We start from the raw sequence: 130,585 nt of genomic DNA, 5'->3' as shown, positions 1-130,585 counted from the left end.
AACTTTTCACATAAAAGCCAAAGGAACACAGAACGTGAAATGTAGAAAAGAGATAAGGAAAGATGAATAAATAACTGCCTTGAATAAATATATAGTAAGTGAAATGATTTGCTTTTTACTTCACAGACCTAATTTGCACTATCTATTCTCTTTCTCATGTTCTCTTTGTAATAAATGATACAGGGCTGAAAAGTGGGCAGGCTTAGCCATTAAAGGCAACTGTTGCTCTTGCAGAGGACCTGGAATCAATTCCTTGTACCCATACAGTGGCTAATAATCATGCAGAACCCTACTTCCCAGATCTCCAATGCCCTCTTCTGGGCTCTTCAGGAAACTGCATACACATGAACATTCTCTCTCTCTCTCTCTCTCTCTCTCTCTCTCTCTCTCTCTCTCTCTCTCTCTCTCGCACACACACACACACACACACACACACACACACACACACACACACACACACACACACTAAGAGGCGAGAGAGATAGCTCAGCAAGAGCACTTGATGCTCTTGCAGAGAACCTGAGTTCAGTTGCCAGCACTTACCATAGATGGCTCACAGTCACCTGTAAGTCCATGCTCCAGGGTATTGACGCCTGTGGCGTCTGGGAGTGCTTGCACTCATGTGCACATACCTCTCTATACAAGAACACGGGTTAAACATTTAATCTGGAAAAATTAAATTTTTTTAAAAATTCCACTCGTTCTCACTCTCCCCACTCTCATGCACTTGTCTAACCCAGCCACATTCATTCCCAGCACCTGCTCACTCATGAGTATGTCAGGCAATACTACAAATGCTACTCATTCTTTCTCCTTTCTGTGCATTTTTGCTATAACTTCACACATTATTTTATATATTTTAAGATATTTATTTTATTTGTTTTTGCCTGCATGTATGTGTGTCCATCATGTGTAAGTTCAGTGCCTGTTGGATATCAGAAGAGGGTGTCAGAGCCTCTGGATCTAAGAGCCCTGGGGGGATTCTGTCCAATGAACCCAGGTCCACTGCAAGAGCAGCAAGTACGCTGTACTGCAGAGCTGTCTCTAAAGTCCCTCTAGCCCACCTTTGGAAAGTGTCTGTCTTTTCAAAATACCAACATTTTGTTTATTGATTCTTCACTTAAGTAAAAGAAAAAGAGTGAAGACCAAACTTAATGAAATTAAAGATGAAAAGGGAGACACTATAACAGACGGTTTAGAAATTCAGAGAATCATAAGGACCCACTTAATAAAACTGTACTTCACCAAACTGGAAAATCTTTTTTTCTTTAAATACATGAATTTCTATATATATGGCTTACCAAAATTAAATCAAGAAGAAGAAAATAATTTAAATAGACCCACAAAAACTAAGGAAATAGAAGCACTAATTTAAAATCTCTCAAGTTAAAAGAAAGAAGTCCAGGACCAGATGGACAAAGTGCAGAATTCTACCTGACCTTCCAAGGATAACTAACATAAATATTCCTCAAATAATTCTACAAAATAGAAAAGGAAGAAATACTTCTTAACTCTTTCTTTGAAGCCAGAATTACCCTCACACCAAAACTAGGAAAATATCCAACTAATAATTTTAAGACACTGAAGAAAGAAACTCAAGAAGATACTTGAAGACGAAAAGACCTCTTATATTCATAAATTGGTAGGATTAATATTGTAAAAATGGCAATCCTACCAAAAGCAATCTACAGAGCCAGTGAAATCTCCATGAAAACTCCTATTCAATTCTTAATAAAACTTGGAAACATAATCTTACATTTCATTTGGCAACATGAAAAAACAGCATAGACAAAACAATCCTGAAGGATGAACTGATAGTGGTATTGCTATCCCTGATTTTATTTAATTTATTTATTTTTACTTCATGTGCATCGGTGTTTTGCTTGCATGGTGTGAGGGTGTTGGATGCCCTGGAAATGGAATTACAGACAGTTTTTGTGAATTGCCATATGGATTCTAGGAATTGAACCCAGGTCCTCTGGAAGAGTTGACAGTGCTCTTAACCATTGAGCCATCTCTCCAGCCCCAACTGTAACACGAATAATAAAACCCAGAGACAGATATTGGGGTTCAAGCTGAAGATCAGATAAGCAAAGCAGCCAAGCTACCAGAGAGCTCTTACCTTTTAGCTCTTGCCAGGGCTGGGGTAATCCTGACCCCAATATGGTTGGATATTAATTGCCCAAGACTGAATATTGAATGCCCTGATCCTATCTTATATACCTCTCTAGTGCTGGGATTAAAGGCATGAGCTCTGTTTCTCTTTTATATTGATTCACTCTCATTTAGCTCTTGGTGGCCTAGAACTCACAGAGATCATCTGCCTCTGTCTCCTGAGTCCTGGGATTAAAGTTGTGTTTCACCGCTGCCCAGCTTCTATGGCTGTGGCTAGCTTTGTCTTCTGATCTTCAGTGGCTTTATTAGATCATAAACAACATATCTCCACAGATTGCAATATTTGTAGATGGTAGATAGTATATATATATTGTCTAAGTTTAGTACACTATAGTCATAAGTCACTTGATTATGTATTTACTAATAAATTACCCTGAAGACAAGATCTTAAAAATTATTGAATAAAGGTATGTATTTTATATTTATAGGAAAAACATGTAGAAAGAGATTTTTATAATTTTTTCCTATATGGCTTTATAAACTTCACCAGCCCCACAGAATCTTTTAGAAAAATTCACCCAAATCAAAGAGTGAGATTTTATATATTTTTAAGAACAAAATAAACCCACATTCTTTATTTGAAACACAGTGTAAAATAAAAATTAAAGGAAGAGTGCCTATATTCCTTATCCAGTTGAAGGCTCTGGGCATCTTCTTCCTCACTTCCTTTCCAACAACAGAAAAAGAGAAAACTGGTTGTTTTTCAAACATTTATACTTACAAATACTCTAACTATGTACTCAAACTGAAGCAAATCTGCTATGTAATGGTACCCCAGAAAAGAAACAAAGAATGTTGTTGTAAATGGTAAGGAAAAGGTTGTTCAGGTAATACAACCACGACAAGTCATAGTTAAGCTGGATTGTGTAGATACTGGAGAGAGAGAGAGAGAGAGAGAGAGAGAGAGAGAGAGAGAGAGAGCTAATTGATGCTGGCATAAGAATATACTTATATGAGAAACTGTGAAGTCTTAATGGTGTTTTTGCTTTGCATAAGTTGTATCTTTACCATAAAGAGATTAATCAATACAGTGAGATACTGACAGAGTAATTACTCTCATTATAGCTGCACATATTTGAATGTTTCCAAGAATACATAATCTCTAACATGTGTGGTTCTTATTTTCCCATTAAATTATTATTTTTATGAGTCTCCTAAAATTGCCTACAATATGTAAATGTCTACATGTTAATGTGTTTGAAAATTGCAATAGTTTTAATTGATCTTTACCTTGCAGACATAATATTCCAATATGAAAACATTCTCTTCATCATTATAAGATAAAAATAATGATCCATTGAGAATATTCACAATTATGACTGCTTGGCACTAGAATGTATTGACATTTTATTAAAAAATACTTTTGTGGGGACTTTTGTCTTTCTTTTGTCTTCAATAAGTATTTCCTTAGAATTTTTCAAGAAAATATCTTGGTAAATTTTGGCTTTTAAAATTTTTAACCAAATTTAAATTCTTTTAATTTTATTCTACTTCAACACACACACAAAATACTTTTTCTCACACTGAAAATGGCAGATTCATCAAAAGAGCTACCTCTCATGCCAAGACATTGCAAAGATATGTCACCAAATTTAAAATGTTGACCTCAGGTATCACTTGAGCTTTTGAAAAACATGTCAATTCTTTTGCTTTAGTAAAATTAACCACAAATATCAATTTCTTTGTAAGTACTGATGTACATTGTAATTTGCTAAATGCCTCAAAGCTGATGAATAGCTGGGCAGTGGTGGCACATGTCTTTAGTCTCAGCAGAGACAGGCAGATCTCTGTGAGTTCAAGGCCAACCTGATTTACAGAGTGAGTTCCAGGACAGCAAGGACTACACAGAGAAACCCTGTGTCAAAAATACAAAAACAGAAACAGAAACAAACAAAAAACCCTGATGAATTCTATGCACTTACTTCTCATTTGCTATTTTCAAGAAAATTTGAAGACTTTTAAATAAACTTAATGTTATTGTTCTGTTCTTAGCTTATATTTACAAAGATTTTTTTAAAGATTTACACATTCCTGAATTTATGAATAGTAGCAGCAGAGAAAGTACCTGATTTTGTGTTGAATCTGAATTATTTCTTATTTCAATATCAAAGTGTGTAAATTATATAGTCTGAGTCCCTTGTGTGAATAGCAAGTATAGATACAACTTGACAACTGTGGAATTTACTTTGGTTGTGAGATTGGACTGTTTCCTGCTTGTGGCATTTGATGTGTTGCCCTTTGTAAAGTTATTCTGTTAATACATCCAATAATGTAATACAATTGTGTTCTTTTTGTACAATCACAAGAAAACATGGAGTGCAAATGAGCAAAATTTAAAAGTAAAATCATGCTAAATCAAAGTTGTTCCTCACAGCTCAAGCAACATGCTAACATTTTCTCCAGTCACATATATTCAGGTACGAACTCGGCACATCCATCTTTAAATAGCATTAATATTTGGAAGGGATGGTTTTCATGTGGTTGGCAGTTACAGCTCATTGTTAGAAACTTTCATACATTGCCAGGTGATATTTTCAACATTAGCATTTTTTGAGAATCAGACACACTCAGTACTCAGTTTGTCACTGAACACTCTTGGCACCACTGTGCTTAGACCACTGTGCAGACTCATTATGGTAGGACTATGCAGATGCTATTCTGGGCATGTATTCCATGGATTAATCTAACTCTCCACATATCTCAGTACTCTTGCTGATTAGCTGCCTGGCACCTTGCTACATATTGAGAACTATAAGTCAGGCCAAAGCAGAACTTCCTGGAATACCACATAGATTGATAGGGAGAGGTTAGGCTAAGGTGAGAATTCTGTTATGCAAATATTAGCTATTAGAAATGATGTATAATGAGACTTTAGAAGAAGCTAAAATAAAGGGCAGCCCCACCAAATTGTCCCTAGCAGCCTTATGCTGCAATCCTGCAACTTGTCTCTTATACCTAGGGAATATGCATACATGGGGATTATTTTTAGGCAAACTGAGATGTAGTGAAACCCCAAAGCTCATCACAACTACTAAAATACCATCCTGAACATCATAGTCTAAAATGTTAAAATCCCTAAGTATCACCACCGTTTCTAACATCTAAAACTATAAAAATTACACCCAAAAAAGATTAAAATCTTAAACACTGATATCTTAGAAGCCAAAATCCTGAGTAAATCTGTCCATAAAGAGCAGAAATCCAAGTCTCAGGAAGGGAATGGATGCAGGCCTCGTCACATGGGATACAGGGACTGATGCAGGCTTGACTACATAAGGGATACAGGGACTGATGCTTGACTATACGGAATACAGTCACATCGTGTTAAGCAGAGAAAATGCATACAAACCTGGTGTGTTAGGGTTCTCCACAGGAACATAACCGCTAAACTGAATGTATATTAAAGGGAGTGGGTGTTATGAGAGAGGTTTAGAGCTTATGTGGCTTACTGAAGGAGGAAGCCTGGAGATTGAAGCACACTGAGTCATAGGTAAGATATGGAAATCCTACTACTCACTTGGGCCTCTCCCAGGGACAGAGTAGACTGTATTAGCCATTCCCTTATGGCACACTGGACATGCCCATTCAGGTGGACTAGAGAATGAGAGTAGGGAAAGGGCAACCTTGAACCAAGATTTCTTTATGTCTCCTCCATCTCATTGATCTCATTGCAGATGGAACAAATTGATTCCAAGATATCACGAAAGTCACCACTCAGCTGCCTTCTCCAATACTGGGCAGAATTAGACAAATAACCTAACAAACAAACAAACAAAAACCCAAGGCATGCCCAATATATTTCCAGAGATATTACACTTCCAGGAATTTGGACCTACCTATATTCACAGAGCCTTCTCATTAGCCAGATCTAAAGAAAACAGACATTATTACAGGTTTCCAAGTTGGTCACCCAAGTCTAGCCAGGTTCTCAGGTTAGACATTGATAAAGACAGATACTTCTACTGGCTTGATCCTTCCCAGTTATTGATCATGGTCGATTAATGCCACTCACCCACAACCTTATCAACTTTATTTATTTATTTTTCTTTTTACAATTTTTTTGAGACAAAGTTTCTCTGTGAGGTTTTGTAGAAGACGCTGGCCTCGAACTCACAGAGATCCTCCTGCCTCTGCCTCCCAAGTGCCACCAATGCTCAGCTCCTTATCAACTTTAAAAACTATAAGGAAAGCTTGTCAATCTCCTCTTCAAATGTATGACCCAGTAGATAAAAAGGCTCATCTGGAAAATTCTATACCAGTTATAAGGAGAACAGGTGCTTTGGGTCCAGGCAGTCACTGGACTCAACACTGAGTCTACTGCTCCATGTAAACGAGTAGGCTAAGTTTTATACAGGAGGAAGCACCTTGTGTGTTTTATTCAAAACCCAAAGCATGGGTATGGTAGACCACTTGAGTATCATATAAAAGTTGTCTTGTGTTTTCCTTAAGGTTTACCTGGGTCTTATTAAGCCACATAGCTTAACAGTATATACACAGGTAGTATTAACTTATGATCTATTAGTCTGGGTTTGGCTTTCTTTTTTAAGGGGGTTTTACAAAGCTCTGTCTTCCAAGCCAAACAACTGCTGTGGCATCAGCTGTGACAACTTACTGTGGACCATCATGGTTAAGCTTGTTGATTGTTCATTGAAATTATTGTCTTTCATAAGATGGCCAGATGTTTTTGCAGAATGGGGGGAAAAAGCTAGAAAATTTAAGCAAGTTGCAAGGATCAGAGAAAGTTATTTAGGGATTTGTAAAAGGGCAAAGTTTAATGCATTGATGTCAAATCTCTGTTTTAATCAACAGAGTTATTGTTCTACATTCTATAGCAATTATAAGGACTGGCTTAAAGAGTCACAATTTATTTAAGTGCTTAATTTTTGCTCAAGTTTTATCTAAACATTATTATTAGTCATTAAAAATGTCAGGCTGGTGTAACTGACCTTCTGGGTGTTCAATAATCACACTTAGAAGTTTCACTAATATGGTCAGAGGAATTAAAAGTAATACTATTGTCCCTCTTTCCCTCCAAAGTCAAGTAGGCCCCAGGAACTATGGGGCATCTCTCAAAATATTCTGTTCTCTTGGCCAGGGAGGCCATGAAGACTTCATTTAGTTAGCTTAAACACTGTCCAGTCTACAAAGAGGAGGGTCAATACATAAGAAACATTTCCAAATGAAGCCATGGTCAAGCAAGGCCTTTGACTTGTCCTCACATAGATGAAGCAAGTGGTAAAAGAAAGGTTTGAGGAGCCAGAGGTTCCTCTTAGGTTCAAGTGACTGACCCCCGAGGATCCTTAAGTGGGTTAGAAAGTAAAAAATAAAAATGATTACTTTTGGTCATTTGTATGGCCTTAAACCCCCAGAAAGGGTAGTCAAGAAGGATGATCAATGTGTTTGTTTAACAGTTTAAGGGATGGCACACCCTGCATGTTTAAAACCATAGAAAATGTTAGTTTGGAAACTATTTCTCATTAATGATTTTCTTTGTGATAACAAAAATGCTAGTCAGATGGTAGAACACCATGATCTTGCCTCAATTCAATACTGTCACGCCTACCTGTAGCTAAGAAAGACACATAGTCTACTATTGCTTTAAACTGAAAAAAAAAATGATGATTAAATTCTTCTCTCTCTCACTCTCTAGGAGCTATCTGGGAGAGATGTCACAATGATTCTAGTCATTCTAACAGCTATCAAAGCAGACATTGGGCTGGGCTCACTATTCTCAAGACCGGCTTGGGGCATGAGGCATTTTGAGGAATGGTCACCCTACTCTGAGCTACATTGTAGTGACCTCTAGCATTCTTCTCTCTACTTCTTTTGCCTTCTGCTTCTACAGATGACCCTGCAGATGGAGCCCCAATTTCACTGCCCTCCAGATTTTACCTCAGCCTCCGGGACCAGTCCCAGGACCTCACCTCATAAGAGTCCTCTCTTTCTTGGAACAAATGCTTCTTAGACTCCATCCCCTCTCAGCATTACAAAGTTAGAGTAGTCATTGACCCTTTCCCTGACATCAGTCAGCATGGATCTCTGAGAGAAGGAATGAAGGACAGTTAGAGAGACACAGGTAGACTAGGAAAGCCAAAGAAAGCTTCCTGAGATAGTTACTTCTTGTTCCCAGAGAACACTGTGAGGAAGTACAGCAGAAAGGCATGAGGTGAGTATCTAAACAGAACCAACAGGGGGAAGCAGAGGACCCAGGGGCCCTATAAAATACTAAAGTCAGAGTCCATTTGATCCACTTCCACCTTAGGCTTCTCTCATCCTGAATGTACAGACTATTGCTTTTCTTTTCTCTGTGGCTTGATCTCCCCTCATTTCTGGTCGTTCAATTATTTGTTCCAGGGATTGAACTTGGTAATTCCCTAGACAACAACCATCATCCCCATTAGACAACCCTGTGTAAATGCTTATTTTCATGGTCTGTATGATTAGGTGCTCATAGGATTTCTACACTAAAAAAAAGCAAAGTGAGACACATTGGGATGAGGCAGAAACATTCAAAAGTGAGTCCTATGTGGTGGTTTGGATAAGAATGGTTCCCATAGACTCAGATGTGTGTATACTTGGTCCTCCAATGTTGGAACTGTACAGAAAGGATTAGGAGGTGTGGTCTTGTTAGAGGAAGTGTGTCATTGACAGCAGGCTTGGAGGTTTCAAAAGCCTAGGGCCATTTCCAATGTCCCTACCTTTTGCTCATGGATCTAGATGTAAGCTCTCAGCTACTACTCCAGCCCCATGCCTGCCTGCTTGATGCCATTTCCCCTAACATTACTGATTATGGACTCTAACCCACTGAAACTGCAAGTCCCCAATAAACCCTTTCTTCTCTAAATGGCTTTGGTCTTGGTGTCTTATTCCAGCAATAGAAAAGTAACTAAGACTTTCCCACCAGGAAATGGGCTGTTACTGTGACAGGCCTGCCATGCTTGTTTGGAGAAGGAATACAGAAGACTTTGGGACTTTGACTAGAAAAGGGGTTGAGCTATAAGCAGGGCTTAGTGGGCCCTCTAGTAGAAGCTTGGAAGACAATAGACCAGAGAGACATGTAGATTATGAAGGCCCAGCTCAAGGGGTTTCAGAGAGGAAGAGTAGTATTGACAGGGCTACAAGCCATTCTTGAAATAGCTTGGCAAAGAATATGGCTGCCTTTTGCCTATAGCCTAAGAATCTGACTGAGGCAAAACTAAAAAATAATGGAGTAATTTTATTTTCAGAAGAGATTTCAAGACAGCCTAATATTGCTTCTGTCATGTGGGTATTAGTAATTACTCTTATGCATGCTTACAATGGAAAGAGGAAAATTAAGCCTGCCAGAGAGAAATACAAAGTGTACAGCTGGAGGAGGAAAAGAACACCAGGAAGTTTGATGCTGGAGCCAAGGCTTGCTTGTCCTGAAAGAGGTTAGCAAAGGACTGCATTGAAACTGGATGACAGCGGCAGTGTCCTTAGGCAAGACTCCACCCAGCTAATCCTGTACCTTATGAAAGGACAAGGTCTGAGGGATTTTCCTATCCCCAAAATGCAACAAGGCTTCTGCAAATGTGTTTCAAGAAGGAGTCCAGGCTCCACCCCAAGCAGGCAGCCAAACTTGGCAGTATTGACCTTGCGGTTCTGGATTTAAAGTCATGAAGGATACTCAAATAATATAGTTGTGGAATCTTCCCTTCTCAAAATTAGGGGGGGGGAAACAGGTGCAGCTGGGAAGCCTCTACATGGAGGTCCTGAGAGGCCAATGCATGAAGCCATGAAAGTGAAATCTGGATTGCACTGGAGACCCCAGGATGCCATAGATGCTGGAGTCATAGTCTGCCAGGGAGCACTGCACACAGGGAGTAGAAACAGCTCGAGAGAGAGAGAGAGAGAGAGAGAGAGAGAGAGAGAGAGAGAGAGAGAGAGAAAGAGAGAGAGAGAAGTGTGCTGCAGTCAGCAAGGCTGGAAGTACAGAGCCAAAACACTTTGACAATAGACATGGAGTGACAGGATTTATGAAGTTTACTCTGCTGGTTTTCAGTTTTGCTTTGGTCCCATATTTCTTCTCTATGCCCCCATTTCTACCTTTTAGAATGGCAATGTGTATTCTGTGCGCTTTTACTTTGGGAGTATGTAACTTGATTTTACAGAGGGTTACAGTCTTGAGTCTCAGGAAAGATTTGGACTTTGCACTTTTAAACTGTGTTGAGATTGTGAAAGATTATGGGGCCTTTTGAGGTCGGACTGAATGCATTTTGCATCATGGCTACAGCCTATGGGGATCAGAGGTGGACTGGAGTGGTTTGAAAGAGAATGTCCTCACAGGTTCAGATATTTGAATACATGGTCCTCCATTGGAGGAACTGTATGGGAAGGATTAGGAAGTGTGGCCTTGTTTAGAGGAGGTGTGTCATTGGCAACAGGCTTGGAAGTTTCAAAAGACTAGGGTCATTTCCAGTGGCTCTCCCTACCTTGTGCTCATGGATCTAGATGTAAACCCTCAGTTACTACTCCAGTTCCATGCCTGCCTGCTTGGTACCATACTCCCCAGCATAATGGTTATGGACTCTAATCCTCTGAAACTGTAAGTCCCCAATAAACCCTTTCTTCTCTAAGTGGCTTTGGTCATGGTGTCTTACCCCAGCAATAGAAAAGCAATTAAGATGGCCTATTTACATGAAATAGGTAAAGAGGCACGATGCCCTAGGGCTGTATCCTGCATAAGGCCTTCCATGCTTCCCTTTTTGCTTCCTGACCTCTATGAGATGAGCTGCTTCATCTGCCAGACCCCTACCTCTACCTCTCAGCATGTTCTGCCTCATCACAGGCCATTACAATGCAGCAAGACAATTAGTACTGAAACTTCTGAGACATGAGCCAACATAAATCAATATCATTTAAACTGTTTCTTTTTCAGTGACAAAAACAGTGGACACAGTTGCCTTAAAATTCCTGATAATTCTAATAGCATCTAAAATTGAGGTGGGAAGGCCCCTAACAAGCCTGTGAGGGGCTAAATTGAGATGTGAAGACCTGGCCCCACGTCCCCAGGACTGGGGTCTTGGACTATAAAGGAAGAGCCGAGCACAAGCATTGTATCTTCTTAACTGGATACAAAGTGATAGGCTGCCTCAAGCTACTGCCCCCTTGGCTTTCGCATTGACATGAGATTACACCTTAGAACTGTGGACCAAAATAAACATTTTCTCCTTTTAGTTATGGTTGTCAGAGTACTTTATCACAGCAGTAGGGAAAGTCACTCAGGTATTCTTTCACTAGTCAAGTTATAGGGAGATTTTACTTTCTGGTTACTCAGAAGAAGGCACATGGTGAACACAAAATCACCATGCTGCTTTTATTTCATAAAACTGAGTGAAATGCTATTCCAAACTTGGCTGTGGACTGAACTCATACTTTCTATTTGATAGTGGGGCACGGTTGGAAACTAGCTTAATTGTAAGGATTCGGGCACTATGCTGGCCTGCTCCTGTCACCTGGCAGAATGCACTCAGGCGATACCCTGGTCAGGGCAGGGTTCCATGACCACTAGTCTGCACACAGGTGCAAAGGGCCCCTTTAAAAGAAAGACCCCCGACCCGCTTATGCTCTCCTCTCTTTCCCGCTGTTCCCCTGGAGCAGACAGGACTTTTCCTGTCTTCCTCTTCTCTTCTGTCCTCTCTCTGTATCTGTGTTTTTTTTATCTCTTTTCTCCCCCCTCCGCTTTCTAATAAGACTTCACTTAAGCTCTACCTACCTGGCGTGTTTGTCCCTCTCTCGGTCACCCTCTCCTGTGCTGGAATCCGCCAAGGTTCCCCATGAGCTTTAACATAACACCAATGGTCCTGATTTTAGAGTAAAATAGGTGTTTCTCAACTGTTTCTCTCTGTGTGTGTGTGTGGGGGGGGCTAAAAGTTAGGTGCTTTGACCCGTGTGAGTTCCTGTTTGTGGGTGAGACACTCGCCATCGGTGCCTCACAGCTAAATGGGGGAGCCCAGGGAGGTCCTGCAAGCATTGCCTCTTTGAGGACATCTCAGATGTGCAGTCTCATGCTATGGACGTCCTCCTCTCTCGTTCCACACATAACCAGGCTGCCTCGGGCCTTCCTTCCTCTGGTGTAGTGCTGGAAGACGTCATCAAATTGTCTGTACAGGCGCCAGATTGCTCTTGCGACCGTGCAGTCCCCCGACCCGCGTCCCTTCCAGCAAGGTACGCGCAGCGCGGCTATTCAGAGCCACCTGTTGAACACAGAGCGGGCCCTCCTCACCCGGGTGGCCCCCACGGGCTCGGGGCGGAACGACAGCGGAGGATCTTTGACAAGTTGCAGGAGGCGGGGCCTCGAGAAGGAAAAGCCGAGCGGAAAAGACCCGGAAAGAGGCGGGAGGCCGCAGCGGGAGGCGCGGCCCCGCCCCCGCCGGTGCGCGCCGCGGGAGCGAGCGGGTCCAGCGCGCGCGCAGCCGGGCGCCTGACGTGGCACTCGCAGCCCAGAGCGACTCGGCGGCGGCGGCGGCGCGGGCGCGGAGCGGGGCGTGCAGAGCAGGTACCGGGGACGCCGGGCGCAGGAGGCGGGGAGGGGGATGGGGAGGCTGGGAAGCCGCAGGTACGGCGGGCTCGGGGCGCAGCTGCGGTGCGGAGCGTCCACAAGCGGCTGCACCGCGACTCCCCATCAACTTGGCTCCCCGGTTCTCCCGAGAGGGAGAGGGCTGGAAATATTTCGAAGGAAAATGGCAACTCCAGCATACGGCTTCGGGACATCATTAGAGGGAGACTCGAACTTGTCCCGGGTGACAGTGGACAGGGAAGGGTGTGTTTGTGGAATCCGAGCGCTCTAGGTTTGGATCCGAGGCCGGTCTCTGCCAAGTGGCTTTCTGCCATGTCGCCGCTTGCAGCTGAGTCAGGTTTCTGCAACTTCGTGTTCTGGGTGAGGAAGTTTGACGTGGCACAGTAGGGCGAGGAAGCGAATTCCTCCCAGGTCCAGGGAAGAGGGCTGGGCTGCTCTCTGTTCTGTGCTGTGAGCATCGCTGCCCCGCTTCCCTCCCGCGGCTGCTGCGTGGGTGTGCCGGTGCGGTCTTCTAAAGGGGCTGGGCTGGATGGGGCCAAGCAGGCTGCCACGTCTCTCTATGCGCAGTGGGAGGAGGGAAAGTGTTGTCAGGAACACAGTGGACTGGAGACCTTTGTCTCTGCCTTTCTGTCCTTCGTTAAGAAGATAGTGACCTCATAATACTTTTTCTCGGTGGCCACTCAGAAGCTTAAGTTTTAATATGAAAACAACGCTAAATCGTGAATTTTGGCCTTCACATTTTAGATTTGCATGCCACTTCCAGAATAAAGACAGAGCCCCTGTCTTAGAAGGCATTGCTAATCTTTGCCGTAAAAAACAGCAACAAGAAATGACAGGAGAGTTATGCAAATGTCTGGTGGAGAAACTGTAAAGAAACTAGGGAATCAGTGTTTCACAGGTATTATGGCTTTTGGACACTTCATTTTCTAAATTAGAAAATAGAGAAGCCCAGAGAGCCTCTTCAATTTGCTCTGTGTCTCAAAGCTATGCATTAGCAGATGGGAAATGAAAACCCAGTTCGGTTTGCTGGGATTCAGAGCCTCTCCTGTCTTCTCACAAATGTTTTTTGAAAGCCAGGAAGTGGTGATGCGCGCCTTTAATCCCAGCACTAGGAAGGCAGAGGCAGGCAGATCTCTATGAGTTTTTGGCCAGCCTGTTCTACAGAGCTAGTTATACGACAGTCAGGGCTAGCTACACAGTGAAACCCCATGTGTTGCGGGGGTTGGGGGGTGACGACAACCAATGAGCCAAGAAAACAAATATCTTTTGAAAACCTCCTTAAGAGATACATTTTATCAAAACTTGGAGACATTAAAGTGTAAAGCTAATTGGTATTTGGGTTCTGAATAGACTCAAGATGGGACTGTTATATTTGTGATTGCATATGACTACCCACATAAGGAACTTCTTTCTTGGTTCCTTAAATACAGGTGTTTGTGTTCTTTGAGGTGTGACATCATGTAAAGTCAGAAACCTACCTGGCATCTTGGACAGTGATGGTTGGAGCTGCCACTGGCTTGTCAAATTATGACTCACAGAAGCTATTATCAGTCCTATCTCAGGTTGTAGCTGATGGACTATGGCTTTTCCTTGTTTTAATATGGATTAAGATGACTAATTAGAAGGGCACCAGAAAGATCCAAGTCATGAAACATGAGGCTGCAGACTGCTTGTAATCGTGGTCAGTCACTTGAACCGCATGGTGTTCTCTTAAAATGTGGCCATGGAAACCAAGATAGAGAATTGTAGGAATACCAATGAGAGACGGTAGGAAGCAATTAAAGCTTCGCTGGGAAAAAGTGGTTCGCAATTACTATTCAGATTTGTGCCTGCAAATTTTCCTGGGACCACTGAAGTGATGTTACTAAATTCCAAAGAGATGTCCTAAACCTTATCCAGGGGATAATAATAGGCTACATAATGTTGTATAAAATGAAGATATTTCCCGAATGGACACTTCTACTGTTTTTCAAGACATCCTAAATGTTTCTTGCTAGTGTTTATATTCGTAATAGCATTAAGTATCTCAAATCCTCTTGCCTACTTCTTGTTTTTACTCTTGCAGGGTTCTCCAGTAGCTCTCCTTTGGAATGATATTTTCATAATGAGCCAACAAGGTTATGTGGCAACACCCCCGTATTCTCAGTCCCAGCCTGGAATGGGCCTTTCTCCCCCTCATTATGGACACTATGGGGATCCGTCCCATGTAACTTCTCCACCAGGTAAATGTTATTTTCACTTGTATATGATTATTCATTCCCTGGACTCAGAGACATGTGATATTCCTAGTTGGTAGTCATTAACTGAAACCATGGTTTGACATAACAACATCATTTGAATTGGCTCTTACAGCAAGACAGGCGACTATGTACTTACCTCTAAGGTCTGCTTCTTCAGCCTAGAAGTCCTCTCTATGCCTGGCCAGTGTTTTTCACTGTTCACCTGTTTACTTACTCACTTAGTGACTTATCATGGCATACTCAGATTCAGAGCAATTTGTTCTCTTTCATTGAAGCTTACTTTTACTGGTATTCCACATCACATCTGAGCATCACTTATTTAGGATGGATACCCAAAACTTTCATTATTACAAAACCAAAACACACTAGCTGTGGCAGCACATATTTGTAAGCTTAGCACTCAAAAGATTGAGCCAGGAGGGTAAGGAGTTCAAGACTAGACTTGGATAGATAGCCAAGTTCAAGGCCATTCCAGGCTATATGGGACCCTGTCTTAAGGAAACTAACAAAAACTCCAAAATCAAAACAGACTCTTTAATCTTTTATCTATTCCAATCCAGTCAATCTCCCAAGAGGTTTTTTTTTTTAAATTTCTTTTATTTTATTTTAAATGTTTTTGCCTGCATATTTGTGTATGTATTAATGCCTATCTACCAAACTTGTCTTGAGCAGTCGCAAACATCTTTCCTACCTCTTTCCCCCTCCATTCTGTTACTGTTTTGTTCAATTCATCCATCTCTCACCCAGGTCACAAGCAGCCCTTTAGCCCTTAGGTTTCTACCTGGCACTGCCATTCTCCAGACCATCTGCTCTTGAACTGGAAGAATTTTGTATAACACACTTGGATTAAAACCTTGTATGACTTCCCATTGCCCCTCTTTATACATTAAGTTCCTCAGGCTTTTGTTATTTTATCAATTTCTTCTTTGCAATTCACCTGTACTGTCTCCTCATCCATTACTCCACAGATACCAACTTGTCATTGGAGTGGTGATTTATACTTGGTGCCTGGTTAGCACTCTGCCTTCTCAGGAAGATGATGGTCCTCCATGTTCTCTTCGCAACTGTCTCTCTCATATTCCTTCAGATGTTTCCCTAGCTTACATATACATCTTTCCCCCTGATTTATCCTCCTGACACTGTGCCTGATGTTAAACATTTTCGACACTGTTGTACTAGGTGGAGGGACTGAGTGGTAGAACATTTGCCTAGTGTGCAGGAGGCTCTGGGTTTTTACATACATACACACACACACACACACACACACACACACACACACACACACTGTATGTGATCTTTCTGTTGGTTTTCTAACAAACAACATATTTGTGACTTTTTGAAGTATCTGTTTTACTAGAGAAGCCAGTGCCAAATCTTGCCTTGTGATTTGTACAAACTGCAACTCTATCAGCACCCATTGATTTGTGTTTCTTGTGATTTTTGTGTTACGTGGTAACAAATCTAACAGATTTATTGAGTGAGCAAAGTACTTGTTGCAAGACAGCAAATACAATAATCTCAGTCTCAGTCCACATATTACTTATCTCAAGCACCATACATACATACATACATACATACATACATACATACATGCAATAAGCAGCTTGACAATTGTCATTCGTGGGGAGTGTCTCAGAAAGAAAGAGGAGGGTGTCAGGGAAGCACACAGCAGCAGTAGCAGGAGCGAAGTACCAAGCTCTGAGATGGGGTCATGGACAAAGCATCTTCTTAGAGGAATGACCTGAAAGACCAGTGAGACTTGTAGGTGGGAAGGTGTCTTGCTGGTGTAAACTAGACACTCAGCAGTGGGAGCAGTGGGAGATATTAAAGAGTAAAGTAATGGGGCCATATCAAAGGTGTCACTGGAGTGATTTAAACTGGAAAGGGTCGCACTCCAGTGCACTGGGAGAAAGAACTATACTGGGTATTAGAAGGCATGGTGGAGAAACTAGGGGTGGATATATACTGTGTTGGGGCACGGTTTCTAAATCTTAGCATTCTTGACATCTGGCATGAACTCATTCACATTCGCTGTCTGTCTACACCCCCTCCTTTCCTCCCTCCCCCTCTCTCTCTGTGTATGTGTGAAGGGGATGCCCTGTATGTTTAGCAGCATCCATGGTCTATGATCTATGTCCACCAGTGGTACCTTCCTCTTCCTGAAGGATTTTTAGCACATGAAAATGTCCTGGCATTTCCAAGTGTCTGTTGAGTGGCAAAGATCATCTGTGGCTGGAAGCAGAGAGGCCAGAAATGTTACTGTTCTAGAAGTGGGGGCAAGCCTGGGGTGGTTGTAAGGCTGCTACTACACCATGAATTCATACAGGTAACTACCAGCTCAGAGCTTTGGGAGCACTGGCCATTAAGATTCACAAATATAACAGGGAGCTTATGTTTGTTTGTTTGTTTGTTTTAGACAAAGTTTTTTCCCCCACAAATATTCTTTGATTTTTGTTTTCCTTTGCTAGAAATAGGTTCCAATTTAAGGTCTGCTTTTTGTGATACTATTTTGACCAGAATCCCTTTGCTGATAACAGAATCCTGTAGTAGGAAGGGATTTGTCAAAGGATATCAGGAAACACACAGAGAAAGGCCAAGCCGGGTACTTAGGATCCTCTTATTCAGTCTACAAAGATGCACTGCGCACACAAGACCATTCTACCAAAAATCACTTCCTTGTAGGCCAGAAGGACAGCCTGTGCCACAGAGCTGGACCAAGTTTCTCAAAGGTGTGCTGCTTTGCATAGAAAAAGGATGGAAGGAAGGAAAGAAGGAAGGGAGGGAGGGAGGGAGGGAGGAAGGAGGGAGGGAGGGAGGGAGGAAGGAAGGAAGGAAGGAAGGAAGGAAGGAAGGAAGGAAGTGTAGAGGGTAGTAGGAAATAGAGTCTGTGTTTCTAGCTCAGGACCGTATGTGAAGGCCAGCCTGCAGGTGACTAATGCTCCTAGTTAGTAACCCAGCCTATAGTACCTGACACTGTGTTAAAGATGGCTATGGGTTTTGACACTTTCTTCTGGCATAAGCGGTTATTTCTCCTGCTGCTGGGGCATTCCTTTCCTCTTAAAGTCCCCCTGCCCCCCCACCCCACCCAGTTCTAGAGAACCTGCTCATCTTTGTGTCTGGTGACTTTTGAAAATGCCAATTGTGTGTTCCATCAAAGACTCTGCCTCTGCAGGTCACCACGATACCGAGTTCCCTTTGCCCTGGGGACAGAGTCCAAATGACACACCAGACTTTGTAATCTGACTCTAGCCAATCTGTATGGTGATTTCTGCTCTTGTCACCTTGCTGTGCCCACCTGACCCTTAGCCATGATTAGGCCGTGCTCTCTCAGACCACTGGTCAGGCTTCACTTCTGGCTAGAATCTGTATCCTGTCGCTGATCTAAGTCCCTGTCCCGGAGGGGCATCTCAAGCTGTCTTTCTTCATTGATTTCTCCAGGAAGGGTTAGGAGTCCCTCTGCATTTTGCAACACTTGTCACATGACAGGGTCACTATTTCTTACATGGTTGTGTCCTCCATAAGTGCTCTTAATGCACTGGGGGCATGCCAAATGCAAGTTGAATGAGTTTGAATCACTGTTATCCTCTGAAAGCCAGAGGGAGAGCAGATCTGAGTGTGACAGATATGTAACAGTTCTCTGTGTGCCTCTGAGCTGCTTTAAAGTCTCCTGACACATGAGAGGTTGCTAAAACTGGCCACTAACCTGCTATACTGCTTGGGGTTTGTGGTTTTTTGTTTTGTTTTTGTCATCTTGACACAGTTATCTGGGAAGAGAAATCACAATTGAGAAAATGCCTCCACCAGAATGGTCTGAAGGACTTTTTTTTTTTCAATGATTGATGAAGAAGGTGGTCCTAGCCCACTGTGGATGGTGCTACCCCTGGTCATGTAGTCCTAAGCTGTATAAGAAAGCAGGCTGAGCAAGCCATGCAGAGCAAGCCAATAAACAAAGCTCCTTCATGGCCTCAGAAAAAGTTTCAGTTCTTGTCTATAGCTTCTTGCCTTGAGTGCCAGCCCTGACTTCCCTCAGTGACCTGAGAGTTGTAAGATGAACTTAAATCCATTCTTTCCCAAGTTGCTTTTAGTGATGGTGTTTAGTTTAGCAACAGAACTAACTAAGATACCTACTTATTTGAAAGGTAAGGGTATCCGGCTCCTGTTTCAGTGGTAATTACTTAACCTGAAATATTCTGGCAATACTCCTGTGGATTTCTACTTTTGTCCAAAATAACATTTTAAAAATAAAAAATATAGTGTGCTCTTAATTATATATGTTTTATTAAACCATAAGCCCTAAAAAAAGTAAAATGAAAAGGAAGTCAGGGCATGTGGCCAGGCAAGAGAAAATGGTTTTGAGTATTCCCATACCTCTTGCCTCGCTTAATTCTCAAGGCAGTCCTGGAGAGCAGGGACATTACAGCTATGATACAGCCTTAAAAGTCCTGGGTCTGAAAGACAAAATGTCTTGTCTTGTCGGTCGAAGCATCTCAGCGGTAGGGAAGACATTCAAACGCAGTCAGTGTGACTGCAAACCTCATGGTTCTCTAACATTGCTGAGTATCATCTAAAATTGTAGTGTTAGAACTTTTTTTTAATTCACAGAAGGAAAAATACTACATGATGTGAGTCATATGTGGAAGCTAAGGAAGTTGATCTCATAGAGGTTGAGAATTGAATGGTGGCTCCCAGAAGCTGGGGGTAGTGGGAGAAAGATGAGAATATCTGATTAACGGGAACTAAGTTAGATAGAAGCAGTGCCTCTGGTGTGGTATTGTAGAGTAGGTGCAAAGAGGTACCATGTATGCACTGTGTTTCTCAAATAACTATAGAAAGAGGGTTCAGTTGCTTTGCCATAAAATGATGTGTTTTCTTTATATGTGCTTAACCCGGTAAAAGTATTACAGACTATACCTATGAGTATATCTCATGCTGTCATACTAATATATATATTCTTATCCATTAAAACAATTTAAAATTAAATAAGTAATAGTTTTTATTTGTCCTATATGGAAAGTTGACTATAAAGTTAGTAGATAATGTTCCTCACTCAGGCTGTGGTGTGGTGTGGGCCTATGATCTCATCTGCTCAGGAGACTAAGGTGGGAAGACTAAAGTTTAGAGTCTGCCTTGACTGACTGAAGAGCAAATTTAAAGGCAGCCTAGGCAATTTAATGAGACTGTGTTTTAAAGTGATAAAATATAAAAGAGGGCTGGGCTCTGACTTGGACTGTTGGCTGGGGGCTTGCCTCATGAGTGGGGTTCTGGGCTCAGCATAGACAGTCTTCAGTTCAAGGACTCATGCTTGATGAAAGGAGGCTTGATAGGCATTTCAGTCTACAGTCAATCATGAAGACCACTGCTTCACCAGGCACTTGTGTTGGATTATCCAAGGACATGACAGTACTTTCATGAATGCACATAGCCAGATAGATGTCTGACAAGGTCTTCCTGGATGACTGCAGTCCATGCTGTCATTTCCCTTCTGTCTGGGGGCAGAGTGGCAGTGGGGTAATGTATGTATTCCGGGGGAGGGAACAGAAAGAAATTAGTGTGAATGCCACACCAGGTGTAAAGGAGAACACTCAGACAGCTTGGAGGTCACAGGGCCACACAGAGGGGGGTTAGGGCTAAAGGTCAAGCGACCAGGCTGTAGAGAGTAGATCTCATTTTCATTTTACAAAGATGAAAACTGAGGTCCTCAGAGGAGGCTTACTGTCTATCTGTGAGCAACTGCTAGTTAATGCAAGCATTACGAGGCTTGGCTGCTCCTCTGCCACCCTTGCTTTAGAAGGAAAGAGAAAACCGCCTGAAAAGGGTTCCAAAGAGAAACCTTAACACTCTCTGTGCTGGTTAGTTTTATGTCAACTTGACACAAGCTAGAGTTATCTGAAGGGAGGGAACCTCAGTTGAGAAAAAGGCTCCATAAGATTTAGCTGTAGGTAAGCTTACAGGACATTTTCTTAACTAGTGTGGGTGGTGCCATCCTTGGGGCAGGTGGTCTTTGGTTCTATAAGAAAGCAGGCTGAGCAAGCTAATAAGCAGCATCCTCCATGTCCTCTGTATCAGCTTCTGTCTGCGGGTTCCTGTTGTGTTTGAGTTCCTGTCCTCAGGAACAGTGATATGGAAGTACAAGCCAAATAACCCCCTTGTTTCCCGGTTTGCTTTTTGGTCATGGTGTTTCATCACAGCAATAGAAACCCTAACTAAGCCTCTCTCTGAGGTGCCTCTTCAGGAAAAGTGGTCCCTGCAAGGAGCATCAGTCATTGTGTGTGATTCCCACATTCTCTGAGTGTCCCAGGATATGCTGGAGTAGCAGCCAGTTCTCCAAAGGCACTGTCAGGGGCTACTCTTGTATGCATTTAGGATGCTCTACCAGGCTGCTTTCTGAGTTACTGACTTATTTTATTTTATCTCCACCTTATATATTTTTTTGTTTTTCCTTGTGGGATCTAGTGTTTGTGAGATTCTGAGTTCTGTTAGGGCACTTCCACCAATGTAGTTTATTTCCTTTATTTAACATTCCATTTGGTAAAAAAAAAAAAATTACTCATTTTTGTTCTTTTAATAGCATTATTAACAAGTGACAATAGCCACCCTGGAGAGGGTGGTTGGGGAGGCTGGAAGGGCCTGTGTCCTAGCAGTTGGCCTTCCTCCTTCACTCATGTTTTCCTCAGTCTTCCTCTTTGTGTTATCTCTCTTAGACTTTAATGTATGCATAACTGTTCCCTCATGTTGCAGGCATGATGAAGCCATCAGGGCCATTGGGAGCCCCTGCGCCTTCAGGGCTGTTGCCCCCAGGCCCTTTACCTCCTGGACCCCCACAGTATGGCCCAAACGGAGCCCATGCCCCAGGCCATCCTCCCCAAAGGTGAGCTAAGTACACTTAAACTCTCATTTGAATATGCCCTAAAGTACTCTCTGAAGTACTTATGTTCCTTGGTTGAAAGTTGAATGTCCTTATAAGTTCCATATTTAAGAATACATGCAAATTGCTTGTGTCAATGCTATTTTAGTGTGGGGTTGTATTCAGCTTGTTTTTAGAGTTTTGCATTTATCTCCAGTTCCTTCAGACACCTATAGTCTATATGTCTTGCAAAATATTAGAACATGCTGGGCACGGTGGCACATACCTTTGTCCCAGCACTTGGGAAGCAGAAGTAGGCAGATCTCTGTAAGCATGAGGTCAGCCTGATCAGCACATCAAGTTCCTGGCCAGCTAGGGCTGCATAGTGAGACCCTGACTCAGAACAAAGCAAAACATTAAAACTTAGGAGAAATTCTTCTAGATCCTTCTCTTCTCCAGAGCTGTTCACAGACCTGAGCTCATTACTGCTAAGTGGCTACCACAAATTTTAAGATGAAATCAGATGAGGTCTGAGGTATAGTCTGAGGGTTCGATAGAGAAGGCACACATATGCAAGCGAATGACTTAATTGGCAGGCCTGCTCTAAGAGCAGCTCAAAAAAAAATGCAGCTTGTGTTTGTTTGTAATAAACCGAGAAAAAGGAAGTTGGAGGCAGGCCAGGAAAGCCAAGATCTGTCTGAGTTATTTAGAGCCTGTGATCCATAAAGGATTATCACTTAGGGTAAAGCCAGCAACACACCTCAAGGCTTGGAAATCCCAGTGTCATTTTCCCACAAGCTATTGCCACCAACCTGAGTCTAGCTCCTAGTAGCATTTACCTTGGAGCTGTGCCAAGGGTGACCTAGAGGCCCCATTTCCTGATCCATTTCCCAGGTGGTCAGGTGGAGTGGGGGCGGGGCCCTGGAGTAAGTCTTGCATGTGAGTCTGTCCTTTGGGGAAGGATGTCATTCCTGGTAATAAGAAAATGGAGGTTTTGAAATCATCAGCTAATGCCCTGATGGTGCTTTTGAGTCTGACACTCCTGGATTTTGTTTGTTGTGGTAACCGCCACTAAGATGTAGCTATGGCATCACAGAGAAGCATCACACAGGAGACGAAAACGGAGTTTAATTTGTGAGCATGCCCGTGGTTTGAGCACAAAGCAGGGATTCAAAGGCCTTGTTGTGACCTGGCCGTTAGTCTCCAAAGCACAATGGATGGGTAATAAGGGTACACACTGCTGAGAAGGGCTGGATGTGGTGGCTATACCTGTATCTAGCACTCCGGAGGATTGAGGCAGAAGGACTGTTATGAGTTCAAAGCTAGCTTGGGTTATATAGCTCCAGGCCAGCCTGTGCTACAGAGTAAAACTTGACTCTGAAATCCAAGTGGAGTCTTATATAGCTGTGGATCCTGTATACTATACTACCAATCTGCCAGGCAAGATATACCCACTGGTGCATAGTGACATGCCTGCTATGGGGGAAACCAATAGCTTTCTCATTGGATTTGAAACCCAGTCTGCAGAGAGACTTCATGCCCGATATTGTGAAACTGGTTAAAAGCCTGCTGCTGGCGAGGTCACTCTAGGGCAGAATCTACTATTGTTGTTTTGCTAAGTGGACATATAGCTAAAGCACTTTCTAGTATTTTAATATAAATATAACATGAGTGAACTTTCATTTATATTCATATATAAATATAAATATAAATTTATGTTTATATCCATGGACTAGTGCTGCTGTTAATTGGCAGGCCTGCTATAAAAGCAGCTCAATAAATACAGCTTGTGCTTGTGTTTGTAGTAAATGGGGAAAAAGGGAGTCAGAGGCAGGCCCAAGAAACCCTTGGTCAGGAAAGTTTCCTTGTTATAGGGATTGATAGTGCAGAGACTCATAACTGAGCAGAGTGCCGAGAATAAGTGACTGTTGAGTGCTCAGCCTGAAATGGGACATCACCCCTTCCTGGGTTCAGCAAACATGGTGCGAGAGGGGATGAAAACATTATAAGAGCCAGAGGATGGGAAGGGCTGCTCTGAAACAGTCTTCTGGCGGTGATATCATCAGGGTAACCACAAACACCCAGGAGCTGTGGGAACCTGCTCATGACCAATACAAAATTAAACCCCCAACTTTCCATCGTGGATTTGGGGAGCACTTGTGAAGTCCTACCCTTCCCTGGGATATGGTGGTCATTAGTGTGTACCAGGGGGTGCAGGGGATGCCATTCAGTGGGGTGGCCTTTGGTAAGTTGCCCATGCTCTGGCAAATAGCCTCCCACCCACATTCATCCAGTTGACTTTAATTAAGCTTAATGATTCAAAATCAGTAATACTCTCCACACAACAAGCCATGAAAGCTAGCTGGAAATAAGTATGGCTTGAGCAGGAATGGGAGAGGGATAAAAGAGTGCCTAGGGAATTCGTATTATCACAATACATTGTATAGATATACGGAATTCACAAAAAATGACATTAAGTTTTGAAAAATATCTAAGAAAAACAATAAATATAGAAAAGAAATGCTGAGAACTTCAAGGTAGCTTTGGCCTCAGCAGCAGAGTAGCCTGGGGCATATTGATGATGTTCCTTGGCCTTAAGTCCTCACTGGAAACATGAGGAAGTGATCTTCTTAGTCCAGAAGGAAAAGGAAGAAAACTTAGCACAGTTCATTACTGTAAACTCCCTCCCTGGCACCTCAGGATTTTAGAAAAGAAATACAAAGATGGAACCAGTTGTTTTGGTCACTGGTATCGGTCTGGCTGGCAGATCTCTTCCATGTGTTGTCACTTCCGGGAATGACATCATGGGCCCAGTATAGGGCTGGCACTCTGAGGTGTGGAGACATGTTTGCCAGGCATGCCTTAGGGGGTTGTTGGTTAAACAAGTTCTAGTGGCATGCTGTGTATACTTGTTGCCGTCATGTCCAGTGTGGTCTACAGGTTTGCAGCTGGAGAATTCCTGGGGCTTGGTGATGCTGCAGCATCTGGATGTCTTCACCTCAAAACACATGACTCATGTCCCTGGGGTGCCACTGGTGTTCACAGGTCTGCTCACTGTCAGCACAGAACCCTAGGTAGGGATGCGGGGACTGTGCCAGATCAGGTGTGTCCCATTGTACTGATCATTATGTTAGAGCATTCTCCTACTTAGAGAAGTCTGTTGTGACTCACTGTGTTGTTAACCAGCAGTTGCTTGACAGAGAGAGCTTCGTCACTGCCTCTCTTAGTTGCATTTTTCTCTTTACTTGATTTTTTTTGAGAGTTCTTTTGCTCATTGCAGTTCTGGGAATAGCAGGTTGTATGTACCCTATAGCCCAAGTGTATAGTAGGCACTTCCATCCAAGTTTGTATAGCCTATGATGTTTGCACAGGGGTAGAAATCACCTAGTGACACATTTCTCGGAATGTCCTATTGTTAACTGGTTTGTAACCAACTTAACCTCTGTGTGTTTTTGCTTTCTAGTCATTTACAGTTACATCTCTGATACATTGTGAGGATTTTGCATTCAAACTACTTTGCACAGCTAAACTATTATACCCATCACAGTCCATAGGCTCAGTACATGTCAGCAGCTCTTAAAGTCATTTCATTGGCTGTAGTATGCCATGTCATCAGATAGAAAGTCCACTTGCTATCTGTGGATTGCTCTCCCTGGCTGGTGACTCCAGCAAGCTCAGTTTCAGAATCTACTTTTGACTCTGATTGCAAGGAAGCACAATTAGGTCCTATTCTTTCCCCACCACTTTCTACCCAGTACAACTTAAGTATTGGCCTAAAAAGTTAGAAGTAGGTTGGAAAGATGAAAAGGTTATGGGGCAAAGTCTAATATTCCAGCCTGGGTTTCCAGGTTGTCTCTTATCTGCCCTGTGGGACACGTGTCTGTACACCTAGGGCAGTGCAAAGGCACAGGACATAGTGATCTTGTGAGTGAGTCATACTGATCTGAAGGCAGAGGCTCAGGGGATTGACCTCCCTCAATCCCTCTCTCTTTTTTCCTCTCTCCTTTCCTCCATTCCTCCTTCTCTTTGCATCTTTTCCTTTGTCTTAAAAGGTTTTTAAAATTAAACTTTGAATTTATTCTTTGAGAATATCATACATGTATTCAATGTGTTTTAATCATATGCACCCCATCATCCTATCCAACTCCTCCCAGAACCCCAAGGACCCTCCCTACTGCATTTGCTCTTATGTTGTTTTTTAACTCGCTGAGTCCAGTGAGTACTGTCACTGTGGAAATGTGTGTAGCGACATCCATTGGAGCCCTGACAACTGACCAGGACCCACTTCCCGAGAAAAACAGCTCCTTAGCTAGAGATAGGGCCTTGTGATTCCATCTCTTATTTGTGATGGAATTGTTACTGGCTAGATCTTGTATAGGCAGCCACAGCTCTGGTGAGTCCATGTGTGCAGTGGTCATGTCTAGAAAGCACTGTTTCTCAGCAGCGCTCCACAATTTTAAGCTCTTACTGTCTTTCTACCTCCCTCTACAGGGATCTCTGAGCTTTGAGGAGAATGGGTATGATATAGATGTTCCATTTAGGGCTGAGTACGTCACAGTCATTTTTTCTCATTTTGACCTACTGTGAGTCTTTGTACTTAAGAACAGCCCATTGTGAAAAGAAGCTTCTTGGATGAGGTCTCAGAGCTGCACTGACCTATGGACACAACAATAAGTATTTAGAGGGAAGTTTGATACTATATCCATGTAGCAAAGCAATAATAGTAGGTTCAATCCTGAGGTATGTGAATTCCCTGACTGTGGGTTCTTGTTCATATTTACAGTATTGGGCATGTACATCTTCCTGTAAAGTGGGCCTGAAATCCAATAGTGCTTGGTTTCCCCGATGACCCTCCTGCCACTGTTGTATTCATGAGTATATCTTATAATGCTGGTCATTACTATAGTTCACTGGGTTGACAGCTGAGTAAGACTGCTAATGACTCTGCTCCTCCTAGCAGTTCCTAGCACCATGAAATCTAGCCAGAAGGGAGGAAACTTCCAGTTCATTATCAACATGATCTTTCCATGTGCTGTGACTCAAGTATGTTATATCTCCAGCAAAAGGATCTTACTATGAAGTTCTGGAGTAAGAGCACTGCCAGCAATAGAAATAGCTTGTGTTGTTTTAGAGGGTTATGAGACCTCCCTGACCAGTAACTCACACTTAAAACTATCCATCAAGTAAATGCAAATTAAACTACCTTGAGAGTTCAGTTTACGACAGCCAGACTGCCTAAGACCAAGAAAACAAAGGACAATAAATGATGGATTGGACGTGGGGAAAGGAGAACCATTGTTCAGTGTTGGTGGGAGTGCAAACTGGTATAGCCACTATGGAAAATAGTGTAGAGGTTCTGTAAAAGCTAGAAATCAGTAGATCTACCTCATGATCCAGCGGTACCACTTTTGGGCATATACCCAAAGGACCCTACACCCTACTACAGAGAAACTTGATATCCATGCTCCTTGATGCTCTAGTCAGAATAGCCAGGAAATGAAATAGCCTAGATCTCTACACACTGATGAGTGGGTAATGAAAATACAGAGCAGATGCAGAGTGGAATTTATCTAGCTGTAAAGAAGAATGAAATTTTCAGGTCGATGGATGGAACTGGGTATAATCACTCTGAGTCTGTTCATTCAGATCCAGAAAGACACATGCTGCATGTTCTCTCCCATATTTGGAGACTAGCTTTGGGTCTGTAGATATGTATTTAAGTTGGAGCATTTGTAAAACCTAGGAAATTAGGAAGGGGCCATTGTGTTTGTGTTGAGGGGAGAATATTGGAGGAGGGACAGTCAAATACAGACAGTATGGGTGGGTAGGAGAATAATGGGAAGGGAAAAATTTAAGTGGGGAAGTAGATGGGAGGCCATGGTAGAAGAGTTTGAGAAGAGATAGATAACACCAATAATCTTTGAAAAAGCCATGTAGAAACCTAGTGTCTTAATCACTGTTCTATTGTTGTAAAAGACACCATGACCAAGGCAACTCTTGCAAAAGAAAGGATTTACTTGGGGGCTTGCTTACAGTTTAGTACATTTCCATCATGGTAGGGAGCATGATAGCATATAGTCAACCACTGGAGCAGTAGTCATGATAGCATATAGTCAACCACTGGAGCAGTAGTCATGATAGCATATAGTCAACCACTGGAGCAGTAGTCATGATAGCATATAGTCAACCACTGGAGCAGTAGCTGAGAGTGCTGCATCCTGATCCACAGGCAGAGAGAGGAGAGAGGAGGGAGGAGGGAGGGAGGGAGAGAGAGAGAGAGAGAGAGAGAGAGAGAGAGAGAGAGAGAGAGGAGGTGGAGGAGGAGGAAGAGAGAGTGTGAGAGATACTTGGCCTGTCCTGAGCTTTTGAAATCTCAAAGTCCACCCCTCAGCGTCACACTTCCTCTGTCAAGGCCATACCTCCTAATCCTTCTAATTCTATTAAAGAGCTCCACTCCCTGGTGACTAAGCATCAAATATTTGAGCCTATGGGAATCATTTTTATTCAAACCACAACACCTACTATTTTAGAAACTTCCTCAAAACCAGTAAAAAATATATATATTATGCAATTAAATAAAAAGCTAATTGTTAGGTGCGAATTAACTTTCTTTTTCCTTTTAAAGTCATTGTGTAGCAGCTGGTGATGATCCTCCTGTGTCACCCTCTCTAGTGCTGGGAATTCAGGCATGTGTTGTCACCATAGCTATGTATAATCTTTCTTTGTGGGTGACGGCACTTCATTCCTCCATAGAGGCTCAGTCACAGAGATAAGACTTTAGTCAATTTAAACTCAGAGTCATCATGTTTACTTAAATTTTAAATATGTATATAATTCTTAAGACGGTGATATTTGGGGGCTGGAGAGATATCTTAGTTGTTCAAAGTCTTGTTGCTCTTACAGGGGACCTAGATTTGGTTCCCAGCATATACATAGTGTCTCACAACCTGTCACTCCAGGTCCAGGTCATTCAACACTCTCCATAGGTACCAGGCATGCACATGGTACAAGAAAAACATTTATATACATAAAAATAAATAAATCTTAAAGATCTTTTATTTCAAAAGAAATATCTGATAAAATTTAAAATACTGTCTTAGGGTTTCTAGTGATGTAGAAACACCATGACTCTGGCAGCTCTCATAAAGGAAAATATTTAATTGGGGTGGCTTACAATTCAGAGGTTTAGTCCATTAGCATCATGGCAGGAGACGGCAGCATGCAGGTACACGTGGTGCTGGAGAGGGAGATGAGAGTCCTATCTCTTACTCTGTAGGCAACAGGAAGTCAACTGAACTAGATGCAGCTTGAGCATAGGAGACCTCAAAGCCCGCCCCCACAGTGACATGCTTCCTTTAACAAGGCCACACCTCCTAATAGTGCCACTCTCTGAGCTTATGGGGGGCAATTACATTCATACACACACACTTAACTGATTGTTCTTTTGACCATGACTGAAGCAGGATAGTTGTCTTGATCTTTTAAGTACTTCTAAAGTTTTCTACATAAGGCTCTACTGGGCAGGATTAATCTGTTAAAATTTATACTCTTAAAAAGTCAGTGTTTTTAGGCCGGGCGTTGGTGGCACATGCCTTTAATCCCAGCACTCGGGAGGCAGAGGCAGGTGGATCTCTGTGAGTTCAAGGCCAGCCTGGTCTCCAGAGGAGTGCCAGGATAGGCTCCAAAGCTACACAGAGAAACCCTGTCTCGAAAAACCAAAAAAAAAAAAAAAAAAAACAAAACAAGAAGTCAGTGTTTTTATCATAAGGGAAAATGACAGCTAGTAAATTTTTATAATTCATCTATTTTGACCAAGAAATGGAGAATGAAGGAGATCCAGCCTCCTAAACTGAATTTATGAGAATCTACTAAGAAATGCTGCAGTGCCAACAGAGACAGTGGTGAAAATAAGACTTAGTCTTTGCTTGTTTGTAGTGCTAAGGCCTAAGGCCTTGAACATGCTAGGAAAGTGTTCTTCCACTGAGCCATATCCCTACCCTTTCTTTAGTGTCCTTTTTCTTTCTGTGTATGGGCGGTTGTTTTAGCCATGTGGGGCTGGAAGTCAAGTTTACATTCTCTGCAAGAGTAACAAGTGCATTTAACCACTGAGCCATCTCTCCAGCCCCTCAGAACATGCAATCTGGGAAGCCTTAGTTTTTACTCACAATTGAAAGTTAGTAAGAAAAGTTTCAGAATGACTCCCAGGCACTCATTAGCTTCCTGTATTCTATCACCAGGGTGGGACCACTGCTCGGGTAATAGCCATTGCTTAGATCAGAACAGTGACAATGACACACAACAGACAAATACAGTTTCGAACTACATCAAAGGTAAACCATGATGGGATTTTTAAATGAAAAAAAACAAAACAAAACAAAACAAAAAAACCACCTACTCCAAACTTACCACAATGTTGACTGTCATATACCATTTGTAGACTGTGCCTTGCTGATGTTAAAATGTAAGACAGGCCACATTTTGTTTAAAAGCTGGGTCATAATGATAAGCAGAATGATCACAGACACACAAGCTCAAACCAAGTATTACTGCTTTTTGTTTTGCTTTGTTCTGTGGATCAAGTTTAGTGTATGTGAAGTGGCTACAGAAGGCTCTCATCTTTCCAGCTGATTTCCAAAGCTGGCCTTGTGTTCATGTTAGAAACTTTTCTCTCCCTCGGCGTAGGGAACACATGAGTGGAGATGTGGGGGGCTATGCTATGTGGGTTATTTTGAGATCACATCAAGATTAAGTATTTGATCTACAGTATCAGTCATTTTTTCAACCCCGTAGAGAAGGTGGTTTTTGTTTTAGAACATATTAACTGTTCTGTGTGTCATTTGTTTAAGAAACTCTGTAATACTAACAATACCTTTTGTCTCTTAGATTTCCAGGACTTCCACCTGTCAACAATGTGGCACCCCCTTATGCATCAGGCCAACCTCTGCCACCGTCATCTTACCCAGGCCCTGGGTCCACTTCCTCTGTAAGCCAGCTGGGCAGTCAGTTCAACTCTATGCAGATCAACAGCTACGGTAAATGTACATTGTCACTGTTCATTCAGGGCCCCCACGCAGTGTTCTTTGTGGTACAGGGGGTGAACCCAGAGTCCCAAACATACTAAGCTAACACTGAGAGCTATGCTCCCACCCTCATCATTTCCTCTTTTTAAAGATAGACTTAGCTCTGGCATGACATATTAAAATGCTACCTGCTTCATTTTTGTATTAACCATCGATACTGTCTATGGCTATAGCTAGTTTTTTTTTTTTTTTTTTTTTTTCTGAGCATGTTAACTACTATTTCAAAGTAATTGAAGAATCCTCAGGACATGACCTTCACTGATAGAACAATAAAAACTGATAATGCTCACTTCACAAATAAGCATTAAAAAATGTAATTATTTGAGGAGCTGTGAGGGTAGTTTTAAAATTGTATTGCTTAATATGGGTTCTCCGAATTGAAAATAAAATGCATGTTGTTTCACAGTGAGCTTTAATTCTGTGTTTAGGTCACTAGAAGAGTCAAATCTCAGATTTGACACAAACCAGAAAAGAGGAGAGATCGGGAATGTCCTTCTCTAGTAGCAGCATGGCTATATGTTGTACTTTAAGCTCGAGACCTCTTTAGGGGTTGAACCACCCTTTCACAGTGGTCACCTAAGACCATTTGCATGTCAGATGTTTACATTAGGTTTCATAACAGTAGTAACACTACAGTTTTAAAGTAGCAAAAATAACGTTATGGTTGGGGGGGTCACCACCACACGAGGAACTGTATTAAGGGCCACCGTGATAGGAAGGTTGAGAACCACTCTAAGGGATGCTCCTCTTGTTTGTCTTCCTACTGCTGCGATAGAATACCATGATCAAAAGCAACATGGGGAGGAAAGGGTTTATTTCAGCCTACACTTCCAAGCAACTGTCCATCACTGAGGGCCAGGAACTCAAGGCAGAATCCTGGAGGCAGGAGCTGATGCAGGGGACCATGGTACTAGCATCTCCAAAATGCAGAGGGCTCCTGTTGCAGCTGTGCAGTATTTTCACAAATCACCTCTCCTGGCCTCTCTTGAGACACTCTGATCCTGTCCATGGTGTCAAGCCTCAACTTCTCTCCATGCTGCCTTCAGTCCTGGGGCTTCAACTGCAATAGAGGTTGAACCTTGACCAGTATCCTCTCCTGGCCTCTCATTGTCCCAGGCCTCTCCATGACTCCTTCATGCCTTCAAAAATACTACCACTTGGGGAACTCTCACTTATTATCAAGTTTGGCTGCCAGCACAAACTTCTGAACCACAATCATTGGGTGCTGATGCCATTCTTTTCCTAATCACAGTCAATTCCCTGGTCCCAGCTGACCAGCTTCTATTGTCCCAGCAAAGCAGATGTTTTACTCTAATTGTTCAGTCTCTTGTTAATTACAGCTGGTTCAGCTCCAGCTGGCACCATGTTTCTTTTGTTTTGAGACAGGGTTCCTCCATGTATCCCTGTCTTGGAACTCACTCTAGACCAGGCTGGCATCAAACTCAGAGATCTGTCTGCCTCTGCCTCCCAAGTGCCACCACTGCTCAACCAACACCATAGATTCTTTTTTTTTCCCTTTGAGACAACCTGTCCTGGAACTCACTCTGTAGACCAGGCTGGCCTTGAACTCACAGAGATCCCCCGTCTCTGCCTCCCGAATGCTAGGATTAAAGGCTTGTGCCACCACCGCCTGTCTTACACCACAGATTCTTTACATGAAAATATCACACAAACGGCCCTGGTAGTCTTTGCTATCCTCTGAAACTTCACAAGTCTGTGCTCCATCACCTGAACTGCTCACATCATTCTAAGTTCCAACAGAACAGTCCACTGATCTCTGAGCTTTTTTTAACCAAAAGTTCAAATGTTACTACAGTTCTCTAAAAAACACATGGTCAGGTCTGTCACAGCCATACCCCACAACCTGGTACCAGCTTATGCCTTAGTTAGAGTTTCTATTGCTTTAATAAAACACCGTGGCCAAAAGCAACTTGGGGAGGAAAGAAGGTTTTTTATTTGTTTTGGGGGGTTTTGTTTGTTTGTTTTGGTTTTACAGCTTGTAGTCAATCATCCAGGGAAGTCAGACCAGGAACCAGAGGCAGACCCTGGACACAGGGACTGGTGCAGAAACAACGGAGGAGTGCTGCTTTACTGGCTTGCTCCTTGTGGTTTGCTCAGCCTAGTTTCTTACACAATCCAGGAACACCTTCCTAGGAGTGGCACCATCCACAGTGAGCTGGGCCCTTCCACATCAATCATCAGTCAAGAAAAAGCACCACAGGCCACTCTGGTGGGGGAGTTTTCTCAATTGAGATTCTCTCTCCTAAGAGGACTCTAGCTATGTCAAGTTGACATTAAACTAGCCAGCATATTCCCTTACTACGTAGACGTATTGATAGCATTCTCCCAGAATACTTCTAATCTTTTTACTGGTTTCCAAATGGATGACTTAGGAAGCAGCTAAGTTTCACATAAGCCTAGACCAGGAAACAATTTGCATTTCCAGTGTGAATGGTGAGGCTGTCAGTGACCCAAACCTTCTCCTTGTTATTTCTGCCTGCTTCTGAACTCATTTGGTCAAGTCAATCTCAGAATATAAAGAATTTATTGATGGTGTAAGTTATCCGAATGATGCTTGCTCTATACAATTTTTTTCTTTTCTGTTGTTTTCAATGTTCTCTAAGAGAAACAGATGTTTTAAATTAGTTCATGGATCATGTGAAGATAATGAACTGGAGTTTAATTTGTACTGTTAAGAAATCTCTTACCGGGGGCTGGAGAGATGGCTCAAGGGTTAAAAGCACTTGCTGTTCTTGCAGTGGACCCAACTTTAGTTCCCAGGACCCACATGACTGCTCATAACTGCCTACAATTCTAGCTCTTTCTGGCTTCCGTGTGTATTCACACATGAACACACACACACACACACACACACACTCATTAAACCTTTTTTAAAAAAGAAATTTCTTGCCAGGTGGTGGTCGCACACACCTTTAACCCTAGCACTTGGGAGGCAAGGCTGGTGGATCTCTGTGAGTTCAAGGTCAGCCTGGTCTACAGAGTGAGCTCTGGGACAGGTTCCAAAGCTACACAGAGAAACCCTGTCTTGAAAAAAACCAAACCGAAACAAAACAAATTTCTTATCCAAACTAGAGATGTTGCTTTTATACTCTTCTAACTTTCTTTATTTGTACAAAATGCCCCCAAGTAATAGTTTTATTACCTTCTGAGGGAAGATTTTAATTTGTGGCCATAGTATATACATTAAATATATAATTTATAAGTGTATTGAAAACAAGTGTCTCAGTCATGTGCTTTGTAGGCATCAGAGATGAGAAATATGACACTGAGGCATGGTCCTCTCTCTTCCACAGGTGTGGGCGTGACTCCCCAGAGCCAGGCTCCCCCTGGCCCTCAGTCAGCAGGCTCCTTCCAGGGGCCTCCACAGCCTCCACAGCCATCTATTTTGCAGCCAGGATCTCAGGTTCCACCACCGCCCCCCACTGCCCTGAATGGCCCTGGGCCTACTCCTCTGAATGCCCAGTACCAGCCCCCACCCCCAGCAGGCCAGACCCTGGGTGCTGGCTACCCTCCACAGCAAGGTAAGGTGGGCGGGGTGAGGCCAAGGTATGGGTTACCTGGGGTTGTCTTGAGCCAGAAATCAGGTTTGTTTCTGTGTCAGCTGTGAAGGGACAGGCAGTAGCCTCTGGGTAGTATCAGAAGAGCAAGTTAAAGAGGAAGTATAGGAACTCACTTTTAACTTCCTGCTGTATTCAGCAAGATGAACTTGGTGGCATTCTTGATTCAACAGTGTAATATTGTCATTGAGAATTACACCTCGGTTTAGAGATTGTCATTTCTTTTTTCTTTCTTTCTTTTTCAAGCAACCAGCTATGGACCACAGATGGGAGGTGCACAGTTGTCTTACCCAGGAGGCTTCCCTGGGGGCCCTGCACAGATGGCTGGCCCACCACCACAGCTCCAGAGAAAGCTGGATCCTGACTCCATCCCCAGCCCTGTAAGTGCTCCTCCCTCTCCCACACAGAAGCTCTTCCACGTGTTAGCACTGAGCCCTCCAGGGCCTGTGGAAGGTCTGGGCCACAGAAGCCCATTCAGGTTCAGAGCATGCTGAGGGCTCAGAGGGAAGACTCTGCCTTCTGATCAGCGAAAGTGTAAGTAATGACAGAAAGGGGACAAATACAGAGAGGGGTGAAGAATTTGGCTATTTTTATAATTCTGTAAACTTGAGGATTCTGTGATAAAGTATTTAGTGTTTATAACAAATTTCACAATACATTTAGTATTCAACTTTAGCAGCTCTCAGTATTTTTGTTGTTGTGTTTATGACATAACTTTCCTTATAGCTCGAATATGAAAGATCCTCACAGATGGCTTCGTTTCCAGTCAGGCACTGTCGAGGTGGGTTCTGAAACTCTAGGAGATAGGGCCTACGTAGAGGAAGTCAGTCTTTGCAGGTCACATTCTGCCTGATTTTTCTATTGTTTTGGAATCTAACCCTTTGGAATCATAGGCCAAAATAAACTCATAGTTCCATCAGTTGCCTTGGCTGTGATATTACAGCAACCCAAAAGGAACTAATACATGGCCCCTTTCTGTCATGTTCTCTGATTGTTGTCTACTATGAGGTGTCCAATCACAAAAAATATGAATGCCATATACATGCTGTGCCCTCCTCCACGTAAGATTCTGCACAAAACCGTGGGGCCCAGCAGCCATGGGCTAAGTCCTCTGAAACAGCCATAATAAATGGTTCTTCCTTTAAGATGTTTATGGCAAAATGTCTTTAACTAAAATAAAATTACTTGATTATTAGGGTTAAAATTATGTTTACATAGAGCTTATTTTTGAACCTCTATGTGACTTCATATAACCCTCCCTGGGCTTTCATTCTCACCAGCCCTATTCCTGTTACAGTCACAGGCACCTTTAATATCCTTGCGGATGGACTTTCTAGTTTCCTGGCCTTTCAGTTTCCTACCTTGGCTTAGTTGTCTGGGTCTTAGCCCAGTCCCTATCATCAGCAAACACTAATGCCTTTTGGATTTACAGTTGAAAGTGGTGTCTTTCCCTCCACCGCTTCCTGCCTTTGGAGTTTATTCCCTTCAAAACTGCAATGGCCATTCTCTCCACCAGTGCTTTCACACCTTGCACTGTTCTTTGACTCCCGTGCCTTCACCCCTGAACCTTGTGTTTCCATTTGCAGGTGAATTTGTATGCACCTTTGCATTTGTGCCTTGGTATTTGTGTGTTGTATGCCTGTGTGTTTCTGAATGTGCGTGTCTCTGTGTGCATGTGTGTGTTGTTTGCAGGTGTTTATGTATATATGTATGTATATCTTTATCTGTGGGTGCATGTGTTTGTGTTTGTAGATGTGTGGTCATGTTGAACATGTATGTTTGTGTGTGTTTGTGTGTATGTGTGTATCTGTGTGTATACATGTATTTGTGTATGCATGAATGTGTCTATGTATGTTTGTATATACTGTGAGCTTGTGTTTGGGGGTTTGTGTGTGTAGGTGGTAGTATGTATGTGTATGTGTGTATGTGTATGGTATGTGTATATATGTGTGTGTACATATGTATATATGGTGTTGTATGTGTGTATGTATAAGGTGTGTGTATATATATACATATATATATATATGTATATATGTGTGTGTATGTGTACATGTGTATATATGGTGTTTGTATGTGTGTATATGTACTTGTGTATATGTGTGGTGTGTATGTATTTAAATGTGGATGTGCATATGTTTGTACCTGTGTTTGTGTATACGAGGCTCTATGTATATATGTGTGTGGTATATATGTAGGTGTATATGTGTGGTAGGCTTATAGGTTTGTAGGTGTATGTATGTTTGTAGGTGTGCCTGACACCCTAACCCCAGTGTTAGAGTTCCCCAAGGCTTATTCTTTGGAATGACCTTTTCTTCGTGGACATTTGGTCTCTAGGTCAACATTATTCAAAGGACACCCCAAGAACACACAGCTGATATCAGCTGAGATCTTGAGTCTCAGGAATCCTTGTTCTAGGGCCTCCATCCAAACTGTTGATCACTTGTTATCCCAGCTGCCTTCTACACATGTGTACACAAACATTAGATGACTCTTGCCTGCTCTCTTCTTGCCCTGCACCTCTGCTTTAGTTATGCTAGTTCTTCAAACATGCCTTGTGTGCCTCAACTTGACTGTTGACATTTCTACTGCCTGTATTATGCTCCTTTCCCAGGCATATGCAAGGCCCAACTTATATGTTCTATTTATCATGTCTTTACTACCCATCCATGTCTCTACATGGCCACAGCATCCAACTGCCTGGCAGAGGGCACATGTACGGTTACTTATTTGCCACTGTTCTTCCAGACTCGAGCATCTGCTCTAAAGAGCAAGGACCTAGTTTGTTCATTGCTATCTCTAACACCTAAACAGACTCTGCTCCTCAGCATCCTGAGTGAAGGGGTGAATGAACATTAATGGGAGAAGCAGCAGACACCACAATTCATCCTGAACCTTGGAAGTATGTGTGTGCCAACCAGCCCCATGTTGCTTATCTTGAAGTGATGACATAGTGATGCCAGATGGAGCCTGTTTGTTTTCTTCTGACTAAAATGGCATATTTTTCTAATGAAATAAACTGTTTCTTTTAGAAGGAAAGTTTCCATACCCCAGTCCTGGGTGAGGTGCTTCATACAGCCCTTTGACTGTTTTAGCCACATTATGAAGGGATGGAAGCTTCATTACCAAAGCTCTTCCTCACCCTCTTCTGCATCTGGAGGAGGATCGTTCGGAGGTTGTTTCCTTCCTCTTCTCCTCCCACCACCTGCAATTCAAACAGTTTTGCCTCGTGCATCACTGCTCCCATGGCCATGCGTCTTCACTTGATTCTCTTCCTTGTGCTTTTCTAAGAGCAGTGCTTCCTTTAGTCTTTCCTGATGGTGTTTTACGATTCCACGACATTTGTGGAAATGATCCCAGTGGCACAGGTGAAGGGATAGGCGATCCGTGTCTTCTGGGAGAGCTCTGACATTGACACATGTTGCTGTGCTAGATCTCGGCTCACGTGTGCAGGTCAGAGCCAGTCACTGTTGGAGTTTTGGCTTATTGTTTCATTTCTGATGCTGTTTCTCAAGAGTGTGCATTTGGGGTAAATTAAAAGCTATTTTTAACAATGGCTAGAACTGCTTGATATGTCTTCTTCCTCTTTTCTGTGTCTTGTTCTGACAAGATGCGGATTTAATTAATAGCGACTAATTATAACATTGTTTCTTCCGGGATAGGGCTTTGAAAATTGTAAATGGATAATTTGAAATGAGATTTTCTGGAAATACGGTCTCCTGATTGGTGACTGTGTGCTCTCAGTGTATTTGGCACATGCCTGCATCACGGTAGTGTTCACCTTAGACCTTGTTGGTTGGAATGATGTTGCTAAATGTTGCCATTTAATAATGGAAAAGTGGCTCTTCTTCTGAGTAACCCGTGAGCTTTATGGTTCAATGCAGAGTGTAATTACAGTGCTCCTATGCTTCTATGTACTTCTTTTCCATGGTAGCGTCTTGTCTGTGTCTTGCTGTGGTAGTGATGTTGGGAACATGTCCTATATCTTTGTAAGTGCTCAGTCTCTGAGGAAGCCAGAAGGCAGACAGATAAGGTTTAAATTCAGGCTAGGGCGGTTGCCAATATCCTAGGAACTCGTGATGCCAGCACCATCTGCACTGGGTGCATCTGGAGCAGAAGAGAACACTTCCGAGTTGGTTCAAAGTCAGCATTATGACTAACAATGGGAAACTGTGTATCTTTTAATTGTTTTCAAACCTAGATACTTCCTATCCATGTCTTCTTATGCTTGACTTTGGTGGGTTTTTTGTTTTTCATTTTTCAAGACAGGGTTTCTCTGTGTAGCTTTGGAGCCTGTCCTGGAACTCGCTCTGTAGACCAGGCTGAGCTTGAACTCACAGAGATTCACCTGCTTCTGCCCTGCCAGTGCTGGGATTAAAGGTGTGTGCCACCAACACCTGGTTTGTGCTCACAATTTTTAACCCTAAGTAGTTATAACAAAAAGAAAAAAATTAAAAATGCTTATAGTCTTCAGCAACAAATATTATTAGTAGAAAATATGTTTCTAAGTTAGATGACAACATTTGGGGACCTCTGTTCCTGATTATATCTAAACATAGACACCTCTAACCCAAGATAACTAATATTCTCTGTAGGGAAAACTTAGAAGTCAGCTGAAGGAGCGGTGGATTCTGAGTAGAAGGCAGGCCTTAGCTCAGACATTCTGCGTCATTTCTTCTTCTGCATCTAAGGATTGAGAGAGGTTTCTTTTGATTACAAATGTATTTTTGCTACAACATGTTTCAGGTTTCTTATTTTCTAAAGTATTTTTCAAATTCTCATCTATGGTTATAATAAATAAGATAAATATAATAAATAAAAATAAGGGTTTCTGAAAGGGTTTCTTCTGTAATAAGAGTATTACAGAAGAGGGTCTGGAAATTTGCTAAACATTGCTATAAAATTGTGAAAGTAAATGAAGATGACATGAAAGGCATGGTGGATTGATTTCTCTGAGAAGAAATGAAAGGATTTTTAAAAGATGTCCCTCTCTTTCTCCCTGTTTCTCCTCCCCCCTCTCTCTCTTGGTTTTTCCAGACAGGGTTTCTCTGTGTAGCTTTGGAGCCTATCCTGGCACTCGCTCTTGAGACCAGGCTGGCCTTGAACTCACAGAGATCTGCCTGCCTCTGCCTCCTGAGTGCTGGGATTAAAGGTGTGCGCCACCAACGCCCGGCCCCCTTCTCTCTTTATCTCCAACTCTCTGGCTCACTCTTTCCTCTTTTTCTGGAGAGGAAGGAGAGAGGAGGAAGAGGGAACAAGAACAAGCCATGGTTAACTGGCGTCAGGAAGAGTTGTGACTTAGTGTAATTCACTCTTAACATCTTGTTTGTCAGATTCAAGTGATCGAGAATGACAGGGCCACCAGAGGCGGACAAGTCTACACTACCAACACCAGAGGCCAGGTGCCTCCACTGGTCACCACAGACTGTATGATTCAAGACCAAGGTATTTATTTTCAGTGACTTTTTATTATGATGATGATTTTAAGATTTCTCACTGGTTTAAAAACAAATACCCTGACTCCATTCATCAATACTATTATTGATGGGCTACCTCATTATAGCAGAGAATAGACCAATTTGCTCAAGAACCCAAAAAGTGCTGCCAACAGTTATAATCTCTTATGTAGTAGTCCAGAGAACTTTGAGTGGTGTATAATGCAATGTATCTGTTTAAGAAAATATCAAATTTTGATTTATAGTTTAAGGTAACCCATCCCCTACATGGGTTGGACTTGTGCAACCTGCTGGGCATTGTGAGCAGAACCAGAACCATGAGGCTGAGCTCCATCAGTCAGCTCCCCTGCTATAACCTTAGGATACTGTTTTCAGCAGGTCTCTTAACATTCTGGTTCTTAGTTCTCTGCCTTTACACCAGAAATGAGCTACATCTCTCCGGACACAGCCCATGCCTACTCTCATTTTAATCTGCCTGTCAAGCCCCATGCAGACTTTTTCAGTTGTTCCTGGCAAGTCAAAATGTGATGAAGGGCTTAATACTGCAGTTCAGTGGTACAGCTGTGCAGGAGGCCCCGGGTTTGATCCTCAGGACTAAACTCAAAACAAGAGCGGCTTGGTGAAATCAAAATATACCATTTTAATGGCTGTCATCTACTCTGTCCTGGAAGTATAACATCACCCCTTCAGCTCAGAGTTGTCAAGCCATCAGGACCCAGTCATCTCTTCATGTTATCATTAGACATTAATTTTAACCTGAGTCATTTTATTTACTGTTCCAGACTGATTTTCTTTGTTCATTATTACTTACACAGTCATCAAAAGTACATAGTGACTTCATGTTTCTAAAGTGTTAGCACGTGCTGTGTGTTAGTCTTTTCTGTGCTTGTGGATATGCAAATGGACAGTTTCACTCCAGACTCTTAGGTCTGCATGAGAATTTTCTTTTGCATTCATTAGTTTATTTAATACTTTATGGAGGTATTGGAGCTCTTTGAAGACCTCTTTAGGTTCTCCATCTGGGTTGCTGAACCAAGTGGTCAGATTGGTCTAGCAGCAGCATCAAGTACAGGTGGCCATATGCCCTTTTCTTGATGGGCATTCCTCATTTCAGAGCTAAAACCCTGGAGTCTCCTTTTTTAAATATTTTTTATTCTCTTTTCTTTGTATGCATGCATGTATATGCCTATGTATGCATTTGTATGTGTATATTATGAGGGCCCTGGACTTAGTTAGTCCTTGTTCATCTTTCCTTTGGCCATGACTGTTGCTGTAGTGATTTAGCCTACTTCTGTGTGCCATCTCAGTTCAGAGCTCCTATAGGTACACAGCCACTCTGGACTCCAACTCTCATCTAACCATGCACTCAGGCTTGCTCTGTGACTGACTGCCTAATACATTTTCCAAGCTGGATATGTTCTAACTCAATTGTGATCTCTATCCACACACCCCTTAAAAACTGGTTCCTTCCCTATTCTTTGCAGCTTTTCAGTTTTCAGGGATGGCAATTTTAAATTCTTCTTGTTCCTCAGACTCAACATCTTTATACCACATGCATCATTTCTGCAAACATTTATACCATTGTATAGACATATGCCCAGAATCTTCCTATCATGCTCTGACGATATGGGGCTGGTCTGAGCCACTACTGATTGTCACATGGCTCCTGCAGCAGCCTCCTCCTGAGCCTCCTTGGCTCTGCTCCTCCTATTGCAGCTATTCTGCACATCACAGCCAATGAGACCAAGTCAGGTTATGACACTCGCATCGCTAAACCCAGCAGTGAAGTCCATTTCACTTGTAAAACCTTGAGGGCTTACTGGGCTTTGAGAGTCTACAGGATCTTACCCTGTACATCCTCTAAGCTCAGCCTCAGCTGCTGGGCCCAAAGAATACTCCAGTCTAAACAGCTCTGCTCTTCCTCTGCCAGGCCTCCTGTGTGTATCTACCTAAGTGAATTCCTGTCTCTGTTGAGACTTCACTCAAATATTACCTTTTATATTGAGCCTGGCCCTGTGAGTATGTAAAATTTCAATTGGCCTCTTAATCTCTGAAAAAAAGAAGAGACTTCTTTTTCATAGCATTTGTCACATTCTAATATTCTAGATAGGAGACTCATTCTTTTTGTTTCTGTTATCCATGAACCATTCAAAAGCGTAGCTCTATTCTGTAGTCCACAGAAAAACTTAGTGCCTAAAATGAAGTGGACAGTCAATAAACATCATTTGATTATATTCTCTCATCCTAATAGATTATAATTCTAAATCTTTTAGATCAGTATCTTAGATGATAGTTAAGTAATACTAGTTCCCCAGGAGGATGGGGGAAGAGGATTTCAAGTTCAAGGCTTGTCTGGCCTACAGTAAATTCAAGGTCAACCTGGGCAATTTAGTAAGACTACATCAAAATAAAACTAAAAAGGATATGAACATATATGACTCATCAGTAGAATGCTTGCCTAGCATGTGAGACCAGTGGAAAAAAATTAAACCTAGGACAGTGCCTAAAATGTGGTGGACAATCAATAAATATTTTATTTTTATTAATCCTTGAGAACTTCATACATGCATGCAATGTATTTTGATTATATTCTCCCCCCTCTTTTCTCAGACCCATCCCCACCTCTTGCAAACCCTCCCACTTCCTGTCCTTAAAAAAAACAAAAAACCGTAAATGACCTAGTCCAGTTTTGCTGCCATCATGGGTATAGGGCCATCCACTAGAATGTGATACACCTACCAGGGGCCTAACCCTTAAAGAAAACTGACTCTCCCTCCCCCACAAGCTGTTAAGGGTAGGAACTTGGAATCTCTTTGCTCTCCGTGGTAGCATGTTGAATGGGTTGACTTGGGCAGGTCATATGCTGTGAGCCCATGAGTGCAGTAGTCATGTCAAGTCCAGAAAATACTGCCTCACTTAAATCCTCCCAACAAAATTTGACTCTTACAATACTTCTGTCCCCTCTTCTGTAATATGCCCAAGCCTTGGGTGGGAGGCACAGGTGTAATATAGTCGCTCTATTTGTGGCTGAGGAATCCAGTCACTTATTCTCTGCACTGTGCACAGTTGTGAATCTCTGCATTGACTGCCTTTGTTGCACAAAGGAACTTCTCTGATGAGATCTTAGAGCTGCACTAATTTATGAATATAAACATGTAACACAAAAAATAAAAGACCCAGAGACAGATATTGTGGTTCAAGCTTCAAGCTGAAGATCAGAGAAGCAAAGCAGCCAAGCCATTGGCCTTTACCTCTACCTGAGGCTGAAATGGTTGATCCTCCTCCACGCCCCAGACTACTGCCTCTCCTCAACATGACTGGAGACAAATCTCAGAATGCAGCCTGAGACACTGGGCTCCTGTCTTTTATATACCTCTCTAGGGCTAGGATTAAAGGCATGAGCTCTAATTCTTTTAGACTGATTCAATCTTGTGTAGATCTGGGTGGCCTTGGACTCACAGAGAGATCTATCTACTTCTGTCTCCTGAATCCTGGCATTAAAGGTATGTGCCACAACTGACCAGCTTCTATGGCTAACTAGTGTGCCTGGCCTTGCCTATAGGCAATCAGATGGAAGCATTTTCTCAGGTGAGGTTCTTCTTCCCAGGTAACTCTAATTTGAGTCAAATTGAACAAAAAAATAACCAAGGCACTCTCTCCCCACCGGTGGTAACTTTCTAGTTCCCTCGATTCTAACCCAAGTTAAGCAAATAATCTAAAGATTCAACACTAGGATGCATATATGATTGAGAACATGTGATGTTTGTTTTCTTAGACCTGGGTTACTGCACTCAGCATGCTTTCCAGTTACATCCATTGATCTGCAATTTTCATAATTTAATTTTTATGGCTGAATGAAGTTGTATTGTGTATACGTATCATGTTTTCATTACCATCATCAGTTGATAGACATGAAAGCTGTTTCTGTGCTCTGGTTGTTGTAAATTGAGCAGCTATGAATATCGATCATGCATCTCTGTAGCAGGATATAGTCTTGGGTGTGCATCCAGGAATGGGCTAGCTGGGCCAAGGAACAGCCACACTGATTTTTCTAGTAGTGGTGCCAGCTTGGACTCCTACCAACAGTGCCCTAGGGTTCCCCGTTGCCCACATCCTCAGCAGAATTTGTGGTTTCATGTTTTCTTGATCTTAGCCATTATGACTGAATTAAGATGAAGCCTCAAATTAGTTTTAATTTGCATTTTTCCTGATGGCTAAGGATGGTAAATACTTATAAAAATATTTCTCAGCCATTTGTATTTCTTCTTCTGAGAAATCTCTATTCAGCTCCTTAGCTGACTTTTGAATTTGGTGGTTTGTTTTCTTGGTGCTTAGTTTTTTGAGTTTTTGTATAGTATAGGCACTAATCCTCCAGTAGATGTGTAACTGGTGAAGATCTTTTCCATTCTGTACCTTCCTTTTTAGTTGACTAATAGTTTCCTGTGCTCTACAGAACTTTTTAATTTCGTGAAGTTGCTCTTGGTGATCATTGGTCCTATTTCCTGGGTGACTGGTGTTCTATTCAGAAAGTCTTTACCTGAGCCTAAATCCCGAAGTGCACTCCCTACTCTTCCTTACCTGAACCTAAATCCCAAAGTGTACTCATTCCTTGTTCTGGAGGTTCCAGAGTTTGGGGTCTAATGTTGAGACCTTTGATCCACTGGAAATTGATTGGTATTCAGGTAAAAAAGAAGGATCCTTCTACATATACATATTCAGTTTGCCTGACACAATTTGTAAATGATGACTTGTTTTGAAGAAAAAATTAAATTGTTCTAATGATTAAACTGTTGTTCATACCATAGGTGTTATATTAGTTCTCCTGTGAGCCATACAATGAAAGTATTTGGTCAAGAAATCTAATGTATATTAAAAAGTGATTAGGCTGACTTTAAAAGTAACATTTCTATTTCACGTAGAATTTCAATTCATAAAATTCAGTTTACAAACTTAGGAAAATATAGTAAATTGCAGTTGTATGTGACAGTCTCATTTGATAGTATGACATGATGTATAGACACATATTTGCCCATGGCAGATGTGTTGGTAGAAGTGAGAACAAAAAAAGTGATTGTCGGGCTGGAGAGATGACTCAGTAGTAAAGAAAAGTTGCTGCTCTTCCAGAGGACCCAAGTTCAGTTCCTAGCACCCATGTTAGGCAGCTCATAGGAGCCTGTAACTCCAGCTCCTAGAGATCTAGTGCCCACTTCTGGCCTCCATGGGCACCTGCACAAAGTGCTTACCCAGCTTCCTACCCCTCCCCATCAGACAGCCACACCCATAAATAAAACCAAAAATAAATCTTAGTAAAAAGAATGACTGTGACCCTAAAGCTGTATTCTTTCACGTCTGTGTGTCTCTTTGTTTCATATCTTCCATTATCTTTTAACCCTCTCCAGTCTAAAACTGGCTTGCATTAAAGCCCAGCTTATGGAAAACAATAATAGTAATAAAACACTTCTTTCATATCCCTCTAGTAAAATTCACCATGTCTTATGTATGTCCTTGGAATGTAGATGGCAGAATTTTACAATACTCCTTTAGAAACAAAGAAGATCTTATAGATAAGTGAATCGGGTAGGTGTACTCTCGTTTAAGTATCTTGGGCCAGGTATTTATCCTAACAAGTTTTGTCTGTGTGTGATTTTGACTGACTCAGGCCACTCGAGCCCCCGGTACATTCGCTGCACCACCTACTGCTTCCCGTGCACATCTGACATGGCTAAGCAAGCTCAGATCCCACTAGCTGCTGTCATCAAACCCTTTGCTGACATTCCATCAAATGAGGTAAGAATGATTTTAAAAAGTGATCTGTCTCATCAGTAATTTACATTACATTATTCCATACTCCAGGAAACTAGAATAAACTTACACAATATACAATTTAAAGACAGCTCGTCATTCAATGCATTCGTAAATCAGAATCTCATAAGCAGTATTATTCGGTGCCCTAGGTATTAATCAGGATGGTCTCAGTCATGTTGTGATCCACAAGTGGTGGTGCACACAAAAAGTGTTGCCCAGGAGAATGTTGGGTGGTGACAAACCTCGGGTCTAGCAGGGAGGCCTCATGCCCATTTCAGGGCCCTGCCACTGAGGTGTTTGTTGGGAGAAGTCCTTGACCTTAATACATCTGCTTTAATAATTACTGTACCAAAATCTTCATAAACTAAGTATTAGAAACACAAGGTAGATAAATCTATGTGTATTTGTTATAGGGGTATACCTGATATATGGTTTAGTAGTCAGTTTAAAAAAAAGAAAGAAGGAAGGAAGGAAGGAAAAGTGTTGCTATCAATACTGATCAAGTATTAGGTTGCTGAAGTATTTGATCAAGATATCCAGACTGATGCAATTCTATTCCTCACTGCAGCCATTTTTTTTTATAATGGTCCTTTGTGACAACTACTCAAATGTACAAGGAGAGAGCCTATAGCAGAGGGAGTCTGTTATGTGACCAACCTATCACAGGAGTGCAGCCCATATGTTGAGCTACTGGATTCCCTTGACTGAGCTAAAAGTTAAGAGTCCCCACTCCCCTCTCCAAGGAGCCTCAGGCTTGGGTCTAGGGATCCTTAGAGGGAGGCTGATCTGCTATACTATATAAATAGCAGCATCTACTTAGGGAAGAGGAAGAGCCTCTGTCGGAGAGAACAGATTTGCTCCCTTTCCAAGGATGTGGAGGAGGGAGGAGGCCATGGGAAGGAAGAAGGATGGCGCCCATGCCATGTACAGTGGCCTATGCCACAGGATCTCTTCTCCTGAGAATGGACTGAACTGAGGAGAGTGGGTCGGGGGGGGGGGCTGGAACTGGTCTTAGAACCATGGAAACCAAAGTCCTGCCTTCAGTGTCAGCTCAGGAAGCATGTGCAGCAATTGTGGTCTCTTCTATCTCAGTCTCAAAAATGTTATACAAGGCTTTAAAACTTAAAAAATAATTGTGTTTATGAGTGTTTGTCTTGTGTGTAAGTACACGTGGAGGTCAGAAGAGGCTGTTGGATCTCCTAGGATAAAAGTTACAGATGGTTGTATGCCACTATAAGTGCTGGAAATAGAACCCTGGTCTTCTGCAAGAGCAGTTAATGCTCTTAACCACTGAGCAATCCTGTCCCAGCCCCATCAAAACTCTTTTAAAAAAATCAAAATACTTCAGAAGGGTAAGATAGCCCAACATATATTGATAAAGAGATCCCGTGGTGTATAACATGTGTAGCTTAATTAAAGTGTGCTGAAGCTATAGCCAATGTTTTATTTAAGGGAAGAAAAGGAAGGGAGAAATATAATTATATAATGTCAAAAATTTTAAGCATTGAACATACAGAAAATTTAAATTAATTTCATGTTATCATCTAAATACTAATAAAGTTTGTTATTTTCTCACTTATATATCACTTTTACTTTCTAGGAGCATCTTAAGATTAGTTGTGAATGTCAATATAGTTAACTCATGCACACATTATTAACAAATGCCCAATATCTACTTACTGAGACACAATTCATTGATAAGTAGAATGTACATTCTTTTGTGGTCTGTCAATCAAATCCAAGGTCTCATGTTTAAGAAATGCATGTCTTATTGTCAATTGATTACATGTGAACCAATCTATATACCTGTGTAACCTTGATGCCTATCAAGATCTAAACTATCATAGTTATTCTAGAGAAGTGTCCCCATAATCCTCAGCCATCCCTGCCCTTCACACTGCCTCCTTTCTGTGGTACCCACTTTTCCGATTTCCTATGATAGATAAGTATTATTCTTCTAGTGCCTTATATGGGCAAACTTACAGAGGATAGAAAAGGCTCCCATGAAAGTGCTCTCTCTCTCTCTCTCTCTCTCTCTCTCTCTCTCTCTCTCTCTCTCTCTCTCTCCTCTCCCTCTCCCTCTCCCTCTCCCTCTCCCTCTCCCTCTTCTTCTCTGTCTACAGTGAGGTTTGTGGATCACTAGCCTTCCTTTTTATTTTTGAGTATATTTCATTGGACAGGTATGCCAGTTTGTTTACATAGTATTTCATAGATGTGCGGGCTTTCTCTGCCTCATTAATATAACTGCTGTGAACATGTTGTACAAGTTTTTCCATGAACATATGCTCATTTTCTTCAGCTAATATCCACAAACACATTGAAGCCTCTTAATATATACACTCTGTGGTTTTACAAGAAACTCACAGAACATTTTCTGAAGTGGGAACATCATTTTGCTCACTTTGCATTGTCATGCCAGGTGCTCTGCATCTGCCCCGGGGTCCGATGATGTCCTCACTTTAATGTTAGCAATCATGACGGGTAGAATCCATGGAATATTTTTTGTTTCAAGTTCTGTGTTAATTTCAAAATGATACACTGACTAGTAAGCCATTCATACACATGTAATTCATCATTAATTAATGTCAGTATTTGTTATGATTTTTTTAGAGAAGGAACGCATCCTAGGTATATGTAATTTCTCCTTTACTGAGACCCACTCCTCTCCCCCCCTTCTCTAGGGACAACATAAATACACTTGACGTTTTGTAGTCATGTGTATATGTAGCATTACATGACGATATGTAGCATTATTCTTCCCATAACTGGGATGGTGACATTTGAATAATAAAATGTGAACATTCACAGTGGAGAACCAGTCCCTTCCCATGTTGCTACCCCACTACCTTGTTTTCAAACATCCCTTACCCATTCTTTGAGACTCCCTTTTACAATTGAACTGTACATATACCAGCATACATGCATTCATCCTGTAGTAAAATCAATATGTAAATTACTAGTCTTTCCTGTTTTCTGTTAATGTGTCTTGCACTCGTCCCATGCGGCTGCACATAGAGCTGCGTCATCCTTAACAGTGGGGAGGCGTACATGTTAATAAAAAAAAAACATTGTTAACACTGTGTGTCAGTGTGAGACACACTGATTTTGGCAGCGCAGAGCTTTTGTAGCGCGAGTCCCAAAGCTGAGGAGCTGTGTTCCTGTAAACATGCTTAGAAGAACCGTGGGTTCCTTCCTCCTCCAGGTGGGGTTGTTGCAGGTGTACTTTCTCTGTGTTGCCTCTGAGATCTGTAACTTCCATAATCAGGAGAAGAGTTTATATCTTAAAAGCTACCCCCCAGAATATGTAAAATAAGAAAGCCTTCTAGGCAGAAGTTCTGATTTGTATCAAAATCCTGGATGTGGGATTTGGGCCCCTGACAGTGTCATTTTTGGGTATACTGGTCTCATTGCAATGAATTTGCCCAGTTCTTAACTGGGCACAAGCAAAAACTACTCTTCACCTCCTCCTGAGAAAGCTAACTTGGGTCAAATATCCCTGGAAGGGGGTTGGGCCTCAGTCAGTAAGGTGACAACTTTATGGGAGATGAGGACCTCAGTTTTGATCCCAAGTCCACAGATAAAAGGTGGGCACAGCAGTACGTATTTGTTTCTCTAGCACTGGGGCAGAAGAGACAGGAGGTCTTAGGGGATGGATGCATAGCCAGTCTAGCTGAATTAGTAAGCTTCAGGTTCAGTGAGAGACCCTGTGCCCCCCCAAAATAAGTTGGACAGCAATGAAGAAAGACACCCAAAATTGACCTTAATGCCATCTACACATGGACACACATATGCATATGTTCTCACACACATGCCTACATCCCCCCCAGACATGTGCTCACCCAGAATAAAACTCAACAGTTGTTGCTGATGACACGGCTCCTTAGCCATCTTACTATGTATTTGTTTCAATAAATTTCTAGACAAGGGTCTCATATAGGCTGGCCTCCATCTCACTCTGTAGACAAGGATGACCTTGGACTTCTGATCCTCCTGTCTCCACCTCCTGAGGGAGGAATGTGGTATGGGGCTGGAAGCCAGGAGCTCCATGCACACAAAGCCAGCAGTCTGCCAGCTGAAGCATACTCTCAGTCCCCAACCTTCCTGTTATCATGGTAGTACTAATAATGTAATTATTCAATGATGTGTTTCCAAAGATTAAGCCTGCCATCTAAGGAGATTTAGAGTGTTGTTGGGGAAAAAACTTTAAGCTATTAATCCAAGCCTTCCCCCAAATCATACAGACATTTATATCAAGACTGAATATACGCTTCCCGAGTTTTAAAGTCAATAATTTTAACCGAATGCCATCTACCCTCAAGCCTGAAATGTCTCTTTGTGTCAACTTGAGCTTCAGGAAAATCTCCAAGCTTTCCAAAGCCATAGCAGGTGAAGGTAGACTGATGGCTGACTTTTGAAATCTGGCTTGGGGAGAAGCTGTGCTTAAGAATAAAAATGTGTTGTTCTTTCAGTGTTTGGAGACAGTGTGTACTGCTCAGCTAGATGCCTGTGACAGCTGACAGCGCTGCCTCCTCTGACAGTGCAGCCTCTCTCTGTTAGAAGCTCCACCCCTTTTCTCAGAGCAGCATCTGTGAATGGACAGATGTGAGGGACACCGAGCCTGCTATTCCAGTGTCTCCTTGATGAAGATTGCCTGCTCAAAGAAGCCAGTCATTTTTACTGATTGAAACAGAAGGAAGAGAATAGGGGTGTGGAAAGGATGCTAAGCTCTTGAGGGTGAACTTTGGCAAAGTGTCTACTCCAAGGGCATTTAGCTGGACCTAAACGGGAAAGCACCAGGCATGCACTTTATTCACAGGCATACATTCAGACAGAAACACTCAGACCCATAAAATAAAAATAAATAAAAAAGATTCAGGCTGGAGAGATGGCTCAGAGGTTAAGAGCGCCGACTGCTCTTCCAGAGGTCCTGAGTTCAATTCCCAGCAACCACATGGTGGCTCACAACCATCCATTATGAAATCTGGTGCCCTCTTCTGGTGTGCAGATATACATGGAAGCAGAATGTTGTATACATAATAAATAATTAAAATCTTAAAAAAAAAGAAAAAAAGATTCAAATAGAATACCTCCCTGAGCAAGCAGGTTATATAAATACAGTTTCCAATGAATATCATTTAAAATTACTGCCCTCTGTTATAGGTGGCTTGTTCTTTTCAGATTACCTAAATGCCTAGGATTTGTCTATAGTGGGCTAACAGGGCGATCGCCACCAAGCTGTAACAGCTTTCTGATTAACACCCTGATTTGGCAGCTCTAAAACAATTTATGTAGTGCAGCTTCTTAAGAGTTGGTTCTGTTGTTTGACAAAACCTTTAAAAGTATGCATTGTGTTAGCAACAGCCTGCAAAATCAAACCTTGCCAGGAAGTCATCATCAGGGACTGTTTCTGCCAGCATTTGCTTTGGAGATACCTGCTGCTTCCAAGGGCAGGGCTGTGTCCTCATTGTTGAACATACCACACTGCTTTTAAACAGAGGCTTTAAGTTGGACCCATTCCTATGTTCAAATAGAGTTGACTCTGAAGTATTTTTTCGTCAAGTTACTGATCATATTAAAAAATTTGTTCAATTATTTTACTTTTGGAATCCTCTTGATTTCAGGTACCAAGAGACTTGAAGTTTGTAAATAATTTCATTTGGATTCTTTTGTATGAAATATGAGATCTTTACATTTTTGTGCATTCATAGATATGCAATGAGTAATAACCGTTATAAACCAGATGGCAGGAACTTTTATTCCATCTGTGTATACTTTTCCATGGTAAGTGAACATAATAAAAGGTCATTTGCTTCCTTGTTGCATTAGCAGTATTTAGCTTTGATCCATAGCTCTACACTTTGCTGAAGGCATCTTTCTTTTTTTATATATAATTTATTTAATTTTATTTTATCATTGGTGTGAAGGTATCAGATCCCCTGGAACTGGAGTTACAGACAGTTGTAAGCTGCCATGTGGGTGCCGGGAATTGAACCCAGGTCCTCTGGAAGAGCAGTCAGTGCTCTTAACCTCTGAGCCATCTCTCCAGTCCCTGAAGGCATCTTTCTTACTTTGTGCTAGGAACTGAACTAGACTTTAGAGATGCGGAGAAAACAGCAGCAGCTACACTTGACCAGGATATAAGGGGAATTTGCGCACGAGCGCTCTCTCTCTCTCTCTCTCTCTCTCTCTCTCTCTCTCTCTCACACACACACACACACACACACACACACACACACACACACACAGTTGTTTCTTTTTTCAGTGTGAAACAGGGTCTACAAATCTAGTCTTGTCTGTGGAGTTCACATTTAGGGAGCATTTCCCCTGTGATGTGCATTATTAAACAAGGCTGTCCTCCTGGTCCTTACACCTTTGATCCTTTCTTTGAATGACTTCCTAGTCTCATGATTCAGTATGCATGAAGAAGATACCATTGGAAAAAAAAGAATGGATACCCAAGAGCTGGCGAATAGTGTTAACAGAAAATGAAAATGAGCTCAGGACCAGTGTGTTCTGCCAGGGAAGGGTTCGCACCCATGTGGAAGGTACTGATCGCCATGCATTTGACTTGTCAGCCAGTCTCTCGTGCAGGAGGTGACATATTTTGGCAGAGCGGTTCCTCTGTTTAACATACCAAAGGAAAAACATTCTGTCTCCCCAGAGCATAGTTTATGTCAGGATGACCGTGCGCATCCATCCTCCTTTCAGGAAAATTACAGATTGTAAATACACGTCACAGTCTCCCTCCCTCCTCCTCTTTCTTTGCTCTTTTTTCTTTTACGATGAGGCTCTGCAGGTTCGGGCTGTTTAAGGTCGCAGGGGTAGGAGTCGATGCTGCTGGCACTCTGGTTGGAGAAGAACTAGAGTTCTTCAGGCTCCCCTGGGCTGAGAAGAGCTGGCCAGGGTTTTATTTGGTTAAGCACATAGAAGGGCATTCCTCTTTCTTACTAATAACAATGGGCTCTTTTGTTGCTCTGAGTTTATGAATGGACTTGCAGCATGAAGCCAGTCCTTCATACTCCTGGAAGGCCAAGATCACCCACAATTAATTCATCAGTGGATGGAATAGAGTTCTTTTTGAATAAGTAAGATCTCCTTAGGCTTGTACAGACAAAGGTAATCTAAAGCACAGAAGTTGTGGTCAGTTTACAGATCTTTAGGTTTCTAAATTAGCAACTTCAGCATAGGTACTCACTGATAAATGTTGCTAATGAAGTGTAAGTTTATATCATATATTGGCCATTTTGTTTTGCACTAGTAAATAACTATAGATGCCATTTATATCTTTATTTACCTTTTCTGAAACTCTGTGGTTAATAAAAATCATTTTGGAATCCTCTGATGTATTTTTAATAACCTCGTCCACATTAGTGAGAACTAATTTAACTTGTTCTCTCTTATTAACACAACAGACTTCCCAGAAAAGACAGACATTAAGACAGTTATGAAGAATCTTAAGGTATTTAGGCCTCCAGTGAAAATTGACTCCATTCCTCAAATTGTAGTGTATGGCAACCAAGTGACAGAAAACCAGGCGAGGGACCAGGAGGTGATCACACTCTTGGCCTCCATTCCTGGGCAGAAGCAGTCTGTCCCTTATAGACTGCAGGACTACAAGGCAGATGCCACCTGTCACTTATCCAGTCTCTGTTGATCATCCACTGCGGCTGACATATGTTTATATACTTTGTGTGTGTGTGTGTGTGTGTGTGTGTGTGTGTGTTATTAGAAGTTCATGTGAACACATATGCAACTCCTTTTACATGTATCAATGCTCTATAATTAAACTACTACAAAATATCATGGTATCTCTAGTTCCTTGTGGAATTTAAAAGGAGACTTAACTAAAATTATTTTTGAACACATGTTTCAAAATCCCAAATTAACTATTAAGATGTATGCTATATACATACATCTTAGTCCAAAGCTTTACTGTAATATCTTGAATACATTAAACAAAGGAAAAACTTGGAAAGTAAAGTGCACATACGGAAATAGAACTAAGAGCAATGGATGAAACATTAGAGTACCTTTACTGTATAAAGTTACTTTGAAACTAAATCTTAATCCCTTGGTGTTTTGGGTCACTCTTGTGATGCTGTGAACAAGTCTGGCAGCTGAAGAATGCGGCCGGACCCTTTACAGAGCTGTGCTATGGTGCTGTAGCAGACTGTGGTGAATTCACATTTGTCAGGGCAAAGTGTGTTTGAATTCTCTTTGTTACAGCTTAGAAACAAAATGCACTGAGCTGATTTTGTAATCACAGAGCTAGTCTCTAACATCCTTCACTTTTGCTAGAAGAAGAGCAACCTCAAGGGAAATAAAATTAAAGGAAAACATCTTGCCATACTTTAATGTACAGGGAAAATAAATTTGTAGTTTACAGTCTGGTGGCTTGGGGTGCTTGTTGTGTCTACAGCCTGAGGCTAGACCACAGACCAGCTTCTCTGATGGGGACTGGGGCTCTGAGACAAGCCACCTTAAGGAGACTCCCTAACACTAGCTGGCTGCTATTCAAGTTAGTTCTGGGGCAGGGAGGGGAGAAAGAAAAACAACAACAAAGCCACTTACTTAGAGAGAGGCAGGGTGTGGAGGGGTGTGTTGATCAGACATCAACTTGGAAATTGGAAGTTGTTCTGTTTATGTGTGTTCCAGTGATTGAACAGAGGGCTTCAGGCTTGGTGGTAAGTGCGTTTACCTGTTGAGCCATCTTGCCTGCCACCCTACTCAGCTTTTAGATTTCAGTTTAGTTACCTCCTCTGGAGAGCTTACCATCCCACCCCCCACCATTCTCTTCTGCAACACCCACTGCAGTTTCAAAGAAGTTTGAGAAAAAGTTTCAAATACATGTATTATTTTCCATAGGTGTAACTGTGAAAAAGATTTGATTTAGCATGCCCCCTTATAAAATAAGTTTCCATAATTATATAATCACATCTTCAATTATAACAATATTTCAGTGATCATAAATACCTCGATCCACACAGTAAACATTAACCTTCGATTGGTAGTTTATAAGCAGTATCCGTTTTCGTGAAGGATAATTGATTGATTATCACCTTATTTCAAAATGGGATTTCAGACTAGACATTCATTTCATTCAATAAATAGTCACTGCTTGTGCAGTTTGAGCTGGATGGGGTTCTGGTCACTTAGGACACACTAGTGAAGAGTAGACGAGGAGTTTGCCGTGGAAGAGATTCTGTTCTGATGTAGGGGGGTAAGATCGTCTCAGATTATAGAACGCTGTGGAGGAAGAGGAATCAGGGCATCGGAGGACATGGCGACTTCTTGGATCGGGCTTGAGATTAAACTGGATGGGTGCTCAGCTAGGCTGGACTGACACAATGCCATCCCATAAGCCCCTGCACAAGTGGAAGTTGTTTGGAGATGTTTTCGTGACTGGAGAAATGAGGTGAATGAAAGGAACTCATCCCCTGACTTGTAACTCTGACAGATACAGAGGCTGCTCAGTTTTGAGTTTATTATTTCAGTTCTTCCAACTTCTGTTTGAGGAAGAGAAGGCCACCGTGTATCCTGTTAGGGAAGAGGCATACTTGAATCAAAGTCTAAGCTAAGCTCCCGGTGTCCCTGGAGCATTGTGTGTTGTAGCAATTAAGCATATCTTCTGCAAGTGGCTGGCAGAAGATACGGTTCTCCTGTAGAGATTTTAAAAAACTCAAGTACAGTGGGTCGAGGTTTATGAGAAGTGAGGGGGATGACATTGAGCTGCAGAATTCTTGTGTGTTGAATTCATTGTGCAGAGCTTACTCAGAGGTTTCTAACATCCAGTGAGAAGAGTGATGCTGACCTTTGCAAAGGCATCAGTCTGCTGTTTGCCTGCCCAACCCACTTTTTGTTTCAGGAATATTATCTTTTATGGTGCAGTCCTATACCCCTGCTGCCACGCAGGAAACTGGATACTGCCTCCAGCTGTGCTGAAATGTTTTCCAAGACTGTTTATTTTAATTATGTGCATATGTGTATGTCTGTGTATGGATTTGTGTGTGTGAATGCAATGCCTGCAGAATCTAGAAGAATTTTTAGATCCTGGAGCTGGAGTTACAGGTGATGGTATGTATGCTGTCTGATGTGGGTGCTGGGAACTGAACTCAGGTCCTCTATCAGAGCTGCACTGAAGACTCTTAACTGCTGAGACATCTCTCTAGTGCTGATACTTTCCCTTTTAAAGGTACAGAAGTTGACTTACCAAAGGTAGCTACTTGCACAGACTTAATCTGATAATGACCTTCCCACCAAAAGACCCACCTGACATTTGAGGGCTGGATAGGATAGTCTCTGCTGTGTTTACTGTAAAACAAATGTGGCCGTTCTGGAGAGGAGTCACATGGTGGGATTATCGGTGCCTATTTGTGTATTAACTTAGCACATTCAGGTTTATAGCCTTGAGGTCTGTAGAGGCTAACCTGTTTCCATGCTTTGAAAGGCCACCATTGTCACCTGCTGGATGGATGCTCTGGACATGATAGGATTTGCTGGGGCTTCTGAATTCTCTGACTGTGAAGCATCGAGCTCCACTCCAAGCAACACACTCTACATACAGATCCGAGTCTCAGGGTTATCAAACTCCAGGTTTATTCCCTGTTGATGAGGTCTGATCCCAGACACTGAGGGCAGGGTTCCCTCTCCCCTAGCTTGTCAGCATCTGGCCCTCTGCTTTCTACCATGTCCTGTGGGGCTTGTATCCTGCCTATGGCTGGTGAATTCAGGCACTTGTGATGTTTCTCTGTTTCCAGGACTGGACCCAGGATAGCTCAGTTTTAAACAAGGGGTTGTCTTTCAAAATGACTCCTGGCCACAGCGCTCTAAGCTGGAGAACTCTCCTTCACAGCTGAGCTGTCTCATCATAGAGTTCATTGTCCCATCGAGACCCTCAGCTGGAGACAAGGCAGCCGTGAGAGCTGTGGGATTAGCCAGTGGGTAGAATTGCCTGTTTCTTATCCCCAGGCCCCCTGACCATTTGAATGAGATATCCGCTTCTCTCACTGCCAGAGATCCAGGTGGCTTGAGTTCTCTCACCCGCCTCCCCTTCTCTAGTCACCTTTCCCTCTTTTTCAGGATTTATTAATTTGGACAAAATTGGCATGGTCTTGTTTGGGAAGACTGTGTCAACATGGGAGCAAATGTTAGTCTCCATCCCAGAAAACGGGCGGAGGGGACAGCACACTCTGGCTCCTCTGGTTCATGTACGGTTCAGTGAATCACTTTGCTGCATCTTGGCACCCACTTAACCTGGCAACATGGATTTCAGGGTTTTCATTCTCCCGTTGAACTACTGGCCTGCCAGTGATGTCATGAATCCCTGCCACTAGGAAGGTGAATTCAGCACTGGCTAGCATAATCTTTAAACATTTCAAATGGCACTTTCTGACTGGTCACTGAATCTGTATCTTCAGAAACATCCCAGAGTCAGCGTTTCTGGCTCAAGATCTCCAGATGAATGCAGGTCCCTAGGGGTGGGGCTTGTACAGTTTCTCTTCCATGTTAGATTGTTTATTGGTGTTGTCATTGTTCAGGCAGACATATTATTCCAACAACATTGTGGATGTTGTTTCCCTCTCATTTTTTGAGAGAGAATTATTTTTCCCAGAGATGAGCCTCCTACTTGGTTATCTAATATCAAGGGGTCAATTTTTTTATACATACAAACAAAACTAAATTGTCTCAGTAGCTTATAGCTATATATTTATGTGTGCGAATGTATATGTGTTGTGTATATATATATATGTGTGTGTGTGTGTGTGTGTGTGTGTGTGTGTGTGTGTGTGTGTGTGTACACAAATGATAATAAAGAAAAAGAGACCAGGGATTTGAGAGGGAATGAGGGGGTATTTGGGAAGGATTTCAGGGAGGAGACACCAGAGGGATTGGTGGGAGGAAAGGGAAGGAAGGGGAGATAGGATGTAGTTATGTTTTCACTAAAAATAAAATTTAAAGTAAGTAAAGAAAGTGTCTGAGTGAAGAAAATGCAAGAAATAAGAAGAGACAGGCCGGCACCCACCCAGTGTCCCGGATGCCTTTAGGCAGGCTGTGACTAATCCAAGGAGTGGCTGCTGGACCTCATACCGCTTCAGCATCCTTACTGCTCTTTCCTTTTGGCTGTGGATGCATCTTCTCTCCATCACAGTGCTGCCCAGAGCCATGACTCAGCACTGGGCTCTGCCCTGTTGTCACTCTGTTTCTTGATTGCCAGGGCACAGGGCTGAGGTGGGAGCTGCTGTGGTAGTGCTGGCTTCCTGATGCCCTTTGCTTTGAGGCTACTTTGATGTTGCCTGCTGTGCCGGTGGCTGCCTGTGGGTCCCAACAGTATTTCTGTTTTCCTATGTAGCGTTAAGGAGAAGTTGGCAAATTATTAGCAACATTTGAAATACAAGTTTTCCTATTACCGTAGTAAATTTGGTAATTGCTTTAATGTCTATGAAATATATCTCCTGTCTTTTATTAGTTTGTTTTAGAATAGTTTTAAACTGTTGGTAAATTTTAATAAACTTTATATTTATTAATCTTATGAGGTACTAGCTGCTCTAAGTTTGGTTGTTTCTAAAATTACATGAGTGGTTGTAATTGTTATCTTGGGCATGACCTTCGGAGAACTTTGTTTTCAATTTTAGTCCCGCAGTGCCACCTACCGGATGTATTCTTTAAAAACTTTACAGTTTTGGCTTAGCGGGTTACTTTTGTAACTCCTTGCTGTCCTAGGATAGAAAATCTACAGCAAACGTATGTGTCTCGAGTTTATTTTGTTGAGCCTGCTCTGTGTAACCGAGGCTTGTCTTGGACTTAGGATTGTCCTCCCACACCGCCTCTTGCCGGATGACAAGCTTCATGCCCTAGCTCTGTGCTTTGTATGCACCGTGTTCATAACAACGTTCACGCCCGAAAAAGACCCACAGCCAAACGCTCTCAGGCAATTTGGATGAGATTTCCTACTCAGGGATTCATTCTCTGATTTTGCTTTGAAGATATAATCTGTGCCTAGTTTCACATCTGCTTTCTAAGCTAAAAATAGCTTTTGTTAGTGATGCTCCATGATGTTTTCTTTCTGCTTGTGCCCTGGCCTTCTAACTGCACACATGTGCTTGTTTCCTTACTGTTCATCCCATGCATGGTAAGCTCACTGAGACAGACAGTGATTCAGAACCCAAGGCAAGACTGTTAGAGTTGCCTGAGAATGAAACCCACTGATCATGAAAATAAGGATACAAAAAAAAGGGGGGGATACTTACAAGATGGTATCAATGATGTCAAGGAGATGATGATCAATACTGTAACACCTCTTCTTTAATTAGAAAAATAGTCAAAAGTTATGGCATTTTTAATCAATGACTGCACAGTATTGCTGAGTGGTATTTTATTTGAAATGTTCTTTTTTTATATATTTAATTACAATTTTCCCCTCCCCCAGATCCCCTCTAGCTCCCTACCCAGCCAACTTCATGTCCTTTCCCCTTCAAAACCCAAAACATTAAAAAGCCAAAATCAAACCAAACAAATAAAAACAACAATGCAAAAACAAACAAACAACCCCTCCCCAAAGTAAACACACAAAACATAGAATCTGTTTTGTGTTGACCTGCTCTCCTTGGGCATGGAGCCTTCCCTGGAATGTGGTTGTCAATGTCAGTGACACTCTGTTGGAGAAAATTGATTTCCCATGTATCAGCTAATATCAATTGTGAATAGTTTCTTGGTCAGAGATGAGGTTTTGTGTTCCCTTCTCCATCTCTGGGATTTTGTATGCTCTGAACCTGTGAGGGTCTTGTGTGTGCCCTCACGGTCTCTGTGAGTTCATACATACATTAGCTCTGTTGTATTTGAAAAGGCTGTTTCCTTGGAGTCACAAGTCACTTTTGGCTCTTCTAGTGTTTCTGCCTCCACTTGAGCAGACACTTGAGCCTTGAGGGGAAGGGTTGATGAAGACACCACATTTAGGAGGGGTCTGAGTGTGCCAAAGTCTCTCACTCTTTATGCCATTGTCCAGTTGTAAGTCCTTCTGTTAACTCCCAATTGCTGCATGAAGCAGCCTCTCTGACAAGTGTGAGCAATGTTCTGATCAATGGGTATAACAGTATACTATTAGGAGTCATTTTATTGCTGTTTCTTCAGCAGAATAATACAGTAGGTTTTCCCCTAGGCCCATGACTTATCTATTCCCAGGTTCCTGGCCACCTTAGCAGTTTCAGCTATGGGATCCATCTCATGGAATGGGCCTTAAATCCAAGCCAAAAGAGGGTGCTTACTCCCATAACATTTGAGCCACGATTGCACCAGTGTATCTTGTATGCAGGCCACTGTTGTAGGTCCTAGAGTTTGTAGCTGGGTAATATTAATGATTATTTTTCTCTTCAAGTAAAACACAGAGGGTACCATCCAGAACTATGAACTCTAGTCAGTTTGGTTTCTCGTGTTTGATGTTAGTATTTTTAGGAATAGGGCCTAAGCATTAGATTGTGGAGAGTAACCGATAGACATGATGTTTGCATGGTCCATAGGACCCCTTTGACCAACTCTGAGTGATAATTTTACTTACACAAAAAGATACATTTTGTTCAATTTAAACATTTTAATGAAAAACTAATACCAATATGCTGTTTTCACACCCCTGATAATCCAAAAATAGGAGATTCAAAATCATCTTTGTCCTTGCCTTTCTTCCATGCCTGTGTCACTTGCATGTTGATAAACTCATGCGACATGGCAGCAGAACTAGGAATAGTCAGAAAAAGAGGAAGAGTGGTCAGGAGTGTACTAGAGGTCAAAGATGAAAGCACACTTAGAAGACACTGCTGGGGCGGGTGTGATACAGTGAGTGCCCTCGGTAAGAAAAGTGAGCAGCTTAGCCAGTTCTAGAGAAGAAGGAATTCCACTTAAAATATATATGTACAATTAAACATAGAAAAGAAGGCAGCTTAACTCTTTTTGAGCGTATTCACTGTGGAGCAGATAAGTGGACACATGGAAAGAGAATAAATCCTGGCGGTTTTCAACACAGCCTGGAAGATTAAACAAGACAGTGCTATTTAAAAAACCCTTTCCCCATCGCCCCTGAATAAAAGATAAACAGTTAAAAAGCTTTTAACATTCTTTACTACCACCCTGGTTGTCTGAAGATCTTTCTTATCATCATCCACTTTCCAAAGGAGCAAACACAGGAAAACATGAGTGTTCTTAATAACCAAGATACAGTCCTGTGTTGACTGCAGTTTACTCCTGGACTTTCATGCTTAGTTCTGTGGGTTTGAATCTGCCAGTACTGGAATGGTTGCACAGTGGTTGGTGATACTTCCCAGACGTTTTAGGCATGGTCTGCCTTTGGGCAAATTATAACACTAAAAATAAAGGCAAATTTCCTCCCATTCCCCCTGGCTTGTCTAGCAAATAATTGTGCCATATTTGTTTCTAAAGTTGATTTCAGGGAATTGGTTATAGTCTTTGACGTCTTTGAAAACAAAAGAATGAAAGAGTAGAATTTGGCCATGGTGAAGGCAAATTGCTTGTTTTGCTTCAGATAGTGTTGCTGGTTATCAGAGAGTAAACAGAAGCATCAGAAGCAGTGTCCATTTTCTCTGTCTTTAGTTCTTACTCTCCTGACTCTGTCCTCTTTGTCCTAGGGCTTTTTGTTTGGTGCCTGTTTCTTCCTGCTCACTCTGGTCCCCAGATCATGTTTTATTGCTACTAGCTAAAAAGAGCAAACTCAGGCCAGCTTATGTCTTTCAAACAAAAAGTTTATATAAAAATGTTACTGTGCACATCCATGTGCAGACTCGAAGCAAATCCCTAAGATGATTTAAAATGCCTCTCAACTTTTAACCACTAGTACGTAACCTTTTTAAAGTCTCCTGGAGGGTAGGTTTTCTGTCCCCTAGGTCATTTTTATGAGAACATTTTGCAGTAACTAAGACATTTGTCTTCAGAAACCCAAGTACATTTCATGCTATCCAGCTCTAACCCTCCCATTAAAGACAGTTTCTCATGTGGTAAGTGCTTTGTAGAGAGATAACGGTGTTCCAGATAGAAACAATGGCAGCTACATCTCCCCAGCCATCTGTGCCAAGAACAGGTCTCTACACGCACACATTAATCCTTGTCTCAACAACTGCTCCTCCTCTCCTCCCACCTTTTCTCTTCCCCCACTGTTCTGAGACCTCATAGCTTGTTTCTGAAACCCCAGCAGTGGATCAGCTTTCACGTTGAACGTCTGACGAAGGCAAACATCAGGACTAGGTTCTCTAAACCTTTGGGAAAAAATGTCCTGATGGTCCCTCACCCCACCTGATGGTCCCTTAGCCCACCTGATGATCTGTCACCCCACCTGATGGTCCTCTGCTCTTCGGGCATCCATAAAAAAGTAATCTTCTGTATTTATAACTTTATCTTTAAATTTTTTTAATTGACATGAAGAGCTCCGCAGTTCTCAGACATTTCCAAAAATGTTCCCTTTTAGACAGGTTTATAAAAGCAAGAAGGGTCTTTGTGGGAGGCCAGCCTGGTCTACAGAGTGAGTTCCAGGACAGCCAAGGATACACAGAGAAACCTTGTCTAGAAAAAAGAAATAAGAAGAGTCCTATTGCTGGGCCTCTTTGCTTTCAGTCTGGCCTTCTGTGTTACACTGATGAGAAAGAGGCATTTGAATCAAGTATTTTTTTCCAGTTCTGTCAAGCATGACCAGCCTCACGAAGGGTACTATGTAGCTTTGCCATTTAATGAAGTAACAGGAAGGGCCATTGGCCTCCGGCCTTAAAGAAGTGGGCATGCTTGCATATTTTTCAAATAGTTTCGTTTTTCAATTTTTTAATTATATGTATTCATTTTATTTTATGTGTGAGTGTTTTGCCTACATGTGTGTATGTGCACCACGAGTGTGCTTGGTGCCCATGCAGGTCAAAAGAGGGCATAAGATCTCCTGGAACTGGAGTTATGGATGGTTGTGAGCAACCATGGTGGTACTAGGAATTGAACCTGGGTCCTCTAGAGCAAAGTTCTCTTAACATCTGAGCCATGTCTCCAGGCCAAATAGTTTTGTTTTAAAAGAAATCATTTGTAAACTACATGGACAACATTCTGCCATACACAAGACCATTAAAACAGGCATCTTGCTATTTTGTTTGGAGTGTGTACAGCTTAGCAGGATGCATGCTATAAGCACCAAGGACATTTTAACATAAGCTTTATGAAATATTTACATTATTGCATCTTATAGATTCTCTTTTCACACACATATGGGTAGTCATGCATACACATATTGGCATCAATATGCAGGTGCTAATAGGTGTTTACAAGTGATACATGTTTGTAAATGATACATAGATTTAAATGAGTCATTGTCTGAGTGTAGTGCACTGTGCCATAATCCTTGAATTCAATAAAGACCTGGGAAGAATCACCATTGTCCCGGCAAATGATCAGTAAGAGTTTCTCAATGAGTCCCAGTGGAGGATTTTGATAGCACCCGGGGTCCCTGTGCTCCCAATTCATTTCATTGTCTTCCTCCTTCTAGACCCCCTTGTACTTGGTCAATCACGGCGAGAGCGGACCAGTGCGGTGCAACAGGTGCAAAGCCTACATGTGCCCGTTCATGCAGTTCATTGAAGGCGGAAGGCGTTATCAGTGTGCATTTTGCAACTGTGTGAATGAAGGTAAATGGTGCCATTAAGAATACTTTGGAAAGGCTTTTTATTTCAAAATAAGATGTGTAGCATGCCTTAGCTTAGGAAAGACAGACTTTGTTTTCTAGGTGGCATTACTTGTAAGGTCCCTAAACAGAAGCCATTACTAATGGAACTAGGTCCCTGCTATCTGTATGTAGCTGCTGGAGCCCTACACGGTAACTGTGCTGTCGCTTTGCATAAAACTGAAGCATGTAATGGTGGAGCTGTATTTCCTTCCACAGTGCCTCATTTGAATGCAATGTGAGGTTTTACTCCTTGCATTTACAGAAGATAAGCCCTAGAAACTTCAATTTTATCTCCTGTGATTGTTCTTGAATTCACTGGTATTTAGGAAAAGCTCAGATAACCAAGGGCTTTTCCCTTCTGATGTAAGTGTTGAATCTTAAGGAGGAAGGGGCATTATGATGATGTCTTTGGTTCCACCCTATCGCAGATCCACGAACGTGGATGTTAGACAGTGTGAGGGGCAGCACCACAAGCACTCATCCACAGACATGAGGGCCTGAGTTTGGCCCTCAGCACCCACATGAAAAGAAAGCAGAGTGTGGTGATGCATGCTTGTAACCCCTGGGGCTGGAGAAGTGGGAACAGGAGAATTCCTATGGCTCCTGGCTGGCCAGCTTAGCCAGATGGTCAAGCTCCAAGTCCCAGTGAGAGACCCTGTCTCAGTGACAAAGTGAATGGCTCTCGAGGAATACCACCTGAGGTTGACCCAGCCTCACACGTGCAGTTACATACACATGCACATACACAAACATGGCCTCACATGTGTAGTTACACACACACACACACACACACACACATAGACACAGAGAAACCAAGAAAGAAACAGATGATATGGCAGAGCATAATTCATGGTGTGACTTGAGTTTGGTTAAGGATAGGTGACAGGATATTATTAAATGTTAATGAGCATGTAAAATTAATTTTTAGAAATCACATTACATGTAGATGTGGGAGTGTGAGTGAATTATACATTATTCTGTATAGAAATTACCATTCCACACATTATAAGCCCAACAACCCAGAAATCTGCATGACACCCACATGTAACTAAGTCACCATCATGGTCCCTGGTTTATTGACTTTACTGAGAGAGACTGTCATGTTTGCCTTCTGTAATCTTTTCAAGATGTTGAATTCACCAAGTTCAGGGTCAAATATGTAAATATAAACTTTATAGAGTTCACTTCTAAAAGCCAGGAGATGGTAAGAATGTAGAATCTGAAACTTCTGGTTTTTTAAAAGTCAGACTTTAGAAAAATAGTTGTTATAATTTGCACGTTCACAGCTGAACATAAAGACTGCCGAGTGTTGGTTTCAACCCAAAAGGTACTGCTTTTGTGGTTTTTACAAAGGAAGATGCTGTTCTTAGCAAAATACTTAAAAGCATTGGTGACTTTCCCACATACTATTAACAGAAGTTTCACAGCCTTCTCTGGCTGTCTCCAGGCAACAGGAGCTCGTTTGCACAGAGACACCAGGCCTTATTTGTCCAAGTGTTCAGTGTGTGAGTCATAAGTCTTGCCCTGCCTTTGGGTGACTTCCAGAACTTGCTAGAAGTAACCTTCTGAGACATTTGAATCAAATTAGACTTCAGCTGAGATCTTTCGGGTGCAGTCTTTCCCTAATACAGTAATCTTCTACATGAGTGGGGCCAATGGTAGCAGATTAGCCTGTGAAAGCTGAAGGATGAAGACATTTCTTAATTAAGGTGTAATAAAGATTGTAGCTGATAGTATATCCAGATAGTCAGCATTAGTCTCTGTCAGCTATGTTAAAAATTCAAATATAAAACTAGATTTTTTTAAAAAGCAGTAACTAGGTAGAGGCAGATATTTGGGTGTATTAGCTAGAAAACAACAGCATTTCTCTCTGGAGTTCCCAAAATTATGTGTTATTTGATATCAATAACTTTTATGTGGTCAAGAGGATCTCTGTTTATAAATGGGTTTTTAGCAAAGCTCTCATTCTGGTTACATGAATGTGAGTAGTGTGGTCTGTGGTTTTTCTGTATGTAAAATATTTCATGACTAAAATGTAGTAATGCATTATACTGAGAAATAATAATGAAGCAATCAACACTGATGCAAATTATGTATAAAATTATGTAGTTCTATAGATAGAATTCCAGGCAGATTGATTTGACTATAAAAAAATCAAAGTTTATATATGGCAAAACTATTATAAACATAATTAAAAGGCAAAACTGTAATGACTTACAACACATATAAGAGTCAAAAATGTAGTGAGTTTTAAAAAGAGAATTTTCACATATTTCTAAGACATGCTCTCACAATAATGATTCTGAGAACAAAAACGCCTTTCCTCGACAATAAAATTTGAGAAATTGTTGGGTTGTCTGCTTGTGAAAACAAAGGACTTCCTGCCCTGGTTTGTTTTCTGTAGTTCCTCCATTCTATTTCCAACATCTGGACCACATTGGAAGGAGAGTGGACCACTATGAGAAGCCAGAGCTGTCGCTGGGATCCTATGAATATGTCGCTACTTTGGATTACTGCAGAGTGAGTGTTGCCAGGACTTAAGCATTCCTGCGTTGATTTTGAGTTTCACTAAACAGCTTCCATATATAAAGATATGACATGGTTCACAGACAGCCTCCTGGGTCCTGTAGAAATACCTATGACACAGAGCTGATCTTGATGGTTAACATGATTCAGTTGCTGAACTGTCTCTTGGAGTAATCAAGCTTACAAGTGTGGTACAGAGATAGGAAACAATTCCTTTTATCTGTTTGAGAGAGAGAGTATCCTGCTTTTTTGTTTGTTTTAATTTGATTTCTGAGACAGGGTCTCACTGAATTTGGGCCTTGACCCTGCTGTGTAGCTGAAGATGACCTTGAACTCCTGATCCTCCAACTCCCAAATGCTGGGACAAATGGTGTGTGCCACAACTCCCAGATGTTGTACTGCTTTTCTGTGTAGCTTTGGAATCTGCCCTGGAACTTACTCTGTAGACCAGGCTGGCCTCAAACTCACAGAGATCCACCTGCCTCTGCCTGCCGAGTGCTGGGATTAAAGGCATGCACCACCACTGCCCAGTTGTAATGCTTCTTAATGCAATAAATTCATTCAGGTCTCAGCCTCTTTTTGTTTGTTAATGACTTCTCTACCAAGGCAGAAACTTAACCAGTATCCTTAGAGGGCTGCTGGCTTCCTTACTTTAATGAGTAACTGAGACTTATTTGACTACCCCCCATAAGCTTCTTAGAGTTCTTTCTTAAAAGAAAAAAAAACATATAGCAACATTAACTTTCCTTATAAAGCCACTGACTGTTGCACACTATGCTACCACCACAGAGCTGTCAATTCTCAGCACAGTGACTGACTTTATCAGCTCTGCCTTTATATAGTAAAGATAAGAGAGTGTCTCTCTACTCACCCATCAAGTCTGTATGACTCCTGTCTGGAGAATTCCTGCTTATTCTGACTAGCTGGAAGTTTATTATGAGCACATATCTTCATTTATTTGTTCCAACTGGTGCTTTTCTTTTTCTTCATCAAGCTTAGGTAACATCTTTGTTTTGTTCGTTCTCCCGGTGGCATTTGTGGTTTTTGCATGTGTGTCCTCCTCATACGTTCTGACACCTTGGCTTTGCTTTGTGATGTCTCTGCAGTGTCTGACACAATTGGGAATAGGGCAACACAAGTGGAATGAATGGGTGAGTGAGGACTTGCAGATGAGTTACTCTGACCCTTTGTGTTACAAGGACAGACTCCCGTGTGAGTAACCATAGTGTTTATTCTTAGTTGCAGAGGAAACTCGAGTGTGCTTCTGAAGCATCATGGGCAGGTGAAGACAGGACCAGTCCCTCTTACTTTCCTTCCTCTTCCCAAAACGAATGCCTTCCAATATCTCACTTCTGGACAACAGCCCCTAGCTGCAGGTTTCCTCCAGAGATGTTTCCTTCCTTCCTTCCTTCCTTCCTTCCTTCCTTCCTTCCTTCCTTCCTTCCTTCCTTCCTTCCTTCCTTCCTTCGGTTTTAGATAAGGGTTTCTCTGTGTAGCTTTGGAGTCTGTCCTGGAACTCACTCTTGTAGACCAGGCTTGTATCAAACTCACAGAGATCTGCCTGCCTCTGCCTCCTGAGGGCTGGGATTAAAGGTGTGTGCCACCAACGCTCTGCTTCCAGAGGTGTTTTCTAGAGAGCAAATCCATGTGTTGAAAAAAGATAGCCAGAAAGTTTATCCATATTAGTCTTTCTTTGTATTTGGCTAAATCTTTAAAATTTTCAGTTAACATCTTATTATTCAATTGACTATTTTATGATTGTTTTAAACTAGTATACATAGGAATAGTTATTAAAGAAAAACCCAATGATTTATTAGTTTGATTTGTTGTGAATTATTTAACTTAATTGGTGACATATAAAACATTTTTGATACAGAGGCTTTATGCCAGGCATCAAACATGTCTCCAAGTACAATTTACATTTCAACGGTTCCTTTGTTCTTTCCTGCTATTGACTAGAGGAGAATCAATATACAAAAGGAAACATTTGGTGTTCTAATTAAATATGACAAAGCCATTGTAAGTTGTGATGGAGTTTGCTCACTGCACTCCATAGCTGGAGTATGAATTCCGTCATGTGCTGAGACTTTAGGTCTGCCAAAATGATCATTACGGACCTTATGTTGTTTTCAATGGAAACATCAGTGAGAGTCAAACCTATGCTTAGAAACAATGTAGCTTCAATTTTTTTTTTTTACGGCAGTATTCTAGAAGGATAATAAATGGGAAATCTTACCCAGAAAGCAGGAAGCCAAGTAATTGTAACCTTTGGAGCTTTGTCTTCCTTTTATCTAAGTAGAGTTTGTAGTAAATGCATAGTGTTTTATATAATCTAAAATGTAAGTGAAGTAAAATAGTGAGTTGACTTAGGGATTTGGATGGTGAAAAGGAGTTTATTTACTTTGCATATATATATGTGTGTATATATTAATGCTATAACTATATACACTGAAAAGATAATTACAGAATCATATTTTCCTCCATTTAGTTAATCTTAATGTTGACTTTAGGGAATAAAATTAGCATTTGTTGAGCACCATGTGTGTCCCTGCAAGATACTTCTTACATATGTGTGATAACATTTAGCCTTCAGTGAGTCCACATGCTGTATGTCACATTGTCTGGGGACAGGTAAGAGAGCTTCAGCTGCAGATCAAATGTGTAGAAGGTGACGCTGCCACACTAAAAGTGTGTCTATGGGTCAGAGCCCTACCTCCTGTCATTGTACCATCAAGTGTGTGGTCAGATGTTTTACAAAATCAGGATGGAGTTTCCCTGAGGCCAAACGAATCCTTTTCTTCCTAAATAAAAATGTAGGGTTTTTTTCTTAGTTAATTTTAGTTCATTTTGACATTTCTTAGATACCTTGCATGTCCAAACAACTTGTCTTTGTTCTGAAAGAATTACCCCAAATCAGCAATGTGATAAGCAGTTCAAAGAAGCATGTATAATCACAACAAAAACCTAAGTGTGTGTTACATACTGTGAAGGAAGAATGGTCAAAGTGCTGTAGGAGAATGTGATCAGCAAGGTGTGTATCAGGAAGTGGCATGAGCAAGTTAACCAGGAGCAGCCAGCCAGGCTGACACACACCTCTCTCTCTCTAATCCCTGCACCTGGGAGGAGGAGGCAGACAGAGCTGTGTGAGTTCAATGTCATCCTGGTCTACATAGTGAGTTCCAGGATAGCCAGAACTAGTGGGACCCTGTCTCAAAAAAAAAAAAAAAGTAATCCATGGACATTTATTTTCTGTTCCAATCTTTTTGGTATTATGCATGCTTTTTGTACCTTGATAGGCTTCTCTTATAAGTTGGAGAATTTGTTTTCTATGATTTTGTAAAATATTTTCTGTGCCTTTGACCTGGGTTTTCTATCCTTCCTCTATTCCTATTATTTATAGATTTGAGCTTTTCATTGTGTCCAAGTTTTCCTGGATGTTTTGTCCCTGGATTTTTTTGGTATCCATTTCTTTCATCTTGTCTTCAACACCTAAGGTTCACTTATAGAAAATGTTTCTGCTGGTTGGTACATGACACAAATGGATGGATATGCTCTAGAAGGAAAGGCTGACTTGGGGAGTAGAAAAGATATACGGGAACCCTGGTCTGCAACAAGAGGAAGAATCCCTAGAGGTTGGGGTATACAGGTTGGCTAAGAGGAAGGATTCCTGCAGGCAGGCTGCAACAGGGCTAAGAGTGAGTCCGGAGGACCTGAATGGAGGACAGGAAAGAGTGAAAATTGCCTACTGGTGTCTCAGTCCAGTTTGTGTGTCGGGTGGTCCTCTGGTAAAGAGTGTTTCTGCAGGTTGGTGGCTGACACAAAGAATGGAGATGACCAGAAGGGAAGACTGAGAGGGTCTGTGGGAAAGAGCTAGGGGGGGCCCTGGGACCAAGTGGCCGGAAGAACCATTTAACACAAAACAACAAAAGCAACAAAAACAGATGGCCGAGGGAAGCAGAGCAGTCAAGTCCAGTCAGGGTTGAAGCCTTTGAGCTGTCAGGTAGTGCTGTCACTGACAGAACCCGGAAGGCAATGTGTGGAGGAACCGCAGATTAACTTTATACATGTTGAAAACAAGTCTTAGTGAGAGAAGGATTCCTAGACAGACAAGCTGGCTAGAGCTGTGGAACAGGTCAGTGAGGAATGACTTCCGAGGAATGTGTGAGAGTGTATAAGAATAATAAGATACAATTGGGATTGTCACCAAGAGATGACAATTGCTTTAATTCATGAGAATGGTTGCTCTTTTTCTCTGCTATAACCTGCATTACGGAATCGGTGAGATGGGACGTGGGGATTGACAAGAAATCATCACGTAGATACCAGCGGAGCTCCCTCATTCCTTGACTGTTCTGATTTTGGATATGGAAAAGTGACATTTTCAGATTGAATTTTAAGTCTTATAACCTTTTGTTTGAAATGGGGTATTTTATTAGAATTGTATTATGTCTACTGTAGTAGATACAGACTGAATCAACTGAGATCATTTATAACTGTTATCATCTAGTCATATAGTAATTGAAATGTATTTTAATTTTAGAACATTCTGATGCTTTACCATAAGTTGAAAAACTGTTGCTCTTAGGTCTTTATTTTCTAGTGGAGGTCACTGATATTTGCCTGTGGCTTTCTTTTTCTAAACATTTTATAAATCCCAGCTGAAGGATCACTTCCTTATGAACTATTTGGACACCAGCCAGATTGGGAACCAATGAGAGCCAATTTTCATAACAGCTGTTTTATGTTACAGTGACTGTTGCAAAGACATAGGAAAAGGGCCATTTTTCTTTACCACAATATGAAGTAAGTTTGGAAAGTAGTTTATAATGTACATTTTAAGGTATGCAGCTAAATCTTAATAGACATTTTCATATCTGTAGTTGAGTGTGTTGGTATATTCCTGTAATCTTAACAGTGGAGAGGCTTGGGCAAGAGAACTGACTATGTTTGAGGCTAGCCTGAGCTATGCATCAAGACCTTGTTTAAAAAACAGAACAAGAAAATATATCTAAAACCAAAGGACCTGGAAAGAGACCTGAAATTATGATATCCCAGCTAATGAAGTTTGGTTATAGCTTCCAAAAATGTTAATTTTCAATTGTACCCTTTTAGCATTCCTTTTCAGGGCCCCCATTTCCTCCTATAAGGGAGCATGCTGCATGCAAAGCTGGCCCAACACTCCACCTCCCTCAGCAGTCACAGTAGGGGGTCTCTGAGACATGAAAGCGAGCCTCCATCTCTGTTAAACATAATAGAAAGTGAATTCATGTCATAACCTGGAAAATAAGCAGCTCCTTTTATTTTTATTTTTTTATAGCATTGGGGACTGGGTATCCTAGAAAGTTATTTGATCCACAGATGTTTGATCCTAAGTATTGACCGAAGCATCTGATAGTCCTCAGAGTTTGTTTACATTTGATTATGAAATATACTTACTCTGTGTCTCCCTGTGTGATGTTTGCCTTCCTGCAGAAGAATAAGCCTCCCAACCCACCAGCCTTTATCTTCATGATCGATGTCTCATACAGTAACATAAAGAATGGACTCGTCAAGCTCATATGTGAAGAACTGAAGACTGTGCTGCAGAGACTGCCCAAGTAAGGGAACTGCTGTTCTGTGAATTATGCTGTGTCACTGAGCTGGTGCAGACTGGCTGACTCAATCATTTGCTAATGGGAACGTCATTGTTATAAATCTAATTTCACCCTTCTTCTGAATATTCAAAATGTCAGGGTGGATGTTTATATATAAAGGAAGGAAAACAGAGAAACAATGATAGATAAATGAAACATCTCAGAATACTTGATCGATTACAAGGAGAATCCCAACAGTAAGCATGAGAGGGAAACTTCGCAAGTATGTTTCCTAAAAGCTGGTGGTTGCTGAGAGTAGAGGAGTCCCAAGGGTCCCAGCAAACTGAGCGGTTGTAGGAAGGAATGGAGTCTTTTTAGCCAAATTCCCTTCTGCCCTTGTGATGCAAGGGAGTCCCATCACTTGTGTTTCCTGAGGTGAGCCTCTCTCTGTCATTCCAGCAAGCAGCCTTGGGAGGAAAGGTGGCAGCTAAGCAGGTGAATATACCCTGCTGTGCTGACATCACCGCTGCAGACTGCTTTAAAAGGCTAGCTGGCATGCTACCTGCTTTAGACAAAAACAAGAAATAAAATTAGTCGATGGCAGTTTTAACCGAGTATCTTATTGTATACATGCATAGCTTACATTAAATTTGGCAAAAAAAAAAAAAACACCCAAACTTGCTTTGAAAGATCCGAGAGGGGTGCACAAAAAGCATTTCTTATGTAAATAAAACCTTTAAAGAGAGATTTGAAGAAGTGGCAGGAAGTAGCTGGTAATTTTTCTCTCTGGTCTCTTCCACTGAAACTCAAATCATAGCTAAGTTTTGGCTGTCTCCGTGCACAAGCTAGCTGTTTGGAACTGGAGCTAATGTCCAGCAGGGAGTAGGGGGATGTTGTTATCGGGCAAGAGGCTATGCATAGCGGCTGTGCAAGCCATGGCATGCTGTGGAAGCCAGAACATTCTGTGTGCTTGCTCCTTCACCCCTTCCCTGTCTTGCAGAGCACACAGGGCAATGTCTGTTCTGGACAGGGGCATTTGGGTGAGGAGGGATTCATCAGCCATGCTGTCTCTGCCTTTGAATGCCCTCTCCTCTGTAATCTTTCCCCTCAAACTGATGCTGTATCTATAAGAACCTAGGACGAGTGGGCTCTGGACCTCCCAGGGGCAGTGTTGTTTGTGACTGTTATGATGAACTCATAATATTGTTGGGATGGTTTGTAAAGCAGTGGGGATGTTTGACGAACATTGAGGTGACTTCAGACTGGCCTGAGCTGGAGCCAGCTGCAGGTGGCAACAAAGGCCCAGATGTCCCGAGACTGATTTGTCTCATGCCATTTTCAGAGAGACTTGAGAAGGATCGGTTTTCAGCTAGATAGTGTGTGCTTCATCACGGAACTCACCCATGGGCTGTATTAAGTCCAAGTCTGGATTTTACATTTAGTCTATAAGAAAGGGTTAGTGTACAAGAGACCACTCCAGTTTCTGAAAACACGCTTTGCTTTTATTGTCTCCCACTCCACTGAGTCAGGCTATGCTGTCTTCACCCAGAGTCACTCCACAAACCCCTCGTTCCTTACCAGGAGCAGTGGTGAGAAGCTTGAAGCATTTGGTCTAAGATCTGAAATCACACATTCTGTTGTTCTCACTATAGCCGCACCCAAGAAGCAGATGTGTGACTTTAGCAGAAGATGAGAGAAAAGTCAATGTTACAGCTGGTTACTCTATGATGCTATTCAAATCTCTCTGAACTGTGTGTTTTCAAGCCAACTGTCTTCATTTAAAAAACAAAAACAAGAACACCTGGTTGCTTTCTGTCTGAAATTTGTTTTGGTCTCTGTGCACATGCAGCTTTATTATTATTATTATTATTATTATTATTATTATTATTATTATTATTTTATAGTAAGACTGCCCCACCAATTTGATTGCTCTTCCTGTACTAAAGCAGGTGACACGTTTTACATGGTGTCTATAAAACAGTCTGCATGTGCTTGGTTGTCTAGGATGTTCTGAATTTCCTGAAAAGAGAAGCCCCTTCTTTTCTGTTTGACTTTGAAATTGCATTTATCCTTGGAAAGTTTCTAGAGTTGTCTGACTTCTTTGGAACAAGGAAGAAAAACTTTAAAATCCTTCTTCTGTTGCTCATATCAAATCTTTGGGTTATTTTGTCTTGATTCTTTCCAATGGTGATGAACCAAATATTGGAAGTGGGGCTGGCAAGACAGCTCAGCTGAGAAGCTCTTGCCTTTGTTTTATTTTATTTCCAGTGCAAGGGCCTGAGTTCAGTTTCTAGAACACAGGTAAGAATGCCAGGGCCCATGGCTCGCAGCTAACCTAGCATAATTGGAGAGCTCCTGGCCAATGAGTGACTTTGTCTCAAAGGAGGTGGCTGGTGTCCTGTCTGTCTGCTGGCCTCCACACATACCTGTCCACACATAAATATACACAAACATTAAAAAAGAATACAACTGTCTCAAGATAATAGAAATTCATGAGTTTGGAATTTTGTGGTTTATCTGCTTACTAATGTCTGCAGTGTTTGTTCTCCCAGATTCATGCTATTAAACAATCTGGTTGCTCTTGGAAAGAGTTTTGCTGACAAACAGAAGAGGAAGGCCCATTAACCCCTGACATTTTCATGTACCCACAGAGTTATATACAGTCCTTCATATACCCCACAGAGTTACATACAGTCCTTTATATACCCCACAGAGTTATATACAGTCCTTCATATACCCCACAGTTATATACAGTCCTTCATATAGCCACAGAGTTATGCAGAGTTCTTAAAGTACACCGCAGAGTTATACAGTCATTCATGTATCCCACAAAGTATTATAGTCATTCATGTACTCCTCAGAATTGTAAGCAATCAGAGACTTATTTTGTGTCTTTATGGCTTTCCATGATCTATACATTTTAGGTAAATGGAATTAAAATTATTTTTGACTTATGGAAAAAAAAGAAAAAAGGGGTTCATTTTGATCCATGCTTTAAGGGTACACAGTGTCATGCAGAGAAGGCAAGGAAGGTTGGTTTTGTTGCATCTGCAGTCAGGAAGCAGAAAGGAATGAATACCACCACACAGTGCTCCCCCTGTCTGCTTATTTCTTTCCAATTATGGCTTTGTACACATGAGTGCAGGTGTCTGCAGGGGCTTCCCTAGAAGACTTCACATTCCCCTATTACAGGGAGTTGTGAGCCACTTGACATGGGTGCAGAGAGCTGAGCTCAGACCTCTGCAAGACCTCTAAATGCTCTTAACCACTGAGCCATCTCTCCAGCCCAGCTTTATCTGTTTTATCCAGTCTAGGACCCTCCCCCGGGGACTGTCACTGCCCACATTCAGTTTATTCTCAATCCAGTCAAGTTAACAACCAGGATTAACCATTACAAGCTCTAACATAGTCCAGTGTTTCACCAGCATGTGAGTCATCCTCAATGAAACTCGAATTCTACAACACAGTAGACTTTGTGGAATGGCACGGGGCAGGGTGGTGGTGGTAGATAAGTCTTGGGCATTTCCTTCCATTAGCTTCCAGCTGCACTGTACACTAAGAGAAATGCCGTAGAGGAATTTAGAGGAAGAAATTACTTCTCGCTGATAGCCCCAAAGATTTCACAGAGGAGGGAGATTTTATGCTTGGTCTTGACAAGCAAGATTTTAATAACAGGGAAGCGGAGAAAGCCAGAAGCAGTGTCATGGATGTAGTGTCACTCAGGGTTGCACAGCATGTGGCACAGCAGCTGCTCATGTGAAGAAGTCACACAGCTCAGGAGGCACCTCTGTGTGTCTGTAAGTGCTCTAACCAAGTAGATGGGGCTCTCGCTTCTGCAAGCACTGCAAATGTCAAAACTGGAAGCATTTGCCCATTGCTCTTGTAATAGGTCATGAGAACCTTTTAAACTTTACCCATCTATCAAACCACATTTGAGAAAAGAAGCAAAACAGGTTAAAAAAAAAAAAAAGCCATGTCTTGCCAGCCTGTACTCAAGAGTCTGCAATAGAAGCTGGCATTTCAACCTAGACCTCTCTTGGTGGGCACTTCCATTTCCTTTAACCTTGTGCTCAGGTTGCTCATATATAAACACTCACACACACACACACACACACACACACCTCATTCATTGATTTTTTTTTTGAGTGTTTTGAGTCACACTCATGTAGCTGAGACTGGCCCTAAACTCTTTCTGTCTCTGTCCCCTAAGAGCTTGGGTTACAGACATCACCACAGCGTCAAGCATCATTTATGTTATGGAGAAAATTCAAAAATGAGTGGATTCCTTTTCAGAAGAGAAGCATCCTCAGCAGAGGAGGTCTCATTGAAATGGAAAGTCAAGGAAGATGTAACATGCCTTTGTTGTGATTGTCATCCAGACACTGAGCACTGTGTAGTGTTTGCCATTGGAACTTAGAGTGCCTGTGGTGTGAATATTTTATTCTAAGGCAGTTGTAAGTGGGCAGAAATACAGTCAGTAAGCAGGCAATTGGAGCCACTAAATTCTGAATATCTTTGCTACAGACTGAGGTGAATCAGTTCATTCTTCTAGACCTCCTGAACATTAACAACTTGTTTGGAATTCCTAAGAAAAGATGCTGTTTAATATACTTTTAGAGATTTGTCTTCTTATCATGACCATCACAAGAAATCATATTATGTGCGATTTACTTGCTGTTATATGTTTCTGTGTTAAAAATCTAGCTATTGTTACATTGAGATTTCATAGGATGTGCAGTAAAAATATCACACATTAGCTGAAAATTCTTTCCTGATGCAAATAACTGTCCTATCAGTAAACTGAGCATCCCTTCTCTCCCGTTGCTTCAGATGTCTCGTTGTTTTGGTTTTTCAGTAACTTCTGAGAATGTTTTTATATGAATGGAATAAGCCCAGATTGTTTGTGGAAATTCTGAAAAGTCTTAATTTCCTATGAATTGAAATTAATCCAGGCATAGTGGGGCACCTTTAATCTCAGCACATGAAAGGTAGAGCAGGAGGGTCTCTGAGTTCAAGGCCAGCCTGGTCTACAGAGTGAGTTTCAGGACAGCCAAGAACTCACAGAGAAACCACATCTTGAAAAGACACCCCCCAAAAAGTTAAAATAAAGAAAAAGGAACACATGAGCAAATATGTATGAAGTATTTTCATAATATCTAATCCTTGACCTAGAATTTTGAGAATGTTTTCCTTTGTCAACCTGCTTATTTTTTAAGTAATCTGTACCCTTTCCTGCCATGATTCACTATTGCTTTTTAAGGTCAATAGAAATTAAAACCAGAACTTTAAATATGCCTTTCTTATGTTCTAGAGGAGACACAGTTGTTGAATTTAGGTAGAAGCCTCTTCATTCATGCAAAAGACTGAAGAAGGCAATTTTTTCCCAAGTCCCAAGTCTAAGGCATCTTCATCGCCTTTGAGCAAGAGTCAAACTGTGTTCGTGCGAGTTTGTGCCTGAAGTTCGGCTTTGTCTTTTCTCTTAGGGAGGAGCATGAAGAGACATCTGCAATTCGAGTTGGTTTTATCACATACAACAAAGTTCTCCACTTCTTTAATGTGAAGAGTAATTTGGCCCAACCTCAGATGATGGTGGTGACGGATGTTTCAGAGGTCTTTGTTCCTTTGTTGGATGGGTTCCTTGTCAACTATCAAGAATCTCAATCTGTGATTCACAAGTAAATATCAAGTATCTTCTAATTAAATGCAAATCAGGTGCATGTGTTAAGTCCCATTGTGTTTCCATTCAGATACAAATATTGTTTGGCTTTGTTGATAGCAGGGGGCTTAGGACATAGATTATACAACTCTTGTCGTTTATGTTAGATTTACCCCTTTCTGTGTAGATCATTTAAAAATATCCACTCTCAACCTTTAAATTCTTTCTCCTTGATGGAAAGGGAATGAAAGGGATGCATTTCTTGCATGTACTGTACATATTAAGATAGAGTATTATTTAAAGAGTCCTGGGTATTATAAATAGGTAATATAATGAATCAAAAAGTGTCTACAAAGAGGGTAATTTAGTAAATGTTCCATCCAAAGAATAGGTTTTGGTGCTGGACTGTGCTAAAATATCCTTTGTTAAGGAATGTCTGTATCAGGTTGCCTGTTCCCTGTGGGTAGCAATTATTCTCACATGCTGTTCATCAATAAATGTCATATGTGTTCAGGCTTGAGAGATCAGTGATTTATCTTCTGAAGTTAATGACAGATATGCAGAGCATTTAAAACCCTTTCCCCATTTGATCCACTCAGTTTATTGGACCAGATTCCCGAGATGTTTGCTGACTCTAACGAAAACGAGACAGTCTTTGCTCCCGTCATCCAGGCTGGCATGGAAGCACTTAAGGTGAGAAATGGCCACCTCTGCTTGATAGAAGATAAAATTCTATAACAGAGAGATTAAGAAAGAAAGCCTTGTGTGTAAAAACAAGTAGTCTTCATTAAGTTCCTAGGTCATTAGGGTTTCTAAACTTGCCCAGTTTCCAGGAGGAAATACCCCAAGTCACAAGCACACCCCGTGTTTACATCCCAGTGCTGTTAGCATCAGAATAGCTGTTTGTCAGAATTTCGGTTTATCCCCTCTCTTTGGCTTTTAGGTGAACTTTTCATGATCTGAACTATCAGATTTGAGGAGAAAACTTCCCCTAATGTTTTCTTCCTAGGGGTTTTCAAACACACAAAGGCAAGGCCTGGGGACAGTTTGTGTCAGGGAAATGACTAATGCTCATGGCCTCACTGATTGTCATAAGTGGAGGAGATGTTGTCCTTGTGTCCACTAGAGAAGCTGAGCTCAAATGACATTTTGTCTTCATAGGACTGAAGAAGGCAATGTTTTGCAGGCGACCCTATTCCTAATCACTCTTTGTTTAGCACAATGGTCAAACTTGTGGGCTTTGACATATCATTCCTGAAGTTAGTTTTAAAATTGTGTTATTAAAGTTAAGTCCACACCAATGTTTAAAATAGAATGGCTAGTAATCATGACAAGAACAATACAAGCAAACAGGATTAGTGGTGCTATAGGGCTGAGCTTATGAACTGATCCCACACAAATGTTGCATCTATTTCTATAGTCTGACCCTAGCACCTGATTCTTGTCTAGGTTTTCTGATTTCTGAGTAGTCAGGTTTGGTATCAGGAGAATTTGCTCATGGTGTTGTGGATGTCCTTCAGCAGTCAGAATAATTGGCAATTTAATGTAAAACTAACAGTAGACTTCCTATCACAAGTGACTTGGCAGTATTAGAGTCTACCCTACTGAAAGCCATCATCGATCAGCAGAAAACCTTGGGAATTATGATATTCTACATCATAAAAAAAACCAAATCCTGTCTGTTCTTTTTCACTTTAAAATGTTTGCTTTGTTGTCCATGTTCTCCCCTCCCAGGAGAAGTTCTTTAGTAAATCTCTCCACACATGGTAATTTGTAAAGGGCCCTACACATCATTCTGCTTTAAGACTGGAAGTGATATTTTAAGTATGTGCTTAAATCTGAGAGGAATTATGAGTGAATGATGGCAAGCTGTTCTATGTCTAAAATTTAATGTCAATCCTGATAAATCATTGTCCATAACAATAATAATATAGTCTGAAGTTACTTATGCAGTGCTTACTATAGCACAAAGCATTCTCTGCCATCCATTCATGACACCCTGGTTCACTGTAATTCATGTCTTTGTATCTTTTGCATTACAATTTTTATTTACAAGTTTATTGTTATATTATTGTTTATTAATATATTAATCCTTGAAGTATATGAAAATTGCTTTAGTCAGTGTTATTTATCATTGCTGTGATGAAACACATGACCAAAGCAACTTAGCAAGGAAAGGGTTTTTTTGGTTTACACTTCTGTATCACGTTCATCATCAAAGGAAGTCAGGACAGGAACTCAAACAGGGCAGGAACCTGGAGGCAGGAGGTGATGCAGAGACCATTGGGAGGCAGTGTTTACAGGCTTGCTCTTCATTGCTTGCTCGGCCTGCTTCCTTCTAGAACCCAAGACTTCCTGCCCAGTGATGGTACCACCCACAATTGGCTGGGCCCTCCCCCATCAATCACCAATTAAGAAAATGCCTATGGCCAGATCTTATGGAGGCATCTTCTCAACTGAGGTTCCCTCCTTTCAGATAACTCTAGCTTGTATCAAGTTGATGTAAACTAGCCAGCACAAAAATGTTGATGTTTTAAAATGAGAAAAAAAACTAATACCTGCTGTTCAGAAGACTTCATGACTATAAGGTCAGGTTCTGGGTAGCTGAAAATCAGACTTAAATTAGTACAATTTACATAAGAAGTCTCTAATATTCTCACCTGTAGCTGGAACAAAAGCTAACAAACACATTTGAGAATGTCCAGTAGAGAAACAGTGTTGAGAAGTGCTCTTCACTTATTCATTAATTCTTTTCAACCAGTAAGAAAAATCACTAAGTTCTTGTGTTTTGCAAGGTAGTCCATACTGTCCTGAACCTAAGTTTTATGAAGTGTTGCAGGAGAGATTTAATTCTGTATTACAAGACATAGTTCTTATGGTAGTAGGGAGGCCAGGGGTAACTTGGGAAAGTCCAGGACTATGGTTTGGTCAATAGCTCAGGATATTGTGTACAGAGGGCAGAGATGTGATCCCATTCACTATGGGCAGGGAGTAGAAACAGGCTCCTAGGAGTGAGATCAGGACTTGTCCCTGGCATTCATCTGGCTTTTGGGAACCTATTCCCCATGCCTGTTCTTGCCCAGCCTTGATGCAGGGGGAGGAGCTTGATCCTGCCTCAAATTGATGTACCATGCTTTGTTCAAGCCCATGGGAGGTATGCCTCTTTTTGAACAGAGATGGAGGCAGAGTGGGTGGGGGGATGGAGAGATGGGTGGTGTGGGGTGTGTGGTAGGTATGTAAAATAAATGAAAAATGTTAATTTAAGTAAATGAATAAATAAATAAAAAGGGGGAAAGTGGGGACTTGTTTTACTGTGAAGGCTTTCAGAACTGGGCTTCCCATTACAACTTTTCTTTCTACCAGATAGACACCAAATAAAAGCTTTATATGTTTATAGACATATATAATTATATATGCTACTAATTATTTATTATATACCACTAATATATATGTTAATTATGTGTATATACAATGTAGATACAATTCACACATGTGTAGAATTATTATTAAGAAACTTGTTAAAGCCATCAGAACAGATCAAAATTAAAAAAGCAATGTAAATCTGTCACAAAGATAAACTGTGGCTGTTTGGAAAGCCCTGTGCATGCTCCTAAATGCCCTTGAAGTGCTGGAACTAAGGGCTTGATGCTTTTGGCTGTTCTCTGCCCACACAGCATCTTCTAATTTCGGCCTCTTTTTCCTGCCATGTAGTAAAATCTATCTCCTTCAGACTCTCACACAAGCATAAATCAGCTACATGCGAATAGCTGACAAAAATCAGTTATCTAAGTCAAATCACTTGATAAATAAACTTCTATATAAGAATTAGACAAAGGGGTGCTACAGAGATGGTTCAGCAGTTAAGAGTACTTGCTACTCTTGCAGAGGACCCAAGTTCAGTTCCCTGAACCTACAGGGTGGCTCACAACTGCCCATGACTACAGTGGGTCCTATGCCCTCTCCTGGCCTCTGTGGATACTGTGTGCACACAAAGTACTTAAATAGTGCAGGCAAAACCCTCAAACACATAATTAAAAAAAAAGAGTTGGACAAAGTTGGACATACATAGGTGTCGATGGTTATTCCTGAAATAGATTACTTCCTGAATACAGGGGTTAAAGCTACCTTGAGATAATCCACAATTGATACCAACATTCAATTTCAAGATCCATCATGGCACTCCATTGACAGACAATGTGGAACACTTAAATAGGGAAAGACAGAGGCCTGATGTGGGTGGAGAAATAAAAGCATCCTTCTTTAGAGAGCCTGTCATTTACAGGAGGCTTGTAAGAGGGTGGGAGACAGTGACAGAGGCAGCTGGCTGGTCAGTGGTTCTAATGCCAGTCTCTTAGAGGGAAGAACATTGAAGATAAATTTTGAACAGAGTTCTTGAGGCCTGCCCTTTGCAAGCCTTTTCTATGGCAGTCAGAAGCATATATGCCATTCACCTCACTCTGAATGATTCACTCTTGTGAGCACAATCGAATGTTGGCAAAGACATCAAATTTTGTAGGAATATAGTCCATTTGCCAGATATAAAGTGCTTTATAAGTCTGTAATTAGTGAAGATGCAGCTCTAAAATGAAGTGATTGAGTAAGAATAAATATAGCTACTGTGTATGTCTTTACATATGTGCATGTGTATGTATGTGTACATATGTGAGGATATGTGTGATCATGTGTGTAGGGGGCTGAAGTTTACATCAACATTAAGTGTGCTGCCCAGACTGCCCTCCCTCTCCTGCATCCCCACCTTGGAGCAGGGTTTCTTAGGCGCCTGGAGCTTGCCAATTTTGGCTAGTCTTCTCTGTTTCTCCAGTTGAGTGCTGGGATTGCGGCATCTAGCATGCCTATCAGGTTTTTATACATGTGGGGAGGGGTGGGAGGTGGGAGGGTAGGGGTCTGGACTCAGTCTTCACATTTGAATGTGTCCTTTCAGCCATCTCCCTAGCCCCAGAATAGGGCCCTGCCATTCATTTAATCCGACAATTAAGTATGCTTATTATGATTAACTGAACCATCAAAGTCTTCCAGCCCTTGTGTTCTGTGGTTACTATGTCTATATCATATGGGGCATGAATGAAGCTTAGAGGAGCTAAGTGTCCTAAAGTCACAGAGCTAACACAACAGTTCAGACTCTAACCCTAGCCTGTGGGGACTAGGACCTGTGATTGTTGTAGTACAAAATTTCAGCACTTCAGTGACTAGACAATGTCCTGATGGGCACAAAGAACATTGACAGTGAATTCTGTAGGGGAACTGGGTGGCTCAGACATGAAACATTTTACTTTATATTTTTGAGAGCTGAATGTGTGATTAGGAGAAGTATTTTTAGTTTGATCCAATTAGCACAGGAAGTCTCCATATGATGTGATTTTCACTTTCCTTTTTACAGTAAAAGACTAGATACTGTCTCAAAGCAGACAACAGAAGGGGAGGGCCATTTAAATTTGAGGGGAAATGTGGTAGTGACCGTCCAGACACAAACATGGGCTGTTTTCTTCCTGGGGACATTAGTTCTGAAAAACGTTCCAAACCTCCTGAAAAGGAGTGGGCAGTTTCAGCTGCTTTACTGACTTACACTCACTGTGGACAGTACTGCCTTCATCCTGTTTCTCCTGCATGCATCCTCTCTTTCCTCTCCCTGGTCAATTCCTTCCCTTCTCCGGTAGCTATTCTGCTAGCATGTCCTATGCAGTTTTAGCTTTCTGTGTGTATATAAAACACAGGAGCCAAAAAATGAGAGAAAACTTGTCTTTCTCAGTCTGGCTTATTTAATTTAATATGATATTTAATATGATAATCTCCATTTCCCAGAAAATCATTTCATTCTGCTTTATGGCTGAATGAAATTCAATTGTGAATATGGACTACATGTCCTTGGCCACCTAGTGATGAACACATAGACTGATTCCATTACTTGACTGCTGTGAACAGTGCTGTCATAAACATGGATTTGCAGGGATCACTGTGGTGTGTGGACTCGGGGGGGGGGGGGGACTTAGTGTGTGTGTGTGTGTGGGGGGATGTGTGTAATCTTTGTCACCAGGTAAGACAATGCCACATTAAAGAAAAGAAACTAACCCTTGTTGTTTACCAGAGAGTGAGCCTGAATTGGATTTGAAGAGCTCTGACCTGATCAGGTCCTCTGAGAAAGGCCATTCTCTTTAGGCGTTGAACAGCACAGCAAATAGAAACTTAAGTCTTAATCAGACTTCTGTAGAAGTCTCACAAGAGAGGAAGTTCCTTTTTGGCCCTATTGACCCAGAACAGCCACAACCACATGTTATCGATCTATACTAACATACTTTTTTAACCTCTTTATGTTTATTTCAGTGCCTTTCTGCTTCCAATCAAGGGTCTTAGGTGTATCCACCACATCTGACCCACACATATATTGTCCTGAGTCGGTGGCATGAATGGGTCACTAAGGAGAAATAGTGAACATGTTATATCAGGGAGTTCAAAGTAAGGAAAGATTGGTTACATTGTTTTCTCAAAGGTCAGTTTATTCTGAACAGGCTGAGTACACAGTATGTAATCAGAATGAATATATCATGATAAATTATCTCCAAGCACATTATTAACTTGGTTCCAGGTTGGGTGAAAGTAGTATTTCTTGGAAAACTCATTCTCACAATATGGTTGTTCTTCAGTTCCTGGAGGGACCTCCACACTGCTTTCCATACTGACTTGGCTGGCTGGCATTCCTTCTAGAGACATGCAAGAGGTCCCTTTTGTCCCCATCCTCAACAGTAGTGTGTTCTATGTTTTCTTTGTTACCTTTCTGACTGGAGCGAGGTGGGTTTTCATACATTTATGATACTCATAAAATAAAACCTTAACAACCAAACCTTTTGTCTGATGTTTTTAGGCAGCAGAGTGCCCTGGGAAGCTATTCATCTTCCATTCCTCCTTGCCTACTGCAGAGGCACCGGGAAAGCTCAAGAACAGAGATGATAAAAAGCTGCTTAACACAGACAAAGAGAAGGTACCCGGGAGTGGTTACTCGCCACTGCAGTGTTATTAAAAGGGGCTCTACACTTCATGAGTATTTTGAACTCTAGAGAAGCTGATAGCTGACGTATCTAAACGGACACTTCTTCCATGGGTAATCTATGTAAGATGAGAATTTTAAAGAAACGGAAGGAGAGGGTTTCATGAAGAAGAGAACACAGAGAGGGAAAGCGGATGCAGATGCACTGTGGCATCACTCTCCTGAGGAAGAGATACTTGTCAGGAAGCAAAGGTACCACATGCTGAAAAGGGGCCGTCGCACAAACCCAAGACAGTCTGCAGCCAGGAACAGTCTCCAGGGATGGAAGATATATCTGACTGCGGTGCACACCTCTCAGCCACACAGTACCTTCCAATCCATGGAGCTGCATCAGGCCTATGCACTAAGGATGGGGCAGGGATAGTCCCATTAGGGGTGGTAGAGTATCAAATAACGTGAAGGCAACCAACTATTTTATTAGCCCAGTCCACTTAACTGGAGGGAGAAATCCCGTAGTTTCCCCATTTAAAATTTCCAATTAAAAATTTTAACAGAAACTTAAATTTTAATGAAGAAATGCTACATAACTTTTCATTTCTTTATCCATTTCCTCAGATACTTTTTCAGCCCCAAACAGCTGTCTATGAGTCTCTGGCCAAGGACTGTGTGGCCAATAGCTGCTCGGTGACTCTCTTCCTCTTTCCCAGTCAGTATGTGGACGTGGCTTCCTTGGGGCTGGTTCCTCTGCTCACCGGAGGAACTCTGTACAAGTACAATGTTTTTCGGGTAAGTGGCAAGCCATCTGTTCTTCAGCGTTTCCTCCTGTTTGAATTTTGAATATTGCCTTAAAATATACTTTCTCTCTGTCTTTCTTTCTCCATCTCCCTGGTGCTCTCTCTCTCTGTCTCTGGTGTGTATGGGGAGGAGATTGTGTGTGTGTGTGTGTTTGTGTGTGTGTGTGTGTTTGTGTGTGTGTGTGTTTGTGTGTGTGTGTGTGTGTTTGTGTGTGTGTGTGTGTGCGCGCGCGTGTGCATGTGCATGCAGGTGTACCTGTATCACTGAGAGCTCCTGGTGTTCATGGAGGATTTTCAAGCGTCAGTTCCCTCCTTCCATCCAGCTGAGGTAGAGTCTTCCCTGTTTCTTCTTGTGTACTGTGCGCTGCCCTAGGCTAGTAGCCCAGCAACCTTTCTGGGAATTCTCCTGTCTCTGCCTCCTGTCTTGCCATAGGAGTTCTGGGATTACAGCTTCAAGCTACCCCACCTGTCCGTTGTTGTTGGTCTGTGTTTTTACTTGTGGGTCAAAACCAAACTCAAGTCCTTAGGCTCACACATTAGGCTCGCACAAGTGTTTTTAAGGCCTGAGCCATCTCCCCAGCCCAGCTGAAGTTGGTTGAGTAGTTCATGGATTAAGAAAGTTGTATCAGGTTGTGCACAACTAGCAAAAGTAAATTTGGTAGATGTAAAACCATGTGTGTTTGATTGACTTTGGCCACACATTGGGCTCACACTACCCCAGAGTTGAATATTAATGTGAGCTGTGATGTTTGAAAACGTAACTGCATGTTTGTTTTAATTTATTGAAATCTGAGGCAGGTTCAGTTCATTACACCCCACTCTTTCACATTGGACTAACGTGCCTCTCCTGACTTAGGTGAAGGCATACCCCCCAGTTTAGGATAGGCACAGTCACCAGCTTCTCTTGTGGACTGTTGTGCCCTGAAGTCTTACTGTATTTAGGCACAGAGAATGGGCGCTTGTCCAGGAGGACCCAGGGCCAGGCCACTGATGTCTGTGCTCCATAGGGCAGCTGATCATACAGGGCTGTTTTCTAACAGAAGACAAAGGCTCATGCTGATTTAGCTAAGGAGTGAAAGCAGCACCTAGTTACATATGTATGTGGAAGTTAAGTAAGAGGGTTAGTAAGACCAAAGAATGAAAGTGAAATCCATTTAAAAAGGCTGTGAGAGCCTTTTGAAGACTTCTGGATAAACATGTCATTGCAGGTACACTAGAACGTAAGGTCTTAAAATGATAAAATCAATCATCTGGTTGGAATCCTGGGTGTTTGAGGCACACTGAGACTGTCTCAGCTTACTCTCTAGTGAGGGAAATACATTTGATCAGAGACCTCCATCTTTGGTTCCTTCTTAGCAAAGTCCTGGCTGAGGTCCCACATGAGTGAGGCTATCTTCATTAGAGTGACTTAGCACAGAGGCCAAGGGCAGTGTTGACAAAAGGCTTCACCACTGTTGATATCATTCCCTTAGTAGTGTGCTAGTTCTGTGTAGTGTTTGATAAGAGCCCTTTGTTTGTCAACATACTAAAGTTCATTATTGATCCCATTAATGCTATTAAAAAATAAGTGCTGTCATAATCCAATAGAAGAAAACAGTCTGCACATTCAGTGAGTAAAACATTTTATAGCCAGTGTTAGTATGAATTCACTTCAGGTTTTATGTGCGTTGTTGTAGACCTGAATCATATCTTAGCATCTCCTTCTTTGCTTTTAAAAGTAAAACTTTTAATAGTGTCTTCCATTAAATAATATTGCCGGATGAGAATGATGGTCAGGAACACAGTCAGACTTCTGGTGTGTACTGCAGCACCTTTACGAGGACTGTCTGTGATAACTGTTCCTTTCCTCTTTTCCCCTTCTGTTTTGGGGATTAGGGATAGGAATCTCTGTGTGTGTGTGTGTGTGTGTGTGTGCACATGAAGATGGAAAAGATAGATAAGGATTTTATTTAGGGACTTAACTTTGAGTATTTTCACAAGATTATATACGTACATAAGATGTACATGTAAGTGTGCTAAATGAAAATATAAAAATAATTATTTTTTTAAAAAAATCAATGAAAAGTAACAGTATTTGAAGTCTTTTACTGCCACCTGGTGGCCACTGATCATATTTTATCTTTTAGGTTAATTTGGATAGCCAACAGTTTTTGAATGACCTCCGAAATGATATTGAGAAGAAAATAGGCTTCGATGCTATTATGAGGGTTCGTACCAGCACAGGTAATTATCATCCGCATCATTTCACATCTCTTCTGCATAATTATTTTCTCTTTAAATAACAACACAACAAAGAACAGCAGAATTCAAATTTGCCTTTCTTCTTGTACTTTAGGTTTTAGGGCCACTGATTTCTTTGGTGGAATATTTATGAACAACACCACGGATGTAGAAATGGCAGCCATCGACTGCGATAAGGCCGTGACTGTCGAGTTCAAGCATGATGACAAGCTCAGTGAGGATGCTGGAGCCTTGATCCAGGTGACCACATCTTAAAGATTTGTTTATCATGTATACAGTGTTCTGACTGCATGTATGGCTGCAGGCCAGAAGAGGGCACCAGATCTCACTACAGATGGCTGTGAGCCACCATGTGGTTGCTGGGAATTGAACTCAGGACCTCTGGAAGAGCAACCAGTGCTCTTAACCTCTGAGCCATCTCTCCAGCCCCCATGCTGGCCTTTGTTACATGATGCCAAATGTGCTACTCTCTTCCTAACAAAACTCAATTCTCTTTCTCCAAAGCAGGAGCCCTTAGGTTACTCTTGTGTGGTTCACCCATAGGTTGATAATATATGCTATTTAATGCAACTTGGCAATCATTAGCCCAGCCAACCTATGTGAAGTGTCAGGCGTCAGCAAACTGGTTCCCGAGAAGTGTCTGTGTCCAAGGTTCTTGCAGTCATATGGCCCCACCCTAATTAGTTCATTTTAGTTAATTTACCCTTTTAAATGTGCTACTCTCCATGGTCTTCCCCAAGGAAGAGCACATCTGTTGGTTGTCCAGTACCAGACGATCAGCCCTGAAAACATACATACATGTAACATTCTATGGACTGAACAGATTGTACTTAGGAATAAATAAGTATATACATAAACATACACACAGTAACAATTAGTGAAATAAGAAGCCATGAATTTTGAAGGAGAGTGTGAAAGGGTGGAATATGGAGGATTTTGGAGAGAGGAAAGGGGAGGGGGAAATGTTGTAGTTAATATTAATCTTAAAAATAAAGGTCCTATCTCCAAGTGAAGTCACATTCTGGGGTGCTGGGGGCTAAAACTTTAGCATATAGGGTTCCGTTTTAGCCTCTGTGCTATGTGTGCAAACAGAATCAGACTGCTTGTGTGTGTGGCTCTGGCTCAGCAATGCCCAGGTCTCAAATGTTTCCTCTGTAGTGCGCTGTGCTCTACACGACCATCGGTGGCCAGCGACGACTTCGGATCCACAATCTTGCCTTAAACTGCAGCACCCAGCTAGCAGACCTCTACAAGAGCTGTGAAACAGATGCCCTTATCAACTTCTTTGCCAAGTCAGGTAGCATCTTGTTAATCTCCTCGCTCAGTGATTCAGTCAAGACTCTTTGGTTAACTAGTCAGAAGCTGGAAAATACATAGTGGTACAAGAACCAGTAAAGTCAAAGGTTGAAGAATGGTTAGTGCCACCAGCTGTAATGAGTGACAAGCCTCTCCAGGGCCAGGCCGCACAGATCTGCCTTAAGTTTCCTTGCTAATAAGGAGGAGAAGATGAAATTTAAGAGTGTGCGAGTGTGCCCTCTAGCACTGGTGACTTGCACCAATGTTGATTATCTGTGCCCTGACCACTGAGAAGCAGTGGTGATCTCTTTGGCTTCCCTGAAAATTCTATACTTAAGGTATGGAGGACAGCATATCAGCCTGAAGAAGTCAGGGCCCTGGCAGACAACAGGCTGGGCTGTCTTTTCTGTGAATAGAATTCTATTTCCAGTAGTTTCAAGATAAATATGGGTCATGTAACCCTTAGCTGTAATTAGACTACTGTCCTTCGTTGCCTGGATCATCCTATTTACTGAAAAGAGGGCCAGCAGCAAGAACCTTATTCTTGTTGGTTGTCTCAAGATACCAGCAACTTGTTCTTTGTTATTATTTGAAGAGATCGGTTTCTAAAGCATCCGTGTCCTTTCTATTTGTGATTTTGTGCTCCTAGCTTTTAAAGCAGTTTTGAACCAGCCTTTGAAAGTCATCCGGGAAATTCTAGTTAATCAGACTGCCCACATGCTGGCGTGTTACCGGAAGCACTGTGCTAGTCCATCTGCAGCAAGCCAGGTGAGTTCTCTACTATGCTGAGCAGCCAGCATGTGCAGAGCAAGTGTGTGCAGCTGCTGCAGCCAGATGCTCCAAAGAGAGCATGCAGTCAAGGAAACTAAGGATGCACCTGGGGTGGGAGGGGATGTATGTGTCTTTGTAGCCAACATCAAAAAAAGAAGCTGGGTTTAACAAAGTGTCTGAACCAAAAATGTGACAGTCACAACTACACTGTTCTAAACAGAGGAATGTTATAATAAAACAGGATTCTCTTTGTATTCAGACCTAGATATTTTGTTGTGAAATGTGTATGCTTTACATTTTAGGCATATAAAATGTTGCCATGAACTTACAGCAGTAGTAACAATGGCTCTTTTAAAAGTAAATATAGCCGGAGTTGGTGGCACATGCCTTTAACCCAGCACTTGGGAGGCAGAGGAAGGCGGATCTCTGTGAGTTCGAGACCATCCTGGTCTACAAGAGCTAGTTCCAGGACAGCCTCCAAAGCCACAGAGAAACCCTGTCTCGAAAAACCAAATAAATAAATAAATAAATAAATAAATAAATAAATAAATAAGATAACATAATTGCACACATGCAAACACACACACACACACACACACACACACACACACTCATATTCAGGTGTAAAAAGAGAAAGCTAAAAATAGGACATGCTCATGAAACAAATGTTTTCTCTTTCAGCTTATACTGCCAGATTCTATGAAAGTACTGCCTGTGTACATGAACTGTTTGTTAAAAAACAGTGTGCTGCTCAGCAGACCAGAGATCTCCCCTGATGAACGGGCATACCAACGGCAGCTGGTCATGACCATGGGTGTGGCTGACACCCAGCTCTTCTTCTATCCACAGCTCCTGCCAATAGTAAGTGTGCGATGACTGTGAGTTCCCTAGAGCTATTTGGCAGGGTAGGTTCTTGTTTCTAAGAAATTCAGTCAAAACATGCAGTCTGGGCTCAGAGTAGAAGCTCTCTCAGTGAGTTGCGTGTGCTCAGTGTGCCTGGGGAAGGATGTAGGGAGTCTGGTTTCCCTGAATTGTTCAGATTACTTTCCTTTCTGTGCCATTCTTAAATTGGTAATAATCAATTGTGTAGGCACTCTTAGAAGTCTGTAAACATGTGGGTGCCAGAAAACTTCAATCAAACTGCACATCACACAAGACCACTTCCACATGTGCTGGGGGAATCTTGTGCAGGTGTGAATGATCCCTTCTCATCTAACGAGTGAGTGTCTAGGAGTCACCAAGTTTATTCAGACTGGTGTTTCGCAAATGTAGTCAGGGACCTGAGTGAGCACTTGGGGATACCTGTGCCATGCAAGAGCCCAGCTGCCCTTGTCCTCAAGGGTTCACATGTCAGTGTATTCCACTTTGTTGAGGCATTGTTAATATTTTGAAGCCCAGGCACCCTGCCTGGACTTTTTCTCAGAGATCTAGAAGGCTGGATGATTGCATGCAACTCCTCCTTAGTCTTAGCGGTAAGAACAGTAGGCACTCAGCAATAAGGCACTCGGTGATAAATTGTGTTAGATGCCAGGGGAAGAAACGAATTCTTTCAAATGATTGTCACATAAACTTGGGTTGCCAGCAATGGATGGATCAAAGAGGTCAGAAACTAAAGCTTCTGGGAAGCTTCTTTCTTACCTTCATTCGATCCCTTAGAGGTCCTTGTGTTCTGGGCTTTAGATGTCATTTGTTCACTAATGGCCGCACATCCCTGTCTCCAGATAATGTAGCAGGCATTGGAAGGCTTCTCCCACAGCGCCCCCTCCTCCTGCCTTCTGGGAGGAAAGTCTTGGCTATCCTCACTGTTTTCTCTCTACCATACCTACTGTCAGCAAACAGGCCAGCTCTCCTGGGGTGTCCACAGTGTATTGCCACCGAACTCAAGCATTGTCTTCACTGTGCTCCTGCAGTCTCAGCCTAGTGACTCTCCTTGTTCCCACCATTGCCTCTTCTTCAGTCTGCTTGTAGCTCAGAGGTCAGGGCAGAGTGAGGCAGCAGCCCACCTCTTCTCTCCTCAGGCCAGTCCAGGGCAGCTCTGGTCCAGTGCTGTCCCTTCTCAGCTCCTTTCTAGCCAAGTCTCTCATTTCAGCTAGCTGCACGAGTCCATCTGCTGATCCTCAAACACCCTAGTCAGGCTGTTGCCTCAGGATCTTTGCTTAAATTTTTCTCTGTGTCTGGAACGCTCTTCCTTAGATTTCCCCAGGCTCAGCTCCTTGCCTTTGCCTACCTCCTCGGGTAGCTTTACTCAAAATTTACTGTTGCCAGAGAAGCCTTCCTAGCTACCCTGCCCTCACCACAAACGCTTATGCTACTTACCATTTGCTTTCCACATAGCCGTTAGCATCATCTACAATTATGTATATTTATTTATTTTATGTCATTTGTCTTCCTCCAAAAGGCCATTAGCTGTACAAGGCCGGGATTATTATTATTATTATTATTATTATTATTATTATTATTATTATTATTATTATTTGGTTTTTGGAGACAGGGGTTCTCTGTGTAGCTTTGGAGCCTATCCTGGCACTCGCTCTGGAGACCAGGCTGGTCTCGAACTCACAGAGATCCGCCTGCCTCTGCTTCCCGAGTGTTGGGATTAAAGGCGTGTGCCACCAACGCCCAACCAAGGCCGAGATTCTTGTCTATGCCAAGTAGGTTTTAATTAACTGTGTGCTGTGAGGGAGGGACAGGGCGAAGAGAAAGGAAATGAAAAGTGGGAAAGGAGCAGATTCCTAAGCTCCTCACTTTGCCCAAACAGCACACATTAGATGTGAAAAGCACAGGGATGCCGGCTGCTGTCCGCTGCTCCGAGTCCCGACTCTCCGAAGAAGGAATGTTCCTACTGGCTAATGGTCTGAACATGTTCTTATGGCTCGGAGTGAGTAGCCCACCAGATCTGATTCAAGGAATATTTAATGTGCCATCATTTGCACATATCAACACAGACATGGTAGGTATTTTTCAATTTTTATGGTAAAATACAAATATGAATTCTTAAAATTTATGTGCAATTTTATGATACAAAGAAAACCAGTAATATATGAGAATCATATTTTGATGAATAAAAACTAGAAAATGTCAGGTAATTTACTGAAGTGTTAAACTAAACATAGCTTCAATAGAAACTGATGATATATTGGTCTGGAGAGATGGCTCAGTGGTTAAGAATGCTTGCAGAGGACCTGAGTTCAATTCCCAGCATCCACATAAGGTAGCTTATAGTGGCCCATGACACCAGCTCTAGGGGATCTGATATCTATTCTGGCCTCCATGGGCACCTGCACATATGTGACATATGTAGACACACACACACACCACACAGACACACAGACACACAGACACACAGACACACACACACACACACACACACACACACACACACACACACAGACACACACACACACACACACACACACACACACACACACACACACACGGTACACACCCACTGACAACACTTGCAGACTCCCTGCTGTCTGCCAGTGGCTACTGGCCATATGTACTTTAAACCCACCGTTCTGTTTCATTCTTTTGACACATCAGTGGGTAGATGCTGCAGCTGTATGTTCCGATGAACTAGGGCCAGGTTCTTGCAGGTGATAAGGTCAGAGGTAGAGACTGCATTTAGTTTTCAACTCCCGGTGTCTTCATCCTTGCTGCTGAACTGCCTGTTTGAGAAAATTCAGAATTGTTCAGAGATATTTTGCTATATACTAAGATTAATGAGGCACATAATAAAAATCACAAAAGCAAATTGTGTCCCCAATCCTACCTTAAACCCTAACTCTCCCCTTCTGTAAGTCATGACAAAAGGAACTGTGTTGAAAATACCTATTTTCAAATATCTTAGGAAAACTCAGCACCAATGTGAGAGTTAACGTTTGCTGCAAACTTCCTTGCAGGCCCTAACAGGGAGTCTCTCCACCATAGAGCAAGAGTCTAGGGTTTGCACTTTGATAATCATACCTCCTCACCATTTTTTTTAAAAAAATGAAACAAAACCAAACCCCAAATTACTTTAGTTTTAAACTCATTTGGCAACTGAGATATGTGTTATATACTTAATATTATTTCTTGAATAAAATGATCCACTATAATGCCATAAAACACACAAGGAATGGAGTGTGGGCATTAGTGATAGATGATCTGCCCTCCTCAGAACTCCTGTGAAATACATTGGCCATATTCTTTCCCCTAAGATTAGAGTCTTTACCGGCATGCATCCTTATACTCCCTGGTGGCTAACTCACGTGTTGATTGGATCTTGGTATCGTCTCACTGAGGAGGCAGCATTAGCATCCTATGTTTTCTTACATGAAGAACTCCAAGTGAAGCTGTGCTGTTTTGCAAACTACGCAGTTGTCATGGAAGAGGTAGCATTTCCTTGGGAAAATCGGCACATGCTGGTTACTTTAATGTTGGAACTCTGTAGCACTTCCCAAACAAGGTAAAGGGAAAGAGACATCCTTTTCTCTCCCACTATGGCCTTGAAAGGGCTTAATCACCTTCCTGAGAGATGGTCCAAAGCTACCCTCTGCATTACAGTGTTGATCTGTATTTCCAAAAGAGATCATTGGTTCATTGGTGGAAATGTACGAGAATGAGTAATTGATAGTTCAGTTTCCCATGTTTTCAGGTAAATGTCCTGAGCCAACAGTCTCTGTAGCATTAGCAGGACGGTTTCAGCAGCCTAGTGACCTTGTGTTGCTGCTTCTGCTCTAAGTGTCTCAAGTCGTACTGAAATTGTGCTCTTCCCTGTAGACATCACTGCCCGAGGTGGGAAGTCCACCCTCTCAACAACTCCGAATGATAATGAACAATATCCAGCACAAGAAGCCATACTCAATGAAGGTAAAACGAGATTTTCCCTCTTCCTTCAAGCATTTATTTTGCCAGAAATCTTTTAAACGGTCCTTGATAGAAAAATTCCACCTCTGAATTTGTCTGTCTACTTATTAGGCGCAGAAGAATAAACAGCTTTGACCATGGTTTATCTTACCAGATAGCAACTTAGTGATCATGAAGGCCTTCCTTGTGGTGTAAAAACAACTGCTGTCTTTAGCAATCTTTGAAATCTTTCCTTTTCGTGCCTAGTGTTGTGTAATCATAGAACTATTATTCAGAACATTTGTAAAATGTTTTGTCCTGTATCTGAAAAATTTGACAATTATAGTTACCCTCAACCATTTTGTTTTTTCCTGTTTGAATAAAATCATGCCTAGAATCCAAGATTAGACATTGCTGCCAAGTCTAAGATGCTTGCACCCCCTCCTTTAGATGCAGGCCTCACATGGCCCAGGCTACCATGAGGCCAGTTTTCTCTTGAAAGGCAAACTGGTTACCATTCTTAACAATCTTAATCACTGAGTAACTCGGGTGTGCAGATATCAACTCTAGGTAGAGCCGAGGTAAATGGAGGTATAATAGTTTCACAGTCTCTAGGCATCTGGATGAACACTCGACATTCCAGAACTGTTTCCATGCTGTATGGGCACTATGCAAAGGCAGGGTCTGGTGCTGGAGAGAAGCTCAGGTACTCACACGGCACTCACTCTCCAGCATTGGCAGACAAACGTCACCAAACCTTAAAGTCTCAAGAAGCACACACTTGGGATCGGTATAAACTACATGGAGAGTTCTAAATCTGTTGATTCTTGTATTTATAGCACATGCCAATTAGGACATCAGTACACGGCGGTGGCTACACTAAGGGCAGTGCAGTCTGCTGCCAGGACCAGCAGCGGTTCTGCGTTAGTCCCTTTCTCCTATCTACTCCTTTTCATCTCTTCCCTTATTGGTATTCTGGCCTCCTCCCACTTACACTTGTAGCCATTCCCTGGCTAGTGACAGTCATCTCACTAATGTACCTGCTGCTACCTCTTGACCCTTTCATATACCATGTCCTACAAAAGGCCCAAACTCATGATAATGGTAGTCGTCTCTAATCCCTTACTACCTTCTTAAATGTCTGTAATATTTTGCATGCCAGCTGTCTCTGTATCTCTGTAATATGATACAGTATATACAAATCTGACCCCCCCCCCTGTCCTTTGAGACACTGTCCCCCTAGCGGACAGTGATCACTATTGTGAATTTTTTTCCCATTGCACCCTACTTACTGTAAATTTTCACTTTCCGAATTTGCCACTTAAAATTGTCTTTGTGGTTTAAATGTTAGTGTCTCTCTCCTCTCCTAAGTAATAGGCCTGGAGCTGGAGAAATGGCACACACTGTTCTTCCAGAAGACCCAAATTCTGTTCCCAGTGACTCATTACTGCTGATAAATCTTCCAGCAGGGGATCTGACACCCTCTCTTCTGGACTCACTGGGCATCTACACTGATTACTGATTTGTACATTTACACACAGACACACAGACACACACACAGACACACACACAGACACACACAGACACACACACACACACACACACACACACACACACACACACACACACACACACACACACACACACACACACACACACACGGCTTTTTAAAAAAACCTACAGAATCAGGCATGCTGATATCATCACCCCTACCATTTTTGGTAGGATTGGATCAGAGGAAATTGCTGGACCAAATTCGGGATGCATAGCTAACCAGCTGTTGTTGGGTTTTGCCAGCTCATCATCGTGAAGCAGCGAGAGCAGCAGGAGATGGTTTTCCGACAGTTCCTGGTGGAAGATAAAGGACTCTATGGAGGATCATCTTACGTGGATTTCCTCTGCTGTGTCCACAAGGAGATCTGCCAACTGCTTAACTGAGGAGTACCCTCCCATCCCACTGAGGGGGCATTTCAGAGGAGACAGCCTCCAACTTGGTGCCTAATTTTCCCAATGATAGTAGGCTAGTTTTAATTTCTTGATAATTTTCAGGATAGCTTGCCAAGACAGCACATAGACCTTCAGCTTTGGTGCTCGGGTCACAAGCCCGTGAAGTGTGGTGGTACCATAAAGGGAACAGTCTATTTCTGGCTGTTCTGCTTCTAATTTCTAAAGCTGACAGTTTGCATTTCATAAATACATAGTTTACAGAACCATTCGCTGTCTCAATTTCCTTTCTTTGTGCTAGCTAGATATATAAATTATTTTTCAAACTGTATAGATTCATGGTTCCTCTTTTTTTCACCATGAGAGAAAAATATTTCATTTTGCCTTATACCTAATGTTTTTAAAACTCTGTGACTACATTGAACAGATTTTTTTCAACTTAAAATCTGCACAGCAGACTTTTAAAAACCTTGTAATCTGTCTGGTAGAACAATTTGTGTTCTCCTTTTTTTCATAATTATATATTGTCTGTTTAAAATATTTTCCAGTTGTTTTGTCTATAAAACAGTATCTATATTCTTAATGGTTCTTTGTACAATTTTGATGGTTTCTACCTGTATATAATGAGTCTTAACCAATATCAATAAATTACTTCATGTACTATGGCTATTTTTTTATGGCTTTTGAAAATCTAAAAGGAAATAAGGATAGCACTAAAAGTATATGGCAAAAACTCCCAAACTGAATATTTTACTGAGAATTTGTCTGGATAAAAAAAAAAAAAAATCTTTGGCCAGGTGGTGGTGGCCCACGCCTTTAATTCCAGCACTCAGGAGGCAGAGGCAGGAGGATCTCTGTGAGTTCCAGACCAGTCTAGTCTACGAGAGCTCAGGCTCAGCTCCTTGCCTTTGCCTACCTCCTCGGGTAGCTTTACTCAAAATTTACTGTTGCCAGAGAAGCCTTCCTAGCTACCCTGCCCTCACCACAAACGCTTATGCTACTTACCATTTGCTTTCCACATAGCCGTTAGCATCATCTACAATTATGTATATTTATTTATTTTATGTCATTTGTCTTCCTCCAAAAGGCCATTAGCTTCTGAAAAAACCCAAAACTTTGTCAAGGAGTCAGTTGCAGCCATCCAGGTGTCAGAAACACTCCTTGAAAAAGGCATTTATAAGTTCTTGACTATGACCACATCTGGCTGAGCTGCTTGTACCCGGGGGATTCTGCTCTTGGCTTTGTAAGTTTCCTTCATGTGTGCCTTCCTCAACTTCATCAAAAACATGATACGTGCTAATTACTGCATCACAATGGAGTACACACACCTCCAGTCTTCTGACCATTTCTGCACTTGGCTTGTTCAACATTGCAACAAACTTCCTCTTTTTAGCTTCCTTTCCATATGGAGACAGCCTTGTGGCAGCTCAGTGCTTCATCTGTGAACACATGGCTAGGAAGGATCATTAATAGGTTGGTGGATGCCATGAGCTGAGAATAACAGATACATATGCTGACCTAGTAAAATACCCTTGTGCTCAGATTGACTTGGATGTGAGGTATTCAGATTGACTTGGATGAGTTTAACAAGAGCTGAAGGTCCAAAAATTTAAGGAATAATGGAGATGTTTATGGAAAGCAGATTAAAAAACTGAAAGGAGTTTGTCATGAAGAGAAGTGGGAAGAAAACAAATGTGGCCTCAGTCCAGAAGCAGCTAAGGGACCGAGGGGCCATGCTGCAGCCCAGCAGGGTGACTAAGTGCAGTCCCTGGAGCCAGCATGGATTTACCGCTTCCACCACTAGCTGTGACACCAGAGTAAGTAAGAACCCTTTCATTTTCTCAGTTCCCTATTCATTTGCTTGCCCTTCTCATCCTCTCCTTTCTCTCTCAGGCATTCTACTGTCCCTGTTATTCTCAATGCACGCTACCTTTTCCAGTTAGGCTATCATTAAATAGAGACATTTGATTGAACCACATTACTTACTAATTTAAATAAAGAGCAAGCAAAGCTGGCTCTGTTCAAGACCTCTACAAGATAGCAATTCAGTGAAAACTACTTGATTTCTTGTCCTCAGAGGTAATACTCTCAAGACAGAAAAAAGCATGGGTGAGGCAGAAGAGATCTTAAAAGAAGCTATTAGAAATATCCTGAGGGACTGGAGAGATGGTTTAGAGATTAAGAGCTCTGACTGTCCTTGCAGAGGGTTCGGTTCCCAGCACCCACATGGTAGTTACAGCCATCTGTAACTCAACTGTTCCAGGAGATCCTCCACAGGCACCAGGCACGTATGTGGTGCTCATATAATTATGTAGCCAAAAATCTAAAACTAACACAGAAGTGTCTAGTTAAATAAAATAAAGATATCCCAAGAATTACTCCAATTATTAATCAAAAAGGGAATAAGGAACTATCTATTGAGCACTAACTATGTGACATACTCTTAAAAGTTGAGAAAGCATACTACTAAATATGTTATATTTAATAAAGCAAATGGCTAAGACTTACTATTCAGAGTTTAGATACCTGAATAATAAGCCCAGGAAGAGTAGATAAAGGCAGTTACCAGATGAAGCAACAAGCTTTTATCTGAATAGAGCTCAATGGAGCAGCCACAACTGGGAACAGTCCCCTAACATTCAGGTGCTGTCCTGACCCATATCTTATCATGATGGAACTGAAACTTAAGACTCAAGGAGCAAGCTGGCTGACACCATTACTATCTACATTGTTCTGGATTTTGCTATAGAATTTTGAATACATTTGTATAGTATTGGTGATTAATCCCAAGGCTTCATGAATGAAAGACAAATTTTCTACCACTGAGCTACATCCTCAAGCCTTTGACTATTAAAGGCAATCTAGAAATTGTCTTGAACTACATTCTTACTACATACTACACCTTCCCAAGTCGCAATTGCCCTAATCATTTAACAGCTTAAACATTTCTTGACCTTTTTCCCTCTGCTTTCAAAAAACGGTAAACACAAAGGGAAATGATTGTCTCACTCTTCTAATTTTTTTTTTTTTTTCCGAGACAGGGTTTCTCTGTATTGCTTTGGAGCCTGTCCTGGAACTAGCTCTGTAGACCAGGCTGGTCTCAAATTCACAGAGATCCGCCTGCCTTGGCCTCCCAAGTGCTGGGACTAAAGGCATGCACCACCACCGCCTGGCTCTTCCATGCTCTTAAGAACTGTAAATGCTTGTTCCTGTGTAGGAGTCTCTAACAGGTGTATCATGAGAGAAACAGGCCTGCACCTCTACACTGTCTCCCATTGGAGATGAGTGGCTTACAGTCATATCATGTCATGGTAGGAAGTTTCATAATCCACATCTTGTCTTGCCTGTTTACCCCCCAAAGTAAGCCAATTCACATGCTTTCAAAGACTATGTTTACCTTTTTAAGTGAATAATGCCCAGCCCCTCATCTGACTAAATTCGGCAACACAGTATTTAGAAGTCAGAATTTAAAACAAGAATGGCATCCTCATCTAACCAAACTAAACTTCATGAGAAGAAAATACAAGCAAAGGATGCAAACTAGCTGTCAACTTCTACAAATAAGTTCGCTTTCACTTAAACACCACACCCTTTCTGTGTGACAGCTACTGATGACAATTAACCATGTCATGAGCTCAATCACCATCTTTTACAGACTCAAGGCCAAGACATTTATTAAGGGATTCTGTGCTGCTCCTATTTCTTAGGAGTGGAAGAAAAAAAGAAATAGGAGACGGTGAGTCGAAACAAATATTCCTGTTTAAAATTTAGATAAAATGTGCCTAAGTCATCAGTTATCCTAGTATGCAACAACCCCCTAGCCTGCTTCAATTCTTCGGTATATACTTGGGTCTATGTGCATTTTACACTGTTAACCTTTGAGGATTCTGAATCCTTCTCAAGTTGGGAGAGAATCTATCTCATCTTACTTCTGTCTGTAAGTATTTTCAGTTAGAAGGAAGATCTGTACACACACAGAGATCATTTGAACATTCTACTTAGCTCTAGGAAAAATGTTTATTGGAAAAAGCTGTCCAAATCATTTAGACCAAAGGAGTTAGTTTTTTCTCTGTGCAATATAACCAACAATATTCACACCTGAGTAAATAAGTGATGGAGGGCTTGGGAGCAGCAGCAGTATGGTCATTCAGAAAATTTGTAAAACTGACTGCATCTACTTGAGATTCTAGCTAAATCTCAGACTCTTATCAGTGTCAAGGATAGAAGGATGATAAAAGTCCACTAACCCTGATTTACCATTTTATGCATTTTGTTTTGTTGGTGGTGTGTTTGGGGAGCAGAAGATTGAGCCCAGGGCCTTAAACATTGGAGGCAAAGTGCTCTACTATGGCTTCCAGTATGCTTTAAAATAAAAGCTGCTATAACTAGCCAGAATGTGTAAATTAGCAATTAAGATGGGTATAAAGGCATAGGCTGGAATCACTCCTACAGACAGCTGTTAACAATCTTTCACCTCTGTCCACGAGTGGCCTTAAGAGAGAATAATCCATAGCCCTTACTCAGATTTAGCAGAATGGGTCTATGTGGTATAAGTTTCTCCCCTTAAGGGCTCAAAGGGTAGGCCCCCAATACACCAAAGTCACAGAGTCCATACAGCTGCTGCAGTATGGACCTAGCCTACCTCTGAATGTGTGACCACCTCCCTCACTTCCAGGCTGCCAGCTGTTACTCCTGGCTACCATCTCCATAAGCTGCTCTAACAATAGGATGCAGCTTTGCTTGGGTACAGCACTCTCCACTACATAATTGGAGACGATATCAACAACTTCACTGTGAGGCAGAGTCGAAGCACTTCGGGCCTCCTACTCCTCATCCTTTGAAAGACGTGGGAAGAATGGTTCCTGCTGTAAATGAACACTACCCTGGCCATACCACCTGCAGCTCAAGGCTCTGTAATGCCAGGCACGCTGCTCTGGAAACTTTAAATACAAAAACATAAGACTGTGCCAGAACTGCTGACTATTAAGGAACAACTAAAAATGTTCTTTATCGAACTTTGTGATAAAATGGACTGCAGTGGTCCACAGCCTTCCAAGTACTGGGATTAAAGGTGTGTACCACTACACCTGGTAATTGTTATTTTTCTTTCCTCAACCAACTCTAGTCTTACTGCTTGCTTTTCTACATAAGATGGTCTGTGGATCTAAGTTCCAAAGTACAAAAACACCTCTCTGTGAGACGAACTATGAAACATCTGATAGGAGCCTAGGCCAAGTGAACACCGGACTGCCGCTGTCCTTTATGCCCAGAATATGGAACATGAGAATCTGATGGAGAATTTGTGGAACTACTTAGTCAGATCTCCTGGGAACTCACCTCTGACCAAATGGGAATCTCTACCTTCTTACAAATCAAATCTGGCATACAGTTTTGGTTTTGGATAAACTTTAATTACTGAAATTAAAAATACCACTACAGCAAATACTCTAAACACCTGAGATATCTAAAGGCTGTCTGGACTAGAAAGCACCAACAGGATGAGAGAGCCAAATTCATCAAGCATTTAAAGGGTAAGTCCTTCAAACTGTGGTCCATGGCTGTCATATATATGCCCTTCTTTGACCAGTAGAACTGAAATGCAATCCAAAAGGAGAGTTTCACTTTAGGTCATGCCCTTTCCATTTGGTAACAACAGCAACTGCATTTAAGGAAAACAAACTCAATTTCCAAGTTTTAAAGTTTTATTAGAAAAATTATAGCAAAATAAAAAAGGAGTTACCAAGAGCAATAATGTATTATCTTATCCGGCATATCCAAACCCATTCAGACACGAGGGAAGGTGTGGAGATGCAACAGCATGAAGCTTTCCAAGCCAACGACAACCAGCCCCGTGGCAACAAATGTACCACACGGTTTTACTAAATGGCAACTGTAATTCCATTGTCCAAGCTGTATTTTTGAGGGTTTCCTGTAATTGCTTTTACATAGCAACTTTAAAGATGTATGTCATTTCATCCTCACCATGCATTTACTCTAAAATGTTTAAACCAAGCCCTCTCCCAGCAAATGTTTTCACCTTTTTAAGAAACATGAATCGTCTTGGAAAGCCAATCCAAGATCAAGTCCACGCCACAGCCCTCTGACTTGGGTTATGTGCCTCCTTTTGCTTCTTAGGAAGCATGATTATGAGTCATCTGTGGCTAAACAATTTACATTATGATAAGCTTCTGCTTTGGTCTTTAAATCTACTAAGTTCTATCTATCTCTTCCTTTACCTACCCTGAGGGCTCCAGCACCCCCAGGTTCTGATCTGGAAGAAAGTGAATTCATTTTATCTCTCAGAGTCTTCAGTACTCAAATGATATTCAAGTGATTTTAGGATTTAAAAGAAAGGGGGAAATGGTTTACATCTTCTTAGTGTTTCAATGAGAAATGTTAAAGGCCCCAAAGAGGCTCACCACCTGTCCCAAGACTGTTGTTCTACCCAGGTTCCCAGTCTCCCATTGCTATGGAAACCATGGCAAGGGAAACAAACAGCACCGACTCCTGCCATGCTCCTGAGATGCAGAAGTCACGGTCACCTGTTTCCAAGAAGCCAAAGCCTTGGTTAAAATCAGTCATGTCAGCATCTTACTGTTCCATTCTGTCCTACTGCAAGCACGTGACTCACCTACCCTGAGCAGAACTGCAGTCTCTGCGATGACTGCAAGGACTTGGGGAGTGAGGGGTGGAAGGGGGTAGCTAAAGTCTTTCTGGCAGCATGAGAAACGAAAGCAAAGTGCAAGCTGGGAGTGAGTTCTAAAGTAAGTCTCCACAATAAAAGCCAGAGGGGACATTGTTAAGTGTCTTGAAGTTACCGAGGTGGAAAGCCACCTCTGTGTGTGCCTCCACGACCTCCCCTAAAGCCACCTCTTTCTCCTCGGAAATTCGATCGATTTCTTTCTCGACCACGGCCAGCAGATGTTCCCCCTCTCCCGCCACCTCTGGGAGCTCCACCACCACGGTCAGACTTGGATTTTGGAGGAGGTGACTTTGGTCTAAGCCTCTCGATTTCCTCTGTACATCCAGTCAAGTACGAATTGGGGGCACTGAAATAGGATGCGTATGTTTCTGCATTGTAGTTACTATTTGTAAGCGTAGGTCCAACTGTGAGCCAGCCTGGAATAAAGGGGGAAAAAAACAGATGAGACTTTCCATCTCCTTTCTCTTTTATTGGTCCTGTAAGGGCTAGTTCAAATCCTCAAGACATTCTCAAAGATGGTTCAATTACCCACACTGCTACCATCTCTACTTTGGAATATACAATACCCATGGTCATATATAAAAGGGTTCAAATGCACATACCTCGCTTCTTATCCTAGATATAGCTTTTATGAAATATCATCCTCGTTGTTCCTCATCCAGGTACTATACTGTTAGAACACCACTAATAAAAAGTATTTTAAGATATAATAAGCTATCCAGGTGGTGGTGGAACACACCTTTAATCCCAGCACTCAGGAGGCAGAGGCAGGTGGATCTATGTGAGTTCAAGGGCAGCCTGTCTACAGAGTGAGTTCCAGGATAGCTAGGGCTATACACAGAGAAAACTTCTCTCGAAAAAACAAAAATGTTTGGGTTGGGTTAAAATTAAATAAAGTATATACATATATCTTTCCTATTTATTTGAAAATGGGACTGCTATTTTCTCATTACATCTTGAAAAGAAAATTGCTTTGCTTAAAGTATACTCAGTTCTTAGGTTCTAGGAATTCAAGCACAGCGATGCTGCTCCTCACACCATCTTTCCATGGACAATGACTTTTCTCAAAAGATACATACACAGCCATGGATATGAAAACAATGTACACCACCATTAATAACAAGGAAACAAAACCACAATGAGGTATCATCATCTAACCCCAGTCAGAACGGCTATGATCAAAGGGAAAAGAAACTACTATGGCTGGAGAGGCTGCAAAGAAAGGGCAACTCCCACGTGCTACTGGTGGAAATGTACATTAGAACAGTTATTATGGAACACAGTATGGAGGTTTCTCAAAAAAAAAAACTAGAATGAGGGAGGCTTCATATGACCCAAATATCCCACCTCTTCTGGAGTACATGTCTAAAAGAACTAAAACCCTTTGTTTATCATAGCACTATTTACACAAGCAGGATATGGAAGTGACCTAGGTGTCCACTGATGGATGAATGGATACAGTGACTGTCATATATACACAAAAGAATGAAATTCTGTTATTGAGTGTAAGGCAACTGGAGGGCAATAACTGAAATAATTCAGGCAAAGAAAAACACCACATATTTTCATTTATAGGTAGAAACACAAAGTGCATCTAAAAGATGTAGAGACTAGAGCAGTGGTTACAAAAGGCCAAATAAGAGTGAGGGAAGAAAGTGCACAGAAAGGACAGTAAGGTGTACATGGCAGTTGCATAGTAATGCAGAGTTTAACTATGAGTGATAACTGGATATATCAAAATAGCATAGAAGATTTAGAATTTTCCCAATACAAAGAAAAACTGAGGTGATGTATACTTTAGTAACCGTGACCCTACTATACACATCGACAGAAACATCACTGTAATCCAAAAATGTGTATAATTACAAGGTGGAGCACTGAGGACTTTAAGGTAACAGAAGTAGTCAGTGACTTATTATAATGATTGACATACATTATGACCAATTTGTCTGAATCCATAAACACTACTACCAATATCAATCTAACATAAATTATGGCCTTTGTATAGTCATGCAAGGAATATTGACAATGGGGAGGCAATGCAGGTGTAGGCAGGGAGTATATGGGAAATCTCTGCCTTCTCAGTTTTGTTAGGATAAAATTGCTCACATATGATGTATAGAGAAGAGGAATCAAACACGTAAGACTTCTAGTTTATACAACACTACGTCCTGTTATCTTAAAACGGCATCTCAAAGAATGATAAAACTATCTTTTCCAAAACTTAGGTCTCACCTGGCCTGATAGTACTATCTCTTCCAAACAGATGAAGACGTCGTCTTCCAAGACAAAAATGCTCTATTATATGAAAAATTTCTACAGGTTTTTCTATATTGCCAATTTCAGGTTCTTCTGTGATTATTAAGTCAATGTCAACATTAGCATGAATAAAGTCCCCATCTGTGCTCCTCTTCACAGTTCCTTTGATCCCCATGAGGCAATGTTCCTGTAACAAAGCAGTCCAATTAACTCTCATTACCAACAATCTTATTTCACAGCATTTAAGATTTTCAATATCCTCAATCAATTCTAAAACAAATTTCATTTCTATGGATTGTTGAATATATGATAAAATTATGACAGGCAAGCCTAGATCCCTGGCTGTCATGCATTTGTCAAGTAAATGGGAAAAGCATTTGTCCCCACTTCTACATTCTTTCAAATACTTTCAAAGTAATACTTCATTTCCAACAGAAGTATGCTGGGATTTTCCAAACCATGTTACTGTCCACTTTTCCCCCACAGTGGTTCCACATCCGTTCAATTATGACACAATCTACCACACTGATACAGACCCCAATGGTTAAAGGCATATATGGTCCTAAGACGGCACTCCAACTTCAGATATGAATGAATCCAAAGTCATATGGTACTGACTAATTATATAAATTAAAATTATAAATATAAATTAGAGGTTGCAATGATCCTCCCAGGTTCAAACGTTTGCCTGGGTGGTTCATGGAATTAAGAAAAGTGCTTTACTTATTATAGCATGTTTATTATAAAAGGATGTACAACTCAACTAGCCAGATGGGAGGATACATATAAGGAGGAATATAAGGAGGATGGAATTGAATTCTAGGTTGCCTCTAGGCACTCCTCCCTCTCAGCAATTCCACAGCTTCTCCAACTTGGAGATTTTCTAAATTCTGTCATGTACGTGATCTTGTTCAAGGAAGACTTAGTAAGATAGATGCTCCCTCCAATGGCTTCCAAAGTGTAATGTGCAAAAGCTCTTACAGCATAAACTAGTGAGACAGTCATATGCAGGCAGAAGTCCTCTGTGGTTCTTGTATGGAAAATGTAAGATTAGACAAACATGACTCTAATTGGTCAGCAATTGAGTGCTGCAGTCATTTCTTCTTCCTGGGCTTAGATTAGGGAAAACTTCTGTAAATTATGGCAGTCTACAATATACAGGAACCTACTGTGTACTGTCAGTGTGTACTGTCCCAAGATCTCGAAGGAGACACTTCTAAATTGTAATGCTCAAGCTACTTTACAAGCATAAGAGCCTTAGTACTGAAATTAATTTCACTGAATATAGTAATTTAGAAAAGTTGGAGAGAATGGGAATAAAGAAAAATGTAAAAAAGGTAATACCTTTGTTCTCTGAAAAACTGCCTTTGGATCTAGAGTCTTCGTCTTGCCAGGATTGTTTTTATTGGTTTTAATCCAACAAATATCTTCACATCTTCTGTAACCCCACTTTCGTAAACACTAGAAATAATTTCAAAATTAAATCTTCAAAAAAAAAATACTTAAAAAGAAACCAGAATTAAGGAATTTTCTAGAAGGACACCAAATTTCAGAGCATCCTAACAACTGTTCTAGTGCAGACAGGAGACAAAATAAAAGGCATAATACATGTTAAGTACATCTTTTAAATCCTGCATTAGTTACTTTTCTTGTCACTGTGACCAAATATCATATACAATATGATATACCTCAAAATAAAGTACCTTACCTTTTTAATTCTCAGTATTTTTATTAAACTAGTTCAGAAACGGAAGACAAACAGCATTAAACTTGTAGCCTATAAAATGTATTTCTCCCCCTAATGAATGTTAAGAACCCACCTGAAAAGCAACTGAGAACAAAATAACAAACACCAACTTACTACTCTACCGAGGTCCAGTCCTTCCCCGGAACCGCACCAGAGGAATATAAATGACCGAGGTGCTGCAATCTCATCAATTTCTAACTTCATAATCTAGAAGGAACAAAAATAATAGTGTATGAAGTTTCCAATTTATCATAAATCCAAAGAGTAACTATTGAAACTCATTAGGATCGATACAGATGTATTCTTCAGATATTCTAGGAAATACCATAGAAAATAAATCCTATGCCTGAAGTTACTTTGATATACTGCGGCTCTGTTATTCTATACACAAGCACCACACATACATGTGCGAAAAGCACACATATTCTTGTTTTCATAAGTGTTCAAGAGAAAGAGTTGATAGAAAAATACAGAATGATGGAATTTTACTACAGAGATGATTAAAAGAAACAGTCAGAGGTTAGACAAGCCTAAAGTTAATGATAAAATGAAATATAAGCTGGGTGTGGCCTATAGCCACAGATATCCTGGGTGGCTGAAGCACAAGGCCCAGGTATCTGCAGGAATCTTCTCTTACAGATGAGTAATGAAAGTCTCCGGCCATCCCTTTGTTCACACTTACTGCACTCTAGTCCAGCTCAGCTGCCATTGGATGATCTCACTAACCTCATTAAACCCTCAAAACCTCAATGACTGTCAAACAGAAAAATAAATTCCTAAGAAAGCACAGTGTAGTGTACTCAGAACTCTACTTTCTGATCAAATTAGCACATAATCATCTGAAATATAAAGTTTCACCGTACATCATCCCACGTCCAGCACTTCTCATTCGCGGTGATGCCAGTCTCTCTATAGTACTCTTCCAAAGGAGGCTCCAGAAGAATCACATCAAATTTGGGTGTCAATTCTCTGATGTCAAAGGCTTCTATGTCTGCTTGTAAGTACCTAACAAAAGGGGGAAGGCTTTTGAAATATCTCCAGTGGTAATGAAGGAAATTCCTTACCCAATATCATTGGCTCATTACTGCTAAATAAACATTATTAGTAAGATAATCACAAGCTAATTACTAAATAGCTTTAGTAGGTCTTTTGTTTTCCTGCAGACTTTATATCATTAATCAAGGTCTTCCTTAGGATATGGGCATATTTACAACAAAGTAAAGAGCATATTACTCTCCATGTACATCAAGAATATATCCTTCATTTATTTTACACTGAAAATCTACACTTAGATGTGATCTCTAATCTTTGATGTTTATATCACTATTTTTGTACTAGTATATCATTATTTAATTAGGTTAGAAGAGTGACATCTAAGTTTCAAATTCCTCCTTTAGGAGTTTATAAGTATGGACATGATTTCCTTTTATGAGTATTAGTAAATGTTTACATTAATGGCATTGTCACACTACCTAATGAAAATTACTGCTAGCCTTTAATGAAGTTAGCTTACACAGGGTGGAAGTATTTAAAGTTCAAGACATTCTTTAAGAGAACATTTTATTTATTATTACTGGGGCAGGGTGGGGCATGGTGTCCATATGTCGGTCAGAGGGCAACCTTGTGCTGTGGGTTCTCTCTCCTTCCACCTCTCTGCAGGTTCTGGGTTTTTAACTGAGGTCATCAGGCATGCATTGCTGGACAACAAGCACCTTTACTCATAGAGCCATCTCACTGGTCCCCAATTCAAGATACTTTAAATATAGGAAATTTTCTTAGGGCCTTGGGGGCTTTTAATGCTTAGATTAAAAAACCACAGACTATAATGAAGTCATCGCCATCTTGGAAGGACAAGCACTTTCCTGTCATTTAGGTAACAGGTAGAAGACCAGACTTGTCCCCAACAAGCTTTACTGAGAGTAGTACAATGATTCCCAACTCAGAAGCAAAAATGCAGGACTATGTAGTAAAGCACCATGAGTTTCAAATGCTACTAGCCCCAGGAGGGCATCTCCACCCTACAGATACTGAGGCAGAATTCACAAACCTTCCAAATTACCTACAGAATTAAACGAGAAGCCACTCGTTTTAGCACCAGAGTTTCAAAGTAACATACTTTACTAAAAACAGGAAAGAATAAGGCTACAGAACAAACAGACTGATACTGTAAGTCAGAATTAGAAAGAAAAAGCATTAAACTACTTACATTGGAGGAGTATTTGACTTAGCTATTAACTCATCCTTTAGTCTGATGAGTTCCCTAAGTTTAGGGTATTCTTCAAATCTGTCAGCTAAACCTAAGGAGTCAAAAATAGTAAATTCTAAATTACAGTTCAACAGAAGTTACCACTGATAAATACCAAAGTTATGAGGCTTCCCAGACCATCACTTTAAATTAAAACTAATAGTTCATTTTTGCTTTTGTTTTCCATACATAAGAAACACTGGTAAGAAAATAAATTACATAAATATCTTAAAAACTAAAAGTCTGGGGGCAGGAGGATGGATCAGCAGTAAGAGCGCTTTCTGCTCTTCCAGAGGACTCAGGTTTGGTTCTCAGCACTGACATCAGATGACTCACAACTGCCTGTAAGTCCAGGTCCAGAGGGTCTGATGCCCTCTTCTGGCCTCTGGGGACACATGCACTCTCATGAACATACCCACACACAAACAATACACCTAATAAAAAAAAAAAAAAGTCTTTAAAATGAAGAATAAAAGTAAAAAAGCTTGTAAGGCTCCCTCAGTCAATGATGTAGGTCACATTTCACATGAAAAGGTTGAAGATTGTACTGTCAGGTTTGAATACAACAGTCAGCCCCTCATCTACAAAACAGAAGGTAGAACCTGAAGCAATCTGAAACCTCTTTCTGGATGACCTGATGAACCGATGTTTGGTGCCCTGTTTGGTGCATGGAGATTTACAATCAGCCTTGTTCCTTGTTTCTTGGCATTAAAATCTTGGAAAAAATCAGGTACCTTTTATCATGCTATCATAAAAAAATTTTCAGGCTTCTTGTTTGCTTTTTGCTGCCTCAACATAAGATATTTTAGTTCTTAGTTAATTCAAATCTCCAATTGACTCAAAATACATCAATACACAACCTCTTCATAACTTATAAGAGTTTATACATATATTTACCTTGGGAGTAAATACAGATGAGTCTGTTTTCAAATATGAGTACACAACTGATTGTAACTTTTTAATGCTATCCTTAAATTCCACTTACAAGAACAGTAAAATCAGAGCCTAGAGTGATGTATATTCCTGTAATCTCAGCCACTGAACAGGCTGAAGCAAAAGGTTTACAAGTTGGAGGTTTGGCTGGGCCACATAGCAAGTTCACAGTCGGTCTAACAACCTACCTACATAGACCCTGTCTCAAAATGATAAAAAAAAAAAAAAAAAACAGGGCTTGGCATTTGCTTAGCATATACAAGGCCCTGAGTTCAAACCCTACTACGGAGAAAAAAAAATACATAAAATCACATTTAAATTAATTCTTCAGGAGTGATGATACTTACAGCTGACAGAATTTAATTGTATCACATTAGATTTTTGTGCTACAATGATACTATCAAGAAACTAAAAGGACAGCTAACAGAATGAGAGAAAATATTTATAAATCATGTGTGTATGTATAGAAAATACAAAGAACTCTTAATTCAATAGGAAAAAGACAAAAAATGTACAATATAAGCAAAATATTTGGTTACTTCTTAAAAGATATTTAAGTGGGTCAATATGCCTATGGGATGCTAAGCTTATCATTAGTCTCCAAAAAAATATAAATAAAACCAGAGCAGAATGTGGGCCTGATGGCAGAGACTTGTGATCACTTCTACTCAGAGGCTAAGGCAAAAGGATGTTCACTTGGGAGACAGACAGCTTAGGCCATCTTGGGCTACACAATGAGACTATCCTAAAACAAACAAACAAAAACCCACAAAACAGATCCAGTGCACCAACCTAATCTAAACTGTAGGACCCTACTGACACCACACACTCTAGACACAGGACTTGGAGAAATTGAACTGGGACTGCCCTGAAAACCTCCTCCCTGAGGACTGGCTCTCGAAGTATTCAAAGGTGCTATTTATTTAATTTGCCAAGGGAGAGGAGCAAATGTAGTCCTACTTAGTTTTGAAGCCTATGAGCCATAACAATGGTTGGCCTGGCAAAATATCCCCAGTGGTACAATAGTGGCACTTACATTTTGGGGGCAATCAACAGCCATCTATTTGGACTTAAGGTCCTCTCAACAGGAGGGGATTTGTGCCTAGTACTGTAAACCTAGTCAACTACTGTGACTGGAAGTCACAGACCCCAAAGATCGTACTACTGTCATTTTCCTAAACCAATATAATTTCTAACTGTATTCTAAACTTATCCTTATATCCACAAGTAAGAATGGCTCTCACCCCACATCAAAGAAGCTTCTTTTGGCAACAGATAAGGAAGACTTTTACAGAGATCAACAACTGATCAAAAGTCAGAGAACAGAGGACTGTGTATGTCTAATGCCAACTGATACATCTACAACAAAACCCTTACACCTAAGGCTCAGGGAAAATCATGGAATAGGGAGTAGAAAGATTATAGGAGCCAGGGCATCTACATGGTGGCTCAGAACCACAACCAAATGTAACTCCCAGGTCAAGGGACCAGAAGCCTCCTTCTGGCTTCCAAGGGCACCAGGCATGCAAGTGATGCAGAGACATAAATGCAGGCAAAACACTCATATACATACAATAAAATTTAAATTAAAACTTAAAAAGATCAGAACAAAACAAAACAAAACAGAAATCCACAATGGCATACTTAACATCCACTAGAGTGGCTACAATAAAAAACACAGTCATATAGAATGTAAAGAAACTTGAATCTTTAGACACTACGCTACTCATAGGAATGTGAAATGGCATGGCAGTTTGAAAAACTTTGGGGGAGATGTAGGGGACAGTAAGCCATGCCTGTTAAGAGGCTGGCTACAGGTGTGCTTGACCACGCCTGTCAGGGCGTGGTCAAGGTGAGGTCAGGATGAAAAGCACATGGGAGCCCCTTTTTCTCTCTGGCTTCCCTGCCTTGCTGCTCCTGGCACACTCTGGCTTTCGTTTAGCTGGTGTTTTTCTAATAAAGGATATCTTTATCCCAAGCTCCTTTTATTTCTTAATAGGGAGATACCTCAAAAAGTCAAACACAGAATTAATACACTTAAAAAACTTAAAAATTATATGACCCATCAATTCCATTCCCAGGTGTTTGCCAAGGAAAATGAGTACATGACATACAATACTTTTTACACGAGTACCTATAATAATCTCTAATTGCAAACCTAAGTGAACAACTCAAACCTATGCATATGTGTATGTTTACTTACCACATGGAATATTATTTGGGAATAAAAAGATGTACTGATATATGCTACAGCACTAACTACCTTCGAAAACACTGTCCTAAGTCAAAGAAGTCAATCACAAAAGGCCCCATGTTGTATGAGTTCAATTATATGAAATGTCAATAGCTAGCCAAACTTATAAAGAAAACAGTAGATTAGTGGTTAAGCCCGAAGGGCAGGTTAGAAAAGGAATGTGATCCCACTGCTAATGGGTACAGAGCTTCCTTAGAGAAACAAATGTTCTAAAACAGATTGCTGTAATGATTGCCAAGAAAGCTCTGTATGCACTAAAAGAACGCTGAATTATATCATTTCAATGGACTAATTACAAGGTCTATAATATATATATACAGTAACTGAGACATAGCATTGCTTAAAGGACAGGAAGGAAGGTAGAATAGAATCCCTGAGACCCAAAGGAAGAAGTAAAGCCTGAAAAAAGTTTTGTTAGAAATAATCTACAAAATGCACAAATCACATGCATGGAGCAATACTTTACAGCAGGATAGTCCAAATAAATCTGACGTACCTACATCCCTGATGAAATTCTGAGGTCTATGTCCAGTGTCTACAAAATGTTGGCAGTAATCATTATGGGGATTTAAGCTCTGCGTTCCCTAAAGAAATGGTCAAAATTAAATACACAGTATGCACTCTGATGGCAGATACACTAACTTTGTGTGTTTTTATTATGAAGCTGCACAAATTATGACAGATTGAAAACACAACTAAAACATTACTTATCAACAGTTACTGTGTGAATACACCATTATCACAGCGAAGCATCTAAATACCAGAAGACTATTTCATGAGTAATTTAAGATCTTTATTTTAATACTGAGATCTCTCAAAAATTGAAAATGTACTAAGGCAAACTAGATCCTTTCAGGCACAGAGCTTAACAATCAACAGCCTTAAGACTGAAAAAATCTTAATTTACCTTAAGAAAGGTACTGGAATCTTTGTAAATCTCTTCTTCATATGGCAAATTTTCTTCCTCCTGCTGCAATTCTAGTTCATCCTTGAAAAGGGAAGATTAACATTTAAAATATGTACGTTCAGCTGGTGTGGTGGCACATTCCTTTAATCCTAGCACATTCCTTTAATCCTAGCACCAGGAGGCATAGGTGGGCAGGTCTCTGAGCTGAAGGCCAGCCTGGTCTACATTTGGTTATTGTATCTTAAACCTCAGTGTAGTTTTAACACCTAGGATATAAACTAGCAATGCATTAGAAGTCCTTTAGATTTACTTGTTTTAAAAAAAACTTTTTGTTGATTTACTTATTTTATGGGTATGAGTATTTTGCCCTCAGAGATTAGAAGAGGGCCTGAGATCCTCTGGAACTGGAGTTACAGAAGGTTGTGAGTCATCATATGGGTGTTGGGAACTGAATCTAGGTACTTTGCAAGAGTAGCAAGTTCCTTAACCACAGAGCCATGTCTTTAGCCCTATTTTTATTATTTTTAATCACTTGTAGGTATGTGTGCCTGCATGTTGGTATGTACACATGAGTACAGGTGCCTATGGACAGATGTTGGAAATCAAACTCAGGTTTTGTTAAGTGGGTAGGGAAGGGGCTGTGTATGTGCATGTGGGTGTTTGAAAAAGTCATATGGACATCTACTATTTTATAAGATACTTAAATATATAGACATATATATCTATAAAAAAAGAGTTTAATTCAAGTTACCCTTTACAGAGGATAATGTGCCTTCCAGAAGTCATGGTTGCCAAATAAAAATCCCAGTGTCAGTGTGAGATATCTCCTCTTGAGTCGGGGGTGTCAAGAAGACTCCCCAAAATAGGCTATTACAATTGTTCTTGATTTCCCACCAGAACCTGATGGTAGACGCTATCGCTAAGGATACACATACTTGAGTCACAAGACCTGGAGAAACCAAGCTGGCTAGTACTAACTGGAAAGTTTCCTCCCTGTTGCTAGCTTTTATAAGGCTGGAAAGTGCTGTGTAGGCTGCTGGGAAAAACAAAAACAAAAAAACTCACCAACACCTTTATCAATCTGTGAACCTCATGATGCAGTTAACAACTGGCCTGACAAGTTATGTGTATGGTGGTTAATACAGACTCAACTGGTCAAAGTGTCAAGTATCTGTAGAAAACTCAGCCATAAAAGGACATCTATGTTACACGCTGCCCCAAGGCTCAGGGAACATAACAGAAAGGGGATGAGGGATAGAATGATTATAAGAGGGCCGGGCAGTGGTGGCACACGCCTTTAATCCCAGCACTCAGGAGGTAGAGACAGGTGGATCTCTGTGAGTTCGAGGCCAGCCTGGTCTCCAGAGCGAGTGCCAGGATGGGCTCCAAAGCTACACAGAGAAACCCTGTCTCGAGGGGAAAAAAAAAAAAAAAAAAAGGGTGTTGCTGGGGGCTGGGACGGGAGGGGGGAGGGAGGCTTCTTTCTTTAGGGGTGTGGTTCCTGGTAGGTTAACCCCGATCCATCCAGTCAACAGCTGCACACTCATCTGTCAATGGGCAGCACAAATTAGACTCTGGGTTCAAAATATGGCTACGAAATTGGGAGGGGGATGGAAGAGTGGAAGGTGGAATGGATGCATCATAATTAGGGGTTAATGTGATCAAAATACACCACACACATGCACAAAATTCTCAAAACATTAGTAAAGAGTTATATTAAATCAAAAGAAGTAAGAACCTTGGGTTCTTTTGGAAATGGTTATACAACTGCTTTTGGAGCCCATGAGTTGTCAGAGTACTTTATTTATTTATTTATTTATTTATTTATTTATTTATTTATTTATTAGACAGGGTAGCTTTGGAGCCTGTCCTAGAACTCGCTCTGTAGATCAGGCTGGCCTCGAATTCAAAGATCCGCCTGCCTCTGCCTCCCGAGTGCTGGGATTAAAGGCATGAGCTACCAACGCCCGACAATGTACTTTCATTTTATTATCTTGTGCTTTTAATGTGGAACAATGTCATTCAAACATGACTGCTGCAGCCCCTCAAAATCTGCTACATTTCTATTACTTAATATTTATAATATACTTATCTTTTGTTGTTCTGAAAGGTATTGTCAGTACTTAGCAATAATTATATTGTTTTATATACATAATCATAGATAAGCTACATACTCATATAAAATGAGCAAGTTGATAACAGTCTTTAACTGTAAACATAAGTGTTATGCAAAGATTTTAGCACATCTTTAAATTGAGTTTTCTAAATAAAATGAATCTATTAGAGGGATTACTTTTTTCTCAACCATGCATAAAAGTAGCTTATTTGCTATCGCTTTTCCTACTCGCCTTATATTCTTCTACTTTGTCTTCATCTGTATCTCCTTCATCCAGGCACTTCCGTTTTGAATTTGGAAATCATAGGAAGCCCTGAGAAAAAAACTGCAACTGTCACACAAGAAAATACAAAAGATGCATATGGATCTGCTTATAATATTATTAACAAGTTATAGGAACAAAGTCCTGATTAACTATTTATTCAGCTTATAAATCATCCAAAATGCCATAGGCAATAATTTGCAGCTTATTTTTATAAAAAGGCAACCAAGTGAAAAAAATAAGTAAAGACTGTATTATGAAAAGATACTTTTAAACTATGTTTTTTCTACTAATGTATTTTTATACTATTGCATCAAACTGATAGAATAACTTTTAAATTATATTTTTATAATTACAGGGTGTGATTTGTAATATGGGTGTGGGAGCTAATTCTTAGGTGTAAAATTTCACTTCTTATCCATGGGAACTTAATGTTTCAGAAAGCAAAAATTTCATAATTTCAAACTGACATTACATCTGTTTCCACCTATTTTTCAGTGTTCCAGCAATTTTACCTACATTAACTTTGTTAAAAAACCAACAGTTAATACTGATTCCAGTTCTCATGAGGCTAGAATAAAAAAGGTCAGCCTGGGGGACAGAATGTGTTATACTCCCCCTCCCAACGACCATGCCTTTAAACAAGCATCACCATACCTGTTCCCATAGTCACACTATATCAATAGGGCTTGCAAGATAATAAAAACTGGAATACACACTATCAGACACGCCTGGAAGATTCTTTTAATTAAGAATGACTTTGTCTGCTGGAAAATATTTTACGAATTTGGTTATATTTAAAATTAAGATGACTACTTTTAGCCTATTTTGGATAAAACACAATTTAACAATAGTAGCAATAACCAAAAATGGCAAGGCACTTCATATGGACTACTTCATAAACCATCCCATGCTCTCACAAGAATTTATTCCAGTTTATTATAGAAAAGTATTTATTTTTTAATTTTTTTTTTTTTTTTTTTTTGTTTTTCAAGACAGGGTTTCTCTGTGGCTTTGGAGGCTATCCTGGGACTAGCTCTTGTAGGCCAGGCTGGTCTCGAACTCACAGAGATCCACCTGCCTCTGCCTCCCAAGTGCTCAGATTAAAGGCATGCGCCACCAACGACGGCTTATAGAAAATTTCTTAATAAAGCTTACTAATAGCTTAAAAAACGGTAATGTCAACTTTGGGTGGCCACTGGGGAAATTCTGCAGAGTGCAACAAATGTAAACAAAGGCTAAACTGAATAAAGCCAATTCACAGAAAACTTTCCAAGTGAGACCATAGAAGAGCATGAGGAACTCTCTTTGGTATTAAGCATAAGAACTTATGAAAACATCTGCGGTCCCTTTAGCTCCAGAGAAAGAAGGCAAACAAAAAAGGCAGTGTTGAAAACTGGCATCTTTGACTTTAAACAACAAAATTTTCTCTTAATCTACCATTTCATATGACTGCCCTCATTTCTTCAACAAAAAAATCTCATATATATATATATATATATATATATATATATATCAATCATCAATTTCAACTCCTCCATAAAATCTTCTCTAATTCTTCTTGGTTGGAGACAAAACACCTACTTCCAATGGTTGGAATGTTTTCTAACTTCCTTATCACTAATTTCTCTCTATTGTAATTCTCATCTCAGAATACAAGTCATTTCTTCAGAGAGTTCTTTGAGGAACCAATATTTAGCGATGGATTTAGCAAGCCGTCTCACTAAAGCTTTGCACATTTCCCCCCACTTATATTGATCTGCATGGTGCAATAAAAACGGCCTCAGATTTTAAGTACCTTCTACACGTGTAGCCTACTAATCGGCACGCATTTACATACTCGTCCACAAGCTTCAAGGAAAGCCAAAGGTTTGGAAGGCAATATTTGCAGAGACAAATCTCAGTTAACTCTCGGGGGAGGAGTGGCCAGGGGAAGCAACAATCTTGGAAACCCATTCCTTGTTTGGTAAAGTGACCATAACCACTTCCTGCCTCTAATACTTACGAAGGAAGAATTCAAATATTGGTCGCGGGGAGTGTGTGTTTCAGCACGGAATCTAAAATTTACTCTTCGTTTGCTTCCAATGAGTCTTTCGACAAGATCTCAAGAGAGTAATACAAACTTCCTTCAAAAATCAATCTCAAGAGTGTGAAGCTGGGCTGGGGATGGCTCGGCGATTAAGAGCACGCGCTGCTCTTCCAAAGCACCAGAGTTCAAGTCCCGGCACTCACATCAGGAGGCTCACAGACACCTGTAACTCCAGCTCCAGGCAGATCCGACCCCCCTGGGCTCTGCAGACACTCACGTGCACATACCCACGACGAGACAAAACCACGTGATTTTAATATAAAAACAACTCTTTTAAAAACAACAACAATAACACAAACCCCGTGAAGCTGAACGGGAAGAAACACCGCTTAAACAGCGAAGAGAAAAGCCGAGGCTACCAAGCCGCTGGTCCTTGCGTGAACCACTTAACGACAATTACCAAGTCTGTCCCCACCACTGAGGAGGGTGCCCACAGGATGGGGCCGCCAAGCCCAACGCCCCTGCCTGAGCCAGGAGCACGGGCACAAAGACCTCGACACTGGCCTCAGAGCTCACAGGGAGGGCAGGCGGGAAACAGAGGCGGCCGCGCACGCGCACTGAGCCCCCCCCCCCCCGTCCCCCCGCGCACCTGCTGAGCCAGGAGCTGCCGCCGTAACTTCTGCCGCTCCCGGATCTCCTGCAAGCGGCTGTCCATGCCCCAGCTCCTGCTCCTCACCGCCCCGGCACACCGGGCGCTCGCTCAAACTCAAACCCGCCTCCCAAACCAGGAAACGCAGGCGCTCGCAGAGCTTCTGACAGGGAGACTTTCACGTCCCTCAGAAAGGATTTCCGGAGCGCCCCAAACTGGCCGACCCAGCCAGGAAGTCCCGCCTCCAGGACGCCGGTGATATGACGTCACATGACGAGGCCCAATGAGGATCCTAGGTGGGCGGGCTCGGGGGAGGAGCCGCAGTCGACCGGGCTGCTCAATTTTTAACTCCTTTCTGGAAGGTCGGGTTTTTACTGATCGTAAAGGAAGTATTCGTCCTTTACCCTCCGGTCAGCCCTGGCTTTTCAAAAGTTTGAGGTACGCGTGTGGGTTTCTTTAACTGCAACAGTGGATCCCCACTCTGACTCGCAAGTTAGGGAGAGTTTGTAAGAGGGCAGCGGTGAGAGGGCCGGCCGGCGTGGATGCGCGGAGGTGGCTGACTTGGGAGGCTGAGGCAGGAGGATCCAGGAGTTTGGGGCCAGCCTCGGCTACGTAGTGAAATCCTGTGCAAAAAGAGCAGAAAGTGTTGGAACGTTCAAAGAATAAACACCTAGCACCAAGCGTCCTGGAAATGTATCATGCATTTGTCAGAAACTTCCCTAAGTTGTTCTCGGACCTCCGTATAGCTTTACAGTCGCGATCACACACACACACACACACACACACACACACACACACACACACACACACACACACACACACACACACACACACACACACACACACCACACACACCACACACACACACACACACACACACACACACACACACACACACACACACACACACACACACACACACACACACACACACACACACACACACACACACACAACACACACACACACACACACACACACACACACACACACACACACACACACACACACACACACACACACACACACACACACACAGTCATCACACACACACACACACACACACACACACACACACACACACACACACACACACACACACACTCGGACCTCCGTATAGCTTTACAGTCGCGATCACACACACACACACTTTTTTTTTTTAAAAAAAGCCTACCCGAAGTAATTTCAAGAGAGCAGCCCTTAAAAATTACTTGCATAACGATAGATTATGGTATATGACAAAAATGTTCAATTCCAAAAAGTATACTGTAAAACATTTTGAATATGGTGTTAACATATATTTATTTAAGACTCAGTTGTGTTACTTGGTAATCATGACAGCTCATTTACATTTTTTTTGCCAGTGATGGGACTAGATACTTATTCACTGAGCATTTCAAATGGCAAGCACTGTGCTAGGCTCTGGAGTCTCAAAGATCAAAATAAATATAGTTTTTCTTCATGCAGTTTACTATCTAAAGAACACCGGTTTTCGGTTTTCCTCCATGAAGTGCTGTGCAGGTTGAATTCCAGGGTCCGCTTACCTACACTATGCTCTGAAGCAGTGATTGGACTGGGAGCTATATTTCAAAATCTCTTGCCTTCTGATTAAAGTGACTGAAAAATGGGCAGAAAATCAGAAGGTGGAACAAACCAAGCTATTGTTCTTGATCACTCATACTCTGCTCCTGCAGTCAAGAGAACAGGCACCATCTCTTTCTTAAAAAGTCGTAGCTAATTAAAAGAGCCCCTCATTCTTTTGTTTCAACTTCAGTGGCCTCTGAACACGCCAGCTCCCCCTTCTATCCCATCCATTCTAGTATGGGTGGCCATTCCAATACACGGCATCCTTTAAAAAATAACAGTGAACTCCAGCTTTCTGCATGGAAGCGAAGCTGGGCTGATAAAAAGTGGATCAATACTATTAAAGTACTTACAATGCCAAAGGACCCCTCAGAGAATTTTTGCCGTTTATACAAAGAAAGGGATATAACTTTATCTATAATGCTGTTTTAAGTTCATCTCTCCCACCAGTGAATTATAAAGAACTAGACCATATCAGTACACCTGTAGATTCTGTGCATGCTTATTTGCACATCCATTCACCTTGCCAACGTAAGGGTCACAGGTATGTGTGAGAGAGTGAGGAGGAGGAGGAGAAATGTTTAAAGTCCATGTGTAGTTCACACTCCTTGAGGAAGCCATTTCATTTGTTGGCACTTCATTTAAAGAAACAATGATACACATAATAATTTGTACATCTGCATCCAAGGGCCTTAAGAATGATACCTCCAAACCTGTGTACCAAACTGCCTATTGTGTACCTAAGAATATCTCCCATCACTTGTTATGTTGTTTCTGTTTCTTTCAAAACTTCATGATGAAAGTTAATTCCCAACATTGGAAGGTGTGACTTGTGAGGATAATTTTTAGTGCATCTCCTCTTTGACAATTTCATATTTGTATTAAGTTCCAATTATTATAACCTCCACCTTTTAACCTTTTAATCTTACCCACATACCTGTTACCCATCCCACAGGTGCCTTACTCAGATTCATGTCTTTGGGTTGTTTGCTTGTTTTGGTTGATTGGCTGGTGGATTTTTGTTGTTGTTTTGAGACCCACTGTCTCAAATAACCAGAATTGTATGTAAGACAATGGGTTTGGAACTACCCATTGTAGCCAGGTAGGCTTCTCAGTAGGTACATAACTGGAGACAGTGACTGTCTTTTACCTGGAATCGGTCAAGATAGACAGTAGTTCATCAGGGAGAAGTAGTGCTCCATGAGCCCTTCCCCAACCCATGATTGGCCCAGTTTTGTGAGGTCATGATTTCATTGACTGTGCCATGCCCAGAAGACATGCCCTATTTCCAGTTCTTTCTTTCTTTCTGTCCCGGCCCCCTGAGGCTTGAAGAGGAGGTATAAATGCCCTATTTAGGGCTGAACACTCAAGGGTCCAGTTATCCTCAGTACCTTGAGCAGCCATGAATCTCTACATAGTGAGGAAGGAGATGGGACATTCAAGAGGTGACTGAGACATAAGGACTCCACACTCTTGGATGGGTTATTTGCTTTATATAAAGGGTTTTGATGGAAAATTTTCTCTCTTTTTTTGCCTTCCTAATTCTACCATGTAAGAATATGATGTTTCTACCCCGTGGAAGAGACTGTGTTGAAGTTCGGATATTAATAACCCTCAAAAATACAGAAAGCATCATAATCCTTGGCTTCCCAGCTTTCAGAACTATGAGAAATAAATTACTGTTGTGTAAGTCCCCCAGAATCAAACAATATTAATATAAAATCAACCTAGATGTATCCGTTATTCTTACTCTCAAAAACATCAATTCTACTCCCCCAACAGTTCTTATTTCAAATAATGAGATTAAAAACAAGCCATTTCCTCAATGAAAAGCACTCCAATTTCCATTAGCTTCTGTATCTATTCTGTATAACGTGCGCGCATGTGTGTACACACACACACACACACACACACACACACACACACACACACACACACACACACCTTCATTTTTCTACCATAACCTGATGTTGATCCTGTTTCATATTCTAATTGGTCTAATCCTATCTGGTTCATCCAAATCTTTCTAACATTTGTGGAAAACTACAAGTCTGTCATTTCCAACTTGACTAAAATATGCTGTCCCAATGACACAGTTTAGTGAATCACCATAAAGAACATATGGTGAAGGAGGAAAGGCAGGGTGTGAGTCACTACAGTAGGACTTGGTGATATCCACATGTCTGGGACATCTCCATATCTTCATATGCAGCACCAGCCTTCTCTTCACTCATGGATAAGCATTTACAGACTGAAGTTTAGTCAGGGATGCTCTCAGGCATGTCTTACTGTCAGTGATACATACTTGCTCTACTAAACAGACATAAGTACTCCTGACCATAGCTGTCGTTTGTCAACCTGCCTGCCAGTACCAACACCCATTTAAGTATGACACATTAGGGTCAGTTGATTTAGTTTGTGTAGCTGTTTTGTGATTTTTAGTATAATATTGCAGCTTGAATTCTAATTGGTCGCAATAAGGAAAACCCAGAGACAGATATTGGGGTTAAAGCTGGAGATCAGAGAGGCAAAGTGGTCAGTTACTAGTTCTTCCTCTACCTCAGATCAAAAGGGCGATCTTTTCCTGCATCCACTGAACCTCAGGTTGCACTGCCCTCAACCAAACCTCAGACTGCAATGAGTTCCTGTCTCCTCCTGCCTTATAGTCCTCTCTAGTGCTGGGATTAAAGGCTTGGGATCCCAAGTGCTGAGATCACCTTTGTGTGAGCTGTTTCTCTTTTAGACAGGATCAATTTTGTTTAGTTCAGGGTGGCCTTGAACTAACAGAGATCCATCTGCCTGTCTTCTAAGTGCTGGGATTAAAGTGTGTACCGCCTGGCCTCTATGGCTGACTAGTGTGGCTAGCTTTGCACTCTGATCTTCAGTCAAGCTTTATTTGTTAGATCATAAACACAATATCACCACATAATTTGGTTTGTATCTGGAGATAATTTTCTTGAACACTAGAGAAAACAAAATACAGAGTTGTCTAGCATAAGCTAAAATAATTTAAAGAGGGTAAAGATTTTAAAACTTCTACCCCTTAGTAGGCAAATAAAGAACAAAGCATGAAATTTTGAATTTTTTTTTCTAAATTGATTTCACCAAAATTGACTAAAACAAAAAAGATAGGTTTATGCTTTTGACAGTGTTATATTAATATCCTTAATGAAAATTATATTATGAGATCAGAATACGTACTCTGAGAGAAACACAACAAAGTCTAACACGTGGGCTAATTCCTGAGTGTCTTATAATTCATGTTGTATAGCATTTCAATAGCTTTAAGAAAAATTTTACTATATATTCTGTATATGTATGAGTGTGATGTGTATGTGCGTATGTGGAGTTGTACATGCCTTGTGCACGCATGAAGAGACCAAAGGAAGATGCCAGATATTCTGCTAACTAGTTGTCCACTTTATTCCTTTGAGACAGGGCCTCTCACTGAACTTGGAACAATGCAGTGGGTAGCCAATCCCAATGATCCTCCTGTCCCTGCCCCTTTCCAGGTGCTGAAGCCACAGGCACACAGGCTGGCACATCTTTTGGTGTGGATGCTGGGTTCTGGACTCAGGTCCTCAGGCCTGTGCAGCAAGTGCTTTTACCCAATTAGCCATGCCTCTAGTCCTCATTTATTGTACTTTACTTTTGGTTGTGAGCCTAGCCTTTAATGGCTGAGCCATCTCTCCAGCCTGTTTATTGTATTTTAAAATCAGCTAAATCATTATGAGGAGAAAAAGCATAAGGGTTTAATTATAATTTTAAGGATGTGCATTGAAATAACTTTTAGTGTCCTCCCCCCCACCCCCCTCCCCCACCCCCCCTCCCCCCCCCCCCGAGACAGGGTTTCTCTGTATTGCTTTGGAGGCTGTTCTAGAACTCGAGCTGTAGACCAGGCTGGTCTCGAACTCACAGAGATCCTCCTGCCTCTGCCTCCCAAGTGCTCAGATTAAAGGCATGGGCCACCAATGCCCAGCTTGAAATAACTTTTTATAAGATATTCTATTGTTTGGATACAATTAACAAAGTGTTTCCTTAAACAGTAACCTACTGCAGAAACTCCCTAAGATATACACAAACATAAAAATCTTGAATGGAGTATAATGTGGCAACACAGCTCCTGCTAGACACCACAGGATAACAACTAAAAACCCCATGCCATGACTGGACAGGAATGGGTTACCGTCTTTGGAGGTGTTGACAAATGAAGTCCCTCAGAACCCCTGATATTGCAGACACTTGCCAATACTCTTGGTTACCCTCCAGAACTTGACAAGATCTTATTGCTGAAGACTTAGATGATTGAGAGCATCTGTAGAAAGAGATGGAAGGTGTAAAGGAGAGGCTTGGTCTGACCTTAGGCAGGACCACGTTTTTTCACAGGGAGGGGGAACTTTTATTACCCTCCTGTGACGATGGCCAAAATGCCTACAGAAGAAAATGGGGTGTGGCCTCTTAAAATAGGTGCAGAAACAACTTCCATAGTTCTTAGGAAAGCTCAAGAGTCTACTCTTTCAGCAGGAAACTCTCGAAGACACCACACACTTGAGTTGTACAACATGGAGAAATGACGATGGTATTCGCTTGAAAGGTTCATCCCTACCCAGAAGCTTTGACAGACCTGAAAGGTGCTAAGTACACCACTGGACAAGAAAAAGAACCACTAATCCTACCCAGCTGTGAACTCTGAGAGCTATAACAATGACCAGCCCAGCAGGGCATGCCCACTGGTACAATAGTGACATAAAAGTCATGGAAGTAAACACTTCTTGCTAATTTAATTTAAAATCCACACTACAAGTTGAAACCCATACCTAACACCATTATCACAGCCAGGAACTTGTGGCTGGGCTGGGCATAGACCCTAGAGGAGCACCTATTACTACTAGTCTGCTAAATGGACATGGTATTAAACTGACTCCTGATGACTAATCATTATACTCACCCTCATCAGAGAGGCTTATTTTTGCATTGGATAGCAATTAGTACAGAGAACCATAAGTGGTCAGTGTGCCTAGAATAAGGGATTGTGGATTGCTCAGCCCTAAAACAAACATTTCTATCACTCCACATCCTCCCAAGGCTTAGCGATCCTGGTCGAACCAAACATGGTGTATGAGTACATGAAATCTGGGTTTCCTGAACACAACAGGGCGATTGCCCATTTGAGTTCACAGCAGTTGAGACAGCATGCACAAGACTTTCAGGCTCAGGCCAGACAAAATTTTTGCATTGAGAAGGGAGAGGGACACATTCCCACCCCTAGATGAGAAGTTATTGCCATTTGACAACTTCTAGAAGAAGAGAGAGGCAGTTTTCTCTAAGACGGTGGCCCTTAGTGTGTGGACCACCACACAGTGAAGGCCACACATCCAAGAGTAGATGGGCCTCACAAACTGTACTTGATGGGGTTTCATTTTTTAAAAAAGTGGGGGGGAGGAGGGCCAGAAAATTGGGTAACTATGGAAGGGGAGGTGGGTCTGGGAGAAGTTGTGGGAAGAATGAATATGACCAAAATGCACTGTAGGAAATTCTCAAAGAACTAATAACAAATGAGAACAGTGTTCTAAAGGCACCAGTACTGCAGCAGCTGCAAAGGTCAGTGGGATGGAAGATTTAGTAAACTTAAACATTCCATCAAAAAGAAAACAACACAGTTTTCCAACAGCTCACTGTGTGCTACACTTGAATGTTTCTCTGAAAGAAAGCAGGTATTGAAAATAATCCTCGGGCATCCGGCCCACCACGGAGTCCGAGTATCGGGCAAAAGCCTGAAGATATGGATGAATGACAAGATGTCTAGTCGTTTTCTATGAGAATGTGTGTCTCTTTTATTGTATAGACGGAACAGCCTTACATACAGACTTACAAAAACCCCAGGTAAAAGGGTTCATTGACAACAGGATGTTGATGCTAGTAGGGTGAGGCCCGGGAAATAGGATGTAACTGTGGTTATGCTGGAAAACAACTCCCACATACCCCGTGGGGGCTGGGTCCCAACATAATCCCATGTGACATGGAAAGATGGGAACAATGAATGGTGGCTGGCCACAAGAACGGTATTTATCAATGAATCATTGCAAAAGTAGGCTCATAATAAAACTGTGGGTTTGGGGGGAATCTCTTCCCTCCCTCTGTCTCCTTTTTGTTCCTTCCCTCCCTTCCTCTATCCTATTTTCTGCCAGAAGGCCCTCCCCTAGAGGTCCATTCTTTGGTCTAGGATTTCCCAGTGTCAAGTATCATGAGCCAGTAAGTTTATATTTGTTATAAGTGATATAGTCTGTGGCAACACTTTAAAGCTGCTCAAATGGACAACAACTCAATATCTCGTGTAACATCACAAAATACCCAATTAAAAACTTAGTAAGGATAGTAACGTCTTTGGAGTTGCATATGTAACTTGCACATAGGAGTCAAGAATCTGTTCAACTTCTGTAAGAAATGAAATAATGTATAAATATGCTACTTCTTGAGGCTCAGTCTAATGTCTAAAGAACACATGGTTCTGTAATGTTGAACTTTCAAATTAAAAGCCTCACTATTTAACACTCTCTTTTGCTTTGGTAGTTAAGTTCTTACTTCAAAGTTGATTATTGTCTCCTACCCAAACCTAAGTGCAAAAAGGCAAAAGCAATTAGAAAAGCAGTGTGAGGTCTGTGTCCAATAATAATAAAACCTGCATTTAAAGAGATTTCACAATTTCAAGTCCTGCTTGTTTTCAGTGATCTCTTTTGGATTTTAAATATTTGTACAATTCTTGGGCGGGAGAAAGAAATAAAAGTGCTGTTCTTTAATTTACAAAGGACTACCGAGCTTTGGTGTAGATAAAACAGTTATCTAGAGATGTGCATCAGGAGAATACTGTGGAGTTTGTTGTTATTATTGTTGCTTTGTTTTCAATATGTATTGGGCCTGGAGGGAGGAGAGTTCTGCTTATGAACACTGACTGTTCTTTGAGAGGACCTAGGTTTGATTCCCGGTGTCCATATGGAAGTTCACAACCATCTGTGACTCCAGTTCTAGGGGATCCAATGTCCTCATCTGAACCCCATAGCCACTAAGCATGCGGTCACATATACATGCAAGAAAAATATTCATACACATAAAATAATATAAAATTTTACATACATGCATATGTATTCTATCAAACTATTGTGGTTTGAATGTGAAATACTCCCCAAACACTTGCTTGAACACCTGGTTCCTATCAGCTAGCATTTCTTTGGGAGGCAATGGAGTCTTTGGAGGCTGGGATTCGCTGAAGTAAGAAGGTTGCTGGAAGTGGGCCTGATAGATAATAGCAGAATCTTGCTTCCAACCAGAGCACGCTGCTTCTTGGTTGTTGCCAGGTAACAAGCAGTCACTGCAGGTTCCTGCTCCCCAAGCCCCCAAACCTAAACTAGTCCTTCCATCATGTCCCTACTATGATAGACTGTATTTTCTCAAATAAGAACTAAAACAAATCTTCTTTTAAGTTGTTCCTTGTCAAGTATTTGGTTACGACAATGATAAAAGTAACTAATAAAGTAAATTCCTTCTGAGAAAGTGTGGTAGACTTGATCATGTAATTCCTAGGGCTTTGAAACGTCTTTGTGGAGCCTGGTAAAGTGGCACACACCTTTAATCCCAGCATTTGGGAGGCAGGTGGATCTCTGAGTCCGAGGCCAGCCTGGTCTACATAGCAAGCTTCAGGACATTTAGCTATATAGTGAGACCTTGTCTTGAAAAAGCAAAACAAAACGAAACAACAACAAACTGCATTGTGGAGGAACGTGGGAAAGTTTAAACACGTGAGGCACAGGGTACAAGCGCAGGTTAATGAGTAACTTGGTGATTGTGGAAAAGCAGAATGATAATACAAAGGCAGACAAGAAAAGAAAAGAAAAGAAAAGAAAAGAAAAGAAAAGAAAAGAAAAGAAAACTGTACCCATTAGGTTTCAAGGAAGAACAGAGACTCTCCTGGGATTGTAGCAGACTGTACAATTCTCCTACAGAGATCAATAATGAAGAAAAACCGCCCCCCATTTGCCTATGGGCCAATCTAAAGAAGTTATTTTCTCAATTGAAGTTCCCCCTTCTCAGATGACCCAGCCTCATAGCAAACTGGCAAAAAACAAAAATAAAAACAAACAACAACAACAAAAACTAAGCAGGACAAGCCCCTTCAGCTCTTCAGCCACAGCATAGGTACACTAACAGTGCAGTCCCTGTCAGACGTCTCCCCAACGTCTCCCCAACTGGAATCTCTAATATTCTTGGGGTCTTTATTGTGAGTTAAATTTGATTTTCACAGGTTTACACAGTGGTTTCTTAGGACCTCCCTCCAGGAAGTATGACCCTGCCACACTTTGTCTATCTGCATGACTCTGTGGGACTTCTGAGCGGCATTCAGGACCATGGAACTCCTGTATTCTGCATGCCCACAAAACCAGCACAATATAGTTAACAATGTCAAATTCTGCTGTCAGCTTGAGATGCAGCCCAGCCCCACTTCCTATGGGCTCTGCTTTAACTCCAGCCTTGTGTTCCTGCTCTGACTTTCCTTCATGATGGACTGCATAAGTCAAAGAAACCCTTTCCTATCCAAGTTGCTTTTGCTTGTTGTCTTTATCATACAGATAGAAACCAAACTAAGACAGGCAGGGCTATCCAAGACTGTTGGAGCCCACATGATCCTCAGGTGATGGATATAGGCACAGGGTTTGCCCTGTGGGATTTAGCTTATATTTTAGTTCAATCTTTAAGTTTTTTTCATTATTCTCTTTTGGAATGGGATTATTTGCTCTGGGTCACTGCATATTGGATATGTATAAACTGTTTTTGTTTAACAGAGGTTCACATTTAGATTGTCTTGACTCTCAGAAAAGACTTTGGCCTTTGAATAGACTTTCCCTGCACTGGGGGCTCTTGAAGTTGGACTGCGTGAACTTTGCATTTTGGTGATAACCATGAGCCCATGATTGTTCAAATGTGAAATGACCCATCACAGCTCATGTGTTTGAACACTTGACCACCACCTGATGTCATCCTTCGGGGGAGATTATTGAATCATTAGCAGGTGGGACCTAGCCTAAAGAAGTGATCTCTGGAAGGGATGTGCTTCATGGATTACAGCCCAGCAGTGCTTTGGGCTCAATCTCTCTGCTTCCTGGTTAATGCGCTGAAAAATCAGCAGCTACATCTCTCTGCCACCATGAACCAAGCTGTACCAGGTTCTGTGTCTTCCCCACCATGACAGATTTCCCCTCTCAGATCATGAACCCAAGTAAACCCTTGTGTTTTTCTCATATTTTTGGGATGAGATACACAAACCACCACAAAAATGGATGGAGTGTGTAATGCTAGATTGCACGTGCCGGATTATTATAACCAGCACAAATACTGGTTTACCCTAAAGAGTTTAGTTTCACATGAATGTGAAAGGCAATCTTGAAAGATAGTGACATCAGCCTTTGGCTAACACAGTAAGTCTGTTTCTGATTATGAAAAAATGCATCTAAAAGCAATCATGGGTCACCGTGCATGGCAGGCTCCCACTGTTCTCTGCGCATTTAGAGCTGATGACTTGTGAGTGAGGCGGAGTTCCTGCTTGCTGACCAGCCATCAACTACTCAGAATTCCTTCTGATTGGAGTTAGATTCGCTTGAATCTTCCTCGTCGATTCATAGGAAAAATGTACAATAAATAAGCATGTTGATTCTAATGAGAGTTAGAAGAGAAGAGAAATATGGCTCTTTGCCACAGGAGCTTTCAGAAAGAGAAAGAAAGGTTGTGTTTTCTCTTTCTTGATAGGAACTGGCTTCCAACTTAAACTTCCAGCTGTAATTGCTTTGCTGCTCCTCTAAAGTCAAAACTGTCACACAAAATGTCAAAACCTGCTTATATCTGGAGTGCCTTATTTGGGAAACTGGAAAGTGTTTTGGTTGTGAGCCTAGCCTTTAACGGCTGAACCATCTCTCCAGCCCGGGAAACTGGAAAGTGTATGATGAAGAATTCTACTATACTTATATGTTGTCTAGACTGGAAGTTGCTGGAACTTAGAGTCACACTAGGAAAAAAAAGATCACACGCGATCATGTGCCCACAGATGTTGCAGACGCGTAAGCCAGAAAGGTTTAAATATATAGGAAATACATTTGCACTTAGAATGCTGTTCATAAAGGACTATAATGTTCTTTGCTTATTAAATCAAATCAAAGCTTTTCTGCTTCTCTTAGAATGGAGCTGCTTCTGTCCTGTTCCTGGACAGGAACTTAAGAGGCCTTCCTTCAGTTTTGCAATTGTGGTTATATTTCAAATGTGTCTGTGAGTGTGTGTGTGTGTGTGTGTGTGTGTGTGTGTGTGTGTGTGTGTGTGTGTGTGTGTGTGCTTGAGTGCGCGCGCACGCATGCGTGCGCACGCTTGGGCCATTGTTTGTGGAGGCCAGAGTTGACATGGAGTATCTTCCTCAGTCACTCTTCACATTATCTTTCAGTGAACTCAGGGCTCACCATTTTGCTAGACTGATTGGTTAACAAGCTGTGAGGAGCTGCCTGCCTCAGCCTGCCTCAGCCTGCCCCCTTTCCACCCTGTGAACACTGATGTCATATATACACGGAGCCATACCCTACTCTGAGTCTAAAGTGCCCCCCCCCATGGGTTCTGAGAATCCAAAATCAGGTTCTAATTTTTGTGTGGATGTGTGGATCTTGAAGGAAACAAGTGTAATGCAGTCTTCTGTAACACAAAAAGTAAAAGACCCAGAGACAGACAGTGGGGTTTAAGCTTCAAGCTGAAGATCAGAAAAGCAAAGCAGCTGGCCACTAGCTCTTACCTCTACCTCAGCTCAGACTAAAGGGGCGATCCCCAAACTGCTT

At 41.5% G+C, this 130,585-nt stretch overlaps 2 protein-coding genes across 2 annotated transcripts; one reads left to right on the top strand and one right to left on the bottom strand.

The window, feature by feature from the left end:
* Positions 1–12,547: 12,547 nt before the first annotated feature.
* Sec24d (SEC24 homolog D, COPII coat complex component) lies at positions 12,548–96,032 on the top strand. Its single transcript, XM_027395657.2, has 23 exons — positions 12,548–12,694; positions 14,781–14,937; positions 21,694–21,823; positions 30,683–30,831; positions 34,194–34,421; positions 34,704–34,837; positions 39,788–39,899; positions 45,570–45,697; positions 63,234–63,372; positions 65,815–65,930; positions 71,409–71,533; positions 76,993–77,184; positions 77,765–77,858; positions 84,043–84,159; positions 84,781–84,951; positions 87,086–87,182; positions 87,295–87,440; positions 88,359–88,497; positions 89,146–89,264; positions 89,949–90,128; positions 92,026–92,217; positions 94,029–94,118; positions 95,892–96,032. Exons 2-23 carry the CDS (start codon positions 14,820–14,822, stop codon positions 96,030–96,032), a joined length of 3,057 nt encoding a protein of 1,018 aa, XP_027251458.1. The 5' UTR covers positions 12,548–12,694; positions 14,781–14,819.
* A 5,690-nt stretch (positions 96,033–101,722) lies between these two features.
* Mettl14 (methyltransferase like 14) lies at positions 101,723–118,356 on the bottom strand. The gene is given in 13 exon segments (XM_027395965.2): positions 101,723–103,157; positions 104,977–105,187; positions 106,345–106,461; positions 106,862–106,954; positions 107,611–107,752; positions 108,954–109,044; positions 112,676–112,763; positions 113,087–113,167; positions 115,435–115,502; positions 115,505–115,515; positions 117,263–117,315; positions 117,853–117,881; positions 118,070–118,356. Coding segments are annotated over 13 exon segments (1,428 nt in total). The 5' UTR covers positions 118,209–118,356; the 3' UTR covers positions 101,723–102,852.
* Positions 118,357–130,585: the final 12,229 nt, after the last annotated feature.

Source organism: Cricetulus griseus (assembly GCF_003668045.3).
Source record: "Cricetulus griseus strain 17A/GY chromosome 1 unlocalized genomic scaffold, alternate assembly CriGri-PICRH-1.0 chr1_0, whole genome shotgun sequence".
NCBI classification, from domain to species: Eukaryota; Metazoa; Chordata; class Mammalia; order Rodentia; family Cricetidae; genus Cricetulus; species Cricetulus griseus.
The sequence above is the reverse complement of the archived record's forward strand: the minus strand, read 5'-3'. Positions and strand labels throughout refer to the sequence as shown.

What these genes read in the sequence shown, in the direction of transcription:
- Sec24d (XM_027395657.2), top strand. Translation starts at nt 14,820, where the DNA reads ATGAGCCAACAAGGTTATGTGGCAACACCCCCGTATTCTCAGTCCCAG. An exon ending in TGGCTACCCTCCACAGCAAG is followed by an intron (nt 34,422 to 34,703) that starts GTAAGGTGGGCG and finishes TTCTTTTTCAAG; the next exon opens with CAACCAGCTATGGACCACAG. An exon ending in CACATATCAACACAGACATG is followed by an intron (nt 92,218 to 94,028) that starts GTAGGTATTTTT and finishes TCTTCCCTGTAG; the next exon opens with ACATCACTGCCCGAGGTGGG.